At 38.5% G+C, this 119,241-nt stretch overlaps 7 protein-coding genes across 10 annotated transcripts; 3 read left to right on the forward strand and 4 right to left on the reverse strand.

The window, feature by feature from the left end:
• The first annotated feature begins 7,165 nt into the window (after positions 1-7,165).
• LOC134143875 (tubulin alpha-3 chain) lies at positions 7,166-12,388 on the forward strand. The gene is made up of 5 exons (XM_062582262.1): positions 7,166-7,238; positions 8,702-8,924; positions 9,450-9,598; positions 10,442-11,122; positions 12,054-12,388. Exons 1-5 carry the CDS (start codon positions 7,236-7,238, stop codon positions 12,348-12,350), a joined length of 1,353 nt encoding a protein of 450 aa, XP_062438246.1. The 5' UTR covers positions 7,166-7,235; the 3' UTR covers positions 12,351-12,388.
• Positions 12,389-13,931: 1,543 nt separating this feature from the next.
• On the forward strand, positions 13,932-33,713 carry HPS3 (HPS3 biogenesis of lysosomal organelles complex 2 subunit 1). Of its 2 annotated transcripts, XM_062582312.1 has the most exons (17): positions 13,932-14,207; positions 14,290-14,784; positions 16,087-16,273; positions 17,440-17,525; positions 18,557-18,743; positions 19,026-19,107; positions 20,996-21,150; positions 22,200-22,308; positions 22,527-22,708; positions 23,001-23,178; positions 23,815-24,045; positions 25,978-26,163; positions 27,357-27,545; positions 28,099-28,206; positions 28,668-28,874; positions 30,245-30,335; positions 31,573-33,713. In XM_062582312.1, the coding sequence occupies exons 1-17, from the start codon at positions 13,985-13,987 to the stop codon at positions 31,698-31,700; spliced, it is 3,024 nt and encodes a 1,007-aa protein (XP_062438296.1). In that variant the 5' UTR covers positions 13,932-13,984; the 3' UTR covers positions 31,701-33,713. The 2 variants fall into 2 exon arrangements, with proteins under 2 accessions (XP_062438296.1, XP_062438297.1); XM_062582313.1 differs by lacking the exons at positions 30,245-30,335; positions 31,573-33,713 and having other exon boundaries at positions 28,772-28,869.
• On the reverse strand, positions 33,660-57,772 carry CP (ceruloplasmin). 3 transcript variants are annotated; one of them, XM_062582309.1, is made up of 20 exons: positions 57,701-57,772; positions 52,657-52,826; positions 50,706-50,950; positions 48,901-49,113; positions 48,210-48,383; positions 47,262-47,516; positions 45,847-46,012; positions 44,729-44,868; positions 44,029-44,169; positions 43,703-43,914; positions 42,976-43,126; positions 41,627-41,839; positions 40,291-40,498; positions 38,870-39,009; positions 38,263-38,391; positions 37,581-37,687; positions 36,573-36,789; positions 35,763-35,902; positions 35,132-35,294; positions 33,660-34,095 (listed from the first exon to the last, which is right to left on the reverse strand). In XM_062582309.1, the coding sequence occupies exons 1-20, from the start codon at positions 57,767-57,769 to the stop codon at positions 34,028-34,030; spliced, it is 3,321 nt and encodes a 1,106-aa protein (XP_062438293.1). In that variant the 5' UTR covers positions 57,770-57,772; the 3' UTR covers positions 33,660-34,027. The 3 variants fall into 3 exon arrangements, with proteins under 3 accessions (XP_062438293.1, XP_062438294.1, XP_062438295.1); XM_062582310.1 differs by lacking the exon at positions 57,701-57,772 and adding an exon at positions 54,411-55,856; XM_062582311.1 differs by lacking the exons at positions 50,706-50,950; positions 52,657-52,826; positions 57,701-57,772 and adding an exon at positions 49,270-49,435.
• TM4SF18 (transmembrane 4 L six family member 18) lies at positions 55,955-64,303 on the reverse strand. The gene is made up of 5 exons (XM_062582315.1): positions 63,882-64,303; positions 62,098-62,187; positions 61,312-61,454; positions 59,731-59,911; positions 55,955-57,785 (listed from the first exon to the last, which is right to left on the reverse strand). The coding sequence occupies exons 1-5, from the start codon at positions 64,056-64,058 to the stop codon at positions 57,771-57,773; spliced, it is 606 nt and encodes a 201-aa protein (XP_062438299.1). The 5' UTR covers positions 64,059-64,303; the 3' UTR covers positions 55,955-57,770.
• Positions 64,304-67,945: 3,642 nt separating this feature from the next.
• On the reverse strand, positions 67,946-73,581 carry TM4SF1 (transmembrane 4 L six family member 1). The gene is made up of 5 exons (XM_062582317.1): positions 73,405-73,581; positions 71,521-71,607; positions 71,283-71,431; positions 69,519-69,699; positions 67,946-68,571 (listed from the first exon to the last, which is right to left on the reverse strand). Exons 1-5 carry the CDS (start codon positions 73,579-73,581, stop codon positions 68,557-68,559), a joined length of 609 nt encoding a protein of 202 aa, XP_062438301.1. The 3' UTR covers positions 67,946-68,556.
• Positions 73,582-80,938: 7,357 nt separating this feature from the next.
• On the reverse strand, positions 80,939-110,307 carry LOC134143894 (glutathione hydrolase-like YwrD proenzyme). The gene is given in 12 exon segments (XM_062582314.1): positions 80,939-81,176; positions 82,101-82,231; positions 83,422-83,592; positions 85,499-85,661; positions 87,354-87,525; positions 88,096-88,183; positions 92,753-92,905; positions 98,198-98,393; positions 99,366-99,543; positions 101,118-101,267; positions 104,241-104,383; positions 110,286-110,307. Coding segments are annotated over 11 exon segments (1,740 nt in total). The 5' UTR covers positions 104,341-104,383; positions 110,286-110,307.
• Positions 107,419-113,184, forward strand: TM4SF4 (transmembrane 4 L six family member 4). The gene is made up of 5 exons (XM_062582316.1): positions 107,419-107,741; positions 108,001-108,090; positions 110,699-110,832; positions 112,407-112,596; positions 112,910-113,184. The coding sequence occupies exons 1-5, from the start codon at positions 107,568-107,570 to the stop codon at positions 112,925-112,927; spliced, it is 606 nt and encodes a 201-aa protein (XP_062438300.1). The 5' UTR covers positions 107,419-107,567; the 3' UTR covers positions 112,928-113,184.
• The last annotated feature ends 6,057 nt before the right edge of the window (positions 113,185-119,241 follow it).

Below are 119,241 nucleotides of genomic sequence, written 5' to 3' on the forward strand. Positions count from 1 at the left end.
AAGATATTTCCATCATCAGGAGTTTAGTAACTACATACAAAACATCTGCAGCAATCAGACATCAAGTCCTTTCAGATTTCAAGAAAAATTACAATAAAAATTCTCTTAAAGAATATATGAACAAAGATGACTCCAAAGTCCCTCTTAGTGGCTCTGAACTACAGCCCATATTTTGAGAACTTACTTCCAGACTCATTTCAAAACATGAAAGCGGTAGTGGATAGAGGAAAGAAAAAAACATTATACTATGCAGACCAACATGTTACTTGCAGACTGTTTTTTTGCCATGGAGGGAAAGCAATACAATCCAGACATCATGCAAATCAAAAATACAATCTTCTGAACTGTTCACTTGCACATTTTAATAAACAAAAATATTGTAATAAATTAGGCCTCTCATGTCTCCTTTGGTGACGCTGAACATTTTTGCATCATTACCACAAGATGGCACTACTGCACACTTTTTTTCCTCCTCTGTGCCTGTTATTGCTAGATATTTAGGATAACAACCATTGAAAAGAGATCTGTGTCCAGGAAGAGTTATGATCAGAAGTCCTCCTCAACTTACAAATTAGGATGGTTAAAATGTACCAGAATTCTGGCAGCTAGGAGTAAATGAGTAAGTCTGACATGTATACAGAGGACTGCAGAAAGAGCTGAACATATTCAGGTCATTTGGCGGTAAATGGATAATTCTGTAATTTAGATTTAAATGCTGTTCTTGCATGTATCTGCACAACTCTTTCCAGCAGAGAGGAATTAACAGTACTGCAAAGAGTTTTGCCAGTAAAATTTGTAATAGAGTTTGTGTGCAACTCCAAACACTAAAGTTCATGGCAATCAGGTTTGATCACTTTCAGGGAGGCAGTGATAAGGAATGAAGACTGTGCATTAAAAGAGGCTTAAAAGAGCCCAGATTGTTTAGACTACTAGACTAAAAGGAAAAGGATTGTATGACCTCATAAAAATTGTACACACAAGCACAAATGGCCATAGCTAGGCATAAAGATAAGAAAGGATACTTAAAAGAACAGCTGGATTCTAGGACATTCTTCCAATAGAAATTACACACCCCCCCCAAAAAAAAAAAAAAAAAAAAAAAAAAAAAAAGCTCTCTTTAAGATGAAACTTGATCAATTTAAAATAGACATTCTATGAAATAGCTCCTTCTGTCAGCAGGGGACTGTGCCAAGCAAGTCAGTGTCAATAACAGACTGGTGACTTAAAAAAAAAATTAATAAATTCACCTAATTTGATACTCTTTGCTAGTCAATGGTCTGAAGATGCAGGAAGGAACCAATTTGGAGCCTTGAGACAACAGCTTAGATTCCTACTTGAGATGAATTAGCATCACTCCATTGGCTTCAACAAAATAATAACAATTTCTTCATCTTAGTTGTTACCTGCTCTTATTAATAGCAAATATGTCTTTTTCTTTTTCCTTTTTTTTTTTTTTTTGAGAAAAAGAGAGATAAACTGCCATCTTGCTTTTGGCGAAAAGAGCATGTGGTAGACCGATGTTAGATGCTTCTGTTCACAGATGTGTGGGACAGTTATTCTAGGTGGAATCTCATTTGTAGCAGTTTCTTTAAAGTCTGTTTTATTGTAAATCATGCTGTAATTTTACACAGCTTAACATGAAGAACACATAAAAAGTTCTAGTTTTAGTCTAAGTATTTTACCTATTTCTGATAAAAGGAAATTCAGTGTTCTCCTTATTTTGCAGTAAAAATACATGCAGAAATTCAGTGATTATCATTGTACAAATAGTAAAATTATTAGGTTTTTTTTTGCAATTTTAGACTTAACATAGGTTTTACTGTTAATTAGTGCACTGAGTACCTTGTTTTGCCTATTGATTGAAGAGTCAGTGTAGTATGAGATGTCTTTAAATTAGTAATGTAAAAATGCTAATAACATTGGTATTTTATCAAAATAAGATGGAATGCATTTTAAAGACTGAATTAATATTGTACTCTGTCATCCTAATGCAGTGGAGAACAAATGAGAATAGCAATTTTCTTATCATTATCGCAAAAAAAAAATACAACACTGCAAAGGAATAGATAATGAGTATTGAATTTTAAGGGCCATCAATTACTTATTAGTATTTCCTATATTGTAAGGAAGCTTTATGAACAAACAACATGCACTGATTAATGGAACTGCACAATGCTATCAGATCAACATGCATTTTATAATCAAACAAATAAAAGATGTATAACCCTCTACTGCGAACCAGCAACCTTCAAAAATGTTTGCTTTATTAACTGCATTTGTAGCTTCCTCTTTACTGGAAATACTAATATAAAATATGTTAATACTATTTTTCTGTTTGTCAGTTCTCTAAGTTTCTAGAATTTATTGCTGAATTATATTCTTTAAATCTCTCTAGCAATTAAGGCATACTCCATTCATGAAAAATTAACTTTCTCTAACTGAGACACTCAAAATTTCAACAATATTGAAGAGAATTGAGAAGGAAGAGAGGTCTCAAGCTGTGTCTTGTCTAAAGTTATGTTAAAATATACTAGACATATTGATGGAAAGTTAGATTGATAAACTCACACTAGAGTTACCAGTTAGAAAGACACTGGAAATGATGAAATTTCTGGAATCATTGCGTGCTAAAAACTACATCAGAGTAACTTTTACTGGGAGAGAGGAAGGGAAAGGAGGAGGGGAGGAGATCTTGACCAAAACCTCTGAAGACCCTCAATGGGTCTATTAAAACAATTTTGTATAAACAAAATCAAAGGTATTGCCTCTTCAAAACTTTTTTCTCCGTGCTGCATGCAGTTAGGGGCAATCATCGGCACGTTTGAAGTCTTCTCTGCCATTTATACTGTATACCACCCTCATTTAAAGTTATATCCATAACTTATTCATAAAAGCTATCCACAGAAAGACATACAACATACCTGATTATTTTCAAATGATCCAATGCAATTTTATATTAATGATTAATTATAAAATATTAAAAGCAAAGGAGAACACAGTAAACCCTCAATTTCAGTACCTCATTCATAAACAGAAAATTGCAAAGATAAAAAGGACAAACTATTCACAAATAAAATGGCATCCCTCCATCCTTTCTTTTGTTTTTGCAATTACAAGATTACATTTAGCTTTAACACTGAAGAGTTGGTTCAAGACTTTTCAGCAATATAGGCGTTTTGCCTTCTAGGGAAAAAAAAAAAAGAAAAAAGATGTAATAGGGACAAAAAGCAATGATGACAATTCTAGGAGACACAGGTTAGCTGCCCCAAAGAAAAGATGCTTCAAAGGAAAGGTGCAAATACTGCTTCTGCTGAGTAGTGCTATCTTTCCCTCAGAAAGTGCCACTGCCAAATAATCTGACACTTCCCAGCCTGGTTTTCCACATTTTGTATGGCCATAGGTAGGACTTCACCTAAGAAACTCTCCACTCTGTTTACAGTTAGAACTCACCATTCTAATATAACATTTATGTAAAATTACTCATACACAGACTTTTTGGCTATTTTATACCTTTGTACCTCTCTATTTCAAAATGGAGTTCTAAGTCATAATAAAAAGAACTGTGGTGGATTTATGTTGTAATTCATTGGAGATATAAAGTATCTGGCACCTTTAAAAATGAGGAGAATTAATAAATTTAAATGCCAAAGTGAGAGTATTTTCAAATGCTCTGAGTGTTTCTGGACTTTTACCAATGTAGTTATGATGAGCTTATAAACCAGTTCATATTCTTGAGCTAGTAAAAACTTAACACTATCTATCCACACATATTTAACGTAACCCATTTAACTTTTCATTAACCAGAACAGTATGCTCTAGCTCTCATTTAAAAAATCTGAATTGAAGCTAACTTACTACATCTAGCTTATTTTTTGCATTTTTACCTTATCAAAAGATCAACAGCTTCATTCAAATGCATACGACAATTTATAACTGCTGATACTTTGTTCTTCTAACGAGGAAGTTTTGCAGATAATGGCAGAAAAAAAAATAAAATAGACTGCCTGGAATGCAGAGAGAAAAAAGTATTACTTAAAGCGTGCAATACGCTTTTAATTTATCATTATGGACCATGGAAAGGTTACACATCATCACAATGTCAGAAGCATCTTCAGAGCCAGGAACTCTGAATATTATAAAGTACCGAGGAACTTACTAAACCAAACTCAGTTAGGGCCAGTACGAACACCAGTTATATTATTAAGCACAAACTAAGTACACAGAAATAACTAATATAATTTCTTCTTCTGGTGCCATCTCATTGTACAGGTACATGAGGATTTGAAGCATCTAGCAATTAAGAAACTGCCAGAGTCCAGCTCCATCTTAAATTTAACAATAGACTAGACATCCACAAAGGGCGGGGGGGAGGAGGAGGACACAAAAAAACAAAGGCAGAATCTCAGTAGCCATTTGCAAGTTCTCACGGCTTTAAAAGGTCACACAATAAATCAAACTATCTTAAACAATGTTGTTAGCCACATTGCTTAAGTTAAGCTTTAGGATGGATGAAGCATCAACTGATGGAGATAAATTCTCTTTTATCATGGCAATCTTCTTCACAGCCCTAAGACTCTCAGATTCAAGCAATACACTTAAAATTTTCTGTCGTATGCCTTAAATTAAATTAACCTGAACTCTAAACCTAAGTAAAACCTTAAACATAAATTAGGTCATAATTTGCATAAAATTAATTTGGCTTTGCAAGCCTCTTCTATACACTGGGCTTGAAGGATTCCATAATACAGGAATACTCTTCAGCCTCTTTCATCTTTTACTCTAAACATAACCTCATCACAATCACTAGCCTCGTACCAAGAATAAATCCACACATGTAATTATATCCTATTTGCTCAATCCTAGTTTGCTAGGTATTAAAGAACTGAGCAATAAACCAACGTAATCTACAACCTAACCAGAGAGTAACGGAAAAATAACAGAAAAATGTGTGTATCTATACATATTACATATGAGAGCAAGAGAGCATTTAAGCACCTGTATTTAAAATTATATACCAAATCACATGTGTAAATGAAAGCAAGTCATGCCATAGATCTTAGTTCAATCTTCTATAGTAGTACCGACCCCCTAAAAACAACAGAAATTTAAAATGGGAGGATTCATGTTGTTAGGATCTTGAATACAACTGGGAAAAATCTCATCAGTAAGACTACAGCCGTTTTTGCACCAGTTTTCAGATATGAACTGCTTTTCTAAGATTTTTTTTTTTTTTTTAATAAAAAAAAATAGCAGGTACCAGGCACTGATCTCAATTTTAAGTTGTTCCTTTAGATGCAGTTTTCATAAGCGCAGTTCGTTGCAGACTGCTTGCACTTGGCAGAGAAGCAGACCTTCCAAGTCAACAATGTCACGTTGTAAGTTTACGGTGAGCCAGCGATGTGCCCTTGTGGCCAAAACCACCAATGGTATCCTAGGCTGCATTAGGAAAAGTGTTGCCAGCAGGTCAAGGAAGGTGTTCCTGGCCCTCTGCTCAACCCTGAAGAGGCAACATCTGGAGTACTGTGTCCAGTTCTGGGCTCCCCAGTACGAGAGACATGGAACTACTGGAGAGAGTCCAGCGTAGGGCTACAAAGATGATCAGAGAGCTGGAGCATCTGCCCTCTGAGGAACAACTGCAAGAGCTGGGCCTGATTAGCCTTGGGAAGAGAAGACTGAGAGGGGATCTTATCAGTGTCTACAAATATCTGAAAGGAGGGTGTCAAGAGCACTGGATCAGGTTGTCCAGAGAGGTAGTGGAGTGTCTTTCTCCAGAGATACTCAAAACCCACTTGGACGTGATCCTCTGCAATGTCCTCTAGGTGCCCCTGCTTGAGCAGGGGGGCTGGCTAGATGATCTGCAGAGGGCCCTTCCAACCTCAACCATTTTGTGATTCTCAAGAATCTGAAGTCAAGCCTTATGGGCAGACCTCTGGAACAGAGAATAACTTTTGCTTAGTACTGTATTTTTTGAATACATAGCAACAATATAGTTCACAGGAATGGGATGTGGATTGTTTGACGTTTAAAATAGAACAACACTTAGATTTTTTTTCTATTTGTTACTTTCAGGCAACTGTCTGAATAAAGTAAGTTTTCTTCTTCAACTTTCATTAACTTTGTCATACATGGAAATAATAATATCCTGGACCAAATACTCCTATTGTATGAGACTATTAATAGGAATGCCTAGCTTTATATATATAATATATATATGTGCGTGTATATATTATATATATATATATATATATATATAAATCAGTGGTTGAAAGAAAAAGAAAGCAGTATTGAGACTGTAATACCTTCCCATCTTGACTAAAAATGCATTAAAATAAATAGATATCTAGCTGTATTTTTGTAACAAGGTCTCTCTAGAACTACTAGGCAGAACTAGCATAACATGAAAATAAGCTCTGCTCCTACTCAAGAAACTCACAATGCATTTACCGGATTTTTCTGGACGAGTCTGATCCTCTACTCCAGCCTTCAGCACCCACCACAAAGAACCTCCACGCAGGAGTTGCCTCATGAAGAGGGGATATGCTCAACACTGAAAAATAAGCAGGTTTTGATTGATAGAATAAAAGCTGGCGGCAAAGCAGCTACTCCAGAAAGCAACTGCGCTTCTCCTCCGGACACCCCGTTTCCCACTGCTAGAGCAGACTTCCAGGCTCTCAGACCGCGCTGGCCCCACGGGCCGCTGTGCCCGGTTCCGCGCACCGCCCCCCCCCCCCCCCCCCCCCCCCGGAGCACGGCCGCCGCGGAAGCTTTGTGGAACTGGTACGAGCGCAGCCGCCGACGGCGGGCCCGCGCTTGAGCATCCCCCACGGCACTGAGGGCAGAGCTCAGAGCAGGCGGGCGCGCGCGGAGGCGAGGCGAGCGGCTCCGGCACTGCAGGCTGCACAGCGCTGCGCCGCCCGCCAGCTCCCGCGCGAGGCGCCGACACCCGCGCCTCCCGCCCAAAGCCGCCTGAGCAACTCCCTGCAGGCCGTAACGTTCGCGCCTGCAGGCGGGCACGTAGCAAGCACCGCCCACGTGGGGAGAAGACCACCCCCAGCTAATCAGAGACCTCCATTCTCCTCCATTCTTCTCTGGACAGCCCTGGAAACAGCCAATGGGAAGGCAGTGCGCGCGGGCGTGAGGCGCGAGGCGGGTAGCCGTTGGCAGTTGGTGCGGTCCGGCAGGGAGAAGTGGACGTGGACTGGCGTAGGCGAAGCTCCGCACGTTAGCAAGGCAACATGGTGGGAAGGGGATCCTCGCGGCTGGGGAGGGGAGGGGGATTTGGGACCGCATCTATTACGGCAGGCCCAGGGAGTTCAGGATTGCATATGGTGGAAAGGAACTTGCAGGGAGCACCTGTGAGGAGTCCCCGCGGCAGCAGTAAAGTGGAAAGATTGGGGAGGAGGAGAGAAACGCTGTAAGAGTTAACAGTTTTGGAGAAGTTAGATGTATGAAACTGGTAGGTAGTTAGCGGGATGAGAGCGTGTAGAAAAGCAATGAAGGGCTGTTAATAGTGTGTGCCAGCTGCACCGAGCAGTAGGGAGAGGGCGAGGGTCAGACTAACACTTGACTCAAGCAGCAGATGGACGGCAGGAAATAGGATGACATCAACTCACCAGTCCATTACACTTTTGGTTAGGTTGTCCTGGCTTTCAAATGATGTGAGCGTTGCACACAGCCAATCAGAGGAGAGGGGTCTGAGCGGCAGCCAATAACGCGGCGCCGCGTGGTGGCGAGAGGCGCGGTGCTGAAGGGGCGGGATTGGTAATTGAGCTTTGGCGCCTTTTCCTCCAGGTTCTGAAAGTCGCATGGTAGGAAGTAGTAGGAAACTGGAAATGGCAAGGTGGCAAGAAAGCTATGGTAACTTGGGGCAGACGGGATGGACATGAAATGAATGCAGTTAGTCTCAATGTTGAAAGACTTCTGACAAAACCACGATGGTTAGAATTAAAACATGGAATCAAGGAGACAAGTTTTGATGAAGCTATAAGGAAAATAAGAAAGAGATGTCCCAACACCCTACTACTTCTTGTCCACTAATACTTTTTCCTAGATACATGGTAACAGGCAGCTAGAAGGCTATTTCAGTCTCAGATGTAAGAAAAAAAGGATTTGTTGAGAATAAACATACATGACACATTTGCTCAGCTTCACCAGACGTAATGAAAAGTGGACAGATACCACTTCATTGAGACTCTGGGATAATTTAGTAGAGGAATGCAAAGATACATGGATTGTCAGTGACTAGGTATCTCTGTTTATCACAAAGGAAAACATGCAAAGGGATCCTATGCAGGGAAGATTCTTGCAATACTTACCCAATACATGATTTGGCAACAAATCAAAGAAATTTTGTGTCTTCCAAAACTAAAGAAAGCTGAAAAAGTAGCTAGAATGTCAAAGAAACAATATACATTCAGCATGGTAAGAGATAAAGATACTGTTTTCATCCCATGTGCTTATAGAGAATACGCCATTGGTAAGACCCTCCAATTCTCAGAGCCTTTGTCCAGGTCAACTGAGGTGAGTGGAATCTTGTCAGCAGCAATTTGTTCAGTATAATTACCACTTAAAAGTAACCAGGGAATACTGCAATGGAAGGATAATGATCATAAACCCCCAGATAACTAGTTATTATGAGAGTCACATCTAGAAGACAAGTATCTGTACCTCATGTTATCATTGTTCTGTTTTTAATTTGCAGCGTGAATGCATATCTATCCATGTTGGTCAGGCTGGTGTTCAGATTGGCAATGCGTGTTGGGAATTGTATTGTCTTGAACATGGGATCCAGCCTGATGGTCAGATGCCCAGTGATAAAACAATTGGAGGTGGAGATGATTCATTTAACACTTTCTTCAGTGAGACAGGAGCTGGTAAACATGTTCCCAGAGCAGTATTTGTGGACCTTGAGCCAACTGTAGTTGGTATGTACCCAGCATCAAAGATCTTCCATATAAAAGCACGTATTTACATTTTTTTTTCCTTTGGAACACTATAGATTTTAAAAGACTTCTGTGTCTGCCTGCAGCTTGGACATTTGAGATTATTGTGATTTGAAAGAAATGAAATATGGTCTCTCTTCCCAAGGAATAACATTTAGAAAAAAAACAGAATTACTTTACAGCTTGTGGAAAATTCCTAAACTGCTGTACTGTATACAGAGTTTGCCTTAATTTCTATTCAGAATCTTGTTTGGGCCTTTAATGTAGTTTCCTGAGTTACCTCCATGTTCCTGGATGCAAACATTGCTTTGCAAGCACCTGATGTTTTCCTCTAAACGAAAGGGCTGAAGTTGTTCCAACCCTTTACACTAGTCAGACAAGCTGCATACAGTCAGAGATACTGTCTGCATTTTATTTTGGCTTGTAGGCTTACTTAATATGTAGTCACTAGGCAGCACGAAGAATTGAGCAGATGAGTTTATGTGCTTGGTGTTTTGTTGTTCATAGATGAAGTACGTACAGGCACATACAGGCAGTTATTCCATCCTGAACAGCTCATTACTGGGAAGGAAGATGCAGCTAATAATTATGCCAGAGGCCATTATACTATTGGAAAAGAGATTGTTGATCTAGTGTTAGATCGCATTCGCAAACTGGTAAGCATTTATACTGCAAGTCGATACTTAAAATAACTGATACAGTTCTATAGCTATCTATAGTTATTGTTGGTTTTTTGTTTTTAAGCATAGGTAATATTTTTTTACAACTTGGATCTCCCTGCCCTCTTCTGCTCCCCCCTGAGTTAAATAACCATTCAGTTCATAAAACTTAGCTTCTTTAGGATCTGAGACATCATTATCTGAAAGTATTTTAAAGATATCTCAGAAACATTACAGATCCCTTAAGTGAGTGTAATCACATTGTTATACACTAATGTATTGTTATTTTCAACTTGAATCATGCTGTTATGCATCATGAAAAACATTTCCAGTACCTTAAACCTCAGAACTTAGTTGACTATTTAGCAAATTAAAATATTTTTCTAGTTTTTGCATTCTGACATCATATTGGGAGAAACTCATACGATGGTATGATTCAAAGTGAAAAAGTGATTGCATGACTAGTTGAATAATAAACATCAAGAAACTTGGTTTCAACTTCTATACTTGCTGCATACTGGAATAGAATCTTTTTACATTCCCAAATAACCCAGCTATAATTTTTTATAGCTGATTGCAGTGGAATACAGCTGCTATTGCTTACCATAGTATTAAAATGACATCAATTTAGCTTTTTAATATGAAGATACTCAGTAGAGGGTATAAGGAGGCACTGGCAGTTTTGAGTAAAAGGCATGCATCTTTCAAGGATACTGGTATTTTTTATTGTAACAATCTAGAATTAATAAGAAACAGTTTTGAATGTTTATTTTAGTATCACCATGTCCAAAGTCATTAATAATATTTTATTTTCTCCTACTTTTTTTCATCCTGTTACAGGCTGATCTGTGTACAGGGCTGCAGGGTTTCCTTATCTTTCATAGTTTTGGAGGAGGCACTGGTTCAGGATTTGCATCTCTACTCATGGAAAGGCTCTCTGTTGACTACGGCAAAAAATCTAAACTAGAGTTTGCGATTTATCCAGCACCACAGGTTTCCACTGCTGTGGTGGAACCTTACAACTCAATTCTAACTACCCACACAACGTTGGAGCATTCAGATTGTGCTTTCATGGTAGATAATGAAGCCATTTACGATATATGTCGTCGAAACCTTGACATTGAGCGTCCTACTTACACTAATTTAAACCGTCTAATTGGGCAAATTGTCTCATCCATCACAGCCTCACTGCGTTTTGATGGAGCCCTCAATGTAGATCTGACAGAGTTTCAGACTAACCTTGTTCCATATCCACGAATCCATTTTCCCCTGGCAACATATGCCCCTGTCATCTCTGCTGAAAAAGCGTATCATGAGCAGTTATCAGTGGCTGAAATTACCAATGCTTGTTTTGAACCAGCCAACCAGATGGTAAAATGTGACCCTCGTCATGGCAAGTATATGGCCTGCTGTATGTTATACCGAGGTGATGTTGTTCCCAAAGATGTTAATGCAGCTATTGCTACTATCAAGACTAAACGAACCATTCAGTTTGTGGATTGGTGCCCAACTGGATTCAAGGTACTTACATAACTTACAAATTACCTGATGTTTGAAGTATTAGGAATTGCAGAGTATTTGGAGCTAATAGCTATTCTACAATGTCATAATGTCCTTGCTACTGAGCTGCTTACATTTCAGATCACATTTTTAAGCATAAAATTAAGATCTTGTAACACAAATGGAAATTCTGTATCAAGTTAACGAATTAAATCCCTAGCTTTTATAGGAATAGGCAATATTGAGTATCTGAAAGCAATTTACAGATGCCTACTGAAAAATTATATTTTCTACTTAATTAACTTTTTTTTAAGGTTTATAATGTATAGAGGAAGTGTAAATACCCCTCAAGCAACTGTAGAAATACTGTATTGAATAATCTGAATAGTATTTCAGTGCAGTAACTTCCTGAAACACTTATAGATACCTTAAAAAGACAGATGCTGTTTACTGCCAGATCTGTATTCCAATGACTGAAGTTCAGCAGGGCCTGCTTCTACTGCTGGGGAAAGCCTGGTCGTTTTTTGTTTGTTTTGGGTTGTTGGGTCTTTTTTAACATAGACTGCCATATATAGACTTTTTACCAGATCAACGATTTTGTCCAGCCACTGTCCACACATTCAGTATTTGGAAAGACCAGATCTTTATGCTCTAATTAGAGTCCAGTAAGCTCTCATGTTCAATAATTTCTTCCACAGTCCCTCCAGGCTGATTTTTGTGGCTTACAGATGATAATCTGTAGGGAAAAAAAAATCTACAGATCAACCTAGCTCACTTAATGCTGGCCCAATTTGACTTGATCCTGTAATTAGGATTTCATAAATCGTTTTGATGAAAAATAATGGTAAGTTGTCTTATTTGTTCATAACCTTGATGATTTTTCATTGATTACAGAAATAAGTCTTCAAGGATTAGCATTCATTGCAAAAGTTTTTCTTATCTTTTCTTGAAGGTGGGAATTAACTACCAGCCTCCAACTGTGGTGCCAGGTGGTGACCTTGCAAAGGTGCAGCGAGCTGTGTGTATGCTGAGTAATACAACTGCTATTGCTGAAGCATGGGCTCGTCTTGATCATAAATTTGATCTCATGTATGCTAAGCGTGCCTTTGTACATTGGTATGTTGGAGAAGGAATGGAGGAAGGAGAATTTTCTGAGGCCCGGGAAGATCTGGCTGCCCTTGAAAAAGATTATGAAGAAGTTGGAGTAGACTCAGTGGAAGCAGAGGCTGAAGAAGGGGAAGAATATTAAGAAAACTGAGGTCTGAAAACGTATTTGAACAAAAAAAATACTCGGAATCCTGTTTACTTGTTTGATTTTTCAAATAAAGCTTTAAAGGTTCTACCTACTGTTCTATACTCACTAAGCAAGGACCATTTAAAATTGTAATTTTTGGTGACATCCAGGCATTTGCAAATCATAAAAGAAATCAGGAAGTTATGTCCACCTTCCTGTGATCCTGACATTTTCTACCTTCATTTTGCTTTCTCCCAGGCAGGAAACTGCTGCTACTTCAGGTTGTTTCAGGATTAAAACATTATTATTATTCCAGGCCTGTCTACACAATACAAAGGAACATCTTATATTCTCCCATTGAGGCTAGCTTCAAAGAAGACCTCAGTAAAAATTTCCAAAGTTACTTAACTAGCACTGAATAATGCTGTACACAAGTAATTACTTGACTGTAGTTGTGTCATATGCCATTGCACTTTCGAACTGAACTAGCACTTTCTACTAGATTACTTGCTAAAAACATAAAACTTGCCATTTTCAAAAGAAAAAATTACATACACAAAAAAGTAAATTTTCCAATGAGAAAGGTCCATGCATTTGATTTCCTTCAGATAAAAGGAAAAATAAAAGATCTAACATCTGCTTTAGAAACACTACAGTCATTTTAAAAGCTCCTACATTAGCCTATTAGAACTACTTTATGAATAATCTTTTAATAGTATATTCAATTTAATACAGTTTTATAGACAACTGTGAAACAGTGAACTCAGGACAGTCAGCTTAGGTAAAGACTGGTGATCCACTTGCTTAGAATGGTCTAGTTCTGAATCCTGAAAACAAGAAAAAATGTTTCTACATGTTCTATAAGACCAGAAGGGGAAACATGAAGTGTGTTTTTTTGACTATACATATGCTGAAGATATCCAGAGAGAAATTATTTTTGGAAGTACTTGCATCCAGCATTTGTATAGCATCCTATGTATGCACAGTTTGTGAGGCACTACAGAAAAGTGCCTTTGTTTTTGCATCTAGGATACTCAAAGATCCCAGACCACAGCAGCCTGTGCTCAGCATGCTGCCACTCCAAACCTGAGCCCTGCTCTGAGCCACCTACCATCCATCCCAAGCAGACCGACTCTGAATACACACCTCTATCCCACAACTTCAGCAATAACTTCTCTTTATTTTCAAGGCACTGTTCCCAGCCCAGCCTCTCCCACTTCACCTTAGCCTCTCACTCAGGAAGTCATGGTGCTAGAAGCTGCTAGCTGCATCTCGAGCAACACTCCATGCGATCCGGGAGGACTCCTAAAAGCACCAACATAGCATTGAGGTCACAAAAACACCGCACAGCACCTCGGACCAAGCGTGCAACAACAAAACAACGCTTCCAGACGTACGAACACGGCCGTGGCTACGCAGACGAGCGCTCTCGCGCCCAGCCCCGCGGAACGGAGTGACCGCGCCGCGCTGCGCCCCGCCCCTGCACACGCAGCCGCGGAGGGCGGCCCCGGCGCGGCCACCTCCCCCGGCCGGGGCGGCGCGGCGCGGCGCGGCGTTGCGGAAGTGTCCCGGCTGCCTCTGCCACGGTGCGGGGCTCTCGGTAGCCTGCGGGTGCTGCCCCGCTGCTGCGGCCGTGGTCTGTGGGGGCCATGGTGCAGCTTTACAACCTGCACCCTTTCGGGTCGCAGCAAGTGGTGCCCTGCCAGCAGGAGCCAGCGCGTTTCTGCTGCGGCCAAGATGAGCTCTTCGTGGCCTGCGCGGCGGCCAGCTGCAGGGTGGAGGTGTTCGCGGTGCACGACCAGGGCCGCTGCGAGCCCCTGCGCTCCTTCGCCACGCTGGGCTCCGTGCTGTGGATGGCGCACAGCCGGGCAGGTCTGCGGCAGGCGCCGCGCGGGGGGAGCGGCCGGGCGGGCGCTCGGGCGGGCAGGTGACAGGGCTGCTGTTATCTTTGCAGGAGACTACGTGGTAACCATTGAAGAGAAAAACAAAGCAACCTTCCTACGAGCGTATACAAACTGGAGATGCGTGTCAGCTGGGAGCTCTCGTGTGTGTGTCCGGATGGTGGGTCACAAGATGGAAGAGTCCTACAGAGAAACCTTAAAAGAACAGATGTCAGTTGTAGAAATGCCACTTGCAGATCCTCCCCTGTGTGCTTCATGTTGCCCTGTAAATGGAAATCTTCTTGTGGGCTGCAAAAATAAATTAGTTATGTTCTCTTTAAAATATCTGGTCATAAACCAGAATGTAAGTGTATTGGACTTTGAACGCTCCTTAATTTTACACATTGATAACATAATACCCGCTGAAGTTGCATTTTGTGCCAGACATATAGCTGTAGCAACAGAGCTGGATGTTCTGATCCTGAAACTGGAACTGGTCCAACAAGGTGCAGACAACACAGGGCAGTGCGCTCACAGCACTAGGGCAGTAGAAGAACCTGTGGATGGAGGTAAGGACAGAAGTTTTTTCTTTTTAATCTACTAGAATCTGTTAACTGATTCCTGTTATTCTCAAAGTAGCTCCATCAAGATTATTGCCCCTCAAAAATATTTCCAGATCATCTTAGGACTGTCAGCTTGAATGTCTTAGGGTGTGAAAAGTGTTGTACTACCTGTAGTTAGAGGTAATGCCTAAAGCAAATACGCCTTCACTGTGCAGGCACTTTAAGCATAGTGCAACCCCTACAGCCACAGGATCAAAACTCTTTTTTGGGATGCCATCATAGGCCACATCAAAGCGATAGCAGCTGTGTGTGCTATGTTCGGAATTTTTTTTCCATCAGTATCACTGCCCAAGTAACTCTGTCTCTTCTAAGGGAGAAATGGGAGTCCAAGAGAAAGATGCAATTCATGAACCACAAAGCAGACCATGGTTACTGGTTTTCATGTTTAAGGATGCTTTCATGGCAATGCATGTACACTTTTCTGACTGTTTGCAGGATCAGAATTTGGGTGAGGACGGAGTTAGCAAATGTCCCTTTTCAGTCCTTTGTCTTCTTTGGAGGTTTACTGCAGAATCTTAAAAAACCTAGAAATAGATTTACTTAGTAGGTTATATTCTCCCCATATTGCAAGCAACCCATTCCTATCTAATCACCTGTTGTCTTTCTCAAAAGATTAAATAAACACCCCAAAACTTCAGAAAAATCCTTCACTTTGTAATTGAAGAAACTTAAAATAGAAGATGTTGTTTTAGAAGTGCAAACTTTACCTAGAGAAAATTCAGACGTAGCAAGGACTTTCCAGATAGGGATAATGCAAACTGGAATTTTCTTCATTGACTGAAGATAGAGCTTAACTTAGACAACAACATCATGCCTCTGGTTGTTTTTATTACTTAAAGTTTATTGCTTAAAATTGCTTAAAATGTTATTACTTAAGGATTTGCTTTCCCATACTTAAGATGACAGAACATTCCGTCATAGCTGCATTTCCTATCTTAAAATCTTTCTGATCATCCATAGCATTTTTTATATTTGACATCTTGCCGTACAGAGCACAGATTATCTCAGACTTGCCTTATATTGAACAGTTTACCTGTTCTTTCAAAAATCTTGACTTTTAGGGGTTATGAAAGTTGAGACTTTTAAATGAAAGGCTGTTCTTGTCTTCAGGCACAGCTCTTTACAAATTATAAGGTTTTGAGTGAGCCAGTGCTAATTAGGTAGCTTCAACTGGAGTATTTAATTGTGTCACCTCTATTTCTTATTGGAACTGGTTTGAACAATTAATTCGGCATTTTCATTGTTAAGGTATAAAAGATGAAGACCCTTCAACACATACTCTGCAGCTTGAATCAGATGAGTTTGTCATTTGTCAGAAGCCAGTGGAACTGCTTGGGGAAGAAAGTAAGCTATGTGAGATACCCATCACAGTGGAATCAACAGGATTAGCTACAGAAGGTACAGAGTACTTCCAAGTGCGATATCTGCTTTTCAGGTATTAATACATGAATTTTCCCTTTTATGGGCTACATATACCTACATGCTAATACTTGTAAGAAGCCAAAATGATCTGTTTTTTACATCTTCTTGAAAGTATGAAACTGATATTTTGACTTGGGGCCTATTCATAAAGGGTATTGTGCTATATAAATACTATGATGCTAAAAGAAAATCCATTTTTGGTCTTGCATATCCAAAGCTTTATTTTGTTTAAAGAATGTGACCAGTTACTCTCCTTAAAATGGAATTGAGCTTTAATGGTTTTGCAATTCTGGTGATGTTTAAACGATGTCTGCTTTCCATTTTACCTTCTTGTATCCTGCAGAGAGCATGCATGGCAGCTTCTCTTACAATGTATCAGGAGTTGTCTTTTCTCAGCATAATTTTGTACTTGTTTGCTTGCTGAACCCACAAAACCAAATTTTACACATCTTATTCTGAAGCAGCTTTGTTGTCAGATTTTCTAATTGTTTAGAGAAGCCTACTTTAAAGTATAACATGCAAGAAAATCAGCAGTCCTGGCAGCTATTTTTTGCTGTTGATGCTGTGTGACTGCAATCAGTCACTGCCAGCTAAACTTCTTATTTGTGCTATAGCTTTCATCAGCTTCAGCTGAAGTGATACTTATGCATGTACATCTGAAAAAAATACTCTCCATTTGTCCAGCTGGAAAAGAGAGTTTACTTAAGCACTGAGAAACTACAGTATTTTGTTAGTGTCAAAGGCATTAAACATTCATCCAAAGCTGAGGAATAATAGATGTCACAGTACAGTTTTGAATTCCAAAGCAAAGCAGAAAAAGGATGACACATTCAGTAATAGGAAAGAAATAAGGGACTGAAGATGGACTATGTTATGCATGGTTCTGTTGAATAAAAAGAGAAAAAAAGATTCATACCAATGGTAACTTGTCTTCCAGTGAGCCTGAACTTCGGCATGCACTCATCTTGTAGGCAAGGGAAGATTTTTGATTGCAAGCACTTGAGATAGTTGTCTCTTGGTCTGCACATGCTTGTTAGCATTGCCATGCTAATTACATCAAGAGTAGGCAGACTGCACAGTTTAAAACTTTATTGCTGTTTACTTGTCTAAGGTAGCTGACATCCCATCTTGTTGTTTTCACTGACATCCCATCTTGTTGTTTTGTTTTTTTCCTTCCAGACGTTTTACACCTGACCAGTCGCCTTTTGGCTTTTGTGAAGAGACAAAGTTACACTCTCTTCAGCTGCTTCCTGTATACCAGACAGGTAGATGCATGTTCATGGATGCATGATAGTCTGTGTAACTGGAGTGGGAAAGGGAATATATATACTAAGCTCTGTTGTACACTGTTCCTGTCAGAGTATTTTTCATTGAGATGTTTTTCCTCCCTTTTCAATGATTTAAACTGAGCTCCTGTTAACAAAAAAATCTTGGCTCACTGGTCACTTCACTATACCAAAAGAAGAAGTCTGAATCAGCTTTTACCAATTCTGTGCTCATTAGTTTTACATCACAAAATGGCCACTTCTAACATTGTATGACTTTTGTTTATCCTCAATGTTAGCACAAGATACTAGGCTGCCTCTCAGTAGAGCTAATCAAGAGTAAACCTTAGTAATCGTTAAGATACAAATTACCTGTTTGCTGGGCTTTAATTAAAAACAGAAAGGGATAGATTCAAATGTTAGAGGTTACTAACACACACTAGCTTAAGCCCCAGCAGAAACATCAACAAATTTAATCCATTGCCTTTACAGACTGCTTGCTTAGATTGTGGTTGTATCTGTTCCGTTAAGTAGCAACTCCTTATCGAAGTTGCAGATCCAACAGAATGAGCCACTTGCCATTCAGCTCCTGCTAACTCATGTTCTCTTGTGATTTACAGTCTTCAGCAAGACAGTCTGTAGAATTTGGACACAGCCTTTACTTCACAAATCAGCTTTATAAATAAACTCACAAGGAGTTATCTAAGATCAGGGCAATCATTCAGTCTATGGACACGTAGTTGTGATTAGTCTGCCTGGACTCCTACATACTGATACATCTACAGAATTTCTTCACTCAGTGATGCATCTACTCTTTTGTTAAAAATGCCTCCAAATGACATGCAAATTGAATGTATTTCAGACCTGTACACTGATGCTCATATAGTTCTTTTTCTCTTCTGTAGCTACTAACAAAACCAATCTGGAACTCAGTGCAGGTCTGCTTATCTTTTAGGCATTAGGCTGACAAAAGAATTCTAAGGTTTTGATCTATCAGGTACCTAAAATGACTTTCTTTTTGTTACATCCAGAAAGTTCAGCCCATGGAGAAATTAAGAACCAGAGAGAACTACTGAGTCTGTTTTGCTTTTTCTCTTTACCTCATGTTGGATATCTCTACTCTGTTGGGAAGTTAGTAGAACTGATCTCTACTTACCTATATTCAGAGAAGTCAGAGCAGGCAGTTCTCACTCCGCAATTCCTGCATGTCATTACAAGGTACTATGTTTAAGATTTTGCTAATAGTATCACTGCTTTTCTATCTGCTTTTTTCATTGTCTCTAAAATACCCTTCATAGCCTCTCCTGGGACCTGTGGATAGGTTTATGTGACAGTGCAGCCTGCCTTCCAGGAAAAATACCTGATTCTTTGTACTTTTTACTAGTCAATTACTGCCAGTCTTCCTCTTCCCTTTTTCTTTCCTTTTCTTTCCTCCCTCCCTTCCTCCCTCCCTCCCTTCCTCCCTTCTTTTAATCAATACAGTTTCTTTTTTCCCTTTAGTGAGAACCTACAGTGTTTCACAGTGCGGTGCAGTGCGGCAGCAGCTCGCGATGAGGATCCATACATTGATACAACTGTGAAGGTGCACACTTTGTATTCTTGTACCTGATGAAAAAGTTAAAAATGCAAAGAGTAGTATGGCACTTAGTTTCCTTACACTACCATCTAAAAGCCTGTCAGTTTCTATTGGCTCAAACAATAGAATAACATCCATAATTATTATTTGACTTTAATTCAAATGACATACCACATTCTAACAGTCTACAAATGTATCAATGAAACACAATCTACTATTGCTGTTTAAGATCCTAGAACATCAGTAGAATGTTTCCAAATACATAAAAAGCTAAAAAAGCACATACATTTTAAACCAAGTTCCATGCTTTGCTGTATAGATGGGAATGAAAGATGCGGTTTTCCTTTATTGCAGCTCGTGGTGTCTGTCAAGCCTACACATCCTGAAGCCTACATTTTGCTTTGCCTTTTTTTTTCCCCCCTCTTGGATGTCTTTGAAATGTGAGTTTTTGTAAGAGGAGCATAGACCTTTGAACAGGTCTGTTTGGCAGATACTTAGGGTGCTGTTCTAAAGCGGGGCAGGCTTTTTAGCCTTTGCAAGTCTAGACTTTTCCCCTTCCTTTCATTATGTATCAGTAATAATCTGCTGAATTATAAAAGACAGGATTAACTGTTAATAAAAACATATAGGTTGAAATGTTTTTTAAGCTAGTATGTAATGATTTTCTTTGGACACGTAGACAGTTGACATAAAACCATAGCACAGTAGAGGTATTGTAAAATTTTCAATACATATTCTTTGCTCTCCGTAGCAACTGTTCATGTGAGAGAGAGAGACAGGACTGTAATTAAGAGGTTGTTGCAGGAAACATTTTATTTGACTTTTTTTTTTTTGCTAGCTAACACAAACCTCCAATCATTCATTCAGGTATTGAGATAAAGAATGCTTACATAAAAACTCTTATCTCGCCTCTTCTTCAATCACAGCTTTCCAGGTTTTTGCTGTGGGTTACATTCAGTCCCTCACATTTCCTTCAGTGAGATGCGGGGCAGTGCTGGAGGTTGAGGGGTGCAGAACGGCTTTCTGTCACCCTGTGGTTGACGGCTTCTCGTCTCGCTCAGTGTCACCACTTCGGTGTGGAGGACTGCCAGGCTGCCTTTCCTCAGGGGCGTCCCCACGCCGGGCGCACCCCGCGGCCACCCTGGGGTGGAGTTCGGCAGGCAGAAGCGCTATTCCTGCCCTTTTTCACATGGGTTTCAAAGCTGGCTGGATCTGGTTCTGACTGGTGCAGGACAGTTACTGGCCCCCTTTGGTCACTCTGCAGTCCTCAGCCTCTTTAACTTAGTAAGTTTTATCTGGTGCAGAAGTGTGATTAACAAAGTCTGCAAAAATTGTAAGGTTTATTGAAAAAGTAAGGTACATTAATTTGTAAATATAGTATTTTATCCTCATAGAGGTATAAATTCAGAATGTTTTGGACAAATAAACTTGTATTTTTACATTTTTAGTTCAGCATGGAGGATATGGTAAGTCTTGACTGAGAAGTGTATATTGAACAAACCAAGGTTGAAATACAGAAAATATAACAATAGGCAAGGAAATATATTTCTGTCTATAGTTACTTAATGTATTATAAGCAACTGAAATCAGGACTTTTGTAGCTGTTAGGCTGTCTTTTACAAGTTGGTCAAATTCAAGCTATTTGGGTTTAAGTGTTCCATGTTAGGTACCAAAGGCCTAGTTATTTTGAGACACAATTGGAACTGCAGTTGCTGAATGAAATGATATTTTTTTCATTCTTGCTTAAGTGAAGCACTCAAAGTTGGGAAAGCCAGTGAATATCTGTGTGTCGTATTATTGGACATAAAACTGCGTTTTTTTCCTCACATATCTTTTGGTTTAAAGAGTCAAAAGTCACTGACCAAAATTACAAAACAGCCGCTTTCCGTTACAGGCTTGTCCACCTGTGTCACTGGATGTCTGCACGTTAAGAATGCAGCTTTTTATAGGACCAAGAGCTATCTGTCATTTCAAAAACCACATAATTCTTCTGACTAAGGCTGACACAGATGATATTACTGAAAGAAGAAAACTCACAAGAAAGATGCTGTAAGATCTTTGTGTCTTTGGGGGAGATGGGATTTTAATTTCTATCTGTCCAGTGTTGAATTTGTGGGTGTTGGGGTTGAAGGGTGGATCCTCTATGAAAAAATGGCTCTGGAAATAGCTCCCAGGCTAGTGGGTAAGAACAGAGGTGAGTGCTGTTTTGTTTATTTTGGGTGTGTGAGAACAGAAATCAAACATTGAGGTTTGGATTCTGCTGCATTAAATGACATGGAAGAAATGAGGGAGTAGTCACAAATGGCTGAAATCAATCAAATAAGTTACTCTAAATATTTAAAAGCTTTAACTTTCATGAGTAATGTTAAAGTAACATTACTAGGAACATATCTGTTACTTAGAAGAAAAAGTACTTGTCATGAGAAAGACAAGTAAGAGTACTGAAGTTACAGGCTAGTAAAACGTGTCGTAGTACAAAATGAAGACGCACTTTATTCTACTACTAATATTTTTTCAAAGTTCATAGTTGGCATTTGAGGAAGAAATGTTTTTTGTCTCCTGTAAAAATGATCGGTTGAAGAAGTGTTAGTCTACTTAACACATCATTTAAAAAAAGATATAAATATCCAAGAACAGTAAAAAAAATGAAGAGGAAGAGTCTGTTATTTCCCACAGCATTTTAACCTTAGGACACTGAAGACCTAAACGATGTCTTAGATATTCAAGCACTTTCTTACACCATGTCATGGTAAACACCGTTAGAGCTGCAGGGGTAAAAGTGCAGTAAATCTTTACAGAAAAGAAGTATACGTCTTAGTTAATTTGAATTATTCAGATTCATGGAAGTATCTAATACTACCTGATGGTAAAACCCAGGAGAAAATGTACTTGATGATTTCTAACCGTGATGTCTCTGGTTTATGAGCATGCCTGTCCACTGAGTTATTAAACATTATGATTTAAGTTCACAGCTTAACTCTCAAGCATTTATTGGCCTTCAAACATATTTATTTATGCATTTAAACTGTCAAGTCATGTTTTTTTGGCAGCCTAATGTTTATTTGGACACTGAAAACTCATCTCTTCTTTTTTTCTAGCTCCAAAAAGGCTGACAGCATCAAAGCCAGAAAAACTCCTGATTCAGAATCTGGCTGGAATTTATATATTATAAACACTGTTTCAACTGTACAGCTTTATAGAGAAATGGTATTGTCTAACTTCTGCTTTTTGTTTTTTGGTGACTATAAATACTGTAAATAAATCTCTGCATCTTACTGCTGGATATACTGTAATGTATTTTTCTTGAGTAGTCCATACGCTGTTTCACATGGCTGCTGCTCTCTCTAGATTTGTTCCTGTGTTTTTTTTGTTTATTTGCTTGCTTGTTTTGCCAAAGACCTAAATATATGCTATGTCTGTTCTAGGTGGATTACAGTAGAACATATGAAAATGTAAAAACTGAGAGTTGCATCCATCTTCTAAGTGAAGCTCACTTATTAGTCAGAGCAGCTATAATGGACCCCAGTTTCCTTAAACCAGACGAAAAAGAAGAACTTCTAACAGCATTTAGAGAAAGTTGTGCTTTCCTAGCAGACTGCTACAGCAGGTATGTTTTGGATGTCAAAGTTATATAATGAACTTTTGTTTCCAGTAATGCAGTCTGAAAAATTAAAATAATTGTTCTTCACTATTTTACATTAGTATTTCATATGTAATAAAAATATTTACATTCTACCAAAACAGTTTAATCTGGTCTTTTATTCAGTATCTGTCTGTCTAGATATTTGCAGGTACTGACGTGTCTGCAGTTTTGACTGATGTATTTTAGTTCTTAAAAACAGCAGTGTCAAAGGTGTTGCCCTTAACAATTTTTTCCCTTTCCTCTTTCTTGCTTTCAGGTTTGACATAAAGGATTACCACCTTGCTTTGCCTTACTACAGAATGTCTGGTTTATCCATGACAGAGGTTTTAGAGAGAGTAGTTTCAGAAGGTGATAAACCACACAAATATGAGAGAGGATTTATATTTTACTTAACTCACTCTCTTAATGAAGACTTAAACGAAGAATTAAGTCAGGTAGTAAAAAATAAACTGTTTTTTCTTAATCTGCTGCTTTAGTTATAATTTTGAGAACTGTGTGTCAAATTTTGATTGAGTTTCCTTTGAAAATGCTGAGCTGAGTTTTAAAGTTCTTCTTTCACATGGATTTAATTTCCTTTTATTTACAAAATAGCAAGCAATTTCAGTAACAGCAAAGAGAAAGTTGTGATATTTCTGTCCACTTCCAAACAGCATATTGTCGGTTTTGCTATCATGATGCATGTTGCTAATGATATGGCTCCCAATCACACATAGAGGTACTTCCATACTAGGAAAGTTCTTTACATTTCTGTCATCCCCCATTTCTTTAAACCCCCATTTCTGTAACAAAACAAACTGTTATTTGATCATTGCCAAACTGAACAGATTGGTAAAATCGATTCACTGTGGTGGATGTTCTCTCAGCACCCCAGAGTATGGATTGAATCACTCTCAGATAAAATTCTTTACTTTTACCAGGAAAGTAGGAGGCAGGAAAAGCACTGTAATTTGATAGCTAAACTGTTTGTCTGTCTGTCTCTGTTTCTCTCTTTTAAACAGCTATTTTCATGTACTGTGAAAGACTGTATATCTGGAAAGGTTGAAACTGTTAAATGGCTTTTATTTTAATAGGAATCAGCAACTAAAGTTCTACAAATATTCTGTCTTGCTGAACCTGCTGAGCTGCCACATATTCTCTGCAGTCCCTGCATGAGGAATGTGTGTCCTTTGACAGCCATGAAGTATCTTCAGAAGGTAGAAAAGATCATGCCATCAGTGCTCCTGACACTTACTAAGGCTTCCATGGCCCTGAAAATGGGAGACCTCATGAAGTATAAACATGAGATGGACTCCTGTAAGGAGGTAAGATATGCATAAAGCACGAGCTATTCACCCTTTGTAAAACCCAAGTCAATAGCAGTTGGCTTGTGATTGTATTTTACTGTAAGAGAACCTTTCAGTTGCTTTTCCTTTTCCTCTCAGTTTACTGTGTGGTCTCCACTGAATGTCTGCAAGAACAGACTTGGGCTTGAGGGCTGCAATATGCTGAGACTGTATCATTTATCTTGCAGGAAGAGTAGTCTTATCCTGGCAAAGCCTTACCAAGCGCGCAGAGTTTTTCAAAGCTATTAATTCTTGCTAAACTCAGTGCTGTTTACTGGAATGTAGCAGGCTCTGCAGAGCCAGTGCTCTTCACTTATATGGCAAGGTTGTTAAGTAGTGTTCTTCCACTCCTCCACTTTTGATTGATATGCCCATGAAAACTTAAATGTTTGTATGCAAACAGCCTTTTTAAGATTGCTCATGGAGAAGAATGTCCTTGGTGCACACAAGCCATAATTTCTTTATCCAATTGCCATATACAATTTCCCATCCTTCTTCTGGTGCAATTAAGGCACTTAACCCCTGTAAAGACTGCATCAGAACATACTTTAGTGGTAACGAAGTAAGAATTCCACATCAGTGGAGAAAACATTGTTAGTGAAGCAGTCTCTGTCATAGATGTTCCTGTGTGGTTTTAGACTGAGACCAGTCTTTAAATCACTTGTTAAGGTTGATCAGGACAGTTTAATTTCACAAGTTACAGAGCTTGAAATGTAGTCTCCTCCTGAGAGTGAGCTGTTGGCATTTTAAGAACTTTTTAAATAAACAGATAGTTGTTCCAAAATTAAACATCAATAGGAGAAACTCTGGGGAGCTTTGAGAATTAGTGATGCTTGAATTGCAAGGCTGGGGAGCCATGGAGTGCTGTATCACAAATGGTATTTAGCACCACTTGCTGTCTCATCTATTCACAGCCATGTTGTGAGCAAGCATACACAATTCATCATAGTATGTAAGAGTGAAGAATGAGAGAGGGTCTCAAAAACAAAATGTGTGGGTTAGAGGGGAATCTTTTTAATCTGACCTGTTAAAAAAAGGCTTGTTTGGCGCTCATCTTTAAAAAGCTTTTTATTGTGAACTTGTGGAAAATACTGTTTTTCAGTAAAATAAGGAAAGGAAAGACAAGCTGCATGCACAGGGATCTAAAAAATCTGAATTCTGTTCCTAGGTCTGCCTTACATTTCCTGTGTAATTTACTTAATTTGTTTGGGCATGATTTCACACAATCACAGAATGGTTGAGCTTGGAAGGGACCTCTGCAATCATCTAGTCCAATCCTCCTGCTCAGACAGGGTCATCTAGAGCATGTTACCCAGAATTGTGTCCAGATGGCTTTTGAATATCTCCAAGGAAGGAGACTCCACAAAGTCTCTGGACAACTTGTTCCAGTGCACAGTTACCCTTAGTCACCAGTGTCTTTGAAAGGGAAATAGTATCTTGTCATGCTGAAAGCAGTCGAAATTCCAGAAATTATTTGCTGTTTAACATCTTACAGCACATTCTGATCTTTGTTTCAGGGGTGTTTACAAATAAAAATCATACTTCGCAAAGTACTCCTGTTGAATTTCTAGTCAGTGACTTTTAAAACATCTTACGTGTTGGCTGACTGGGATTTTGTAATAAGAACCTATCTTTTTATGTGCGTAGTAACTCCGAATTTCAACAGCCTGTTACTTCCAGCATTCAGGTAAATGGCATAGCACTTAGCAGTCAGTGCTCCAGCACACAGATTAGAGGTGGGTCTCCAGAAAGCTCTTCTGTAAATTGTAGAAAGAGAACTTACTTACTTCCTCTGGCTTTCCTTCATTTCATCTATATAAGCTTGATTGCTTGAGCAAGTACTGAGTTTGGTGGGCTGATTTTTATGTGGATTGAATTCTTGACCTGATTTATATCTGACTATGTCCGTAGACAATACTGGCATGTGGTTTCATTGAGCAGCCAAAACTCTTGAGACAGCATAAGGAAGGAATTGTTACTCCAACTGAATTTGCTGTTCATCTAAAGGAGACACAACCTGGGTTACTGGTGGCTGCCACTGTGGCTTTATATGAGAACAGTAAAATTGAACTGGAAGAAGCAGATACCTTTTTCAAGGTTAGTCTGTGATTGTTTTTTACTTTCATTTTTCTCATAGTGATATTCTGATGGGTGAGCAAAGCAGCCTGAATTGTTCTTCACATACATTCCAGGTTTTCCTCAGAAAGAGAGAGATTGGCGGGGGGGGGGGGGGAGTATATTCTGGTTTTGCTAGGTGACTGTAGAAGACTGAAGCTGGACCTTCTGGAACTGGCTAAATCAAGCCAAAAAAAACAAAAAAAAAGTTAAAATTCTGTGTTTTGACCCTGTAATGTGAGCAAAGAACATCCTGATCTCAGATATCTTTCAGTGGCTTCCTAAGGCCACTGAGCATAACAGAATTTGGATAAATCATTTCCATGGGCTCCTTTTGAAGAAATCATTAGGACTAAAACACATTTCTAAAGAATCAGACTTAAATATTTATGAAGGTATATAATGCTTTGCTCTTCAGTTTCTGAAAGAAGAGTAACATCTCTGCAGTTTATGGAAATGTAATTTTTTTGGTCACTGAAGTTTTCTTTATTCAGAGTGGGAACAGACACTTTTTCTCTTTTCTACAATGAGTAATGTTTGGATTAAAATTATGTATATTTCAGTACATTATGTTCGTGCTTCAGTATATTATGGCCTTAGATCTGTTATTTTGAAAGACTTCTATCAGAAATATCAATTCAAGAAATTCATATTGCTTCTAATGTTGTTTAAAGCAAGTTGGGAGTGAATTACATGTTAGAGATCCTTATCCTTGACACACCAGATGTTAAAGCCCAGAAGCATCTCCCTTGTAGGTCTTGCCATTATCTGCAGCTGTGCTACACAACATTTCTTTATTGTGGACTTCCCTTCCATTAAGATTTTTCTTTAGAAGATGCCTGCTTAGTTGTTGATACATTTGAAAAAAAACTTCAACTTAGTAGGTCTGTAAATGCTTGCTGACTGGATCATTTCTGACAGTGGAGTAAGTAAGTTTCCAAAAAGAATCAAATACATAAGTTAGAATTCCTTAAAAATCATTCCATAACCTTTTTACTTTGCCTATCACTGTATTATGTAAAATCACGCCCATTAGAAGTACATCAAGACAAAAAAGCAACCAACTGCCTCTGCTGAAGAAGTGGAAAACTGTTACTCTTACTCCTTCTAACTACTGGTACTAATAATTACCATATTCTGTGCTAACTTGCTGTCTTCTAAAATTTTTTTCTTAGACTTTATGTAAGAACAATGAAAACGCTATTCCTCAGCTCTTAGTAGATTTTTGGGAAGCTCTTCTTGTAGTATGCTCTCAGGAAGAAGTACTTCAGGAACTCTTACTGAGAGTTACTTCTCAGTATGTTTGGAGAATATCAGAGAGGCAATTTCCTGAGACCAAACCATTGAAAACAACAGAGGATCTGGTAAGCACACCTATGCGCTCAGAGAAAGTTTTATGATTTCATCGTCCAGCCAAAGTCCACTCAGATGTTATCTTGAGTATTTTCATTCTGGACAGTTTATTGCTTGAAAGAAGCAAGACTGAAAGACTGAAAGCAAAAAACATAGTGAGTACTTACCAAACAGGTATTCCTGGTTCAGATCAGTCTTGCTGTTTGAGTACATCTACAAGTAAACTTCCAACAGGAATTTCAGTTTTGGACAGAAATAAGGGCTTAAGTTAAATAAAAAGAGTTTATCAAGTGGCGTGTTTGCAATTTTACAAAGCTGACTAAATGAGAAAGCCTGGGAGTGAATGACTGTAAAGTTTTCTGAATTGGAAATCTGAAATACAATTAAGTAGAAATAATTTCTCAGTTTATTCTTCACTCAATTGTATGAACCAAAAGAAAGAGCAACTGCTCTTCTAAAGTATGCTACGTGAAAATTAAATTTTCTTCACTTGGAGTGGGTTTCACACAGACCTATAACAGCAGAAAGATTACTGATATTAAAACTTCTTTCTTTCTTATATAGATAAATTCCTGTAATCATTTTGGGTTGATTTTCCCCTGGGTAACTTTCATAATGTCGATCGGATCTCCATCTGATAAAGATTGTCCTGAAGATACCTCAAAACTACAGGTACGAAACCTTTACAGCTTAGACCTGGTCTGCAAACGTTCCTTTATGTATGAACATCTTTCTCGAGTGGGACTCACCCACCCCAAAACTTGTATTTTTAGCACTTCTGCCTTGTTCAAGAAAAACTGCAGGATTGATGTCTTCATTTGAATCTATAGAACATGCAAATAAACTGTACTGCCATCTTTACCAAAACAAGTTATAATAAGAAACTCTCTAGGATAAGACTTCTGTTATGCAGGTTGAGCTTAAAGACACACTGAAATTATAGAAGATCTCAAAGATGTGTCAATGATGCATACATTTGCAGTCTATTCCACACTTTCTCAATTATCAGTAACTATTAAAAGTAATATTATTTCAAAACTATTACAAGTGAAAGCTGTCGTTTTAAGATTATGGTTCACTTTTCTTGCAAATTTTGTCTTAAACCAAACAGCAACATTTTTTCTTGTTTTTAGTCTATTTTGTGTAGTCAGTCAATCGATATAACTTCAGTTCTGCCTTTCTTGGAGCCTCTGTCAGAGGATGGCAATGTGGGCCTCACCATCCGTGTTCTCTGCAGTACACGTCTAGGCAAGTATGAGGAGTCCCTTGACCTGCTTCTGAAAAAGTGTCCTGATGCAGTAGTATTATATGCTCAGCGTGAACTGAAAGATGACAATCGGGTGAGCTGCTTTTGTTAAACTCATTCGATCGTTTTTTTTTTTTAAAAAAAAAACTGTTGTGTACACGTGCATATGAGGAGAGATCAAATAGCCCTGCTTTCAGAGTAAAGTGCTTAGCTTGTTTTGAATCTGTCACTTTGCACTGAAATTCCATAACTGAATCCCCACTAGTTTTAATGAGAATATATACATTTTTTTTCACAGTTCCTTCATTAAAATATGTGATTGTATTAATTTTAGCAAATAATCTTTTCAGATGGCAGAGTGCCTCAGAAAAAGGAGAGTAATGGGTTTTTTCCCACTGTAAATGAAAACTCAGTCTAGTTTCTCACTAATCAGTGTTCTAAATGATGTTTAATAGCATTTGCATAATGTGTCAGATTTTAGTGATAAGCCAGGAAAAGATGGTCCTTCAAATAAAACCACTTTTAAATATGTTCTTCAAGCATTCTAGTGACATTTGACTGTATAACATAAGAATGGTGCTGGTTCATTAGTAAGGCAGGTTATATTACGTTCTTTATGTCCCCCTTTCTCCATAGGCCACTATGCAATTTTAATTGTGGATCTGATTTTATTCCAGTGTTCAAGAAAACAACGGTTTATTTCCGTTGTCCATCAAAGCTACGCAATTAATTTTGCACAGTTTTGCTGGCTAGATTCAGCAAAGGTGATCCCCTACCAACTGAAAATACCAGTACTCCATTCAAAACTATATTTCTGCTTTATTTTTAGATTTGAAAATGGTTTCTTTGATTGTTTTTGTGTTAGTGGTAGAGTTGAATGCTGAACAATGCTGAACCTGAAGACAGGTGGAAGAAAAGTATTAAAACGTGTAGAAGAAAAGGAAAGAAATCTCTTCCCCCTCTCCATTCTTATATAAAAAATGATACACCAAAAATTAATTCACTACTACAACTGTTGGAAGCAGACAGCTTAGGTCAGGTGCCAGAGCAAAGGTCTCATAGTGATGTTATTTACCACTTTGCATGGAGTTGTTTGGAGGGAAAAAGCTTAATTTTCTTACTGTATCAGTCTCTTGCTAGTTATGTACGTCATTTTCTGAACTATAAACACTCATCTATAGAAGCACTGGAAGATACTGTTTAAATATTCATCAAGTACAAAATAATACAAAAAATATCACAGTAAAAATTTGAAAATGCTACATGTGCAAGAATGCTTCATTTCAAATCATTATATAAACTAATTTCTGATTCCATCTTAACCTACCTGTATTTGCACACACCTGACCTTAGTTCAGTGTACTTTTAAAAGCATGAAACATCTGCTAATTGCTGTTATTGTTAGTTCACACTTTTTTATTTTTTTTTCTTTTTTCCTTTTTTTCTTCTTTTCCCTTAAATTAGGCTATGTGGTGGAACAAACTGCTTCCTGAACTTTGCAAGAGAACCAGAGTTACTGGAAATTACTGTCCTGTTCATATTTTATCACTGAAAGGTAAATCACATGATGACAACACAGCTCAAGAAACCTTTGTATGGCATGCAGCCTAAAGACTGCACTGTGATATGCAGAAAGAAGGGGCCCATTTTGCATGGGTAAAGCTAATACAGCTCAGCAGGCTGTCTAGTCCGCAGGGCAGCATTCTGCAACATGCACTACACTGCTTCCTGTAACAATGGTGGTGTTCAGATTACTTCTGTACAGGTCATGAACAAAGACCACAAAAAGCTATCATGTAGCAGTAATCGTAATTGGTTTTTTTTTTTTTCCTATGCTAAACGATTACAGTTCTAAGCAATAGCTAACAAACAGACTGTTACTAATCGCCCCATGGAGTGTTTAAGTGCCTTTTTATGATTAGGTCATAGATTGGGGGGGGGGGATCCAATGTGTTACTGCTAGTTGGCAATATTAAACAGAAGGCAATGTCTGCGTTCATTTGAGGGGAGGAGGACGGTACTACTGGCTCTTCGTCAGTGGAAACAGAAGCAGAGAAATCAGACCAGTGAGTTGGCAGAGTCCCATTGTTAAGTGTTCGTAGGAAGTCAATAATGCTGCATAGCTGAGGGGGTCAGTTTGTGTTTTTGCAGAATGAAACAATGGAATTAAATACACATACACACATGAATAAAAACATAACAAGACTATCAGTCATACAGTCTGAGAGCAGAAGAACAGCATTGCTGGGCTGCATGGTGTAGAACAGGTTGCCATGCTCTACCATAAAGTTCCAGTTTGTAGTGGCAGTTTTTCTTTTGAACCATTATTTTCATGCAATAACTTTTCATTAATAAATACTTCAAAACACAGTGTTAAACTGCATCTCAGAAGCTGCTCACAGAACATCACATATTGCAAATCATGCTGAGTTTAGGGTACTAGCATAGATTCCTAGTGCTTCCTTTCCGCTTTATACAGTGGAAATTTTGTTAGCATTCTGTAATTCTGTAAGCATTAGTGCCACATGTAGAGCTGATGAATAAAGCTAGAGGTATGGTTTCGTTTTGAGATGTGAGTATGTTTAAAGTGCTGTTTCATGTTTGAGATTTCTTTTTTCCTTAGTTCTGTGTCCCCCAAATGGGTATGTCTCAAATTTGATTGCAGTTATAATAGCTAACAATTGAAGTAATTGAATTATCTAATGTTGTTTTTACTCCTTTTCTAACCAAAATACCTTAAACAATTTTTTTGTTTTGTTTTGGTTTTTTTTTTTTCCCTCTGCCTTGGGCAGAAACTTTATCAGTTATTGCAATGGAACTGGAACTAAGGGATTTCCTCAGTGTTCTACCAGAGGATGGAACTGCAGCGTTCTTCCTGCCACATCTTCTTCACTGCAGCCAGAGGAAATCATTGACCTAAAGCTAGTGAAAGTTGACTACACACTCAAATACCAAGAATGCACTGGAATAAAAAAAGTAAATGAAACAGTAGAAATACATAGCAAGTATTGTAGGACCCACCCTACACATTAGCCACCTTATGTCTTAGTTGAAACCTTATTATGGCATGACAACTACTATCTTAGGCAGAGCATCGCTTTTGAAGACGACAGAGGAAAAAAAAAATACTATTGCACATTGACAGAAGTCAGCTATCCAGAAGAATTTCTGTATGGTAAAACTAATGGTGGTTGGCCAGGTAAAAGCACACCTAGTCAACTATTAGATGTAGGTCACTCATCTCCTAAATGAGGATAAACTTATGGCCAAAGTGGTTAAAAAAATACTGATGGTACAGTACAATTACGCATATAGGATACACTAAAAGTAAATAGTGTACACTAAAAGTAAAGCAGGGGGTCAGTCTTAATTCCGTGCTAGTTGGGTCATGATCGAGGGAGTATTGTATGAGTAAAAAGTGCTTGACTTTGAACTGAAGCTAGGCACCTTACTTCTTTTTGCAATGAAGAAATTCCCTTGAATTCCAGCCAGCAAAACCAGTCAGCTGCTCTGTCATCTTAGTTACATGCCTCTGTAAGTAAGTGTGACACTGAAAATGTTTTTCATTTAGCAAAATGTTCCTAAGTAGAATGGAAGATCTGGCTTGCTATTGGGTACCTTCCCCCCCCCCCCCCCCTTCCCTCCTGCCATGTGTGTACTGGAGTAGCTGAAGTATTGCTAGATCACAAATCCAGCTGAAAAATCTTATTTCTTCCAGATCGTTTGGTTGGGGTTTGTGCACGCATTTGTGTGCATGTGTGCGTGTACGTGTTTTTCTTCTGGGCAGAAAACACTGGTCTCTTCCACCGGAATTTTGACATAGTGAACTATCACAATGTTTATGACCGTCTTATGAACACAATTGAATGGATTTTTAGAACCTACCACCAGTAAAACAATGGTAGTATGATCCTTTAACCATTTAAAGGCTTAATTAGCTGGCACTGTTGCTATCAAATCTACTTTCAGTAAAGTTGCAGTGTTAAAGCTGTAGCAGTCATTCAAAGGCTATCTCATCTGCATTACACATGAAACATCAAAAAAAAAGTAAAGTTGTTTAATGTTTCTCTGTGGTATGTCTGTTACAGCCAAATCAATGACCTAATTTAGTAGCAGGACTAACTTCAACAGTGTCTTTCTGCTTAAATACAATAAAAGCCAGCTGAGTTTAACTAGCTTCATCATGCCTTGTCCTGATACAGAGAAGCAACATACCTTGTTCTGGTATCTTTTAATATGGAAACATTTTCCTTTCCCTGCCCCTCTCATACATTCTTCTCTGTTGTTCAATACAGGTGAGGGATCAAGTGAGCAAAAGGGAGAACTGGGCTAATTAAACACAACGGGACGATACTTGCTCATACCGCTTAGGTTTTTGACCGTAACTAGTCATGCAGTAGCACCGCTGCTTCTGTCCATCAAGAAGTGCTAAATTTATGTAGCTATATAGCACACACATAACAGCAAAATGATTCCAGTGCCATAGTTGTTTAAGATGCATCAGGGCAAAGCTTTTAGGTAGCAGCCACCAAATGTTACCCTTTTAACCTCCCTGAATTTCATCATCAGGCTTAATTCAGTGCAACTTTGCCCCTCTTGTAATTATTTTTGTAACAGAAAAAAAAAACATCTTGTACAACCATGAATAGTGTGCCACTTCATCTCTCAGCTTCGCTATCTTAAAAGATACTACTTGATAAAACTATAACTCAACAGAAAGATAGGATTATTTTGTTAGAAGTTTATTATGCAATCTTATGTTTAAATTTGAACCTGTGGTGCAAGTGATGATAACTCAATTCCTATTTCCCATTCTGTAACACCTAATACCTGGCTAATAAAATGTGACACCAGATCTGGGACAAATATCTGAAACTAATTTTGCTGCCACACAGGTTTATTTTATTTACAAAATTAAAAAGAGGAACATACATTTTATTTGGTTTTTCCATATTATTTGCATATATGCTAATTCCTCAGCAGTTAAATAACACACATCAGGAATCACTTAGAACGTGCTAATTAGCTGGCAAGATACAATTTTTATCTAAGGAAAATGTTACTTACAAGCATATATCCCTAAAACTGTTATATCCATGCGACTGTCTCAGTCCATGGTCCTTTTGTTAGCAGTGGGCCACCAAATGAAATCTTCAAAAACTGACATCCAGGAGATAGTATTTCTCAAGAAATGCTTCACTGAAGATAGACCTCAGAGAATCACTGCGGTAAATTGGCTTCTTCATTCTAGTGTGCCTGCTGTACCACTACTCTTTGACTGAATGAATGATCTTGGGGGAAAAAAGACTGACCGTCTGTAAAAGGAGAAAACAGGTTTTGTTATCCCCTTTCATGAGCTGTCTTTCTATGTATATGGACAACAATTCAAAATGGAAAACAATAGATCCTAGTACCTTTTACATGAGTTGGTTTTTTTTTTTTTTTTTTTTTTTAGCCTCAAAAATGCACCAAATAGTACTGGACTGTTTCTCAGTGTACTGTAATTCAGCTCTTTGGCACAGCATATCCTGTAAATCAGAATGGCTTATAAAACAGTATAAAACTAGATAGTGTTTAATATTCTATCTTTTCTTGTATATGTGTGTGTGTGTGTGTGTGTGTGTGTGTGTGTGTGTATATCTACATGCACATGCACATACAGAAAAAATAGAATGTGTATACACACACACACACACACACACGTATTTAAAAATTTTTTTACCTCACCCTTTCTGTCAGTTAATAGATGCCTGTTATGCTATATCTTTTTAATACAGGAAAGCGATGCTTTAAATTTGTATTAACTTTGTATTCAAAAAGAACTACTTTTTTTCAGGATTCAGCTTTTTTTGCATAGGTAACATTGCTAAAGCAAGGTAATAATACCTGTAAAGCTAAAATATCCTTTAAAAGGAAAACAGGATTTTATTTTTCGGTACCTTAACTGGTGAGGATAATGACTTGAGCTTTATTTACCTGTTCTTGGTTTTGTTTTTAAATAAAGGTTGAGATGGAGTTTAACACTATTGGCACTTCTAGAGTACAGAAATACTCATGAATTTTTATTTTTTTTAATGAAAATGTGCCGTTTTAATTTCAGTGATGGGAATCTGAAGCAGTTGTCAGTTAAGGTGCAGCCCTTTAGCTACTTCTGTTCTCTGAGCAGTAACACTGAGGCAAGTATGATAAGCTGATTTGCAACATTCTGGCCTCCATGGTACAATATACATCACTGTTATGCCATGAAATACTGTTGGATGCCTGAACTGGTTCTGAGTGCACTGACCTGTCTATGAGCCTCATACTGCATCTTTAAACATTTGACCATTATTGAGATAGCTGAGTTCCTACCTTCCTTTGGGAGCACTGTGTAGGTTGTTTCCATACCCGCATGGATGTGATCAGTAACATGACAGTGTAATAACCAGGTTCCAGGATTCTGCGGGATCATTTCCACAGTCTGAAATGCCCCAGGGAACAGGTCAAACACATCTGCCCGGTAAACTCCTGTTTGCTTCCAGATGAAAAGAAACAATAATTAAACAGTGTGGCATCACCAGATGGCAGTAATATACACTAACTAAACTCATATTCCCACCAAACTTACAATAGCAGTTGGGTGAAAAGATTTGATCTATTGCATGTCATTTCTACAGCACTTTCATTTCATACATCTACTCGTTAAAACTAACAGCTAAATGGAAATAAAGAAAAATCATAGTTGTTCTCTTACCACACCCATGAAAATTCAAGGCGAGCTTGTCAGAGCAACTTGTAAAGTTTCCCTAGAATAAACCCTGGCAGATAATCTCTGCCTCTCTTGTGTACTGATCAAACACAAAATGCTGCAAGGTCCAATTAGAAGCCTACTACTTAGTATTTTAACATATGACATATATGACAAGAGGTTACACTCCGTAGTATTTGGTCTAGCTGTCATTCTTAACTCATAAACAAAAAATAAAAAGAAAAGGCCAGTTACCTTATAATCAAAGCTGTGGCCATGGAAGTGTGCTGTGTGAATATCTACTTCATTGCCCATTCCTATCAAATACCAATTTACTTTATCCCCAACATGCATAGTCAGACCATGCAAGTTCCCAAAGACTCTTCCATTAATGGCTGAGAGAGAGAGAGAGAGAGCGCAAACTAAAGTAAGATTTTGTGTCATATTATTTTCTAGACTTTAATAGAATACAAAAATTTAAAGTTATTGCTAGGCAAAAGGAATTGTTTTGAATGATCTAGGAAAAAACCCTATACTGAGTAATATGTTAGCTCCTTATCAAAAAAACCCCAGCATATTATGAATGGGCCTGATTATATCTCGCATATTTGACTAGAAAGTAAGTAGTTAAAACTCCTTTATCATGCATCACTGGCAACACTAGTGCTCTTCTCAAGCATCTGCATTACCCATGGCTCTTCGTGAAAGCTAAGCTTTACAAGGATATGCTTTCAGGAGAGACACTTTATTGCCAACTTTTCCAGAATAGTTGTTTGCTAACATCAAATCAAATTTTCAAATTTAATTTTTACTCTCTTTTCATAGCTGCAAAGTGGAATCATTTTTTATAGTTTTTTTCTTTTAAAAAGATTAAAAATGTTCTGAAATAGCATAAGTGAAAATTTTCAGGCCTTCCGCCCTGTAACTAGAAATTCACAGTGGATGAAAAAGTCAAATACAAATATAAATGTACAACACATACAAAATATACAAATACAGTGCTTTGAAATACATAATTTTATAGAGGTTTTTTTAAAATTACATTAATTAAATTGGGACACATACCATGCATTTTATTACTTTCAAGGAATTCCTCATCTTCTTTGTCTACAAGGTGTGGGTTAGTAGAGTAGGTTTTAATATTTTCATCCAAGTACCATGACTCATTCTCATCAAAAACCATAAAAAGAAGAGCAAATTGAACTTTCTTTTTAGCATGAAATGATGGCAAATAATGTCTATGACACACAACAAGTGTGCCTATTAATCCACTGTAAGTGTCCTGAAATTACAAATGAAAAAAAAAACAAATAATTACAAGATGACTAATACAAGCAGAAGCATTTTAATAACAGACATTAATGCCATATATATATATATATTAATTATTGTCAGATACTTCAGTATCTGACAATAAGATTATTTCTTCACTGTTATGTACTAACCACAGATCAAGTTCAATGGACTGTGAGGAGTAACTATCTCTAGCAAGACACAAAAAAAGCAAACTTTTAGTCCATTTTCATTTCTTAGTTGTGTTCTTTTTTGTTTTTAATTTCTTGTTAGGTTTTAGGATTTTTTTTAAAGTTGTTCTCCACTCAAAATTTGTTTCACACTTTCAAAATTAAAGCCCTTTTAGCACTTTTCCATTCATCATTGAGAGGCACGAAGAGCACATATTAGAGTAATAAAAAATAAAAAAGATTGGTCAAGTAAGGATAAAGGGTGCTTGCACAAAAATGGCATATGTGTGTTCCATAGTTGCACATACAAACTTTCCTACATGGTTGACTAGATATTGAGAAATGTATAAAATGTTTGCTTTAAAAATTAATGAAGTGATGTTAAAGAACAACAAAAGAATGAGGGAGTAAGAACACAGCAGAATGTAACTTTCTAATTCTTCCCTGACTTGCATTATTGAAGAGACAATTCAAACATATGGTAATAGTGGGGATTACTTGATAGAGAAAGCACACAGAGTTTCAAACTCATCTCTCTTTTGTTGGAAGTGTATCTATGTTGAAGTCATGAAAACAAAACTCTTTAAACTAACTGCTGTTAATAATATACCTTGATGATGTCCACAGTTGAATGGTATGCCCAGGCAATACAATGTGGATCTCCTTTCCCAGAACTGGATCTCTCAGGGATTTTCCAGATGTACATTTTTGTTTCACCTGTATTAAACAAATGGTGATTTTTTTTTAAGTTTTGTTTTCTGCTGATCTCTTTAAGAGGTTGTGCTGAAATAGATGCTATTTTCATTTATGGCTTATTTTTGTCTTGAACTTCCTCTTCCCAAGTACTGCATTGCCTGGCTGCTTATTGTTATTTCCCTTCTGCAGATTCCTAACTCTTCCTGCCAGTGTTCCTTTGTGTGAATGCACAGTCCAGTTTACCATGATTATTAAAACTAACTGTGTCTTTTGTAAAGATCACAGAATTAACTTTTGAAAGACTAGATAACATCAGCTATGTTCTCCCTATATAACAAAATCTGTTTTGCTTACATGAAAGGTGCAGCCAAGCTTTGTCAAAAAACTACTGACCTGTCCAGGGCTAGGATATGTAGCAATAATTAGCAGTGACATTTTAAGTGTAGAAATATCAATAATAAGCAGCTTCATAAATTCTAAGAATCTAAGGTTAAAAAATTATCTTTCATGCTATCCTAACTTGAAAGCTTGCTAAATCTTTCTTACTATAAGACCTGAAGTTACCTGTGAGAATTAAGTAAGTGGATGTTTGATACCTGGGTTAGTTACAGCAACAACAGAACTGTCTGTTTTCACTCCATGGGCATGTATAGAATAAGGTCGTGATGCCAAGTTCTTAAAAACTATTACAATTTTATCTCCAATATTTGACATAAGCAATGGTCCTATTGGATTGAAAAGAAAGGTTAAGTTGGTTTGACAAGTGATCAGAGTTGAAAGAGAGAGTTTATTGTGTTCAGAGATACAGTATCATTGGGATATAATTAAACTGAAAACTAGACATGGACAATATGCATTCATTGTATTATGCAAACATTAGTAGCTGAAGTTAGGCATCTAAACAGATGCCTAATTTTCAAAAGTTCAGAGTACCTACTGTGTATTTTAAGTCACCTTAGATGTGGCTGCATAATATTACGCCAACTTCGAAAACAGTGACCTGTGATCAGGCACAAAACCAGAAGTTTTTTCTTGTAAAGCAAGCACTGTAATATGCTGCATACACTGATATGTAAGTAGCCATTCCACATAGGTTTAGGCACTTAGTGTGGGTAGAACTAGGCTCAGTATTACTAACATAGCATCTGTTTTGTTTCAGTGCATTTTTCCTAGTTGTGAAACTGAACTTCATGATGACCGTACCTTGAATTCCCAGATGCTGCTGCTCCTCAGCTCTCTTTTTGGGAATTCTGAATGTCTGATCAGTGTACTCACGATAGATGACCTTTCTGTATTTTGAACCAATGAATTTGTCTTCTTTATTTAAAAATGGATTGCCAGGGCTGTGAAAAATAGTAGATAGATAGGAGAGTAAGTCAGAAGTTTCTCCCATGTATTTAATAGCATCTTTTGCAGGTATATCAAGTAACCATCGAGCAAAAATCCCAGTCAGTGGAACAGTGATCACATAGACCATTGGTATCTTCAACATGAAGACATTTTTCTTAGGCTGGGAGGTCATATAACTCATAAGGGAAAGAAATCAGCCAAAGAGACCAAACCTATGTAGGATGTGAGGGATGACTGAATGCTAGGGCTGGCAGATACTTAAAATGACAAGAAGTCATACAGCTACTTGAAAACTGAAAAGTAAAGCCCTCAGTGACTTTTGTGGATCTGAAGTGCAACCTAAAAATTGTAAAGTCCCTAGATGCCTTTCTGAATTGAAACATGAGGGGCTGACTCTCTGCTGAGATCATGGGGACTGGAGACAGATAAAAATAATCTGATAATATCCCAGTCCATATTACTTGTGCTCAAGAGTAAGAAAAAGCCGACTATGCAGGGACAAAAAAAGGTGCTATCATGATGAGAAAAGGAATATAAAATGAAAACATATCTAAGCCAGTAAACAAATATAGACAGCTGTAATAGACTTTAACCACAAATAAAGTTATATAGGCAGTTGCAGCACACTCAAGTTCATCAATTCATTATTTAGGCTCTCCATCTAACAGATATGAACCATTTGATCCAATCAGTTCCCACTGATTGGGTTGAAATACTGGGAATAACACACCAAGGCTAAGGCTTTATTTAAACATGACTGGATTTTGTCATAGAGTAACATCTTATCTTGTATAAAATAAAGAGGGGAGTAAAAAAGAAAACTGCTGCATGAATGCTCAAGAGCACTGCTCAGAGTTCATACGGATAAGAGACAAAGACACGTTATATATGGTAAGTAACCCACTATTGGGACAAAGCACTCATCATATCTACCATTTAATGAACATTTTAAGCATTCCACATCAAGGACTGTACCAACACCAGTAGATAGTAAATACACATGGAACATCCAGGATCCATTAAACTCTGCAGGTGCCTCACAGATGATTGGTGCTGCACTATTTCATGAACAAGATACTGTCTGGCTCACAGTTACATGTTAACATTACTTGTGAAGGACCTCAAATTCAAGTGATCACTGAAAATACCTATGCAAAGAAAACATGTCTCAAAAATGCCTGGATTACTAGGAGGAAAAGGTTCAGAGAAGTGAGTTGTTCCTTGGCTTTTTGTATTTTTTTTTCTCTTCTTGTGTATATTCCACATTATATTACCTTTCTTCATGAAATTGATGCCGTTCAAATTCCCATGTCCTGTTAGGAGAATAGTCCCATTCCACTTCCACTGCAGCAATGTAGTAAGCTTTTTCATGCAAATACAACGATGGGTCCACATTCCACCAATGGCATTGTTTCACTTTGTATTTCTGTTTCATGCCCCCTGTATAGTGATCCGTTGTCACGCATGACACTTCAAAAACTCCTATATATACAAGAAATAAAGAAAAATCTGTTAGGACTAGATCTTGAAAATCTATTACCTGTGTTGATTTAGAGTTTAGAGACTGAGACGCGGGCTATCGTTCACGTAACATGACACAATTCTTTGCGTAACACGGCTATTCGGGATAGTAAAAATCAGCACATACACAGGAGCTAGCAAAATTAAGGCTTAGCATTAAAAGCTTACTTCCTATGAGCACATTTGCTGCTTTTCAACACAGCTTTACACATTTCTAGCACCCAAAGGCTGAAAACATCGCTATTTAAAACTTGGATTCAAGCATAAAATGGTCATAAGTAAACAGTTTCTAAAAGAGTAAACAGGACTTTTTAAAGCACTAAAACATTAAAAATCTGCTATATTAAATCAATCCCGCTGATGCAAAGAATTGAAAGATAGTACGAAAATAAAATGTAAATAGAAGGAAGCAATGCTAATACATATAGTATAATACATCATAGGAGAAGGTGATAAACACATAATATATAGTAACAGTCTACTTTTTTTTCACTCCTTCTGGTCATTTTGTTCAAAATGAGTAATATCCTAAAGTAACACTTCTTACACAGTTTCTTTCAGAAATCATTTGATAGTATTTATTGTCAGACCTGTCTCTTGCAAGCCACATAGTTTTATGTAAGTGGGCCAGACTATTACCAATGTGAAAATGAGGAAGGATGAAATGAAAGTCTTCTGTCAGTTATTTCCCATGTCTTATCTTGCAAAATTTGGTGCACAAAGAGGCCTTGTGAGTACTTTTCAGCAGGCAGGCATGGCACCTGGGAGCCAGCAGAGCAGCTACCTCCAATGTTTAGCTAGGGATAGTGGGAAATATGACCCATCTGGTTTGGCAGCACAGCTACAAAAGTCCTTCAAAGGGCTTTGGGTAAAGTTGCCTTAAAAGGTCTGTTTTGGGGACCACTGGACATGTTTATCTGAGGCAGATGAGCCTCGGATGATTGTGATGATTGTGGCACAAGTGTGTCTGCCTGGCAGCAGCCTGCTGTAACTTTCAAGCCAATCAGAAGAGGTGCTATGATGAGTTTCTGTAACAACAGGGTACTGCTGTATAAAGGATACAGGCCAAAAAGTAACCATGACATTTACCTTCACAATCAGGCTTCATAATAGCTGTAAGAAAAGTATGTGGAAACAGATTTGCTGTATCCCGTCTTGTTCCTCTTGTTAGGAATGTGTTTTCTGAAAAATATATTCCATGGATATCGACTTCTGACCCAACACCCATCAAATGCCAGGAAACCACATTTCCTTTACACATCTCAAGGCCAGGTTGATTTCCATACATGTAACCATTAATGGCTGCAGAAGATTTGAGGAAGCAAAAAACCACTTTGATTAGCACATATAACATATTCTGCATTACATATTAAGTAATACACACTTCAGATCTAATGTGATGCCTTACACTGACAGAAGTAGCAATAGTGTAATACTTTATCACATTAGCAAAACCACAAAAATGATTTAAGCAAAGCAACTTTTAAAACCCAGTGTTTAAAAGCAATCTGGTAAAATTCCACCCTTAATATTCCTGAAAGTATTTTGAAGTGAAAAAACAATGACAGATTCCTCTAAACTGTTCTCCTTTTCAACACCTAAGGCATGGGTTGGTGGCTTGACCAACTCGAATTTCCACTGTTGAATACTCTGCCAGTTCCATACAGCCATTCCATACAGCCACACAGCAAAGACAACCCAAAGTGGTTTTTAGTTGGAATTAACAATTCTCACTACCTGCTCTTGTGCAAACCTTTCAAAGCCTGGACTTCACGAGTACCACTGAACACATGATCTCAAGGCTCCAGAAAACAGTCAAAATATCCCCGAGGGCAAAATTTAAGAAAGAGCACAAGCAAATGAGTTTAAAGACTGGGAGTTATTTGCTAGACTAGGGACTGACAATACAGCTGTTCTTTCACACAGAACTTGCACAAATTTGATGCAGTACCAAGATATGGATATGATCAGTATGGAGTTCAGCAGTATCCTGTTAAATAATCAAAGATGTTCACTATAAGGCAACTGCAGTGCTGGTAAAGGAATCCAGAATACACAGGGATGAAGTTCTCCTTTCAGCCACATCCTCTATAGTGCAAGAGGAAACAAGAGTTTTCTCTTGTTCCCAGTTGCATTTGGAGGGCCTGCACATGAGCTACAGACTCCTCCTGCACCGTGCCTGCTTCAAAGGGTATATGACAGTGCTAAATGCTCAACTGCCATACAAGACACTGAACAGCTGTCAATACATTTTGTACTGATGACTATGTTGAGATGAAACTGAATTGCATTCAGATGTGCTTTTCATTCCAATGGAAAGGAATGAGTCTCTGCCACTACATAATCTCTTCCTCTCTACTATAGGGTCATAGTAGTAAAATTTTACTCTATAAAAGTTGCCTTTGGCTAGTTAACTATAACAAATGTTCTTTGCTTACAGTGCATTTTGTTTGATTCTTGGAAATCCTCATCGTCTTTGGCAATTTTGTTAGGATTTAGTGTAAACATCAAAATATTGTCATCCAGGTACCAGCTGAGATTCTCATCAAACACTGTGGCAAGCAGAAAAAACTCTCTGTTCACATTTTTCTGTTGAGAACAAATAGCACAAAAACCAATAGAAATGAATGATCTGAACATGACAGGAAGAACTATGCGTGTAAGAATTTAAGAGCATAATTTGCAAACTTAGATAGATGCATACATTGATGCTGCCATCATTCAGATAACCTCAAAGCTCTCTAACTGCAGTAACTGGTTGAAAGGTATCTCCTGCTAATATTCCTTCTACCAGGGGGACTACCTCCACAAATGAATGAGTACTTTGGTCTTTAAAGCTTCTACATTTTTCTAGTCACTCTCATCCTGGCTGAGACGTGGATGCCAGTGACTGCTCACTGCAATGGTGGTCTCACAAGAGAGTGTCTATCTATCTGGAACCAGATGATTTTTCTTCCTTTTATTCTGCTCCCTCTTTCCCTCTCCCTCTTTTAAAACTTTTTTTCATTTTGCATATTACCCTCAGCAAATGTATGAGACAGCGATCTGGAGAGGAGGTGGTGCTGATGGTAATTAAAATGGCAGGCTCTCAAGGCACAGTCCAGAAAAGAGAAAGCAGTTTTAGTTAAAATGGTGCAAATGCTTCTGTTTTTCTCTTTGACTAACCTGTTTCCCAGAAGGGAGTAGAGCTCCTTTCCTGCACACCAAGAGAGGACCTACAAGACCAGAACTGGTATCTCTGACTGCATCCACAGCTGAATAGTAAAGCCAGGTTAAACAGTCTGGATCTTGGTCTGTAGGGCCCACATCTTCTGGCACGTTCCATTCATATGTAAATGTAGTGCCAGGACTCACATGAGAGGCTGGAGATTCAGTACCTATTACAAAAATCAACATTAAGATTAATAAACATTGTTTATTTTGTCACATTACATCAGCATGTACTCTGGCATGTTCTCCAGTGCTTGCAAGGTCTCTGCCTGTACACACACCTCCAGAGAAGGTACCATACAATGCCCCCTCGTTGCTCTTGTGGTAACTCACACCATGGGGCTGAATGCTAAATGGGCGGCTGGCGTTGTTTCGGAAAGTCACCCTGATGCTCTCCCCCACTTCTGCCTTGATAACAGGTCCTAGAAAAGAGCACAAGGTCTAAAAACAGGGTATTCTGGTCAAGTGATGTACAGACAAACATGAGTTTGTGGTAACGGCTAGCAGCTTTTCCAGCACTGTCACTGAGCTTGCATGGCTGCAGCATGGATCTCTGCCACGCAGTCTAACTCTCACAGTACCCCAGCAGCATCCAGACTGCTCATTCCAAAGCTGCCATTCCTCATGGAGGCCCAGTGAAATGCAAGACTTCCTCCATTTGGAAAGGGACCTGTGGCGTCAGCCTTGAACTCATCTCATCCCAGCATCAGAGGCAGCCAAGCTGTAAATGCAACAGCGCTGCAAGGAGATGCTCTCCAGCCTCACAACACAGTTATGATCCCTGGAGCCCATGGTGTGTTCTTGCAGGTGAGCTGCAGGCTCAGGCTGCCACAGCACCCTCTCCCAGGGCTTTGCTTGCACCCCAGGGCATCTCTCTGAAGAGGCTGTGGTTGCCAGTACCTGCAGGAAACATGGCCAGCTGCTGTAAATGATCATCTGCTCTCATAAATATTTGACATAAAATCATTTTAAATATTTTACCTAAGAGTCCAAGATGTACATCCTCCGGGGGCCTCTTTTTATGTTCTGTGAAGGTATGATCTGTGTATTCCTTGTAAATGGCTTTTTTGTAAGAGCCACCAATTCTTGTCTCACTTTGTTCAAAAAATATCTGAGATTCACTGTGTGAAAGAAATTGTAATAGAAGTAAACATTTCAAGTCATAATGATGAGATTTACAACGACAGTAAGGACCTCATCCTTATTTTCTCAAGTATCATATGTTAAGATGATCTTTTGAGTTTCCATTCAGTGGTCTGGCCACATGCTTATATGCAGTCCCACATAAGGATGTACAGAAATCTATTATTTTTCACTACTTGCTCTTTGAGAAATAAATATCCTGCTGTTTCTCTTATAGACCCCAGTATGCTTGGAGACTCATCAACAATGATTTCTCTTCAATGTTTTGTAACCCGAATTCTGCACTTCCAAAATTTATTTTTATTAAAAGTTTACAAAATATCAAAGTACAATAGATATAAACACCAAGAATAAGCAACACTTGAATAGACTAAAAGCATGAAGATTTAGTCCACACTTTTTACTACATCTTCAAAACAGCACCTTTCATCATTTTACAAGCACTATTCAACAATGAACTATTCCTCACTCCTTATGCAACAGGTAAATATCATTTAACTCAATTTACAGATGAAAAAAACTAAGGTATTCAGTGACTTGAGCAGAGTTTTAACTATCTAGACACAGAAGAAAAGACAAAGCCACATTGTGCAACTGGTCTGCTGGCTGAGATACAGCTAGCAGTACTTTCATCAGCTGAATTCCCAGCTCTGTTTTTTAACTCAGCATAATAAATCATCTTGAATTGTCAAACGTCACTGTCTACATATGACAGTATAATTTGTCTTCATCTGAGTGAAATTACTAACATTACAGCAAAATTTACAGTAAGATTGCAAGAGAAACAATGGATATAATTTATTTGGATTTTTATCTTGGCATTAATATTCAAGCAGAGCTGAAGACAAGAAGAAATTCTGCCTAAAACATCAATTCTACCATATTACTTGCCTTATTTAGCATGTTTATATCAACACTTCTTGGAAAGTAAAGCTTTTTAAATTAGAGGCATTTACCTGTCAGCAATTAATTCCTGTCCTGTAAAATGGTTCATTGCAGATGGGCCATAATTCCAGATGATTTCTTCAGCAGCAATGAAGTACTGTCTTAATTTTGTACTCTCATTATGATTTGTTGTGGATTTCCTACACTCTCTTACTTTAAAAAGGGCCTGCATACCACCTAGAAAAAAAGAGAAGGCAGAAAAAACTACAGCTTTTTTTCTCTCTTCCCTTGCTCTATTAGCTCCTTCTCTTCCTTGGAAGAGAACCACCATTGATGGATGTACAAATCACAGATGAAAAGCAAGATAAATGTTATGTAATAATGCACACCACCTGAGTATGCAGATACATGACCAAAGTATTGAAGATAGGCAGACATGCATTGTAAAGGGCATTCTGTAAAGACACAATTGACACTGCAGCTACAAATAAGATTATGGCTGAGTGAAAACAGAGCACTGTTAGCCAGCACTTCAGTCATGGCAGGACTGACCATCTTTGGATTAAATTTCATCAGTGACTCACCTGTGAAACTCCTGGGTCTCTGCACCCTAGAAATTATCTATGGAGAGAGGTCTGCTAGAAAGTCTGCTTGCTGGAGATATAACTAATGCAATAAAAAGAACTCTTTTACAGCTATAGATTATGTCAGAATCCTATTTGTAGGATTTAAAAGTCTTGTCTGGGATGTTTCAGCCAAATCAGGAGTCTGCCTGACATGACAGCTATTTCAAAACTTAGATCTTCTCTATGGTTGAATCTGTAGATTAAACATACTCCTTTTAATATCAGAATTTCCAAATCTTGAAGCTTGATTTTGAATTCTCTGATCATTCTCACTTTTATGACAAGTGACTTCTCTTAACTCACTTAGAGTGAATCATAGATTATGAAAAAGTATGGAATTAGCTTTAGCATTTCATATAGTTAACAAATATTGGAAATGTAAGAAGATACAAGAAAGACAAATGCAGCTCTTCTCTGCTTATTAGCCAATGCACTATACAGAGCATGTCTTTGCTATCAAAAAAGTTAATCTGTCCTGTGCTTGTTGTCCAAAATTGGAATTAGCCCCAACTTTTTGGCTGGGAAATATAAAACTGCAATTAGTTACTTTTGGTCAGATCTAGTATACATCATGTTTTTGTTTGTCTAAACCTGGGGCTTGCAAAAGTGCAACTAAATGATAATACATTCCATTACAAACAAGACTTGCCTTGATTTCAGTGGTTATATGCTCAAGCCTATCTAATGCACTTCTAGACATTTCAATTATTGTGAGAGAGTTTTGTTAACTAGAGGAGAAGAATGTCACCTGGCATTTAACAGTGTCAGGGCTGGGTGTTATTGTGACTCAGTAAAAACCGTTAGCTCAAGCTAAAAAATTTCTGATCACTGATTTCTGATCACTGTGACTTATTATATACCTTCGATATGGTCATTCACTTGGCAGCTCAACAGCCATTCTCCAGGACTCCTTGGTATCATGAGAGCATCAATAAAGGTGGCTGGGAAGAGGCTGATAGTGTCGACACGGTGATTCCTTTCTATTAAAGTCTGGCCATGAAAATAGGCTGAGTGGATATCAGCTTCATTACCCATGCCAAAAAGATGCCATTTCACCCTATCTTCCACACACATTGTGAGGTCTGGGAGGTATCCATACATATACCCGTTGATTGCTGAAAGAAATGTTATTTATTACAGTTACCTTTACAGAGCTCAGGATCTTTTGTTCAGAACAGAGGTCATGCAATCATTGCTCCATCCTTCAAGATGAAAATGGGCTCAAAAGAAAAATTCACACCTTTTAAACTGGGCTAGTATCAGACACACTTGATCTACAGAACTAACTATCCAGTCAGCATTTGCTGCTACGAATTTGGAATCCATGTCAGAGTAAAAGCTATCTTTTTTGTCCACGCAAACAGTAAAATCTGTTTTTTCTAAATTGCAATATTAAAAAAAATAAATAACAAAACTCTGTTTAGAGTAGTTTGTAGAGGCAAACAGATTCTTGGCCACTAGGAATTTTATATCACAGATCCAAAGGTTTGATTTTACAATACTTGCAATGTGCCAAATTGACAGAGAAAGAAAGAGAGAGGGAGAGGGAGAGAGGAGGAAAAAAAAAAGGTGAGACTAAACTGCTCCATTCCTGCTGTCTCTGAAGCTGGCAGCAAAATATTAGTTGGTTTTGGTGATGGAAAAAACAGGCCTTTAAACCAACATTTTTTATTTAAGAGGAGCTTAATCATCCAAGAAAGAGCCCTATTTAAAACAAAAAAGAAATCGACAGTTCATCTTTAGAAGAGGCATCAAAATATTACTTCATTATACCAATGACAAGCAACTTTAAAACGAAGTTCTCTCACAGTGCATTTTATTGCTTTCCTGAAAGTCCTCATCATCTTTGTGAACACTGGAAGGATCAGAACAGTATGTCCTGATATTATCCTCCAGATACCAACTGAGATTTTCATCCATCACAGAGAACATGAGGAAAAATTCAGCATCAAAGTGTTTATCACTGTTTTTACTCATGGTACCTGAAAAACAGAACAACATATTCAAAGCCTTTGGTAACTAACATTATCTTTTTCTCAGTTCTAAGTGTAGTGCTTACCCCTGTTTGCTTTTTATATTTTGTCACTGTTCTTGAGTGTGTGTGTATACATAAAACATCTTGATATAATCAGAAAGAAATCAGTTTTGATACATGCTACAAGATAACTTTATTAAGAATAAATAATGTATATTGTAGCAAATTTAATTTTGGCTTTCATAGTGGTATTCATACATCCTTTTGCATTACTAAAATGAACACATTGCACTCATGCATTTGTGGACAAAGCAAAATTATATTTAGCACACAAAATCAAACTACATCTGATACTATTAAACGGCAGCTAATTGAAAAAACAAAATGTTACTATTCCAAAACAAACTGTAATTGTCTTCTCTTCCAAGAAATACTTCATTTATCCTTATCAATAATAGTTATGAGTCATCTTGCATATTTATTTATTTGTTTTTTGTATTCATGTATTATTTGTTTGTTTTTACCTTTCCTGCAAATTAATAAAGGTCCAACAAGCCCTGAGGCAACATCTCTTGGAGCATCTACGTGGGAGTGATAAACTCTGGTTATGCAATCTGCATCTCCATTCGCTGGACCTTGATCTTCTGTCACATCCCATGTGTAAGTATACTGGTCTCCAGGCTTGACAGCGTCATCTCTTTTTTGCAAATCTGTAGTGTTGTCAGGATAAAAAGCACCTGAGGAATGCCACAGAGCCAACATTAGCAAAACACGTTCATGATACGGCGTGAGAATGACAATCTCGAATAGAATTTGGGGAGCCTAAATGAAGCTATTTTACCACCCTCTGTTTACTTCTGTCCTTCGTAAGTAGTAAATCACCAGCTGTGTACCTGCCATGCTTTAAAGTTGACTACATCTTGCAGTAACATTGATCAAATGTCTCAACACAGAGAAGAAATCTTCAAAATCAGATGAGTAGGTATTTCCCTTCTGCTAAGAGACTCTTCATCTGTCTTTGAATTCCATGGGAGTGCTTTTACTTTAATGGGACATCAAATTTGGTCCTTATTTTATTAGGAGGACACCATGTACTTCTGCTAAAGAGATAACAACTCAAATATTTGTAAAACATTTGTTAAATATTAATCTTGGAATCTGTTCTAAAACATTGCACATAGTCCCAACTAATATAGGTGTCTCTGAAATGACAGCAATAGCAATAGAAAGATGTAAATATTGTTCCAAGAAATACATATCTTACTGCATAACACACTGGTCTGATCCCGCAGAATATGCCTATATCAACTCACATATTGGAGGTAATGAAAACTTCAGAAAATACAAGAAACTTAGGCTGATATTCCATATATTCTTTTGAATTAAGAATTTTTAAAGACTGCATTTTCTAGTAATTCTCACACTACTTTAATGGTCCACTAATGTAACTTCCTATGGCCATATTTTGGTGTTTCTTGCTGTTAATTGCATAGAAATGAACAAAACTAGTCAAAGTGTCAGAGAGTGAGTTGGCAGGCTACAGGCTACCTGCTAGATTTTATCACAGCATGTTGTATTTTGTGGTTTTCAAAGAGGAGGTACGAATTATCATTGTATTTCCTCAAGATGGACGTATTCCTGTCTCTGACAGATGATGTTTGTGTCCACAGATTGCTGTACTTATGAAAAATGCTACAGAAACACTTTACATGCATTGGAATCAGTCAGGGCAGAATTCTGCGATTTTTCCACCTGGATGTCTGCCAAGAAAGCACTGACTTCAGTGAAACCATGGCAATGTCCCACAGTCTGAAAATCTCTACCTGAGTGGTGAGAACAGCCACCGCCATGGCAAATCATCACCGATCCCAGTAGTGCCACTACAACACATCTTAAAGTGTGGCAGATTTCTATCCCATTAATTTATCTACTAAGCAGCAGCTGCTTCTCCATTATAAGGAATTCATGTGCATCTCATACATATATACAAGTTTATTCTTAAGAATTTTGAACCATACGTTATCACTATTAACAACATTTTCCTTCAGATACCCTCAAAACTTGCATGTCTCATATTACCTACCTTTATTTCAGGTAAAATGTTGAAATCAGCCTTCTTTATAAATCTTTATGAAGTCTACTTCTGGCTTTGTATTTTGGCTCTTCAAAAATACCTAAGTTCTTAATAAGATCCTACTTTAGGCTGATTGATTATTATTTTAAATCTGTATTTATCCGAGCAGACTTCTCTCTGCTCAGAGAAAGTCACTGACACCCAAAGGAATGGTTACTTGTTAATAAATTCTGACACAGAACAACTCAAGCTTACCTTCATTTTCCTTGGTATATTTTACACCATGTGGGTGCACTGTGTAGCTTCTGGAAGCGAAGTTTTTCAAGTGAATAATAATGGAATCTCCAACTTCTCCCTTAATGATAGGGCCTAAAAAACCCAGCCAGGCAGGTTTCTCAACTACCACATCATATAAATTATTGGTGTATTGAGTATAGATAGCCTTCTTATAAATGCTTCCTATCCTACGTGGTCCTCTTTTGAGAAAGACTTCAGCCTGCCTGTGGAGCAAATACAAATCTACATTGTAGCATCAGATATTCATTCTATATTTGAATAGTATTAATCAGTAGGATCTTGAATAAAGACCATACCTCTATAGCACTGTCCATAATTACATCTGTGGTTAGGAGCAAATATGGCTCTGAACCTAAAGAGTTAGCCACTCAGACAGAGACTGAATATTACGCAACAATCTGGTTTTTTTCCCCATGAATATTTGTAGAATTAAGATAATTGTATTTCATACAGTATTTGGCTGTCCATGTGGACAAGACAAATAATAGGCACCAAAAGCTCTTTTCTTCCAGAATAAATTTATCTTGAATATTAAGGTGAAAAAGGCTATCTTAGTCTGAAGTACAGTTTGGCTATGTAGAATAATGTTTGCGTCTTTGAATGGTACTTGCTTATCCCTTGTTAGAGTAGGTATCCATTTTTTTGGAATTTTCTTGCTCATGCTCTTGCATGCTTAAAAATGCTGTGTAATTTTCCATAGCCTGTTCAAAACAATTATTTCCGTTATCAAAGTATTATGTTGGCCAAACAGTCCTTTGCAATGAAGAGCAGACTTTTCAGCTTTAAAATACACAGATGGCTATTAAAGGTGGCTGGACATGGACAAGACTACCGAGTGCTGCTGAGGTCCTGCGTGTGCAGAGCGCGCGGAGCAGCCTTGAGGCCAAGCCTTTGCCTGACTCACCAGTCGCTGTCTCAGAGCATGATGGCGCACTCACCCTCCTAACACTTCATTCTACAGACATAGCCCAAGAACGTACAAAAAGGCCATCAGAGAGCAGGGCACTAAACAATGACCTCCTTAATCAACTAAGTGAAACCGTATATTTAGGCAGAAATACTGCTGGTTATCACACTGGAGAAACCACAATTCAAATGCGGAAGTTGATTAAAGTAGGAAATCTTTAAACCCTTATTTACAAGCTAAATGAGGAATGTATTTTCTAGATTTTTCTTATTTTGATGTGTCTCTTAATTTGATCCTACTTCATTTTAAAGGCATTGAGAAAAGGTAGCTAGAAAAAAAATATTTTTCTCTCTCTCAAATCTGTCTTCAATCTATCTCAGGAATCTGAGTTTTCCACATTGATTACTCCTATCTTAACGGCGCTCTCTTCCTCCTTACCATTACTTATCCTCTGTTGCTACCTTCTTCACCCTGCACAGGACCTTCCCTGCCTTGCAGCAAGCACCGGCTACTGAGGACGGAAGGACCGAGCTGCACTGCTGAACCTCCCACAAGGGAAAATGATCACTGTCAAAGATAAGCATCTGAAAAGCAAATCTGTACCCAGTAGGAAAGCCTGAACTTGTTACATTTCTGAGTTTAAAGACATAAAAGCAAAATCCTTCCATTCAGCAATGGAATGTCATGCAAATGTAAACATCATTAAACATGTGGGGTCTTTTTCTAGTCTTAATTTAGTAAGAATTCCAATAAATTCACAAAAAGCACTTTGCATATTCCAGTGCTTTTAATTAGCAGAAAGCTGGAAGTTATTTCTTAAGCAAGCTAGGAAAAAGAAAAAAAAGAAGAAAAAAAGAAAAAGGAAATTTCCTTGTAGGTCTGACACAAAATCCACTGACAAGAATATAATCTGCTTCACTGACTTCACCAGGTTTTCAGTCTGGTCTGAGTGTCTAAAGTAGACAATCCTGAAAATTCTCAGTATAAAACTGTCTTACTTACTCTTCTTCTGCAAAAAGCTGTCCAGATACGATATTTTTATTGCCAGGTGCATAGTCCCACACTGTCTCTACAATCCCGATATAGTACTCTCTGCTCACCGCTCCAACTTGGCAACAGCAAGAAACCAGCAAACAACTTAGGAAGAACAGCTTCATTTTGCATTCACACACCTTGTGAAAAATGTGAAATAAAAACACAGAATGGGCACATGCAATTTCTTTTTATATGATCTCTCCCAACCCCAATTCTTCTTACTCTCCCCCAACCCCCGCCCCTTGGTTTGCTTTGGCGAACACAATAAAAAGTTGCACAAGGCTTGTGTGTGTCAAGGGTAAACAAAAGATTCTGGTGACCTCATTAGTTCAGGTAATCTTCAAAGACATTTCTTTCAATTTCTGCCAACCTACTACACGGCAAACTACTATTTAGACGGTAATCAGACTGTAAATCTTGTAGCTGAATTTATGGTACTCTAGATTTAAATGGACTCGTACATCTAAGCCTAATTGCACTCTTCACTGTCTTTACCATTGTCTCTGTATTTTGCATCCTAATGAGAGAATAATTCTTGTGAAGTGCTGCAGAAGAAGAAAGCTTTTTGTAAGTGCACCGTGAAAAAGCTCTAAATGACATTTATTTTTCATTGGCCTATCTACTTCTTTGCTAACATAACTGGAACCAAGACAGGCACTATAGGTGCACTTTCTGCTGCCTACTTCCCTTGCTCCTTCTGAATCTGCTGATCTCTCTCTTCTGATTCCTCTCTGTACAGAAATCACTGAACTGATAAGACAGAAATGGATGAGGAAGGACTGAGGCTACACAGATCACATGTTGATATACACATGGACAAGCTTTGCTCACCCACTACAGTTTCCTTTGAAATGTAAATTTAGCACAAGCTGTGGAATATACAGCTAGAGCCTCTGCAGAGAGGCCTCTGCAGAACCCACTGTTCAAGGAAGGGGGTGAGGCTGCATTTCATTTCCAAGCACTTTCAGTATCGCTTCTACCCAAAGGGAAATTCCAAAAAATGAAATCCCTACCCATCCTGTTCCCACTTTATCACCAGACAGGATAAACCACATTCTCTAAAGAAAAAATGTGTAACAGATGCATAAAGCTCAAGATAACCCTGTTGCCATTATCTAAACTTACTACTCAGTGCAGGTTTTCTTTTTATTCTCAAGTTCTGTAAATATTTTATCTGCTAGTTTCATTGAAAAAAAAAAATCAACAAATTTGGCTTCTAAACACAGGACTTTTAAAAAGCACCTAACAAATTTGTAATTGCTTTTTTTTTTTTTTTTTTTTTTTCCAAGCATACATCAACAATCTCAAGGCTGTGTCTGAAGCTTATTTAGACACACGAACCCAACTGTAAACTTGCAAGCTGTAAAGACTTCCAGTAAAGACATATCCTCAGTCACTTGGACATTTTTAAAAACTCTTTTGCAGCTGAGACACTGACACTGTCACACTCATTCAAAATGACACTTTTCAGTGTTATGACCACTTAAAAATATTCATAATGAAACAATCTTCTCTGAACCTATTTTCTTAAGCTCAGAAACATTTATGATTGTTCTGGAGAGAAGACTAAGATTCAGAATATAACTAAAGTACAACAGCTTTCCTTTTACTACATAACTACTTCACCAGGATTGTGATATATAGAAAAAATCACCAATTTTAACCACTATTCATATACAAAAGTTCAGACATTGTCAGAAAATTGAAGGTCTTAAACTCACCTTTCAGAACCTTTCAAATGTGCATTAAATGGAGGATTCTGTTTCTCCCTATGTGACTGTATCCAGATCCAAGTTTTGAAAAGCTGACAGACTGTGATGAAATTCTAGAGTTTCCCAAGTTGGCCTCAGATGCTCAGAATAATTTATGTAAGGTTTCTTTTTCTTTTCCAAGGATGAATGATAATGGTCTGTTGAAAAGACCAGTTTGTACCAGCTGTATATGCCCCATGTGCAAATTAAATCAGGTAAAAACAATAATAAAATGCTTACCTCCTTCTTTATTACTGGAATTCAAATGAATTCCTTAATACTCAGCTAACTGAGAATCATTCATGTGCCTGTGGACTGCTGGGTTTAATTTGCTCTAAGCTGTCACTGAATCAAGGCAGAGAAAAGGCAGATAACCAGTATAACTGAATTCCCCATATTACTTCAAGGGTAGAAACATGAACAATCCCTTGCTTTAGTCCCTTGACTTCCTTGAATTACTGTTTCTTGATTTGCAGAACAACTACATATTGTTTTTATTTAAAGACAAAAGCTTCTAACATGCAAGATTTTTCCATTGCAGCTTTTAATCAATCCTTGCCCAAGTATTAAGAAATTCATGAGTCTGAGTATGCTCCTGTTATCTTTAAGGATCTCAAAAAATTTATGGGGCTGACTGAGCCTCCCAAGCCTGTGTAAGTCTCTTCAGAAGGTGTTTAAAGAACAAGAGTCTCTCTCCTTTGATAGACAGAACCTAAAAAGACTGAGCAACTAAATTATTTAATTAAATTAGGAAACAATAATCTGGAAAAAAGAAAAATCAGCAAAGCCTCCCAGTGAGATTGAACTGAATCCTACAATTTCAAAATTTCCTAACTTGAACAATTTGTTTAATCTGCTGCCCATCCTGCTGTTCTGGCTTCCTGCAAAATCTTTGCAGGTAGATACCCTTTAAAGTTCTTGGGAACTTACTTTGTTTTCTAGCACTCTATACTTTTCAGTAGGCAAAAAGCTTCCATTATCTGAAGAATAGGGAGGTGCATTAGCAGATCATACTGCAGTGAGATTCACTTTTACCTGCAGAAAGGAGTAATATGCCCCAAAATGCAAAGGTGGGTGAGGTTCCACATTACTGCAAATCTCTATCCACAATTATTTGTGGACAGTCTCAGATCATTTCTACCTTCATATGTCTGTCACTGATAATGATATCAAGGAGAAAATTACTGGCATTTGTGTAGGTATGGTCAAAAATGAGCCTTAACATCTGTTTTTAGTTGCAATGTTTTAAATGCAGCCCTGCCTCCAAGTAAGAGATCAATGCATGTCTGAGAAGCATGGCATTTGATAAGGACAAATGTCTCTGAACTGGCTGAAGATCTGACTGAAAGAATGACAGTCCTGTCCCAGCCACAGCACTAGGACACAATGGCAAAACCCATCAGCTGAGAGGAATTAATAATGCCAACACACTTACCTTTAGGTTTCAGCATTAACTCTGGATGACAAATAAAGAGCGTTGCAGAATCAATGCTCTTTAAAAAAGAATGCTCAACTTTTAAAAATAACCAAATTACACAGTGTATTCTTTGATTTAAGCCACAGAAATAAGAGATACAAGCCAGAGGTAGAGAGGAAATGTAGGTTCACAGGACACAATCACAATAATACATGAAACAAAGTCAGCTGATCTGTATCCATGGCTAATTCCAGCACTAACAATATCCCTGTGGAAAAAAATGTGAAACTTTTCCTTGTGTTTCCTAACAGTCAAACTCAAAACTTTTCATTGTCAGAGACAAACGTTTGGGAAAGTGGAGAAAAGGACAGTTAAGAGCAGGAGAAGGGGTTAAGAGTTTCCAGGTGCAAACTGTAGGTATTTCATTGGTTTTATCCAGCAGATCTACTTAAACAGACCCTGTTTGCCTAAAGATAAATCTGTATTTTCCCTATGACCGGGCTGGACCCTGAAAAGAATACCCTCTTTGTTTTCTTTCCTCAGTAAGATGGAGCCATTCATCTACGGAATATTTTGCAATTCTGGGCGTTTTCTGCTCTGAATGTGTATCCCATGCATACTATTTTTCATTCAAATAACCAAAATCTTTTCCAGATATTTCTAACATTCTCAAAATAATCAATTATATGGTTTGCAGTCACGAAACCTGCCAGATTCTGCAAGCTATTTGGTAGGTAAGGGTTGACAAATTTTTTGTTTTCCCTTCTCAGAATATAGGATTATCACATACGGTACGACATACCTGTAAGCCTATAGAAAACCAAGTGTACAGTTGCAAAGAAATCCCATTTTGTAATCATATACCTTCTTATCATGCCTCCCTGTAAATGACTGAATTTCCACTGGAAATGAAATAATTCTTTGAGGACATTAACAAAACTTTTTAACTGTTAATTTTTAAAAGATGATTCTTTTTCATCTGATTATTATCAGCAAGCATGTTACCCCTCCAATGCAGCAAAGTCATGGCATTTACCAGTTAGTGTTTGGTACTCACAGGGTTCCCTAATAATTCTTGTAGCATTTGTTCAAAAAAAAAAAAAAAAGAAAGAAAAAGAAAAAAAAGAAAGAAAGAAAGAAAAAGAAAGAAAGAAAGAAAAAAAAAAGCCTGCCTTTGAACATCAAAAGAAGAAGAAATCCAGCACAGCTATCACAGCATACTAATTAGCACAGCTGACTTCAGAGCTATGTATCTAATCTTAAATCAGGCCTTGGTGTCTTTCTACAAGCTGTACCTCAAGAAGGCTCTACAGTAATTTTCAGTAACCACTTCGTGCAGTTAAAAAGTTTCTAGATAGAATAGGTCAGACTACTGCTTTCATGACCATAATGGTTCTGTCTGTAATTAAAATTAGTCATTTAGAAGTGTCAAGGCTTGATTCAGCATACTAATTCTCAGGAGAATAATGCCTGCCATAGTAGACTTTGAATCAGGCTCTTTCAGAACAAGAAGTGTTCCTCCATTATAAACAAAGAGAGGAGAAAGAAGAGGAGTACGCTTATATACAGCAGTTTACTCAGAAAAGGAAGTTTCAGTATGAAAGCAGTCCCACGGTATTCAAACATCCCTATTGTCAGAACAAGTTGGAGAGTCAAAAGAAAAAATAGAGAGTCACTGCCAGGGACAACCAGACAAGTTAGAAAACAGTGCCTCTTTAGGAAAATGCAGGTGTTCAGCATTTAGCCATTAAACAATTCAAAAAACTTTATCCAAAATATAAAGGTTTGAGGGAGAAAAATTTAAGACAAGTGTTTCATTTGTCTTCGCAGCACCCAAATCTACCATAACAAATGCTGGAGAAGCCATTTCTCTCTTCTCTTGATTTTGCAGCAGTGAAGACTTTCTTGCCATTTCAGATAATCCCAGCCTGCAAAAGAAAAAAGGAAGAAGTGAAAGGCCTCTTTTTTCCACTTCATATGAATAATATAGAAGTTAATATAGGAGTTCCTCTGACTGTTTAGCATCCACATGCAATTACTTTCAACACACCCTACAGGCTCCAGAGGTGATCTATCGTTCCCAAGAACAAACTGACAATACTTCTTTGACTTCCTTGAAAGCTGCCCTGGGTCTCAGGTTAATCAGGTTGTCATCTGTTAGAATGTAAAGTGTTTTGAGAGAACTTGCCTCATGCCTTGACCTTATTATAGGTGGTTGTTACAGTAAGCTCTCACAAGAACCACCTTCCTTTCCTGTTTGCTCAGGACCCTCCATAGACACTGCAGCTTCCCTGCCCTCCTCACTCAGCACACTCTAGGAGACATTTATGCTGGACAAGAACTGACTTCCTACCTGCCCTGACCTCCCAACACTGTTTCTCAATGCATTTGTAAGAAAACTTACATGATAAAGCTATCCCTACTCTGCGTATGTGTGTATATACATATAGTCACACACACACAAATATATGTGTATATACACATATATACATGCATATATATATATGCATACATGTATGTGTGCACGAACATGCACATTTGGGGTTATTTCTATTAATGCAGAAGTCTTTCTCAAATGTTCTGTCATAACTGACCTTCTGGAGAGCAGCTCTGTAGAGAAGAACCTGGGAGTGCTGGTGGATGACAAGTTGACCATGAGCCAGCAATGTGCCCTTGTGGCCAGGAAGGCCAATGGTATCCTGCGGTGCATTAGGAGTGTTGCCAGCAGGTTGAGGGAGGTGATCCTGCCCCTCTTCTCAGCCCTGGGGAGGCCTCGTCTCGAGTACTGGAGTCCAGTTCTGGGCTCCCCAGGACAAGAGAGACATGGAGCTACTGGAGAGAGTCCAGTGTAGGGCTACAAAGATGATCAGAGGGCTGGAGCACCTGCCCTATGAGGAACAGCTGCGAGAGCTGGGCCTCTTCAGCCTGGGGAAGTGAAGACTGAGGGGGAATCTTACCAATGTGTACAAGTACCTGAAGGGAGGGTGTCAAGGGGATGGGGACAAACTATTTTCAGTTGTCCCATGCAAAAGGACAAGAGGCAGTGGGCAGAAATTGAAGCACAGGAAGCTCCGCCTGACCGTGAGGGGGAATTTCTTCCCTGTGAGAGTGATGGAGCACTGGCACAGGTTGCCCAGAGAGGTTGTGGAGTCTCCTTCTCTGGAGATACTCAAGGCCCGCCTGGATGCAACCCTGTCTAACATGCTCCAGGTGACCGTGCTGAGTGGGGAGGTTGGACTAGATGATCTCCAGAGGTCCTTTCCAACCTTACTGATTCTATGATCTTTGCTCCCTCCAACCGTGGAAAACCTGAATGCCACACTAAGGTGTATCACTTTACACCAGCACACAGGTTAGCAGCACCAGTTACTTGAACTCTTGAGTTCAAACTTATCCTTCTGCCCAAAGCAGAGCCTTCCTGGTTATTATTTTAATAATCTACTGAAAACACAGTCAAAACTGATGCTTAGACCACGAGTGCTAAGTATTATCTGTTGCCTCTTCCTCTCCTTGCTGTGAAAGCCACACACAGGTAAAGAAAACTAATTTAAACTGAATGCCAGAAGAAAGATGCTCAGAAACTTCTGCTAACATAAAAGTAATGAACTCAACATCGATGCTGAACTCCCAAGCTGCCTTTTTCCTTCTCAGTTCTAGTCCTAAAAGTAAGAGGGAGCAATCTGCAATCCCTGTATACCACAAGGAATTACTGGATGAATCAAATGCTTTACTATCAGCACATGTCTTCTGCTACTAAAAATGCAGCAGCATAGAGATGGTATAAAACAAAAGGGCAGGTCCTCAACTGAGTGGAATTGGTAAAGCTAAACTGAATTGGAGCTGCTGAATAAATGACCTCAGATCTTTTACTACCTGAACAAAGACAGAATAGGTCCCACAGAGTGTCCGTTTCAACTCAGCAGCCACTTTGAGGAAACAGATGATCATCTGAAGTCCACTAAGTGCTATTAGGATAGAGAGTAAAATGATGTTCCATTCCACTATGTTTGCAGGTTCGGTGCACCGAGACCAAGCAGAGTAATCTGTGAGGTACCTATCAGAGAAACAGCGATGTGAGGCAAATTAAATGTAGCATATGCAATTATATTCAAACACACATTATTTTAGCTGTAATATATAAAAAAACCAATCTTGCTTCAAGTCCATGAGACAAACCCTGGTCTTTCATCACATCAGCCTAAGTCCTGCATAATTTCTAATTCAGCTGAGTAAAATGACCTGTGTTGGTGTAACTGAAATACGATTCAGGACCAGGGTCTCTCAAATGCCTCTGCTTCACTGATTTTCTTCTGATACCCTTGACACGTAAGTGTTAGAGAGGCACTAGCATTTTCTGCACATGGCATAAGCCAAGTTTAAAACAGGAACATTTCCTCTATTGGTTTAATTTCAGCTTTATGTTAAGTCTAGCTGTGATCAGTATCAAGTACTAGCAAAGAACAGGAGCACACAAACACCACTGGTCTGACCAGTGTGTGCAGCGCTGCACTGAGTGTCACCATATGCAACTTCCAGTTGTTCTATAGCCATGCTTTGCCTCCCTGAGCATCTCATAATGTGCATGACTGACATTTGCCAGCTGTGCCCCTCTGAGACACAGTATAACCTGGGGGTTAATTCCAAGAACTTTCATTACAATTACCCATTCTGTGTCAATTTCTATTTCTCGAAACATTCATAACTCACATGTTTGAGCTGAATCGCACCTGGCCTTTTATATTGAAATCATGCTCCCTTTTCACATACATCTATTTCTAAATGGATGTTGACATATTCACATCACATTTCCAAATGGGATAGTAATAACAATAATATGTAACAGAGATTGCAGGATCTATTTTAGTGTTTTAAAAGAATGCTGGAAAGAATTTGGCATAACTTGAAATATTCAAAGTATTACAAACTTCCATTTTTTAAAGGGAGAATGTAAAATCTTGCCAAAGCAGTGCCTCTGGATCTGAATCAAACCAATCAAAAACTTCCAGTGGTCGAACAGCAGAGTTCATTGAGCTTTGCAAGTTAGAGAGAGGTCTACCATGTTAATAAACATAAAAATGCCACCTATGATCTTTGAACCAAAAACTTGAGGAATCTGAAAATATATTCTGAGGAAGTATCCATCTACATTAACTCTAAAGTTATATGCTTTACTAGGCATGTGATGGTGACCACTGCCAGACAAAGGATACTTGGCTAGATGGACCTCCAGGTTTGATCAGTACAAAGAATCTTAGGTTTAAGCTTTCCTTGTGAGGATGTACACACCTTTCTTTGAGGATTCTGGTGCTCATTCAGAAGCTGAAAAACTTCACTCTCACAATGTAGGTCATGGTCAAGAGACTGTACCATTTTCTATAAAGTTCTGAGATAATTTGTCTGGCTTTTGTTTTGATATACAGTTTCTTTCAGCACAGTTACACAGATGTTTCTTACCTTCCAGCAGTGTCTTTGAAGATATAATCCCATCCAGTTGATGAATTGCAAAAGGGGCCTTGGATTAACCCCCAGACAGAAATGATGCAATTGTACCCGGAGAAAGCAATTCCAAGCAGGGCTAGTACAATTGAAATAAAACTCTGAAGTGAAAAGAGAAAAATATTACAGCATGAAGACAGTCTCCAAAGCAAATAAAATCACTCACGCTACCCAGCTACTTCCTCAGGACTGAATTTCACATGTGGCTGTCCCAATCTTCAAAATTCATAAAGAAAAATACCAAGTAAAGAATAGTAAGCATACACTTACAGAATAAAAATTAAAATATATTTTAATACAGCTTCACAACTGTCCATTATATATTGAGACTTTTTTTAACTTGCATTTTTGCCAAGTTGTACCCCAGAATGCTAAAGAACACGCATTAAACATGCCTGCATCCCAGACAGTGTATATTGAGTTATTACTGGATTAAGTAACTTCCAAATGATATCAGCAAGGTGATGAAGCTATTTAGTTGGGGTACCAGATGAAAATTCTCAGGCCTTTTATGTTCTTATTTTACTAGGATTTTTGTGTTTATTTTTCCTTTATCTTGCCTATGCATCAGAAGGAAGAAGCTACGCTTTCTATGACCTCTCAACCTGACTCAGAATCCTTCTCTGTGAAAAGAAGCAGAAACAAAGCAGAGCAGAGAGTGAAAGACTGTCCTCAAAACACAGGAGCAGGAAGGCACGCAGAACAAATGCTGAAGAGATATATAAAAACAACAGAAAGACTCACCCTGTAGGTTTTGTTACAGCTCTCGCTCTGGCAGCACCGATAGAACAAGTTACTCTCCAGTGTTATTAGAATTACTGCTAACAGAAGGATCTGTAAGGGGACATTATAAGGTGAGGACGAGGACTGCAGATATTGAGCCAAAATCTCCCTGGCCTATGAAGGGCAGGCATTGTGTCTGTTGTGCTGGGCTGGGATTTTTACAGCAGCTCACTAGGAAAACTCATATACTGAAGGCAAACCATGAACCTGGACTGTGTCTATTTGATCATCACTTTGCTCTTGAAATACAGAAGCATAGTGTCTCCTACCACAGCAAAATGTTGCTAGCATGATGCAACTATAGTGGTAAAGCTGAAGGAGTAAATCCAAGTAAAAGAATCACTATCAGTGAAAGGAAGGGTGTTTTTTTTATCAACCTAACCATATCAGTTCTGTATCAGCTTTTCCACAGTTACACGATCACGACATCACCTCCCTACCAATACAGCTATCAGAGAAAAACTCAGTAGTTCAAGCTTTCATTTTAACTCACTTAGACTTTCATCTGTTTTCCCTGTCAATTATCCATAGTATTTTTCTCAGAATATCAAAAATTCACAAATTGTCACTCAGAGAGGTACTGGATTGAATAAAGGCATAAGAAAAGGGAACGTTTCTGAAACTGGAGAAAGGAAGGAGATGGCCCTGGATTTGTCAGTTATGAAGGCTGGAGGTTAAGAGAAAAATACATGAAGAAAAAGATAAGAATTAACTCAAAAATATAATGGAACCAGCAATATCAGCATTTTAAGTAACCTATTGCTTGGAACTACTTAAAATGCCATCAGCCACCATAAACTTTGCTGACATTAGAGTTTTCACCACTGGGATGAGCTCTAGAAAAAATTCCAGTGAGGGCACAGCACTATCCTCTCATCTGCTGTTGGCCTGTTTGTAAGAGCTTCATTTAAAAGTTGTTAATACATGGGTAATGATCCTGAAGCTAAAAAATGTTTCAGAATATGAATCTTCCTTTTGCAGTTAACCTTTTCCAAATTTTTAACTATCCTTATTCCTTTAAATTCTCTGTCTGATAGCATTTTCTTGCTCTAGGTCTTCTACTGCTCTAGAAAGAATATACAATTTCAAAAGAAGGTCTCAGGTTTTAGTATCTCTCCCTGTGGAGTACCTTCAAAAAAGAAAAAAAAAATCTGATTATTTGTATGCACTTGTGTGACATTACTGCTTTCTGTTCCAAAGGCTCTTTTGTGTATACAGTGAAAAACGTGAGTAGTACGGAACTCAAGTTTGTTGATGCAAATAAGTATATTGCAAATGCAACATGAAAAATCTTACTACATCAGTTAGGGACAGACAGCCTTTTACATTTAGCACAACAGTGGCACTTGATGTAGATCTTGCTGTATAGTGAACTGTATGTAGTTTTTTGAAAGACTGTATGCAGCTCTTAAACAGATGTGAACACTTCTGGGAGGTTTTCTAGGTTTGGTTTTGTTTTGTTTTGCTAAAAGAGCTTTAATTCAAATGCCACTGAAGACTAAAGCAAAATAGTACCTGAACCAATAATAAAACTGCAACTTATACATAAGCAAAAAAGCCACTAGATGAATCACATATATAGAAACTAAATAGCTTGCAGTGTTTTTGCCAAAATAATCCATAGTCCCTTTAAAAGCCCAACTAGCACAACTGTACCTTGCTGCACAGTAACCCAAGTTTATTGGAAGCAGAATGCAATTCATTAAAAAGAAAAAAAAAAAAAAGAACACAGAACCAACACTTACCATCACACCTGAGAAACAGATCCCTTCAAAATACCAAACGTAGTTGGGAAGCTGGTAACTGGCAGCATATAAAGTCTTCCCATTAGGGAAGTATAATAGGATGTTAACAACAATACTCCAGAGCGCAAGAGGGATTAGCAGACAACTCAAACAGTTTCCACATGTCTCTAATCCCATCTCTCAAACACTTTAGAAGTTTTGTTCTTCTAAGCTAACAAAAAGTTACAAGGTTTTTAATTATGAAAAGCGTTTGGACTGCCTTAGTTTGATTCAGTCATTTCATATTCATAGGAGCCTGGTGACTGAGGTATGATTCCAAGGTTAAAGAAGAGCTTAACTGTTACCAGAACAATAGACAAATATTGCTGTCTGAAGTCTTTGTCCTTTCTGACTGTATGTCTTTAAGTAGCAGTTTCCCCTCCAAAAGCTAACTCCCTAGTGATCTTCCAAATGAAGTAAGTCTAGACGTGAGACTCAGGAAGGAACTTCAAACTGGGTTACAGAACCATCACCTCATGCATATCTGGCATTTCTCATTTCCTAGAGACTGCTTAGAAACACACTCCTCCTGAGAACACAGATTATTATGAAAATATTCTGTGACATGAGGCAGAATACTCAGCCTTACTACACCTCAGTTTTTTGCTACATTATATGGGGAAGGGATTTGTCAAGCGATAAATACTTTAAGTGTCTTTACAGAAGGTCCACATACTGTCTCACACAACAGAATTAATATCAAAGCTTGGCAGATCCGTAGCCACAAAGAACCTGAAAGAAGAAATACTTCAATACTGCACTGTGCCTCAAAGCTCTGCTGGAAACCAGCACTGGGTACCATCACAAGGCAGCCCCATGCAGAAGCATCAGGCTGAGTCTCAGTCACACAGCAGGGATTCCAGTAACATCAGACAAACTCCCAGGTAGAATTATTTTCACGCTTCAATTAATTATTCTTTCCAGCTGCATTATCCAGCAAAATATTCTCTGAATTAAATCCTGATACTTCTCTGGCTGTTTTATTCTATGCTCTTACAGCTGAGTATGTATGGCCACAGATTTGATCTAATTACTTATGATTTCTTATACACAAAGAAAGGGCTGGCTGCTGCTTTTTGAAATTGCTGGCTTGTTGAACTGTGCAAAGCCAAAGTTAGATACTTTTCCCAGTTTCATTTATCTGAAACTGAAATGATAGTTTCATTTATCATCATTCTGACAACCAAAAGCAACTAAAAATTCACTCCTGTAAAATAGAGCCAGAGATGTTTGAATGCTTGCAGCATGACCACGGCCTTCTTTCCTTGTCCACATGAGTCACCAGAGAAGTAACTCAATACTGAGTACCTGGTTAACCCAATAGGAAAGTCGAGGTCAGAGAACAAAACCTTTGTGCTCTATCAAAAGGGAGAAAACTGATTTTAGACGCAATGATGTCATGACATATTTTCCTTTTGTTTCCTCATGAGCTGTTTCAGTCCCTGCACACATTAAGCTTCTCTCATGATCTCTTTAAAGATGCATTAGCTCTGTTGGGATTGCATATTTCACTGAGCTCGTTCCTACTGCTTTCAATGAGGTCACCCAAGGAAATGCGCATGATGATATTTCTACAGTTACACAATTTTTTCCCATCTATTCTCTGCTGTGACTCTCCCTTTTTTTGCCTCCCTCTCTGCTTCTTCTTCTAAGATGCTTCACTTTAAATTCCTCAGACTTTACTCTCAGGACCGCACAACTTCCCAAATTTCCTGTTTTACTTCCTTATCACCATAAGCACTGTTACTAATTTCTAACTGAAATTAGTAACAAATCTTCCTCTGCAGACTCACAGCCACGGACGTAACTCATGCTATCAACACTGTCTTACAGATCAGAGAAAAAATGGCTGAGCTAAAAGCAGGCATGTCAGATCCCCAGGATTCATTCTTATTACAAAACTCAGAAGCCACTTACCAGGCCAAGCTCTTCACTTTTTAGAAAAGCAAAGGCAAAAATTACTAGTGAGATTATTTTATAATCCAGTCTGCTGCTACCTTCCATTGCAATCTGTTTTGATTAGAAGAAATCTATTTGGAAAACAACACCTGACACACAGAGTTCATTCTGCAGTAGCACAGTACACAGCGTGACTTATTTTTTATTTAAACTGAGCTCTGCAAATAACAAATCAAGCTGTGTTTTGTTGGTGTTGACTGCCAGAACATGAAGCAACAATTTTATATTAAATATTAGGCAAACCTGGCAAGCCCCAGCTTCAGTTTCTCATTACTAAGTGTTTGCAAGAACCACTTTCCTTTTCCTGTAAATATCTATGAGCTAACGCTGAGCCCATTACCATAAACCACTGTTTATTCTGGGTGAATGACTTCTCTGCTACCTGAACTGGATTCTACCTAAAACAATTAGTTCCCTAGGATTTAACTGATAAAATTCCTCAGTCTTGTGGATTAGGGATTGAAGGAGTTCCTTTGGATTATTTCAAAAGATGACAAAAAATGGTGACTGAGCAGTAATGCTATCCATTAATGCCGTATAGAGCTGAGCTAGAGTTTAATTCTAAACCCTAGTCTAACCATTCTACCCATTGGCATTCTCAATACTGATTCAGTTCTTTGATTAGTTAATATGTATCAACCATGCAAGCATAATGGCAAAATCTCTTTAAGTCATGTGGGAACTATTTCCTATTCCATCAAGACTCTACTTACCCTTTCCTCCTCCCTGTCACTCAACACCTAATTTAACCGTTCATATCCTCTTTCAAACAGTGCTGCTTCATCTATAAAGATACTGTACTGCACAGCAGCAAGGAATCACCTGTGCGTATGTTCCTTCCCCTCCTGTAACAGAACAAATACAACAAGTAGAGACTGTAATGAAAGAGTGTCTTTAATTAATTTGATGTATTTATGTATGAATAAATGGTATTGCAAGAAGCACTTATCCTTACTCTGAATAGAGACTCTTTCCACCTGCGAGTTCTTACACTGCTGTGGACTTCTGTGTGCAATTTCAAGGTCACACAGCTAATTTCTTTTTCTCCAATATGTACTTATACTGTACAGACTTGGCTGTGAGAAAAACCTGACCTCCCCACAAGTTTCTGTCCACCTTTAAAGACTATCTTCCTAGATACAAGTAGTACTAAGTATACACTACACCTGTTGGCGATTCTTTTTCCTCTAAACAGAAACTAACTTGCCTGTTTTTGAAGACAGCATTAATTGCTAGATTCTAAAAGAGCCTGCATTTCTTTCTTTGAAATAACTGGCATCTCACATTTTCACTTGTAAAATACTCCTGGCATTTTCACTTGCAAAATGCCATTGCCAGGACCACACCAACCCTACCAGCAATGCTGTTGGCAGCATATTCTTCAGATTCACTTTACCTTGTGACAAAACACTCTCTGTAACATGCTACAAGCTAAACTTCAAAAGTTCCTCCTCAGCATCTTAGAAGAATACTGTCTTCAGGCTGTCTACTGCCGAAGTTTACTATTTCAGATTAGATTAACCTATTTCTGCTGGCCTGAATTTCCACTTCCATTTTCTGAACACTGCCACCCCAGGGGACCGGCTGGCTGAGGTAGAAAACAGGAACTCAGACGCATGTTTTCTTTTGTTTCAGGACTCTAAGGGACAGGAGGGGAGCACCCTGTGGGACAGCAGCAGTGAAGGGCCACAGGGCTGTGGCCCAACTGTGCAGAAACCTCTTTCCATTCCTTGGCATGATCGTCAGCAAGGAACAGCTAGCCTAGACCCAGGACTGAGTCCCTACCTACACAGAAAATCTGCATTTGACACAGGGCTCTCATTAATCTATCACACTCTCCTTGACACACATCTTAGTTTTGAGAAGCCACAGCTGCTTGGTTCAGCTACATGATCTAAACCAAAGACTGAAGCAATTCTCTTTCTGACAAGAGGAGGTTAAGGAGAGGTTATAATCTGACTGCTTTAAATCCACATTTTCACCACCACTGCCCTTTCCTTTCAAACCAAGTAAAGAGTTTCAGCATTAACATACAGGCAGGAAAAGAAGCTCTGACACCTGCTGGGTATTTTTAATACAAATCTTTATTTGTTAAATGCAGGAAAAGTTCTGAACAATCCACATTTTATTTTATTGCAGTTCTTTCCAGATTTTTCCTGAAAAGGAAAAGAACATGTACTTTCCCTTGGTCATCCATATTTTATATTGCTGCTTTGTTTTTTCCCCATGTGAGTATTCATTTATTTCCAGGTCAGACTAGATCACTTTTCTCCTCAACCTACCACGAGAATTAATGTACAACTTTATTGGGAAAACAGCATATAGTACAGAGCTGCTGTGTCAGTAGAGAAAAAAGCCAGTACGAATACTGACACATATGTTCAGTCAGTTATCTGTATTAAGATGAAATGAACCAAAGAAATTCAGGATTCATTTTGCCTTTAGATGCAGTGAAAAGCCTGTACACGATTCCAACAACAAAGGCTTGTATCAGGTCAGTTAAGTTGATGGTGACAGCACAGTCTGACAATAAACAATTTGCTTTCTAGTATGCATGCAGTATTAGGAAAAACAATCCCATTCCAAACAATCCCATTCCAAACACCAACCGAACAATAAAACCCCAGGATACTCAACTCATCACAAATGTATCAACTTCAACCCATTTTCAGGTTGTCTAGCATACGTATGTCTGTGGGGGGGGAAATAAAAAAAAGAAATAAGTAACAAGGAAAAGAATACTAATACTATGTCCAATTGTAAGACCTAAAATTAACCTGACCACATTTACATAGCCATACCATGCTTCTTGTATACTGCATACAGCACAGAGGACAGGAGGGAGAAGACAGTACTAACTCTGAAAGAGCCATAATGTTCAACTGTACTAACTGAAAATGTGAAACATTCTCAGTTATAATCTCTGTGATATAAAAGATACCTGTTCTATGCCGTATGCCTTTACAGCTCCAACACTACTACTGTGATATTGATTTTGGCAATAGGCTCAAATTGTTTAAGACACTGAAGAAATCTGGAGGAAATTCCCTTTTCTCAGTCCAAAAATAGATAATATTCAGCAGATCTGCCTGTAGGTTTTTTTTTTTATTAATATGTAATTTAATTTCTTCTCTCATCCTAATTTTGCTAAACAAGGCTGGAATGCTGCAGTTTTCATTAAAGGGGTAAATTCTCACTAGCTTATGAGCAGCTGTAAGCAAATATGAAGCTAAAGCAATACAGTTAGAACAAGCACCCTACCACAAAACTGCATCACACTGCACAACAATGGTTTAGGCTATGGCAAAGAATCCATCACCAGGGAATATAAATTATAACTGAAATATATATTACTTATATAATGCTGAGGACATTTACCATAGGAGAAAATAAACTCCTGCTTCTGTGCAGAGTAACTTCACTGCAAACAGCTGAGCAATCAGCTAAAAGCATGTAGTCAGATTCTACATGAAAATGCTGAACACAGTAGGGCTATATAAAGTCACACACTGAACTGGTGCATAAGAATGCATAAGAAATAACTGCTGAGTAAGACTCTGCTGTAGCATCACTACAACATAGTGTTTCATGTTCAGCAGCTGAGACGCATAGCAATAACTACATGAAAAAAGGACTTACCTCTTCACGACTGCAGCACAGCCTACATATTCCTCCAAGGAGGCCATTGATTATATGTATGGAACACAGAATGAACTCTATTCCTCCCAAGACAAGCAGAATGGAAAAGAGGGTGACGTTCCACTGTACGATGTTTTGTGGTTCCTGACATTTAGACCATTTGTTATACTCGAGCAAGTACCTATTCACATCAATTAAAAATATATTAAAATTGTGTGTGAGAGAGAAGGGCATAGTTAGTGGGGTGCTACATGTACACTAGAATATCAAAGTGCAGACTGTAACTGCATTGATGATAATTGCTCTAAGTGGGAATAGAAAATGCAATTCCATGCAAAGCCTGTCTTGTTTAAGAAAATGTTGAATTATGAAGCATAATGTTAAGTCTTAATTTCTTGAAACCACTCCCCCCCAAAAACTAAGCTATAAAGGCAGAATCTTCTGTTTCTGATTAAATGAGACACGAACTCCAGAAAGCTGAAAGAGCAAACCACTTCTCAAAACAAGCAGAGAGCCTTTCAAGATTAGGCTTCATTCTGAAGACAGCAATTACTGATCCAAAGCAAATGGGTCACTTCCTTTCTTGATGCCTTGTACTGCTGCCTTTGGACACTCACATGCACAATCTGGAATAACCAAACACTGGCTAAATTCAGCAGAGCACTGCAGTAGATTCCTCTAGCTGCTGCTCACCCATGTTGTCAAGTCATAAGCACTGCTGCGCCTTCAACAAGGAGTTAACACAACTCTTCTCTATTCAGTAGTAGTGAAAGAAAAATACAAAAAAAGAATGCTTCCTCTCAGAAGAGATGTAACTGAAATGCAAAATTCAAAATCTTCATTGCAAAGAATCTTGATGTGGCCTCCTACTCAAAATCATCTCTAGCCATGCATCAACCATAAACTGTGGGTAGAAACAGCCTCAAGAGGTTGCCAACCACACAGGTACTCTAAGAGCACGTCATGATCCAAACCAAATCCACTTCACCTATAGGATTTGTGGGGATTAATGAGGAATAGCATACAACTCAACTTTATAGGCTGGGTTTGCTGGAGAACCCAATTTAGGGATAATTAAGAAACTCTAGCCCTTTGCATACTACATGAAAAAAAAAAAAAAAAAAGATTCCTATAAACCTTTTCTAGTTTCATTTACCAAGATTCTATACCACTGTTACTAATGGTGGTCATTATGCCAGTCTGCACTGAAAAAAAAAAAAAATCAAAACCAGGCTTCAAAAAACAGCTTCTCATGCCAGTGGTAAGCCATGTTTTGTAACAACATCTACTTATAGTTTTTAAACTCCTCATAAAATCCTAAAGTCTTATACTTAAAGTTAAAAATTTTCATATTCACGACCATGAAAACTATTTGGAGTATAGGTCCATATATATATATGTAAATATATCAGGTGACCTCCTCCTCTTTTAGATACTGTTAGCATTCATTAAAAATACCCCTCACCTATCTCCATGAAGTATTAAGAACACCCTTCTGTAAGTCTTCCAGAATCTGAAACTATGTATTGTGACTGATCAGCATGTTCTGATAACTTCTTGTAAAACAGAGGGCTTAAACTGCTTTGGTTTTAAACTCTAGGAGTGTGGGTAACTCTGATCCCATGTGTTTTGTTATTAGCAAAAGAGAAGCATAAAATTAAGAATGGACCTTCGTCTATGCTTACTGGAAATTTCTGAAAGATACTGCAATAAAGCCCATGTGCACATACCAAAAGATAAAACATATCCATGAACGCTACTTACCCTCCAGAGGATTCAGTGAAAGGATAGATCCAGTTTCTTTCTACAGCAGTGAAGCAGTATGGTCCCTGGGATAAGCCCAGGGCTGAAATGATGATACAGTAGCCAGAACCAAGGATCCCAATAAAGGCTGCCAGAACCGAGGACAGCATCTGCACACCAAACACAGACACAAGTTTTCAGCACGGCTCTCACCCTGTCTTAGGGACTATCTGGGACTGGCCAGTAACAGCTTACTTACCACACAGCTTTTCCCACAGTCCTCCTGGCCAGTGCACCCACAGCAGTCATTGTGGAGCCCAATGAACACTGCAGCTGGAATGAGCACCTAGGTACAGGGCAAACAGAGCACACTGCTCTCAGATCTACTTTGTTGCACAGACAGGGCACAGCAAACACAGTTCTCATCTTACATTCATTTAGACTGCTTCTTAGGAGTGGGTGGTATGGGGGAACTCAGCATAGATTATTCACTTTTACTTCTGTTTAACACAACAGGCACCTCCCCACTGATCTCAGTATCACCAGCACCAGGATAGGTACGTTTCCATTTTTGCTTTGTGTTTACATCACACTTACTGCAAGACTATGTCCATAAAGAACATGCTGTGGTTTTTCTGCAATCTGAGAAATTTCAACTTTAAACATTTTTGTTCACGTTAAGGGCTATATCCAGAAAATAAAATGCTTTGCAAAAACAGTGTTCATTTTCTGCCAAAAAAAGATTATAAACTTAAAATTTTGATAATTTTCTTATAAAAATAAGATGACTACGAACATGTAAGTTACTGCAGAGCAGTGATAACCGTCTGTGTGACAAACTAGTCTGACTGTAGTAAAAAGTATGGGAATATTTTACCCAATTCAGGGTAGCATCTAATTTCAGACATTTAGCTTCTTCTAGGTTTTCATGTCCACAAAGCTTCCAGTGCCAGAAATGCAAAGTAACAAATCAGTTATCTATAAGCAAATAAAACCCCCACACTCCAGAGCTTTTAGCATAAAATCAAGAAGGAGCAACAGAGCTGATTAAAGAGAGTATCCCCTGTCAGCAGTAATAGGGCTTAATACTACTTTGTATTTATAAAGTACTATATCATTATTACCCAAGAGTACCTCAGAAAACCATAAAGCAAGAAGAAAGTCTTTGTGAACTGCTCAGATTTTCTTCACATGATACTAAAATAAAAACTATCCAGTCGAACAGAATCATGTATTTGTCAGTCCTTATCCAAACCTATCTCTGAGCCCTGATCCAGTAGGTCCGGAAAAGGTTGTACAACAGTGTGCTCCAGGAGCAGTTTCATTGATTTCAACTGAACTACTCTATGTGTAAAGATCAATCTTTGCACAAGACAGTCTAGCTTCCAATGGGGCTGTACACAGCCATAAGCACACCTCCTGAGATACAGGGTCGTATTGTGCAGTGGTTTTTAACCTGTGCATTGCATACACCTTGAGATCTGTAGCCTATTTCTAGGAAGACTGTTAAAAGCAAACAAAAAAGGATGCTTATCAGCAGAAAACTTAAATATGCTATAGTGTGGTCCTCAAAATTAAAACGGTAGAACATAATTGCTCCAGTTTAACAAATCCTATTAAAAAAATGCTCAATTCTTCATCCTTTGTTATTACTGTAATACAAAGTTTTGATAACTGTTACTCAATTCCTCAGAATAAACTGCTAGGACAGAGCAATAACTGATGCCTTTCAATATCTCAGATAATATATATTAAGGAATTGAAACTAAATACTAGTAATCTGTGCACAGAAATATGACATTAACAGGAGAATAGCTCAGTAACAGTAAAAAAGTAAGACTATACTCCATAAGTAAATAGCATCCCACTGAAGGGCCTGAATCCAATCTTGCATTTTGGTTCTACAATCTAGACCCTATGATTTTCTCAGCTATAGGGTACACAATGTTGTAGATGTGATAACCAACAGTAACTAATAATATATACAGCACAATATAGTTATTTTCTTTTGATACAACTCCAAAGCTGTAGAGATTGCTGCTGACAAGGTAGTCAATCAAGAAATTAATGTAATTGATAAAGCAAAAGTAGTATCAAATAGCTCCAACATAAACTAGAAAGAAACCACTGGCTCATTACTTACCAAAAAACCTCCACCTAGAATCCCATGAAGGCATTCCACATATTTGCTGAGATGATGCTCTGAAGCAAACCTTGTCTCACCATTGGGAAAATAAAGTAAAATGTTCGCCACAATGCTGAGCAAGGCAAGGATGAGCAACTTATACCCAATACACCTAGCACACCTTCCAAAACACATGTTTTGAGCTTTACAAATCCTTCTTTTGCTAGCCCAATCCAGCCTTTTATGTATCTGTTTAAATGAAAAAGAAGATTGGTCTTCAGACACACCTGCTTAAATACTCAGGGTTACCTAGCTACCTGGATGACGTTTACATGTCTTCATGACTATCATTCCCCAACGCTGAAGGAGGGAACAAGCATGGCAGAATGCCACCACCCATTTTAAATGAAATAATTGTTGACAAGCCAAACTCAGTCAAGGAAATATTGAATGGTAGGGTAATTTATTTCACTTTAATATATGATGCTTGGAATGATGACTGGTAAACATGATTAGACATGAACAATTTAAACCACAACACAAGTTTTTAGGAATTAAAGGAAAAAGGTTTTGTTCTCTTTGTTAGAAACAGTTTTGACTTTTACGTTTATAGACTGATTCAGAATAACATGAAGCCAGGGACAGACTCAGCTGACTTCAACTGTATTGAGTCAGATACTTAGTATGCATAAACAGAATAAGGTCTACAGCAACAAGGAGTATGTAGAACCACCTCTCACTTTGCTATCCAGTTAACAGAGTACGAGCAAACCTCGTCAGGAGGTTAGAAAACACAAACAAAATGGGCAGGTATGCTTTTAAGGAGTGTCTTTGTTCTTACCATTGCAAAACAAGCTGGATTTAGATTAACAGCCGCTAATCTAAAGCTAAACCAAGCAAATTATGTGTGGAAAATACTTAGTGCTACAAAAAAGGGAACATAAAATACAGTTTTTATAATGAAAATTCAAGTATAGAAATAAAAAAAAAAAAAAAGAAAAAAAAGCAGAGAGAGAAATATGCTATATTAGGGGTTCCCAAACTGTGCTACCTGTACCAGTAAGGTTGATTTGTATAACAAATGGTGAGACAAAGTGACCTGGAAAAATAAAGTCTAGTCTGTTCCCTTTTCCCGTAAGCAAACATTGCCAAAATAGCCAAAAGCTTTCTCCTTCACATACATGCAGGTCAACACAGGGGCATGCGTTGCAATGCCTACTACTATCACATAACAGAAGATGACTGAGGATGTACAAGCCTTGAGTAGATTCAGAAGAAATTGCTGCTGCCATCACCACAATATAATACAATTCTCATTGTAAAGGAAGTAGCTGGACAAACTGAGCTTGGAAATGGACAGGATATTAGAGGTCTGTAGTAAGACTTTAACTCCTTCAACTATTTGGGGGGAGAGTACTCATTTGGGGTTTTTGTTTCTTAATCGCTAAAATCACATTGTAAACTTGAGCCTTGTAAATCAGTGTCATTATAAATCAAATTCTGCTTATTTTACTCATGTAACTGGATTTACATGCTGGACTTCAGCAGGGTATTTTGGGAAGTGATGTGAGCAACACTGAAGCTTAAAGGAAAAAAAGAGCAGTCTTCCACAGATGTGGATTTGTGATGCAGCCTCTCCGGGTATTGTAGCTGTTGGCCTTGAAGACTTCCTTCATTATGAGAAATATCCTCTGATTGTAGAAACACAGGCTTAATCTTATTGTGTACTTCACCTTTGATGACTATAAACCAAGAATAAACATCGTCCTGCATGTTTCCTCTGCAGAAGGAGATGGCTCCTTAACAGAAAACTCCCTTCATTGTGTTATGCTTAAAACAAAACAAAAACATACATACGGCCTCTGGAAAGAAGATTTAAAATCTGTTCTATTTATAATCTGCATAATTGTTTTCCAACAAATTTAAACCCAAAGTTGGATTTAAAATCAATTTTATTGTCAGTTGATATTTTCCAGACAAAGGAATTAGAGTGAGATATCCTGAAAAGTCCGATGCTCTGAAGAGTTTTGGTCTTTGAATTCTATTCCTTGAAGCCATTAGCAGGCTGGTCAAAACCAAGGTTCTTACTCTCTTTGAGAGAAAAATCAAGCATTTGATTAGGTGGTCAACCAAGCATTTCTTCTGCTTTCTTGTGCCAGTTATACCCAGCTACTATCCTTTAACATAACACTTAATTTTATTAACAGATGGGAAACAGAGAAATATTTCCTTATTCTGTAAAACAAAACAAAACAACCAACCCCTCCCAACACTAAAATAATTGTTTAGATCTCTGTCCTGAATAACCATGTAGATTAAAAAAGTCTGGTGCTTGTTCGCCTCTCAATGCCTATTTCCCTTTTCCTTGCAAATTTACTGCTCGAGAAATGAGCAGTAGTACATTTTGGGAATGGATTGGTGATGGCAAGTGGGGTTTCAAACAATGAAACTGACCCACATGCAGGCAGGAGCCAAACACCAGCTTCTCAGTGATCAGAGGAACAGCAGGGCCCAAACTGCAGCTCACAACATGCACCATTACCATGAGATGGCAGAGTTTAGTAGTAAACTAGTAAGCAAAAGCAAAATCAGTTCTTGAGTCTGTCATGCAAGAATTGCAGCATTTGAGCTTACAGTCGTAAGACAACTACTTACTCACATGTACTTCCCAACTCCCCATGAGAAACCACTTTTTCTCTCTTACAGGACTATTCCTGTAACTCTGATGTCTGCCCCGAAGAAAGAAAACACATTAAAAGGCAATCAATCATCCAGCGTTAACAAAGACAATAACAGAAGTCTAATTCTAGGCTAAAGCCTAACTTTAGACTGATGGTCTAAGCTTCAGCTTTGGCTGAGAAGCAACTACTGTTGTGTGGTACAGGAAGTGCAAGATATGCTAAGGAGTGAAGCATCCTCTTGCTCCTCAACAATCCTGGACTTGTTTGACAGTGAAGTAATCCTCCCAGCACATTGTAAGGTACAGCACTGTGAAAGACTTCCAAAACCTTTCCAGGGAGAAGGGCTGGTTTACAAACAATTACAGCAACTGCCTTCATCCCTGACTCATCACTTCTGCAGGACGAAGAACACAGTGCTACATGGGGCCCGACACTAACCCTTCATTCCAGAGAGCTGTGGCTAAAATTAGCCTTGTCCAACTGACAAGTACCTAGAAACAAGCCTAATTTCACACAGGGCCCTGCATCTCCTCTATTAAAATTGTTACTAGTCATTGCTGCTTGACTCTTGTATTGCAACAGGAGTGGAGAAGCCTGCTTCTTTCACAAAACAGAGATGCTACAAAGAAACTGGTGCTTCCTGACGCCAAAAAGTAGGACATCTCATAAATACTGGAAGAGCTCTCTTTATATCCAAGCTTTGAGAGCTGTGCATTCTCGAACCTTCTGCACCTGCTCCTCTAACCACAAACGCATCTAGCACCTCTGCTCTAATCAAGGCTTGCATAAGTGATGAGCTCGAATTAACAGAAGAAACTGAGTCCTAAAAACCAGAGCAAAGTATCATACGAACAAAGAGGACCTCTGGACTCCACCAGTATATTTTAATGCACACAGTAATGCTGACAACATCCATGCCCCCTATTGAAAAGAAAATTAAGCATCATCACAGACTAAAAAAAGAACCTTTAAAATAAATACAGAAGCGGTCAGACCTGCCATTGCAGTCAGCATGATGTCAAGAACAAGCTCACATAGCCTAGGTTCAGCTTCCCTAGCTGGACCCTTGGCAGGCTGTTGTACTTGAGCTTGTTGCACAGGCACGCCATAAAGCTCTTGTGCTCCGAGGAAGCCACAGGACCCTTTTCGCTTAGCTCTTTCGCATATGGACAGGACACAGACTAGATGCTATCCCCTCACAGAAATGAGATTTTATGGTCTACTTATCCTAAATCCCCCAGTGTTAATCCTGTTAATCCTCCCAAAAGTGACTGTAGCTCATCTTTTTAGTATTTTATCGCTGCCTCCCTCCCCATGCCAAAAGTTTTTCATTCCTTATATCCAGAGAAGGAATAAAATGTTTGTAACAGATGCTTCCACCGTCACCATTTTCTGACTGAGTTTAAGCAATCTCCTGGCTTAAATTTAAGATGCCAGGAAGATAGAAAGATGTCTTTCTTTCCTGAAAAGCATCATGTGCTTCTTTTCAAAAGTAAGATTCTTCTGACACTCCAAATGGTCAATCCTGCTGCTTTACACAGCCTTACAGCAATCTCTAAATCTTGCCTGCTAAAAGATACAATAGGGACAGAACTGAAACAGTCACACAGCAGATGAATTCCTTCCAATTATCTTAAGAACAACTAAAATAGAAAAACTTTGAAGCAATTATAAATTTCTTACATCATAAAAACTAGCCAAATACTAACCAACTGGGTTTACAAATATCCTTGCCCTTTGAATATCCTATTCTGCAACTTCTAACTAGAGATTTCCTTCCTATAGCTTTCCTTGCATTTTCTTGTAAAGCTTCTGGTCTCACCCACCATTAGGAACAGGTTAATGGAGGCACAGTACCTCTTGTGGAAACACTGGCAGGATGTGGTAACTGGGTGGCATCTGAAGGTAAGACATTACAGCATGGCTGAGGTTGGAAAGCACCTCTGTAGCTCATCTGGTCCCACACTCCCTGCTCAAGCAGGGTCAGCTACAGCAAGCTGCTCAGCACCATGTTCAGTCACATTTTGGCTGTCTGGAAAATAATTTACTTATTTTTTGGAAAACCAAGCAACATAATGCATGTATACTGACACAAGTTACGATTCCACACTTGTATCTCCTTATAAGCTATTCTCATTTGTTCTTCTGTTACTGTTTGGTAACTTACTGCTTATATGGGCAAATACTAGTTCAGACATCTGCTGGGAATGCGTGATGAATATTCAGTCACCTGTGACCTAAGGGAAGCATCTTGAGCAATCGTTCAGAACAGAACTCCCCGTGACATTAGGAAAAGGAATCCACCCACAACTTCCCTTTAATCAAAAGGAGAAACACCCATTCATGTCTACCATCCACTTCTTAGTGTCCTAGTGCTAGTGATGCATTGCTCATATTTTCCAGTCATAATCCACAAAAACATAATGCTGTAGCTGTAATTGTCCTTAGCCACTCCACCTCACAGGTGCACATCAATCAGCAAACCCCACCTGGACAATCACAATAGCAAACTGTTCCCCTTAAATCTTACTTGCCCACAGTCTTCTGCCGAGAGCTAGAAGAAAGTTTCCAGATTACCTCTATTAATTATGTGACAGTTCCTTGGATGATCTAATTATCTACTTCTGAGGAGGAGGCAACCACCTGTTGTGATGAGACAGATCACTGAAGATAAAAACAACCACTCCTTCTACAGAAGAAGCACACAGCTATATGCTTGCTTGCTCTCTCTGCCATCAGTCTAAGACAGAAGGCTGATCTGAGTAGTAGAAGAAGCCAGCTTGTAGCAAGTGGCACAGCTATGCTGCTTGAACTTTTATGCAAAAACACACAAAACTATCACATGAACACATATAGGGAAAAATTAATTTATTAGTATTATTAGTAATAATGTAGACCTAAGAAGCAGTCAGCAGTGATGCAACAAAAATAATTTTGACACTAAACCAACCAGCTTGGACACTCAACCAACCATCTTGGACACTCGAAGGCTTACAGTCAAGGCCACAGACACCACTAAATGAGTCTGCAGAAGTTATTCTCGCTACAGAAGAACCCATAATCCTAATTTAAGAGCAACTTATTGCCCTGGGACTTGCAGCACCACTGTAACCACATTCAGTACACAAATAAACCACTTCAAGAACCTGTTTTTTAGTGGCATATAAAAACCATGACATTGCCCACATTCATTACTCTTTGCAATAATGTTATTATGCTAAAAGTAGGACACTGGAGAAAAAAATCCATTCCTATTTCACAGCCCTGTGAATGAAGCCCTGGCTATGCAAAAAAAAAAAAAAAAAAAAAAAAGTTGAAGTTTGTTTCTCCTGGACTGTAATACTGACACAGACTTACATTCTGTATTTGTATTACCTCCCTAAAATCTTGATATTTTCAGAAAAGGTACATAAGCGTAAAGTACTACAATCACTATACTATGAGCATATCTGTTCCTTAACATGTGCCGTGATGGTACGAATCAGAGAATTGGCATTATCTTAGCATATATATTTCTGCATAGAACAGTATGATGCACAGACTGTTTCTAGGCTTAAAGTAAGTGTGCCACTTTTGTGTCCCCCCTATATGCAGCAATATACCTAAAACTAACATCTAATAACAGACATCCAGTTCTGACATGTCAATGACCCTGGAGCAAAAAATACCACTGTTAAGTCTTTGGCTGTTGTGGTGCAAAAGTCAGTCATTAAGCTTCTTATGCCTGCTTCTTTACTTCTAATCTAGTAACAACATATCGTATCATAGATTTTACATCTGTAGACTTAAAAAAAAAAAAAAAAGTCACCCCACACAAACAAAACAAAAAACACCAAAAATCCCAGTCCAATTGCCCATTTTGTTTCATTAGCATATGCTCTGTGCACTATTCCTGCAGTGTTATCTCTAGAATTAACCATTAGTAAGCTCATGCCAGTTAAAAAGCTTTAAAAATTATTCTTGCTGAGTAATCTCACAGCTACTGCTCAATTAGGAACTGTCAATGTACTGACTGCATAGCAGTCAAATGTGAAGTTTAGTGTTTAAAATTAACAAATCTTCCATATTATCATGATGGATTTATGATGGATATTACACACCATTTACTTGCAAATCTTTCAGGATCAGTACTAACTGGACAGCACACATTGTAAGCAGAAGAATAAATCAGATACATGCACCAGATCCTTAAATATGATTTCTTACACTGTACTCCTATCCTTCCATTAAGCATTAAATCATAACACTGAAGTTAGTTTAACTCTGTACACTCAGCACACTATATTTCTACTGAAAGCTGGTCCTTAAAACAGCTGTCAATCATATAGCCAGCTATCTCACAGTGATATTCCTCTGACAGGCATGTCAAGACCCCAGAAATGCTATATGAATGTAGCAACACAATATTAATCAAAACTAAGAAAAAAAACTACAATAAAAAAATCAGAATACAAAAGATCCCTTTAAATCTGAGCAACATTTAATTGAGAAAAAGCAGTAGAAACAACACCTGATTCTTTTTCCACACATTCTTAATCATGTCTTTTTTTAAAAAAAAAAGGGAACATACTAGAACAATACAACCAAGACTGTATTTTGTATGGATATACAGAACACTTGACTGCCAGATGGTACCTGCACTACAATCAGTGCTCTAGTGCTGTTACTCCTGCCACCAGGTGTTTCTAACTCACACACATAGTACCATTCCTATGAACTACAGTTTGGTTGGAGGGTGGGAACAACTTGGTCCCTGAATTAGAAGAAATTTTATGTTCCTTTGAACTTTAATTACAATTTAGTATTCATGTCATCAGTGTACCTACACATGAAAATTAATGCTGCAACATTACATACATGTTCATTTCAGACTAGTATCCCATTGCGCAGCCATCTCCTCGGGGGTCAGATCCTGCCCACAGAACACTCTGCAAGTGCTTGGAGGACAAAGAGCCCCAAGATTGCCACCAGTCCCCTTTAGTGATAATCTGTCCACGACCAAATAGGCTCCTGTTGTGCCCACTGATAGGCCACCGGCTCCAGTGACCTCTGGCTCTCAAGTCTTCTGCAACAGCTCGTGAAATACCGTCTTCAAGTGACAGATGCCACCTGCCCTCTGCATAAGAAGAGAGTGCTCAGTAACAGCTGAGTCAAGAACAATACACTCTGGAATAATTAGTAGGAACTGAATTAAAGCATCATTCCCACTGAATCAAACCACAAAGGCTTCAGTAGGAATAGAATTTGGTTCAGGTGCTAGTTCTGAAAGGGAGATCTATCAGGAAGAGGGCTATCACATTTTAAGTCAGAAAATGAAGTAGGACAGCTTCCTTCTTTTACACATCTTCACAGCAGATAACAAGCAGTCCAGTCTCTGCACTCTCCAAGCACAAAGACAGATGAAACAAAAAAAAAATGTCACTCCCTCTCTCCTCCCCAAAAGGCCTGTCTGTGAGCAAACTCCAGTCATGTCAAAAACAACATTTGCCTTTCAGGTAAATGACCTCTGGGATTGTTTTTTGTATTATGCTCCAACAAATCCCAAGATGTTATCAGTTATATTCTGCCCTGAGGCGAAGTCACAAGGCTTACTACTGTGCCAACTGAGAGCTACTCAGGTGCAACAGGCTGAAGAAATGTTCGAACGTGTCTTGTGGAACCACTGTGATTACAAAGACATTACAAAGCTTTTTATATGCAGACTTCATAAGAGGGATGCCGATTAATCTAGCATACGAATTATGTGCAATGAATATATAAATATGTGTATGCGTGTGCACATATCTATATCTATAAAGACTATCACATGAATGAAATTCCATTCCACCTCACAGAAAAATTGTCTTATTTCAGATTATGCTCTAGCAAGCAAAATGCTCCTTTACTTTTACCAGTAGGCCTGGAAAACAGCAGGTAAGTACCTTAATATAGAACCACCTGTTCTCCATGACATACACACATGCTGCTGAGAATTGGTGGTTGCATGGTGCTCACAATCACTTCTGTCACTACATCTGTACCATGATTGGGAACTCCTGGCCTAATAATTTACTATGCAAGCAATAAATTAAGATCATATCTTCCTTGGAATAGCTCAAGCAAAACCGGGCTGCATCTAAGGCTTGTTGAGGATTCATCCCGAACTCCAACATATTTAGTAGCACCTTTAAAAAGAGTAAGCACAGTTCTACAATAAGGTAGGCTGTGTATAATCTCATGAAATATTTTTGACTCTGAAATATCTGACCATGAATTTGAACATTTGAGAATTGGTCCATTTGAGTATTTTTGACCCTTTACAGGAAGGCTTCTGATTTGCAAACAAGTTATCTTTGTGAAAACTATTTTAAATTCTACTTTAGAGGCCTCATATATTTTTTTTCTTTTGCAGAAGTTTAATGCAGAATTATTGTTTACAAAGTCAAGGCCTTGTCAATAACTGGAAAAAGAGGCTGAAGAAGCAGAAATTTGCTCCTATGTCCTATACCGTCCTATTCTTGATTCTCTATGCTTTAATGAAAATACAGTTCTGGACTCTAGAGGAAAGGCAACGCCCATGTAAGACACAACAGGAGTTATAGAAGAAAAGGGATTTTCCTGCAGCCCCTCAAAGCATCATAAAGGGAAGGAAACAGGAACCAGATTACTGTAATGAGCAAGACAGATGTACAAAGAGCATATTAAGTTTAATCCAGCTCTTCACCATATCTGCTTTGGCTATTTTTTTTAAACTATTTGCAAGCCTATATTACCTCCCATCTTCTATCAGTAGGGACTATCAATAGACACATTAAACTGAAGAGAGATGACTGCAGCTAAAGAGAGTGTAAAGAGTAACAGAAATGGTTATAGCCTCATTTTGCATTCTCTGATGAAGGAATCCAATTCTTCAGACAGCTCTGGTGCATCATCCTCTCATCCTTCTTTCTTATGTTTTCTGTGCATCACTAACACATTCCACAGCAGTAACCAAACAGAACAGAAAAACACATTTCCTCCACAAATTTCCCTTTGGGAAAAGCTAGAGCTATGGAAACAAAATCTGTTTCCACAAATATTCTGCAACTGCTATTTTATATTTACCAATAAGAGGATTCAGTACCTCTTTTTTTAATACTAAAAAATAAGTAAATACACCAGCAAACACATGCCAATTTATCAAGCAACAATACACAAAGATCAAGGTAGGAGGGCTCAGTGTGACTGCAGGTTTCTACAGCCTGCACAGAGAGTTCTGCAATAATGGACTCTCCAGAGCAAAAGCTGTGAAACCTTCCATCTGTCAAGAAATGGTCAAAAAAAAAAAAAAAAAAACCAACAAAAAAAAAAAACAAAACAAAACATCAAATGTTACCTGCACATGTCCTTGGGGTTGCATGAACCCTCCCATCACTCCGAAGGAGCACAGGAGTTCCTCACTGTCTGCAGCAGTAGCTAGGGCAGCAATGATAGTGTGATATGGACGTTTCCCTGGTGCAAGGCAGTTTAGACGGCTGCTAGAGAGGGAAAAGTTAGCTCCCCTATTCTGGATTAAAAAAAAAAAAGGAAAAAAAAAAGAATAAAAAAAAAGTAATATACCTTATATAACAAGACTGATGAGACTGTTAAATATCTATCTGGTTGAAAAAACAGAGTTTACAGCAATTGTGCATGACAGTCACCAAGACCGATCTGATCAGCTAGTCTGCGATTATGACATCTGAGATGGCACATGGTGTCCCTGACTGTACAGAGAAGTGGGCAAGATTGAGGGCAGCTTGCAAAATGCTCAAAGGGGAAAAATGTGTTTAACTTAAAAAAAAAAAAAAAAAAAAAGTAGTATTTATACTATTTAACTCTACAGAGTTTAAAAATTGCAGATGAGCTTTGAACATAGTCTTAAGTTTCCTAAAGACAGAAGGTGTTTGTTTTGATTAGCACATACAAAAGGTTTATATATTACACATACATTTTCATTCATCCTGTACAGAAATTATTTGAGAAATAAGCACAATTGTATGGCCCATTAAGATGAGACTTTTACATGTACCAACAGGAATTAACTAGCTACTACACAAACAGAGAAATACACACTGCCATTTTCCTTCTTGTAGGAAGTCACTTCCTTCACAAAAAGACAGAACTTTATAGACTAAGATAGATTAATTCAGTAATAAAAATTACATTATGCAGAAGTGTCTAAACACTACATCATTAAGTAACATACACATTCAAGATGCTATTAAAGGTTATCATTAGCAACTCAATCTTGTTATTTCAGGACTCTGAATAAATGGATGTTGCCAAAGCAATAAATATTTAGATTATTTTTTTCCTCAAGAACAAAGTTTGAGAACTTGCTGTCTAAGCCAAGCCTTTATTGATCTTTGACAATGACTAGTTGGGTGCAATTTCTGCTGCATTTCATATTTTAAAAATATATCCTACTTTTAATCATGTTTGATGAAAAGAGAACCATGCAAACTGCCCTGCTCAGTTTTCCAGCCATCCCTTTATCTGTGTAAAAGGTGAGCAAATAATAAAAAAGAAGCAGAGGGACATATATAGCAACAGAACATCTCCAAAGAGATGAGTACAGAAACTGAGTGAGACAAGAATTTCCCCATTGTGAAAAGCACCTAATAGAACAAATCCCATTCTCATATGAATGTTTAACTGGTACAAAGGTTATACAACAGTAATTCAAGAAACATCAGACATTTCCACTTTTCCCCCTCCAAATGACATGAACAGCTATAATTTCCAAGCTCACCTGACAAAGGACTTGGCTGGAAAAAACTTCTATTTCTTCCTCTGCCCCATAAACATAATTTTCCATGTTATCACCATCAGTGCTTTACAAGGTTCTATACAAACAAGTTACTGAGTGCATAGTTGTCACTGTGATTGCATTGCTGGAGTAGGCACTTTTAAGTACCTTGAAAGCTATGGAAGACGTTGCTATCTTCCCCTGACTTAAGAAAAGGCTCAACTATGATCACAGCACCTCAAACATAGTTTTACTGTGTTTATCTAGTTCTGTGCAGATACACGGCTGACCTCCTCAGGCAAATTAAGGTGTACAACAATCTCTCTCTTTGGACTCAGGCACTGAGCCAACAATGACATCAGTCAGTCCTCCCTCCTGGAATCTTGCATCCACTACACAAAATAGGAACACATGCAAAAGAGGCTGGAACTCCACCTTTGTTCTGCTCTTGCGCAAAGAAGGCTTTGTTTTTTTTTTTTTTTGTTTTGTTTGTTTTTTTTTTTTTTTTTAAGTTAATTTCTTTGTCAGACAGAGTTTAACAAGAACAGGGACTATACATTAAGAGAATCTAAAAAGTAATCATCCTATCCTGAAAGGAGAGCACAGCTTGGACTCTCTGATTATTTTCCCAATTTGCCTTCACACATACTAGAACATGCTACATTGGAAAATACATTCTCGCTTGTAGAGTAAATCCACAGCCATCTGGTACCAGTCCTGTACCAAAGCCCATGTAGTTGCTATTGATGAAAGAACAGGCATTGCCTTGAGGATCCACAACAGTGAAGTAGACTGTATCTGTTCCTAACAGCAAAACGTTTTCAGAACTAAATTTGTCACTGGCTCTGAAACACAGAAAATATTAACATTAGCACACACTGAAAATTTAGCTCAGTTAAAAATAAGCCACTGCACATTTACAAGACATAGTTCACCCCCTTTTCAGAACCACCCTACAGGAACCAGAGGGGATATTTATACATACAAACGACAAGAACATGACCCTAATCCATTAACGCTTTATTAAAGCAAAGAGCTGGATTAGTCTAGACTCCTTATACTAGTACAAAACTATACAAAAATTAAGGAGCGTTAATCCAAACTGGTAAGTTAAACCATAGTCTGAACTAAACATGATAAAGCAAGTTTCAGATGGATATTTTAAAATGACAGATGTTATCATATGAAAGATAAAGCACTGGATGGATCCAAAGTCCTCTTATAGCCACATAATGTCTGTATCAATATGGCATTTCTGCTTTATAACTAATATTTGGTTAAGTTCAAACACAATCCTGCCAATAAATTTAAGTAAACACACCTATCTAAAATACACAAGAACAGACTAACACACACTGGTACTTACACACACATGGGAATTTCTACATGTGCATGAGTAATCACTGTGCTTTTTGAACTTTCATCATTTTCCTTCAGTAAGGTTAGCATTGTACAAAGTATTTTAAAATTACTTTCAGCTGCTCAAGACATTGCTAAGCATGAATCCCACTGAGTTTGACAGGGCTGCAAACCTCATTAGTCTAAAATTTCATTTCTGTCCTTCTAATGCACCAGTGGAACAAAACACTGAATATAATGAACAGTGCTAAAGGCTAGCTGGTAGGGAAGCAGAGCCATGTGCAGGTGTGTGTTTGGAAGGCGTTACTGCAGTGTTCATCTGTTCTTGAATTCACCTCCCGCTTTCTGCACCACACATTCACAAAAGAGTGCATTCCCTGCTACACTGAATTCTCAGCTGGAGGTAGAAATTCAGGGCATTGATGTTTGCTATGGAGAAGAGCAGAGCTCTTCAGAGAGCTGCAGCCATCTTCGATAGCTGATAGGGCCTCTCCTCTCCCCTCTGCCGAAAGGGAAGGGCTCTGCTGGCACTGCATTTATCTGCCTCTGGGTGATATAAGCCAGGACTAAAGAAATCATTAGTTGAAAGAGACACAGACACCTACAGATACATGAAGTTTCAATAAATCTGGGTTTTGCTGTAGCTTACATACAGTTCTCTGATCACACTGATTGAGACCAAAAGTTGGATGCAAATTTTTCTTTTTTTTTTTTCCCCTGTTCCCTGACTACGAAGTAAAATTTTTAGTCTTATTCTTATGCAAAAGAAACATATCAATCAGTCATCATGGGGTTATTTTTGAAATTGAGTATCTTAAAACATTTTGTTTAAAATTAGTTTAAGACATTGGCATACCTCTTCTAGTTCTATATTTCTGGTTTAAAATGTGTAGACTGTTTCTAATAAGATTTTGCTTGCTTTCTACTATTGCCTTTCATCTTTTAGACAATGTTTTTGAAAGTAAAATGGTATACATGGGTTAATAATGAACACACATTTTTGAGCCAAAAAATTTAACAGAGGCAGACATATTTCAAACTAAGTAATTCTGTAGGAAGTCTAAAGACCATTGAATGTAAAGAAATAAATGAGAATCTCCAGTAACTGAGCTCCTCCTAATATTACCGTTAATGTTGCATGCCCAATCCTTGAACACAAGCAAGGAAAGAAGAAATACCTTTGTAAATTTATTAGTTGAGAACGCTCTTTAACATAGGTTTTGGACAAAAGCGGTTTTGTAGGTATCAGAACTTTATCAGGGTCTGCACAGAATGAGAAAGCATCAGTGAAGCTGAGTTTCATGGCCTCAGTCAGCACGTGCAAGTAGTCAGCTCTATTATGACCCATGACTGAAAGCAGCAACAACAAAAAGACAATTGTATTAGACTTACCAGACATCTTTTAAAACTTCCAGCATTACTGCATAAAGAATACTGTGCACAGACATTATTCAAAAAATTTACTGAAGGTATTGATTCAGTCATATTGTTCACAGCATAGGACATACAGTAGATAATAATTAAGAATTTTGAAAAGGTTGTATACAAAAAGGCTGTTTATATAAGGTTGTTTTTAAAAATTAGTTAAATCATATTAGAGATTTTCTTAGAAGCTTATACTGTAATTTACAAAATAGAGCATTTTCAACATAAAAATGAGATGTCTTTCATACTAAAAAGACCTCTCTCCAATAATGCTTTACTATGCGTTATATTAAAAAGCCTATCCATTGTACAGTTTATTTAAATCAAAGTCATGCCTTCTGACTGGGCTTTTACAAAGATTTTCCTCAGAACTGGAAATCTGTAAAGAGTTTTTACAGATTAATTCTTCTGTGTCTGAACCACACTTTCAGAAATGGTCAGACTTGAAAAACAAACGCATACCATCAAAACTCATGACCGGACAAAAAGCCATACCTTTAACATCAAAATTTTCCAAAATGTTTAGGGCCATCAAAGCTGTGATTCCTTGTCCATTTGGAGGTATTTCCCAAACACTCATACCCTACAGAAGGAAAAAATAAAAACCACTTTTTTTCTGCTTTAAACAACTAAAATGAGAACATTATTAAAAATTTGTATTAAAAACAGCATAGAAGGCAGGTATGTCCTCAGGACAGGGGAAAAAAAAAAAAAAAACTTCCCAACAATAAGACATTGCCTTTCCTTGCTTCTCTTCTATTCTATCTTTTAGGATAAGATATGGATATTATAAATTAGCACAGTATTCTGCACAATAATGCAAACTACTGCCAAAAGGCCAGTGTTAGGTACTGGTAATACTATCATTATTGCTACATGGGATGAACTCTTGAGCCTTCACACAGAATAGATTTCAGCTGCAGATCAATTACAGATACACATTCCTCATAATGCATTCAAAAGATATTCAGTACTTGGCGCAGTCAGTGTCATGTTATGGCCTTTGTCACGAATATGGCTTCATATTCCCAAAAGCTGAAAAAGTTCTAAATCTGTTTGCAGTAGAATGTGCCAGTCAAAGAGAGGTTTGAGAGAGGCATGTAAAAATATGAAAAGAACTCTTTTACCTTCAGCACTGAATCTGTAGGCCTCCTGTCAAAAGAGTAAGAGCCTAGACCACAAGAGTGCTTGCTCATAAGAGGACATCAGAGGAAGTAAGATGCCCTGTAAATCTTGCCAAATGTGTATGTTCCTAAACTTCTGTTTTGGTGGACATCTGTTATCAGTCAGAGACCTGAACACCTGGATGCAACTTCCTGGGCTAGCTGCTCCTTCTCTGCAACTCAGTGTATCTTTAACCCTTTTGCTACTCAAGGTGGCACATGAGACAAGAATCAAGTAGAAGGCACTCTTAGCAAGATCAGCAAACTCCCTGCTGCTAAAGAACTTCACACGGAGTAAGAAACTCCTCAGGGCGAGAAAGGTCTGTGACTTTTCTCATATTATAGAGGCATTCTAATGATCTACTGCTCAGAAATGGACAGTCTAACTTTTCCTAGTGCTGTGCTCCAAAACTAGTGATTTCTGCACCATTTTTACAAAGCATCTGAGGGAAAGAAAGGTGTTCAGCCTCTGAAACCTGATTTGCCAGAGCCTCCTAAATTCCCTCACTTCCCTTTGATGGAATCAAGACATTGCCCACTCCTTCTCCTCACGAACAGCATCCTGTAGCAGCCAGCTTAGCAGCCACTTGCTACTGTGAAATTCAACCCAGCACAAGCAGAAGCCTTTACCTTCACCCCTGCCAGTCCTGCTACAGGCAGCCATGGTTCCCAGCTCAGGCACTCTGAAAAAAGTTCTTGTCAGTGCTGAAGACCCTTTCCAGATCTAGCTATAAACCATGCCAAGAGAGATCAAGCAAATTTCATGGTTCTTCCAGCATACGTCAGCTTGGCAACCTAGGCACTGGCTCAGTAGAGCACATGTAAAAATGGATTCAACATTTCAAATACCACAGCTTACATCTTCTGAGCATTAAAGTAAATATCTTCTAACACTGAGATAATCCACATTATTTTGCTAACTCTACAAGCACCTCATACAGTTCAACGTCTGTTTCCAAAGCTGCTAAGCATCTGGATGTTTTGGTTTCAGTACTACCCAGCACACAGATTTTCCTGCTTTGAAATCAGGAAGTTAATTAACTTAATAGGCAGCCCATTAGTCTTATGAGTCTGTCCTATATTCCTTAACTTGGACATAATTCCTACTGATGTCATTAAAAAGTTTCCTCAAGTAAAGGCTACAGGCGTGGGCCTGCACATAGCCAGGCATTTCCAAACAGTCCCTGTGAGACATGCTAGGCACATCTGTTCATTTCTATATTTAAAAATATTGCTCAATAGGCAAGGGGTGTGCCGCTGCATGACTAATAACTTTTTTCTGTAAGACCTGGATTAGAAGGAATGCTTACTCTTGGGGCTGAGACACATTAAAGTACTACTGTGTCTAAAAGGTGGGTGTGCAGAGTATACTAACCTACCTACCGAGACGATGCAAGTAGTAACTTTTTCCCTTCAAAGCATACAAACTTTTCTTTTTCTCACATATTCCGCAACCCAACTATCTTTTCAGTAATACTCTCAGCATAAAACAGAACTATAAGAGTTACCTACCTTATCCTTACCTATTGAGTAAAAGCACTCCAACTGAAAAATGACCTAAAAGCAAACCATGTGTATCATATGTCCTAGCAGATTCTCTAGAACTTAACAGACCAGTATTTTATTTTCTTATAGTAACAATAATGGAAAAAACAACATATGTTGCAACAATTGTTTGTTTAACCGAATAGCATGTTGTCAGGGCTAATGACTGGGACAATCAAGAAAATAAAAATGTCTTAAAACAAAATCTTCGTCTTAAATTTTCAGTATTTGTTAGTCTTTAAAAAGCAGTTAACAGTTTGGAAAATATTAGTCTCTGTATCATTACATGTATCACCAAGCTGAACCAGCAGTAAGAAAGAATCACTTCTAAAGGCTGTCAGCAGTACTAAAAATACCATTTTCAAGTTGAATAGGCAGACATAACCACTGAGTATAGACCATCAAGATTGGCAGCATATTTCCTACCATTTGAATCAATAAACAAAAACTCAATATATTCCTGTCAACTGCTCTCAACCTAACGTGGCTGAATAAGCACTAAAACCCCTCGAAGAATATTATGGCCTACATAATGCAAGAGTCAGAGCAGATGAGTAGCGTTGTCAGGACAGCTAAAGCTTCAAAGTCATTACTCAAGACTGCAGAGGTAACAGGGAGGAGAGAAAGGTTTCTGCATGAGGGCCATAAGAGTTTCTTGAGCCTGAAGATTTTCTTTGACAAGGCAATATACAGTTTTATCCAACACATACTTTTGAAAACATTCCGATCTGGACATTCATCAGATAAAATATATGTGCAAAAATGGCTTGCAGCAGAAATAGAGCTGGAAAGATAGGAAGGTTCAAGTGTCCTCATGGTGCAAAGCAGTGGAGAATATTTCAGTTAACACTGAAGCACATGGGAAGGAAGGAAAGAGGGAAGGCATCTGCGAGCATTTTTACTGTGCTCATGTGGTCATGGCACAAAAGCAGGAAGTGGGACAAAGGAAATTTTCCTCGAGATGAACTAGCAAGAAAACCTCAATTTCATTCTTCTTTGTGCTGGGCAACAGGAAACTTGCTCTGAAGTGTGAAACAAAGGGATATGACAACTGTAAACAAATGAAAATCAGTGTGCACTATACAGTATTCTGTCACGAAAAACATCTTTGAAATGGGGAAAGAGAAGAGTCCATTCTTCCTAACGCTTCCTTTCAACTCTGTTCAACCCAGCAAAGTGCCTAAAACACAAACATCTGCTTCTGCACCTGGTTTCACCAATTTCACTAGCCTTTTCCTAGTAGAATCTAAATTTTCGGAGAAAATTCAGTGGGAAACTTAGGGAGAGACTAAAGATACCAGAATGTATGCAGAAAGCTGACTACATTCTATATTTGAAGGAGAAGGATTGATTTCTCGGCCAAAATCCAGTTTGCTTCCTAACTTATCAGGCAAACTGGCTACACTCACTCTGAATCTACAATAAAATTGCTTTGCCCTGTACCTAAGAGATATTTATAGCTGGTAAAAAAAGTCTCAAGGCAACTGACCTATCCCTCTCTCATTCTTGTCCAACACCTTTCCTTCTCTCTCCCAGAAATAATAATGCAGCTCCACAAAAGTTCTGACTCTTTCAGAAAGCTACGGAAGTATACAAAGAGAAGATCTCCCTTTCTCATTGTGACTTACACCTAATTTTCTTTTAGACGCTCAATTTCTACTACTCAAATACTTCTCTACTTCTTAAAAGCTTACTTGTTTGTAGTGTTTTTGCACATTTGAATCAAGCTAACAAACCAAAGCATCCACAAATATCACGCTGAATTTAAGTTTTAAATTCATTAGTTACCCCCTCCAGAAAGATATTTTACCGTATCAGATTTATACACTTTCAAAATCTCTACAGGCAAATAGCAAGCACACAGCTAATGAACAACTGTAACACTGCATGTCTAACAGACCCGTGTACAGAGATATAATCGCGTTATTAATGCACATAAGACAGCTACACATATGTATATGCATTTGGCAGCCCCAGCTGTGTACAGAACCACAGAATCGGTAAGGTTGGAAGGGACCTCTGGAGATCATCTAGTCCAACCTCCCTGCTCATCAGGGTCACCTAGAGCACGTTAGACAGGGTTACATCCAGGCAGGTTTTGAATATCTCCAGAGAAGGAGACTCCACAACCTTGCAGGGCAATCTGTTCCAATGCTCTGTCGCTCTCACAGCAAAAAAATTCCTCCTCATATTAAGGCAGAACTTCCTGTGGTTAAGTTTTTGCTCAGTGCCTCTTGTCTTTTCACATGGGTCAACTGAAAAGAGTTTAGCCCCATCCCTTGACACCCTCTCTTCAGGTACTTATACACATTGATAAGATCCCCCCTCAGTCATCTTTTCTCCAGGCTGAGGGGTACAACTAACAAAAAAAAAAAAGAAAAAAAAGGGGGGGGGGGAAGCGCCCACAAGCTCAGCCGGTCTCAGGGAAAGAACTGTCCACATACCCTGTAATTTGTGAAAATTGGTTTGACCTCATCAGTGGTGTGGCTTTTGACATCTTCTAAATCCATCACTCCTCCATGTCTCTGGACTGGTTCTACAATAGCAGCTGCAATCCGACCTTAATAAAACCCCTTCTTGCCAGATCTTGCCAGCTCCTGAAAAGGAAATAAAATGTCATCAGGTAAGAATAACCTTACAGGATAATCTGTGTTAAAGACATTTAAAAGTTACATCTTTCAATGATGTAGGTGAGCTGTGTAAGCAAGATGCATAAACTCCACAAAACTGTAGTGTGCCAATTTCAATCCTAGGAGATAAACTAAGCAAGCAATCACCATGCTACTGCAATGGCATTTTTTTCTCAAAGAAGGCAGGTTTAATGCATTCTTTTTGGTTATTTTGAAGATATTCTAGTTTGGTTCAACTCTTTTTTTTTTTTTTAAGAATGCATAAACATTCCAGTTGCAATTCATAATTAAAGTTTGTTGCAGTTCACAAACCAAATCGCAAAGATTTCAATTAGAGTACTGGAATATTCAGCACTTTGAAATTTAGGACACTTATTCAACTACCTGAGTAGCAATTATAGGTGATTAAATTTAGACCTCCAAGTTTGACAACGCTACCCTTAAATTCTCCCCAGTTATAAAACAGGAACGCAACTTGCATCACAGAAAGGTGGAGAGATTTAATGTTTATACTAGTTCGTGATGCTTCAACAAGTGGCATTTTATGAAATGAAATGGCTTATTAAAACACTAAGTGAAAAATCATGTAAGCTAGTGACTCCTACTTAAAAACAAATCACAAAAAAGAAAAGCATTATCAGAACACACGGGTTTTGACAAAGTCAAAGTGAAAGTCTGCTGCACCTGAAGACACTCTATCTGTGACTGTAAGTGTGGCTTTGAGCAAAAAAAGGGAACAGCTACGCAAACACACTTGCAAAAATTCATCCTGGTCTTGAATTCTTCAGGAATGGCCATTTTATCCTATACACACACAGAGATAAAATGACTTAACGCATTTCAGTGTTACTGTCAACATTTACTGAATGAGGTCTACCCTCAAAGGGACTGGCAAATCAATAAAAGCATGAGAGTAGAAAGATGAAGCAGAGTATGAAGAAGTCATTGTATTGAGACGATACTTCATGTAGCAGGTTGGGGAACTTTGAGTAATTATAGATAATTATATTGCAAATATATACAATACTTTCATGCAAAAAGACAAGGGTGTGAGAGCTGCTGAAGCACTTGCACAAGGTCATACAATGATGACAGTCAGAAGAGCTGAAAAGAATCCCATAGTCATGTAAATGAAACACAACAGTGTGCTATTAGGATATATCCTGGTGATGATGATATAAAATAATTTATCCTGACATAACTAAGCTATAAGTCTTACTGAGGCTTTGAAACACATTCACCATTAAAAAAAGCATTTATATATATATTTTTTTCCAATGGAAAGTAGAATAGGACACCTGGTTACATTTGAAAGTAGTATTCTTAGCTGCTCTAAATGGTACCATGATGAGTCACCAACAAATTAACAAAAATGCAGCAATAAAATCATTAGTTCACAAACACAGAACTTAACACTATTAAAATAAATCCTTAGTACCAAACATGTAAGACCATTCTACCATTCTCGGTTTCCAAAACAACACCAGGCTGCTAATAGCTAGAAAGGGAAAACAGGAGCAGAGGTGCACGTTAATTAAAACAAAAAGCCCACCTTTACATTAGGCAAAGCAAAGCAAGAGACTCTAATACAATAAGCTTCTGTCATTTTCCAAAACAGTATCCTGCTGCTTGTCCATAGCTTGCATGAATTTTGCTAAATGCAATGCTGACATACATTTTAACCATAAGTAAATCTGACTGTGGAACCCAAGCTAAAACACTATTCACATAAACCATCGCTTGAGGCTATTATCCCTTTCCAGGGCAAGGGACGTCTGACAACACTTTCGGAGGCCATCTTTCAGGAACTAGCTACCACGCTGTACACTCACCTCCATTCCTTCAGTAACGATTAAGGAAAAAGCTTATGTTGGCCTTATTTTCTCTGTGATTCCCTTGTGTTGGGGGGGGAAAGAGCAGATGAGGGCTGCTCATGGATTTTTACCCCTGCTCACACTGCACAGCACACAAACATTCAGTACTCCTGAGGGGTTGAAAAAGGCATCTTAAGAACACCGCAACTTACATATTCCCACCATGAGCAGACCTGGTAGGTTATATTTTATCTTCTTGAAAAGCACTGGGAACAATATACACCTAAACATAGAAAAACATGATAGAAGGAAGTGCAGGCAAAAGAGATTAAGAAACAGATGCAGAAGATGTGAAGTATGACATCTAAGGGCTGCTACAGTCCCTTGACCTCAGACCAACTTCAAAAGGGCCAGGATATTTTTCAAAATAAGATACAGATAACTTGAATTATTTCTAGTTTACATCACTATCAGCAAGACCAGGATTATGCCCTCTGAATCTTAATGCTTGCACTGATAGGATCCACCAAAGCCTTTACACAAAGAAAAATGCAACAGAAACACCACACCTGTAAAGGCCACACAGAGCACTCTATCGCAGGCACCTGGCATTAAGAGGGGAGATGCCTCAGCTCTCAAAACAATATGGGAGTGCCCCGAAAGTAACAGGGTACAGGCTGGTACGACACCATTAAATATTAACACAGGTGATAACTAATCAACTCAAGCTGAGTCAACTCTTTCCTGAAACAATTTTAACCATTAAAAAAAAAAAAAAAACTAATTGGGTATAAACACATGAATTATTGTGTGACATGCCATATTCTAGTTTTGAGAGGAAAGTATATATGAAAAAAGATCAGAGCTCATTTTACATTTTGAAATAAAATGTTTTTGTCCACATCTGAGCTGGCAATATTCACAATTTTATGAACAAACCTCTTGTTTGCATTCAGCACTTCCAAAACAAAACAAAAAAAATGCAAACCAAAAGCCAAAACCCACAAATACTATGTTTCTGAATAAAACCAACATAATGGTGATCTTCTGTCTGGGCCTTGTAATAGCATGGTAGTTGGCTTCAAACTTAAAGCAGAAACAGGAGTAAGGATTTTATTTTTAATCACAGAATGCAGTAACAGTTACCTAGCTCTAGTCACACTAAGAAATATAATATAATTTCATAGCACATTTCTAAGAAGGAAAACAGAAGAGCAATGCATTTTGTTACCTACAGCTGAAATCTTCCATGTGTTTCTAGCATGGACAAACTGGCATATCATTAGGCTCTAGCTCTCAATTAGCTGTTTGTTTTTGCTGACGTTTGGTTCTTAGCAACCTGTAACATTACATTCCCTACACAACAAGGTTAAGTGCCTATATTTATCTGTTCAGGATATGGAAATTTATGGTAGTTGCCCCTTATTACTAAATAGAAAGGCCTATCTCCCGCCCATTTCAGTCTTACATTTATTTAAACTAAGTTAGCCAGGAAGCAGAAAGAGTTGCCATAGAAATAAAATTAATTTAACATAGGCTCCTGCAAAACCTCCATTAATTAACCTATTTACAGTAAAAACATTTCTTCTTTCATTAAATGCAATCTGTATCACTCCTACAACACAGTGACAAAAACACAGCTGCTGTTCACTTCCTGTGTATCTCATGCTTCAGGGATTCAATAACACACAGTCTTGCGTCATTTTTTAGACTTCATGACAGAACTAAAATTGAAGTGTTGGAGTTCACAATCTCTGCTAACTTTCAGTACAGAAATGAAGCTCTCTCTATAGAATCAAATATAATTTGTTCCTGCAAAAGCAATAAAGATTCCACACGTTTGTTTTTAAACAGAAAGATTTAGTTTAGAATATGTTTTACATTTGTTTTCATTTCTGAAATACAAAATTAATAAAATATTTCCAAAACATATCTTGAATGTTTTCAGTAATTGCGTGGATAAAATAAAATGGTCCACTTCAAATCTCATGAAATAAAAAAAATTTAGAGTATAATAAAAGATAAATTTGTGAAATAGTTAACATGTTTCAACTCCGCTCCCGAGAGGAAACTAGGATTCCACACCTGAAAACCAGATGGGCTTTCTACAAGAAAATAACAATACTAATCAAGCTGGGATAAACTTTGCCTGAAAAAAAAAAGACAGCTAAACAAAGGAAAAGCTAGAATCCTTTTCTTTAGTAATAATTCAGCAAAGAGCCCTGTACAGACACTGCATAGTGACAGTGAGTAGAAATATGCCAGAAGGACAGACAGAACCTATGGAGCTTTTCAGTGGAAAGAACTAATTGAATTTAATGTGGATGTAGTTACCAACAGTATAATTCTTCTAGCCTGGAAATTTGGTAACAACAAATCAATAATTACCAGACACAAAGAATGTAGTACAAAACAGTTCATATGCCTCAGACTATCTGGATGCCTATTTACAGAACACCAAATTCTTGCTCTATTTATTGCTGATTTCATGACTGCAAGGACCTCTGGGCATAAGCATAAGATGACCTGGTGGAGGGTGAGGGAGGGGGAGGAACACACACCTCACATGAAAGATTTGAAAACAGAAATAAGGCAAACTTCCCAAAGCTGCAACAACATAGGGGGAACTACGGGGCAAAGAAGTAAGCAGAAGGGGTGTGAGGGGTGGTTTCCTCTCCTCCTTCCAACACGCAGCCAAGAAATCTAGGCTAACAAAAAGCAGTCATATTCTGCTAACAGCAGTAGCATGTCACATTCTTGCCTCCATGGGCTTTTCTTTGGAAAGTACAGTACCTGCTGTCTCTGCATGGGGATATCAACAGGTAGCATACAATTCACATCGTACTCAAGATTTTATACTATATTTTTTCAATAGGTTCATAACAAAGTAACATTTTTTTTATTGAAATGGTGTGAAATTAGGCTTATCATTGCATGATCTGTCTCACTTTATAATTTGACTTATCTGTAGACTGAGAGATCTGTAAGAAACCACAACAATGCAAAGTCAAATATACTCAAATTGTGGTCTCTGCTACAGGAATGACTAAGGAGTAAATTCATTGCAGATAAAGACACAAACATGTAGTCACATGTTCACAAGCATGAGCACTCCAAGAGCCTATGCAGCATAATGATGACATTAGGAAGTACAAAGACTACAAGGACAAGCCACTAGCAATTTGAGGCATGGTGAGCAAAATAATCTCATAGTAATCATGCACTGTCTTAACTATGGGTGAAGAAAGATTTAGGTAAGACAACTCAATCTCACATTTCCTCTTCAACAAGGCTTCTACAGAAGACAGTAGGAACCATGGATACATAAAGGATATCTAACTAGATCCTTAATGAATAACTAAAAATTAAACATTTTATTTGTTCTGAAGAACAAAGCAAAATGACTTGCAATTGTTTTGAGTATCCCCAAAAGTGCATTCCTTACCTTAAAAGTGTTAGCCAAAAAGGGATTGGAGAAAACCTGTCCATGTAGTGGTGCCTGGCCATCAATGAGTAACTCCCTCCCATGCTTGTTTCGAAGTGACTGGAGAATATGAGCATCACGTTTCCAGTGGTAGGCAGTAATCTCTGCCACTGGAAAACCTCTTTCAGCCAGTTCAATAGCAGGCTGTAGCAATTGTCTGAGAGAGAGAGCTAAGAAAGAAGATCAGGAAAGGACTGCAAAATTATTTTTGAAGTACTGAAATTACAGAGCACTCCTATAAAGCAAAATTTTATGCAAGTTTGACTTACACAACACACTTCCCCTAGAAGCAAGTAATTTTTACACAAACAGATCCACAGAGGTACTTGTATGAATTCTGGGTTTTCGGGGGGGGAGGCAGGAAATAAGCCCACATTCTCCCCAAATCCCAAACATTCAGCATATGAGTACAGTAACAGCATCCATTAACATTGCACTTTGCCTGAAAACATCCTCGCAGCACTGTCTTTAATGTTATAAATCAGAACAGTTTTATAGATTCTGATTATTATTTTACCTATGCAATGAGTGCTTACAACAATGCTAAAGAACCTATACCTGCTCAGGGAAACTATTTTTCCAGCCTTATCTTTTTGGTGACAATACTGAGTGCAACATTACTGGAAGAACCATCTTGACTATTCAAAGCACTCACCAGACTTTACCGCTAGAATCAAATCAATCAGTGTCTGAAACACTACCAAGCACTAAAACTTACATACATAGCATTCTTTTAAAAATCCATTTAAATATATGCCATCAAGTTTGCAGACAAAAAATGTGGAAGCTACCATTTTTTTCTGAAACAAAAAGAACTCAAGACAGACTTGAACCTCAAGCTCAAATCTCCCCACCTAGACTGGATCCTGAGCTATTTTTGTAACGGGTTAAAATTTAAAAGGATGAACAAGAGCCAAAAGTTGGATGAATAATGTTTACACTGAAGTCCGTCTGTCATTAATATTGTTCTTATGTAGGTTAAAAGTACATTAAAAGAAAGATACTGGATTCAATATCTTGATATTTTATTACATTTTGGTAAAACCCTAGCTTTATTAAAAAGATTACAATCCCACTTGCAGCATATTTGTTTATACTGGGAACTTAAAAGAATTTGAAAGTGTATTGCGCATTTTCATTTAGCTTCACCTTTTTACTTCCATACAGAGAAACAGCATCACACAAGCCAGCTGCTGCACCAGGCACTGTGACGTTATGGGCATGAAGTGGAGGAAGAGGATTTGCTTCATCAAACCCTTGTTCTTTCAAGAGCTCAATAGTCAGTGCCCTTGGAGACCTGCCACTGCAGAACAAAAAGCAGCACATATATAAAGTGACAAAGGAAACAGGCTGTCAGTCATATGCCAAAGGAGCATAAATACTGGTCCAAGCACTGCATGACAGCAGTTCCGATGGTTTCATTTCTATCATATGATACGTGAAATCCAGATCCTTCATGTTGCTGCTGCAATATTTAATGTTTCCATCCTCTCTCATCCCCCATTAACAAAATAGGAACATAAAGGGCACCAGAACGAATATTATTTTCAGATCCCCAAGGTCCTGTCAAGCTAAAAATCCAACTGGCTGCTTCCTTTTTAACTTCGTTATTTTTCTATAAGAGGAGCTCTATGTGGAAGAAAACACTCTTCTCTCTTCAGTCATGAAACTCTCTCTTTTTAATATAATTCGAACAGAAGGAAGTTAAACAAACAGCTGAAGAGGAAATGAGGTGTAAATATGGACTCTAACCCCTTTCTTAACAAACATGTCCCCAGTGAAATCAGCATGGGAGATGAACTAGCCAGCTTAAAACATGTTTGTTGTTATGAGGATGATAAATATGAAGCATTAAACATCCAAGCCTCACAGCAAATTGATTAAAATACACTCAGTAAATTATAACATTCTGGCTGTCAGTCAAAAGCTGTACAGAATCTCCTCTAAGTACAACAAATAAACAGCCTGGAAGATCAGATCCATGGCAATTCTTAAATTCAAACAAACTGAAAGCCATACTTGTCTCTGGAATTTGATCCACAAAGTAAACAGGAATGATCTATTTCCAATTCCACAGAAAGCAGTTCTCCCTTTTCCAATCTGCTTCCCTCCACAATCTACAGTTTATGATCCATAAGGAGAACTGTCCTCTTTTCAGATACATGATCTGGAAGTAAAACTGAACCTATCTATTTCATCCAGGTATTCTAGGTATGAATAATAAAACAGCTCAGGATGAACATCCTTTTCACACTAGCTATCTTTTCCTGCAAACCAGGGTTCACTACTTTTCTCTGAGACACATGAACCATTTCCACACATGGGATTTTAGAGCAAGGATGTCTGTAACATCCATTATAGAAAGACAGATTAGGAGGAGCAACAGAGCTATGAGGCCACAATTATACCATTTCAGCACAGCATACAAAACAATCAGCTAGACAACACAAAGGGAGGATCCTAAGCCAAGAAGCAGGGACGTAACCAGAGAGACATACTCACTTCAAGACTGATGCACAACCCCACATCTCCTTACTACCACAGAAGCCCATATGGTATTGAAGAGCTAACATAATGGGAATGCTGTTTGACAGCAACACAAACAAGTGCTAAGTAAGCTAGTTCTCTCTTACCTCCTTCGCCCTGCCTATCACTAAGTCTAGAAAGAAAGGTCTGAAAGGTATTCTGGGCCAGAGTAAAAGCAAAACAACTCTGTTTAAACTTGCAGCATTATTCCTACTTTGCACTTGGAGCCACTTACGCCATAAATTGTTCTTAGGTATGGTGAGTTAATGAATTCACAGGAGCACTTTCCTCTCAGTTGCACTGGTATTTAGCACAAGAGAGGAGCCCCCAGGCTTTATCTTTGGAACTTATCTTCCATTAAGACCATGCACGTGCTTTGTGTTTGCATCATAGTAAAGACAGAAGCAATCTCCACCAATGCCAGTGCTGACAGGTTCAGTGACACTGAGGGCAGCAGCTACTGCCACAGCAGCATCTACTGCATTCCCACCATTCTTTAAAATATCTGCAATAGAGATATCTATCAAAATCTGAGCAATCTGAAAGTCCCCTGGAAAAAAAGGGGGGGAGGGGGGAAGGAGGGGAGAGAGAAAGAGAAGGGAACCTTTCCAACCAGGATGTGACCAGGTAATAAGGATTTGAGCATTTCCAGATGCAAAGAAGGAACTTCCAGGTTCAGGTTCAGAGACAGAAGTTGTGAAAAACTTCTCGGCTTAAAGATGTTTGTTCTTGTGGAAGATACAAAAGTATAAGAATCTTAGTATGTAAGGAGAAACGAAGACAGAAAAAAACCTGCTGGAAACAACAATCCAAGCATTAAAATCTGCCTTCACTGAACTTGATGGTAATTTGTGCTACATACTTCAACCTGTAACTAAGATTTCACTCAAGCAACAGTAATTTCAATTTTCTCATGTTTTCGGGGCTCTACAGAACTGGCACAAATGTCATTTATAACTGAAATTTTCTTGTGAAACATCAGCTGCATTATCTGCCAGAAAAATAAACTACAAGTAGAACAAGGTATGAAAGCCACTGCTCCTAAGGGCAGAATACGTATGGAGGCACACTGCACATTACTGCATTCTTCAGAAATGCACTGTGCCACAATGAACGCTACAAGGCTCCAAAGACATACGGTAAGTAAGTGACAAGTATGTTTATTCCAAGAAAGAAGAGGAAGCTTACAAAAAATCAATAGCAGTGATAGCATCATTAGCATAATGAAGCTTCCCCTATAAGGCAGGAAAACCAGTTCAATCATTAGAAGAATAAAATTAGAAACATGAGGCAAATTTATCTCAAGCTTAAAGAAAATGACGTGGTTTTCACAGGCCACCTCTTGCTTGAATATCTAATTCTGTAATATTAGGAGGAAGAAGAAAATCTAAATTATACTCAATAAGAGAATGAAGATGCGAAACAGAATTGTGCACTCAGGGTGATAGGAGGAATTTGTAACTGCAGACAATCACAAGGTTGTGGAAATAATTCTGATCTTTTACCTGTGGATTTTGACAAAAATTAGAGCAAAACTAGAAAATGCATACACATACACACAGAAATAATTAACAGACAATCCTGAATGGACCAGCTCCCTTTTTCTCCCATTTTGGAAATTACCTCAGTTGGGATTTTGGACATCAGTACTAATTATTAATTGTATTTCAGTGCTGTTTATATGGTCCACAGTAGGAGTGACGCTCTTTTGTTTTCTCTTTCAGGGATTGTGGTTTACAAAAAAGGGATTTTGAGTAATATGTAAGAAAATGTATTTTCTGCAAAGGAACTCCAAAAATAAATCTTACAAAAACTAAACAAATAAGCAGTAATAAAAAGATGCATTACTTACTTAAAGTAATATAAATCAGAGATTCATCAGAGATTTCTTAGTGGCCACACAGCTAGTTGGTACAGGTTGACAGTTACCTAATGGCCCCACTGTTAGAGTAAGTCTTGAGGAGAATGAAGGACTGGGTTTATTAAAGCCTTAACAGATGTTCCATGTAGAAAAGAAAGCTTGAAGGCATTTGAGGGAGAAGCTAATGAACAGGCAATGGAGAAGGTGTGATCTTTGGTAAAAAGGAAAGTAACACAACACAATTAAAAACAGTAAGACAGCAGAGAAGTATAAAGCTAAGTTACAACGAAACTGTAAAAGTCCAATTTGTATGTAAAATAAATTTCTGTATCATTTTTCATCAATCAAAGTTATAATGATACTTTTGACGTCACTTAAAACTACCAGCACAAGAATCAGAGCCAGGCTTCTTTTGGTTCTCATATATCTCCCTGCCCATTTCTCTTAATAAATATTCTTCATTAGTATGCTTTGCTTTTCTATATTCACAATATTAATGTGCAACTTAAAATACCACCTGTGCCAAGCTACATCTGTCACAAGCTCTTATCTGAACGGAAATGTCAAGAACAGGACAAAGGTCAAAAAAGATGCTAGAAAAGTTGTGTACGTTATTAGTCTGTTCTCAGAGACGAGGGGGATGTTCAGGAGCTGGGGGTGTTATAGGAGAAGACTGTGAAAGGGAAGCCCACAATACCTGGTTTTCTCTCAGACATTTTTTCCCTGTCTGCTTTCACATGCCTCACTATATAGCTAGCCCTGAGATTTGATGGAGAAGTCTGTGAACAGAAAAGGGAATTAATTTCTCTTGCATGAAAGCTGTGGATAGTTGTGTGATGACTTCTACTTGGCACATACACAGCCCCAGTAATGAAGTCCTAATCTTTTAGCATTTCCCCCATATGCATTCCACATCTACACATTTCATAGCAAAGGGGTGGCTGGTTTGAATCGCTAGCAAAGAGCAATGGAGTCTGTCCCCTCTGCACATCTGTTGACATTCATTTGTGTTTATCATATTGATATCAGAGCTGGGAGAGAAACATTTCTTAGGTCTTTTTTTTTTTTTTTTTTTTCCTCCCAAGGGAATTTGTTCCAGAGTCAACCAGTCCATATCTACTCCTCAATGGAAGGACATAACACTGTGTTAATGTGTGCCTCTTCAACAAGGCAACTTTCCAGGGCTGTTTTATGCAGAAAGTTCCTTCTGTATTTTCTTGTTTGAGAACAATATTTGACCATATAAACAAAGACACACATACACACAAATTTACATGCAGCAGTAGAGACTTCACAAGGCTTGGTTTCAATTATGCTACTGTAAGTCCAATCCTACTAGTAAATTCATCACAAAATTCTCCCTGACTTAACTGGAAGAAGGATCAGAACTTCTAACAAAAATTTATGAAACTCCAGATACTCAAACTACATTTAAGATAGAAAACCAGCTACAAAAAATCACAAAAGCATGAACTCATTACCTTAGGTCATAATCATCTAACAAGTTCGCTGATTCAAGAACTGACCAAGACACAGCTGTCTACAATTAAAAATGAATAAATGCATCAAAAGTACTTGTTAAGACACATTCATCTATTTAAGTCAAAATACGATTACCAAGACCAATATTTGTAGCAAGCACTTGACTTGATGCAACACAGCCATGAGTACAAACCACAGGAGACCTTCGGGAAAAGAATCTGAGCTGAGATGCCATTTCCAAGCCAAGGGAATAATGTTGTGACCCAAGAGCGAAGAATCTGAAAGAGAAAGATATATCAAAACCAGTGGAGAAAGACTATGCACTTGCTGACAGCAGATGTATGACAAATGACTACCAATGATAGCTCCAGGCCTGGCCTCTTATACTTTAATGATTTCTGCAGAAATGTCACCTAAAGCATTTCTCAGGCCAGTCCATCTGCATCCAGGCCAGTGGAATTTGAACAGGAAATCTAGAAATGACACAGGCAAGTATTGTGTTAATCATGCTTTGTCATCTGGGAAACAGTTACAGATCAGTGACAAATTTAATCTTTATTCAAATTACTCCTTTTCCAGGCATGCAATGCTCTGGCTGAATGGACTCTGATCATTGGGTACAATGTGCCAGGAGCCACCCAGGCACCAGCAACTAACACTGGTGAGGCCACAGACAGCTGCAGCGGGTGTGTGTGCGGGTGTGTGCGTGCACGCGCGTGTGCATGCGTGCATGTGAGAGTGTATGTGCAAGAGTGTGTGAGTGCACACACACGTGTGGCAGCTGCAAACAGCAGCATTTTACATGCTCTGTACTTGCTTTAAGAACAGGAACAAGGAGCTCAGAATGACTTTTGTCAAGAGCAGGTAAGATTCTTAGACCAGAAGCATTCTGGTGCCTCTGCAAAGAATCTCCTATGGATGGATATGTTTTTTCTCATTTTGAATGCCTCCAGGGTCACTTTAGATATGCTTGATGTACTCACTTACATTAAGTATTTAGGATAATTTCTGGCGGTCTCATTGATGAAATCATTTGGAAATGTTTGCATTGCTAACAACAAGAAATTAAGCACATAACAGTCAGACAAAAGGACAGAAAATTCCCATTTCAGTTGCACAGACTAAAAATAACCCATGGTCAGGTTCCAGGTGGTTGTCATGGTCAAACAAACTATAACCTATTCCAAATCTGCAATATTAATATAAGAGAAAAAGAAATACATACTGCTTTTGAGCAGATCAGCATTAAACTGCATCACATCACCATACAATATCAGAGAGATCACCAGTAAAACCATTAGTGAGAAATATGTGACAACAAAATAAAGAAACTTTTTGTTGTAATAGTACTGGAGAGCAAAGTAGCTCTCATCTTGCTAGATTTCACTACAACACTGAAACCTAATGTTGGCATATTGGCTACTACAGGATTTTTTTAAAAATGGTTGTGATTAATCTTTAGTGTATATAAAAATAATTTCATTGGGTTCTGATCTGGCTGTGTCACCAGTACAGGCTTTGGTCACAACGGTTTGTTGGCACTGTTGCCTGTATTCAGTAATAATGTGCTGTTTAAACGGGCAATGGTACTTACAAAGTTATGACACACTAGTTATAAAGCAAATTGCAAAACTTGCATTAGTGTGATTTAACGTTTTCATCATTAACTACAGGTCACTCCCACTATACGATTTCAGAAGGAGCCAGCTAGGTTTTTTACTGAACACCCTGCCCAAAACCCCTATGCTGTCTCCCATCCACTAGAAAGAATACTTAGGATTTTTGCTATTTATTGCTAGACTGCCTGTCTTTGAAAATTCACTACATGGATCAAGAACAAGCCACAAACAACTCAAAAAAAAGCTTGTTTCAAGTTTGAATGAAAAACTCCTGAGCTTTATCCACTGAACAAAATGGAAATCAGTTACCATCTCAAAATTCATGGAATTTTCATGGTCCACACAAAAACCACAGTGGAATAGCATCTATCACTGTTTGCCACGCATGAAGACTGGCATGAAAGTTATTGTACAATAAATTTTACAACACAATACATCAAGTCTGAGTATAAAAGAGTAGGTATCCAGTATCTGTTAGAAGGCTGCAGGGCCTGCTTGAACAGAGATGTTCATTTCAACAAACATTTACATCTACTCGTTTCATATATACACTGTCTCAAATCCACTTTGTAGCTTATTTTGGCTTTTTTTTTTTTTTATTACAACAAAGATTTACTAATCTGCAACCAGTTTTCTTCCCCCAGATATGCTCCTGCTTTCACAAATATATTTACAGGAATGTAATAGGAGGTATGGGAGCTGACTTAAAAATTGCTGGAGTGAAGAAGTGTCTTTCAAAACAGAAGTTTTGTTGAACGTAGCCAACTCAGCACATCTACACTGGAAGTTCTCATTCCATTTAGATTGGGTCTCATGTAAAACCTGTGTTAGATTATTTGCAGACTGGCTTTATTGTAATGGGTTCTGCATCCTACAGACATTTTATGCCTCTCTAACTGGAAACACTCCCAAAATGTGTAGGGTGTTAGCATGCGCAAAGTTATAATTATGGGCATGTAAGATGCATAAGCACTATTGCTCTGATCTTCCAACTTGTTACGCATGGACACCCTGAGCAAAAGTTGCATGCTCAGATAATGAGGCTTTGTTTCAGCTCTGAAGTCTACTTGCCACATTTAGTGTAATTTTAAGTGTATATTTTGCTTGAGTGCAGATGTAATACTGGGCTTTACAGGAACACATCATCCTTAGCGAACACAAAATGACACAACATAAGGAAAGAGTCCACTGAAACTTTTTTGAACTTTCTCCTTTTTTCAGACATACCAGACACAAAGCACTGACTCCATAATAAGCTATTATATATTGGAAATCTGAAAGTTATTTGAGTGCTTCAAAACAAGGAATTATTAGCTTAACCTTCCTAAATAAAAGAAAATTCAGTAGAACTTCTCCATTGCATATGGCTATCATTAACATAAACCCATTCACTATGTATTTTCACTTCAGTCTCTACAAAGAAGTATTTTGCAGCATGAAGACAGATAGAGTATTGTAAAAATGATGATCCAGAACTAAGAAGGATATTTACTCATGACCTGAACCCAGATAACGGATGTCTCATCCACATTAGTAGAATATTAACAGAGGTTATTGGTTGTCATGGTAAAACGAGAGGCTGAACTAAACGTAATTTCATTTATGGAGGTTCAGAAAATTGACATCATGGCAGTGAGAGCTTATAAATAGCCAGCACACCACATTACTGACAGAATGCTCCCTTCAGAGACGGTGCAGCAGTCCACAAGCTCAGTTCCTCTAAAGGCATAGCAGAAGTTGGATTTTGTAAAATACACTGAGAAGCTCCTTTTTAAAACACTGCTGAGAACCTCAGAGAGATTTTTTTCCTTTGTCTTTGCATTTGCAATTTCTTTAAAAAAGCATGTGCACTGGAGATTGTGCTAAGTGCTTGGGAATCACTCTAATCCCCCTGGCTGTGTTATGTACCCTCGCTAACATTTTGCTGTTTTTCCCTGGAGGAAAAGTGGTCGACAAGAACGAACACATTACAGATGAGGTTTGGTACTTTGGAGGGATCGCGGGATCTGGTTTATTGGTGAGTATATAAATTCAGTTATTCCCACCATTTTCCCCCCATCCAAACCCAGACTTTGAGTTATTGCTTTGTCCTCAGCATCTCAAATGTAGGTTCCAACAATGCAAATACTTTTTAAAACAATAAATAAATTATCCAATAGATTTGCTATAAGTAATTTAATTTAGTAATAAGAAAAAAAAGACATAGAACAATTGTATTTAAAAGCAAATGTAACTTGAAATCATCTCAATTCAAACTATATTTCTGTTATTGGTAGATGATCTTTCCTGCCTTGGTGTTTTTGGGCCTTAAGAATAATGATTGCTGTGGATGCTGTGGTAATGAGAGCTGTGGAAAGAGGTTTGCGGTAAGTGAAAGGCATTGTGGAAAAAAAGTAAAAGTTAAATTGTTACTAATAAAGACATACGTATCTTGTGCCCACAGTCATTGAGAGACTGAGTATCTGTCCAGAGAGTAAGACACATAGCCCTGCCATTTGTTTCAGTGCTGGGAAGTAGAAATAGCAGGATTTCAAAATTGCACTGTACATTTGATGTTGCCACAGGTACCATAACTGTAATGCCATTTTGCTCGCACAATATATTTATAATAGATGCTACTAAAAGAAATTTCTGAAAAAACTCTGCTTTGTTTTCCTCTGTGTTAGTTCTCTCTCCAATCATTTTTGTCAGCAGTTCTAGTATTACTTTGACAGTTGCACAAGCTCTGTTACATTACCAGTTCATCACACATCCACGCAATGGGCTGGGAGTATCTTATTAGGTTCACAGAAAAGCTCAGTTTGGAAGGGACTTTGGGAGATCATCTAGTTCCTCACCTGTGAGGTCAGACCAAGTTTGATTTTGAAGTAATAGCCTCCTTTTACAGAACAGGTAGAAAGTTTTAAATGAATACCTTAAGACGCTAGTAAACATTTCAAACATTTTTGTTTAGAAGTGAAACAAACAGTAAATAAATCTCTACTAGGAAAGTCTGTCCTTTAGTTGAGATGCATTCTGTTTGGCACAAGTGGATCTTTAGAAAGGAACAGCTTTTCAGTTAATGCCCCCCCCCCCAAAAAAAAAAAAAAAAGGAAAAAGAATCATGACTGTGAGAATAACTCTCTCCAAGAGGCCATCTCCAAAAAGCAGGTGTAGTGTGGGTTTTCTTTTGTGGGGGAGGATGGAGCTTACATGGGAGAACCAGGCAATAAAATAACAAATATAATAAAAGGCAGAAAATGGGAAACAAGTTTCTATATATGCGGGGGGGGGAGGCGTTTCAAAAAAGATAGACTACTGCATATTTGACCTAGTAACCACAACTGTTTTAAACCAGCACATGATAATTACTGTTTTTCTTTCACACTGTACTGTTTGTAACATCCTTCCAAGACTTTTCTACACTGAAAAATCTCTCTCCTGCTCCACACCATTCTATGGTAAGGGAGAAATACAGCTTCTAAATATCTCTTATAATGAACGTGGAGCCAACACTTCCAATTTTGAAGGCTTTTAGAATGACAGCCAAATAAAGAGTCTGAAATTTAGAAGCCACGTATTTCTCTTCACAAAAATCTTATTATCAAATTTCTGTTAGAAGTGACCTTAGATTAGATTAGTTTAAATTTGAAGACCACAAATACCAACACCTACCAAACTATTAATGTTTTGATGCTAGGCTTCCACTCACAGCTCTGCAATTCAGCTGAACTTGGAACATGTTATGTGAACAAGGTGACCAACTACGAGTGCCTTCTGCCTCTACTCACACCAGACAGACATGAGCCACTGTAGGCTAGAAGCTATAGCATATGTAAGCACAGCACTGTCCCTGAAGTAACCTGTATTCTGTGTGCACTACCTTGTTGATGACCTTGTTAATGCTGTAGCTCGCTGAGAGACAGGGAACACGGGAACATCAACACAGTCACAACATCCTATTAAGAGAGTTCTGAAGAATCTGGTTCATTTCTGGTCAGCTGAGAGCCCGTGGTGGACAGCATCCCTCTGTGTGATGCAGGCTTATTACATCATGACCAAGAACTGAATTTGTTCCTGTATGCTAACAGAAACACCATTATTATGGTGTCCACTACATTAACATAAACTTGAAGCTAGCCTTGTAACTAAAATAACAAAAAAAAAAAAAATGCATTTTAACACTCAGGCAACAGTCTTGGTGATGAGGTCTGAATAAAAGTTCATAGACCTGATAGTGCGTGTGGTTTTATTATCCACCTATATCACTTTGATCTAATACAAGACACCTTTACCCACAAACTATTACAGTTAACCAAATGCTTCAAAATTCAAGTAGGGCATTAATTTTTACATGATTTATTTATATATTTGCATATACAAAAAAAGGCTTAATGGAAAGCTAGGAAAACAAAGGCATCCTGACATCTTCTAGTAATTCTAATTGCACTACTAGAGCTCATGAGGACAAGCACAGATGAGAAGATAGAGAAGAGTATACTAATTTGACACTTGAAGGGAAGACTCAGGAAGGCACAATATAATCAACTAGTCCAACTATGACCAAGATGCCAAAACTAACCTGTAAAGCTACTGATGATTTTTTTTAACTGCCAAAGAGCTCCAGAACTTCAGTCTTCCTTATAATCTCTTCTGAAAGACAGCAACTCCACTGAAACAGGGTACCTTGAAGAACAAAAGAGGTTTGTGAACAACAGAAGAGGTTTGTTGACTAAACACTGTCTGAATAAGCGTGCCATCTACTGTTTTAGCATCAAGTCCTTTACTCTTGAGGCAAATGGTACTCATATCTCTTAAAGTGTCTAGATATCAGTGCACACATGCATTATGTATTAAGTTACATCTACATAATAAATGTTTTTTAGCTGTTCAAGAGTTTACTGAGCTGAGTTTACAGAATGTGCACTCACATTAATAGGGCACGTTTCACCATTTGAATGAGAACAAAAATAACTTTACTTTTCTCTCTGTCAGATGTTTTCTTCTATAATATTTGCTGCAGTCGGAGTTCTAGGAGCTGGATACTGCTTTGCTTTGTCAGCAGTAGCCCTAAACAAAGGCCCTAAGTGTGAAATTGGGCAAGAGTGGGCCTATCCTTTCCAGAACGGGTAAGGCAAGACAATTAGACAAAAAAAGTTATACACGCTTCAAGTTTGTGATATAACTTCCAAATCTGTTATGTAAAAATAGCAATTATAGTATCTGTCACCAAAACACAGCTGCTCTTAGAAGAACCAGCAATGAACAGCAATACTAAATAAGACTGAAGAGCGAGGGTGTAAGTAATAACATATCTAATTGAAATTACTGAGTTTCAAAGGAGCCAATAAGAAGAAATGCACAGAGTTCTAGTTGATTCTTAGGGTTATCAGCAGTATACGTGGCTAAATTCCAGCTAAACAGATAGCAGTAACATCCTATATTGAGATTTGATGGTCTTCAGAGAATTAGTATTTATGTCATTCTATCTTATGGGATTTGGAAGTTGTCTGTTTTCATACGCCACAACTAAAACATGTCTGCTCTCATGCATATGTATCACTTCCAGCGAGGTGGTGTGAAAGACAACAATCCCTAATGATTCAGCTGCTGAGAGCTGTAATATTGTGTGCTACATATTATTTGCTTGTGGGCCAACGGGGGCTGGAAATACTGCTTTAGTCTAATTCTCGGAGTCTTTATGTAAAGATATGCTCTATTTCCACCATACTCTTTGGCTGCAGTCAAGGAACCCCTTGATGAAAACACAGGAAACAAAGCAGCACTGAGAAAATCCAGAGGAAATATAATCAATAGTTGAGCAGTTCCCATTTAAATTAAAATATAAAGATAAAAATTAGGAAAAATACCTTTACATCATTTTGCTGTTCATTAGATGAGGCATCTAAAATAGCAAAGGTTGCTCTTTTCTGTTCAGTGGGCCAGATGTGACTGTTTTTGTAGCATGTTATGATTTGTTAGAAAAACTGAAGTTCTTGTTCTTTTATCATACTGCTATCTCCTTTGTTGTTTTACTTACAATGCAATACAGTAAATTGAAGATAAATATTTAAGTCATTGCTTCCCTCTTCACAACCACATTCTGATGCCCTGGATTACATGCCCCAATCCAAGATCACAGTTTTAACATACATAACTAATTAATAATGTAATTAGATAAAATCCCTGGCTTTCTGCCATGAAGGAATTATAGGAGGTGCCATATTCCCAAGGAAGCCCTCAAATACAAGTATGCTTTCTAGGCATATTTACAGTACCACTGGATGTCAGCACTGCTCCATTCAACACTGTAACTAAAATGACATTAATCAGTAGGAAACTCTATTTCAAACAAAAGACGCTAGTAGGGACAAATATCAGTTTGGCAAATATCTGGCTACGGTCTTATTTCATAATTTCTTCTTCACAAAATACCAGGAAGTATTTGATTGTATTTAAAACATAGAGACTTACCCTTGATTGTTGTTCTCCAATGTCTTATCTTTTGAAACCAATTACTTCACTTGATCTAGAAATTAAAAATGATGTACTAAGTATTGATCGTAGTATAATTATTTTGTACAGTACTAAAGCTAACAAAACTTTGGTCACATCAGATTACAATAGTAACAACCAGCTAGCCATATCAGCCCGCCTTTCTTTGCCTCCTTTGTAACTGCTTTGTTTTTCCCCTCACACACAGGGATTATCTAAGTAACCACACAATCTGGGACAAGTGTAAATCACCTGAAAATATAGTTCCTTGGAACTTGACCTTATTTTCCTTGCTGCTAGTCATGAGTGGGATCCAAGCAGTGCTCTGTGGCATTCAGGTTGTGAATGGACTCTTTGGAACAGTCTGTGGGGACTGCAAATGTTGTGGATGCTGTGGGGTGAGCAATTACGTTTTTTTTTTTTTTTTTTTTTTTTTAATCATTTTGTGTACTAATAATCCTGATTAGCTGACAGTCTGAAAAAGTAAACTAGACTTCCTCCAGGACTATAGTCATGTTATTTAACATTAACTAGACTAAGTACAGTTAAAACCTTACAGTGTTACCACACGCTGAAAACACCATTTCAGTCCTTTTACATACTTATGGGGTTTATCTAACAACTTCCCACAGCCTCTGGAAAACAATAAAATCCTCTGAAAGTCACAGAAATGGCAAGAACTAAGTTACCTCTGTGCTTTTATTTTTCCAGGGAGATGGAGCTGTCTAAAGAATATGAATATTGCAGAACACCCTTCTGATCCGAGAAGACTCCCTTTTGAAACAGTTCTATAAAGCACCCCTCATACATTGTCTCTGGCTAAGAAGATCAGGATGAAGGGCACTCCCCTCCACTCACGTTATGAAGCTCTGACTTCCCTTCTAGCCTTCCTGCAACCCCTCATTATGGAATAAAATAAGTGCTATTCAACTCTCACATTCATATTTATTTTTGTAAAACAGCTTCCATTTAGAAAAGACAGTATTCTCAGGCAAAATATTCTTTTTCCCTCCTGCATTAACTTTGACGGGAGATTACCAAAAGCTGCTGATATAAGCTCAGTTGTAGTACAGTTGTATCTACTTTCCTTTGAGGTTTATCAAATGGAAATACCTCCTGCAAATGTAAATTTTTATGACTACATGTTTATGTGTATAGAAAAGTGAGAACTTCTCTTCCAGAACAGCTATGATTAAAAGGCTCTTTATAAAGAAATTCTTTGTTACAAAAGGTGTTCCTGATTCTCATGGTGAGGTCTCTTTTCTCAATTGTGTCTGGGTATATTCAACAGCACCACTGGACAGGGAAGTATGTGATCAAAATAACAAGCCCAAGAGCAGGGTACTGTGGAGCCCCAGTCTCCAGCATTATGAATCAAATTGGACACCATGATACCCTGCCTCACATCAGGCATTCAGTCAGAAATGCTGTAATACAGCCATTTCTTGGCACGATGGGGCTCTGGCTTATTTCGGCATTTCATTTCACTGACCTTCAATCTATCTCCCAGGAGTCACTCTGTCACTGGTAGTCACAGTCACTCCGCCTTCTGTCACTCTCACAAGAGGGAACGTGAAGAACACAGCATGGCTGTAAGAGAAAGAAGTATAAGGAAAGCTTGTAGAGACACTTCCCCAGAGCACTTTCTCAGCCTTCAACTCTGTGGTCCAGGGATTTCCTGAGCCAAAGGCTCTGTCTTTGTATTTAACTGTTCTTGACAGAGTTCTTCTCCACAATGTTGTCCATTTTTTTCTTGGATTATAATACTCATTCCACAGTCTAACTTCACACTGTGTGAAGAACCTCCTTTTTTTCTGACCCTGTCAGAAAAATGCCTCCTCTTTCTTGCATTATAAGAATTAGTACACAGCCAGTCCTACCCTCTGTTCCTCAATATACCTAATTTTATAGGTTCTCTCACACTTCCTCTCAGCGTTCTCTTTTTTAGCCTGAAGAGTATTAGTGTATGTACCTATTCCTCATCTAGATGCTATTCCACGTTTCTTCTCTTTCTCTGAAGTTTCTTTCAGCTTTCCCCACTATATTCTGAGACGGGTGGGACAGAGCTGCACTGTGTTGCTGATACAGGCGTGCTGTCTAGCCATTTATTCTAACAGCAAAAGGCAAAGTTTATTAGCTACAGAGAAGAACCACAACCTGCCTGGTTGTGGCAGCTGTCAATCCTGCATCCAATGAATTTCCCTATTTCTGAGATGATATGAATTTTGGTACTTGTGGAAAGGAGAGTGACATAACCTATTTAAATCCAGCTGTCACAAGAAAGTGCAATTAACACACCAATCTATCTATCTATCTATATATACTGAAATACATGCTACAGGATACCTGTAATTCTTGTCCTGAATCTCTTAGGTTCTGCCCAGTCCATAAAACTTAATGACGCTTAGATTATGTAGGAAAATATTCATGGTAAGAAGTAGGATGAGTCCAACAAATCTGTTTCTACTTGTGACTTAAAGGGGCATTTGACCCCTTGATATCTACTCAGGGCACTAAGCTACCCACCAAGCTTCCTTGTCTAACAAAGATAACATGGTAACTTAGAACCACCGAAAGCCAGGGCTGGGAGGGATCCCTGTATATCAAGCCAGTGCCAAGAGCACTTAAATTGTTTCTGAAAGACATCTGCCCAACTTGTTCTTAAAAATCTCCATATATAAAAATCCAACATCTTCCTTAAGCAATTTATGACAGTGCTTAATGACTGTTAGAGTTAGAAAGACTTTCTTAATACATAATCATGTTCTTCCCTAGTGCAAAACTGTTCTCTCCTCAATGAGCTTATAGAAAAGTGTATGCAACAATACTATACTTGCAGGAAACTTTCATATACTTGGAGACGGTTATCATGTCTCAAACCTCATGCCTTCTGACAGAAGAAAGAAAAAATTTTCACTCTTTCATCGTAACTGATGTTCTTGATACTACTCGCTATTCTTATGGTGCTTCTCCAAGCTTCCCTCACAACTTTCTAGAAGTTCAAAACTGAATTACTGATTTGAACACAGGTTACAATGCTCAGTTCAGCTGAGATGAGCAACTCCTAACTCCTTTTCTTAAAACTTCCAATCTATACAGGAGCATAGAATCATAGAATGGTAACATTGGAAGGGACCTCTGGAGATCATCTAGTCCAACTCTCAGCATAGTCCATACGGGGATTGAACCCGTGACCTCGGCATTAGCAGCACCACGCTCTAACCAACAGAGCTATACATGAGTGAAAATGCTATTTATTCATCTTCTTGCAAAGATTTTATTTAGCTATTTATGTAATGATTCTGTGCCCTGTGCTTTCAGCAAATGTATTTAATGTAGTCCATATAACCAGAGATTATATAATAAGAGCTTCAAAGATTCAGAAGCACTGAAAGCTGGTGAGCAATACACGATAATGTTAAATAGCCAGATTGAATTCTAAGAATTACATTAATAAAAGCAGAAAGGCAGAAAGGCCTTATTGATACATTGTGCAAAAGAGTTAAAAAAAAAAAAAAAACAAACAAACAAAAAAAAAAAACTATAAAAGCTCTCCAGAAACAGCTGCCTCTCCCACCTGTTCTGTTGCATTGTGCGGGAATTTGACCATACCCTTTACACCACCACCCACCAATGTAACTATCTATCATCTATCCCTTCATTTGCGGTTAGCAGCTGTCCTGTACCTCATCTTGCATTTGTCTTGTTTTGTATATATGAAGTCTTTGGGAATACGGAAATGTTTCTCATCAGCATTCAACAACGGGTTGGGTAGCTACATAATGCACAAGTTTGATACGTTAATAAATAGAATAAAAAAATCTCTGGGAGGGAGCTGGGCTAAGAAGTAACAGGAAGCTGTGAGACCTAAAAGTAAAAACAGTGGGTGTTCCATGAGTCCGTGCTTCTAAGATGCCCATCTGCATAGTAGTTTTCTAATGCAAGCTAATTTTAGTAAATATTGAGACCAGGTATGCACATTTCACCTTGTGATTTGAGCTGCATTTTGTACCTTGGCCTCTAGAGTATTGTACAATCAGAAACAAGCAGCTCAGTAAATCTGCGGTTTTTAAGATCCAACAACAGCATTCCTAATTTTATCCCGTTAGGATTAACGTTTGAGAGTCCCCCTTGAATTTCATTACCTCCAGTGTCAGTTATGCAGTAACTGCAGACTGCTGTGTTTTTACTGAGCTAAGTGAGTAGTGAGAACAGGGACAGACAGTGATCACAGACTGTTGTAACAGAAAAAGATATATTGAACCAGTGGTATTCCTGGGAAGAGTAGTAGTAAGTAAACAGAGAACAATGCCAGAGAGGGACAGAAAGACGATAGCAAGAGATAAACCAAGAACATGGAACTGAAAATGCTAAAACAGAGCTCAGGAGTCCTGACAAACTTGTACACGACACTCAGCATTAGCTGCAAATATGTTAAAAGTAACATATACAAATAGCAACTTTTAAATAAATGCAGAAATCCTGGTATCTTAAAGAAATAAATGTCAGTACTGGTTATAAAAACCTCAAGGATGAGCAAGTCATCTGAAGCTTGACTATTCACTCATAAAAACTGGCTGTTCAGTGACTGGTTGATGAGGGTGCTAAGGGCAGGGCAATTTTAACACCGTGCAGCAGTTTCAACTGAATGTTTACATAAAGAGAAAACATATGTCTCATTTAATAACTAACATGACAACATACGGAGTATGTGTGTATGATTTTGAGCCCATTCATTTCAACATCAGTCTGACAAGACTTGGTGCCCCTGTGGGGCTAAACTGTACTCAGCTGGAGCTCTGTATTGTATTGAGTTTATCCAACAAATAGAATGCAATGAGATGATACATTAATCTTAGTCAGTGTCACATGTCAGGGGATGATGCATTACTTACTTGACAACTGTTTGCAAGAGCTTTGTTTCTAAAATTAGCAAGTACCCCATATAAAGTTAAAGATGTTTGTGCTTCCTTTGAGATGTCCACATCAGCCAAGAGCAAAAGACGGTTTCTACAGCCATTCTGGACTGCCAGTTCACCTGAATATTCACCACCTGCCACAGTCGAACTTCAGCTCTGCTTTCATGGTTCCCACATTATTCAGGGAGGATCTAGCTAACAAGGAAAAAAACTGCAAAGTACCAGGACAAGCTCTGCTGCCGGCAGATGGGGAAGCTGTTACATGAAATTGATATGGGTGGGTTCATTACCCTGCAGTGTGGACACAGACAACACAGTGCTGGGAATAAATACTACTACTACTAATAATAAACAACTCTGCAGTTTTCACTTGCCAAGTTGTTTTTTCACTGAGAAATTACCAATGACAATATGCAATTTAATTATAATTACAGCAGCCCTGCTACCACGATGGGGCTGTATTGCTGCATCTCTGCCTGACCAGCACTGCCGTCATCCCTCTGTGGTGCTGCCGATCGCAGCATCCCAGCTGAAATGTGATTCACCCCCACTCACGGTGCGGTGCTGCTCAGCTAATCCTCCAGCCCGTTCTCCAAAAGTCGCAGTGGTGCTGGCAATCCAAATGGAAACCACCACAGCAGCTGCTGGAAAAATCACGCCTAATCTACCGGTGAATTGTGCTCGTCACGAGGCGAGCTTTAAGCTCAGAGTAAGCCTAGAAGAGTTGATTAAACACGGAGCACAAAAGCCAAGATGTTTACAGGCCTCGACTGCCCCTGCGGTAACAGGTTCGCCTAATACCGGCAGTCACGGCCTGCGAGAGCCGAGCGGAGCCAGCAGCGGCCCCGGCGCGCCCCTCCCGCGGCCCGCGCCAGCCCCGCCGCGGGGAGCGCTTTGACAGGCGGCGGCACCCGCGGGACCCCGCGCCGCCCCTGAAGCCAGCGGCAGCGCGGCCAGGCAGCTCCCGGCCCCCAGGCGGGCTGCCCGCCCCTCCACCAGCGGCGGGAGCGCTGAGCGCCTGCCCTAGCCCGAAGGCGGCCCGGCGCCCGACAGATCGCACCGGCGCAGGAGCGGGCACTACGCCGGAGCAGGGGCTCCATCACCTCAAGCCGGGACTCCTCGGCTCCTCCCGGCGTGGCTCTGCCCTGCCCAGCCCACTGGCCCCTCCCTTGCGCCTCGGTTCGGCCCGGCCCGGCCGGCGCCGCCGTCTTCTAGCTGCCTGCGGCCCCGCTCGCCTCCCGGCGGCGGTCACGGGGCGCCCACAGAGCCGGGAGACACGTCCTCGGGGGCTCCAGCCTCCCTGCCGCTTTCCGCGGAGGATGCGACACCCCCTCCGGGAAATCGCGGAGGGACCCCGGGTGCTTCGCCTCCCGCCAGGGTGCGTCGGCACCGTGTGCGCAGGCCGCCCGCCGCCACATCATGAGGGAGGCGCTGGCGGCATCGACGGCCTGAAACGGCGGGGCTGCGTGCGCAGGCCACTCACCGCCACCTCGTGAGGGAGGCGCCGGCGGCAGCGACCGCCTGAGATGGCGGCGCCGCGTGCGCAGGCCGCCGGCCGCCATGTCGTGAGGAAGGGGGCCGGCGGCAGCGACCGCCTGAGATGGCGGCGCCGCGTGCGCAGGCCGCCCGCCGCCATGTCGTGAGGGAGGGGCCGGCGGCAGCGACCGCCTGAGATGGCGGCGCCGCGTGCGCAGGCCGCCCGCCGCCACCTCGTGAGGAGGCCCCGAGATGGCGGTGCACAGCCCTGGCCAGACAGGGTCTGCATTTCTCATCTTCATGCCGGTTTTGTCGTTTACGAGGCCATTTTTTATAGGCCGCTTCCTTCCACTTTGCTGTTTGCTCTGCCCTTTCTCATGCCTGGTACATTTTCATTCTCCTTTGTTTTCTAGTGAAGACAGTAAAAGCATATGGCAACACAAATCCAGCAGTTAAAGCTGAAACAAAGCAGCCAATGGGGACAACAGTGCTACAGTGCTACTTTAAAGCTGTGGTTAATGCTGTTCCCTTGGGACCTGGGCCACAGATGGTGCTGGCATGGTGAGTCCCTGTGGGAAGCATCTGTGTGTCCGCGTGTGCCTGTGCATGTTTTGGCAAAAAATAATTGCTAAGAAATCCTATAAACCA

This window comes from Rhea pennata, chromosome 9 (genome assembly GCF_028389875.1).
Source record: "Rhea pennata isolate bPtePen1 chromosome 9, bPtePen1.pri, whole genome shotgun sequence".
NCBI lineage: Eukaryota > Metazoa > Chordata > Aves > Rheiformes > Rheidae > Rhea > Rhea pennata.

Excerpts from the sequence above, each read along its gene's own strand:
- LOC134143875 (XM_062582262.1), top strand. Across the intron at positions 8,925-9,449 it reads CCTTGAGCCAACTGTAGTTG|ATGAAGTACGTACAGGCACA; the intron begins GTATGTACCCAG and ends TGTTGTTCATAG. Across the intron at positions 9,599-10,441 it reads TAGATCGCATTCGCAAACTG|GCTGATCTGTGTACAGGGCT; the intron begins GTAAGCATTTAT and ends ATCCTGTTACAG.
- HPS3 (XM_062582312.1), top strand. The coding sequence starts at position 13,985 with ATGGTGCAGCTTTACAACCTGCACCCTTTCGGGTCGCAGCAAGTGGTG. Across the intron at positions 22,309-22,526 it reads TACAGCTTTATAGAGAAATG|GTGGATTACAGTAGAACATA; the intron begins GTATTGTCTAAC and ends TGTCTGTTCTAG. Across the intron at positions 24,046-25,977 it reads AGATGGACTCCTGTAAGGAG|ACAATACTGGCATGTGGTTT; the intron begins GTAAGATATGCA and ends CTATGTCCGTAG.
- TM4SF4 (XM_062582316.1), top strand. The coding sequence starts at position 107,568 with ATGTGCACTGGAGATTGTGCTAAGTGCTTGGGAATCACTCTAATCCCC. Across the intron at positions 107,742-108,000 it reads TCGCGGGATCTGGTTTATTG|ATGATCTTTCCTGCCTTGGT; the intron begins GTGAGTATATAA and ends TGTTATTGGTAG. Across the intron at positions 108,091-110,698 it reads GCTGTGGAAAGAGGTTTGCG|ATGTTTTCTTCTATAATATT; the intron begins GTAAGTGAAAGG and ends TCTCTCTGTCAG.
- CP (XM_062582309.1), bottom strand. The coding sequence starts at position 57,769 with ATGGCAAGAAAGTCTTCACTGCTGCAAAATCAAGAGAAGAGAGAAATG. Across the intron at positions 50,951-52,656 it reads CAGCTTTTTGCAGAAGAAGA|GCAGGCTGAAGTCTTTCTCA; the intron begins GTAAGTAAGACA and ends TTTGCTCCACAG. Across the intron at positions 49,114-50,705 it reads ATATACCAAGGAAAATGAAG|GTGCTTTTTATCCTGACAAC; the intron begins GTAAGCTTGAGT and ends GGCATTCCTCAG.
- TM4SF1 (XM_062582317.1), bottom strand. The coding sequence starts at position 73,581 with ATGTGTTTTGGAAGGTGTGCTAGGTGTATTGGGTATAAGTTGCTCATC. Across the intron at positions 71,608-73,404 it reads TTCTAGGTGGAGGTTTTTTG|GTGCTCATTCCAGCTGCAGT; the intron begins GTAAGTAATGAG and ends CCCTGTACCTAG. Across the intron at positions 69,700-71,282 it reads TTCACTGAATCCTCTGGAGG|GTACTTGCTCGAGTATAACA; the intron begins GTAAGTAGCGTT and ends TGATGTGAATAG.
- TM4SF18 (XM_062582315.1), bottom strand. The coding sequence starts at position 64,058 with ATGGGATTAGAGACATGTGGAAACTGTTTGAGTTGTCTGCTAATCCCT. Across the intron at positions 62,188-63,881 it reads TCTGTTTCTCAGGTGTGATG|ATCCTTCTGTTAGCAGTAAT; the intron begins GTAAGTGTTGGT and ends GTCCCCTTACAG. Across the intron at positions 61,455-62,097 it reads GCTGTAACAAAACCTACAGG|AGTTTTATTTCAATTGTACT; the intron begins GTGAGTCTTTCT and ends TTTTCACTTCAG.